Raw genomic sequence first — 144,179 nt, forward strand, 5'->3', positions numbered from 1 at the left:
CTAAAGGTGCTGGCGAAGTCATCCTAAGAGTTGTTGCTGAGATGTCTCAAGTGCCACCATCACTTTGTCTATGGCTCATGGCATATGTGGTAGGTATGTGTATAGAATATATACTCGGATCTCCCCAGGCCAGAATTGGAGACCACAGGAGGCAGGCCCAGGAGATCAATAATGAGCTTTGAGAAATATTTGCCTCTTTCCTATACAAAATCTAGACCACAGGTACTGAGGCTGTGTCATTGCTTAGTCCACCTTATACGGAAAAGGACTTACAACAATCTGTTAGATGCAACAATATAACAGGATAGAAAGAAAACAAAGGAAGGGAGGTAAAATGGAGCCAGGACTGGGGCTAAGCCCCAATGGTGCTTGTGGCCAAAGGGAGCCCTGAATGCAGCAGTCCCCATGACCTGTCACAAGTTACCTTTTGAGAGGAGCAAAAACAAAACAAAATACCAGAATATTATTTCTGATACTAAAACCAAAGACCAATTCTTGCCCAAAGTCCTCATGGAGAGAGCTCAGAGCAAGGCAATGGACACCTTCCCCTGCATGGGGAGCTTGCTTCTCAAAGCTTCTCTTGGTGTTGGGCAGGGATCAGTCAAGAAAGGCCCCACCTAAGCAGTTCAGTCAGTTGAATGTCCCACTCATGAGCTCATGACCCTTTGTGAGATCAAGCCCCATGATGGGCTCTGCACTGACAGTAAGGACCTGCTGGAAATTCTCTCTCTCCCTCTCTCTCTGACCCTCCCCCACTCTTGCTCTGTCTCTCTCAAAATAAAGGAACTTGAAGGAAGGAAGGAAGGAAGGAAGGAAGGAAGGAAGGAAGGAAAGAAAAGAAAAGAAAAGAAAAGAAAAGAAAAGAAAAGAAAAGAAAAGAAAAGAAAAAAGAAAAGAAAAGAGGAAAGAAAGGCCCCAGAAAGGAGACCACTGTGGTATGGCCCATGTATCCAGCTATCTGCTGTTTCTGTTTAATTTTAAGGCAAGGGTTCAGGGGCAAATTTTAGTGTATCGAGAGAAGTGGATGGATGTTTCTCCAGTCCCCAGCCAATCCTCAACTAACCCTGTTTGTCTCGGTGGAACTCTGGTTAGGGATTGGATCACATGGAGCAGGAGGTGTTCCCCTCTGGCAACACACGGGAGGGCCCTTGTATGTGTTCCTGGTTCTGTGCAGCCCTCTCTGCTAGCTGTGTGCCATGGGTGGGGCTGTCACCCTCTTGTGAAAGAAGAGATGTTTGAGAGGCCACTCTGCCCTCTCCACCCTGGAGGTCAGAAAGGCCAGCATGGCCAGACTGGGCCTGATCTAATGCAAGTTCTCCCTGGTCATGAGCAGGTGACCTGGCTTTTTCCCACCTAAGCTCAGCCCTCTCCCAGACCCTGTTCTGGCCACCACTTCAATCTGTATTTATAGATGAAACTCATTTAACCTTAGGTGTGTCATCTGTACAGGTAAAGGATAGCAGCTTTGCTGGCAGGAGCCGGTGGACCTCTCGAGGGTCTCCACCTCTACATCACCAGGATGCTGAGCAGCCATGGACTGCACTGACCAGAGACATGTGTGTCAGGCCCCAGGTATAGACTTGGAGGTGAGTCATGGATCCCAAACACCAAGCTACATCAGTTTAGAAAGTTTCTAGCACATTCTCCAGGTTGGAGCCAGGATACTTTTGCACATGCTCCCATCTAGTCCAGCTGGGCCAGCTGCCTGTCTCTGGTTACCCCCAGAGAGTTTGGGGGCCACACAGGGTCAGCTCCTGGCAATTCCCCCACCCACACAATCAAGGGCAGCCACTGGAGCTCCCTATTATGGACTGTTTTGTCAGCACTTGGCATGCAATCAACAGAGGTGACACCAATTACTTGTGTCACAGCTTCTGGGGAAGACGGAGATGTATGAAATCCAGCACAGGAGCCATCCATCAAGGCCTGAGAGGGGGCCGAGGGTCTGTCACCATGACAGGAAGTTGAGGGAAGCCAGAGTCTCTCAGGACAGCTGGTTGGCAAAGTGCATTCTATCATCAGAATTGACACCCCAGCAGTGGAGCGGAGCCCAGTGTGAGGCACTGGGCCTTTCAGAGCCAGGCATCTGGGCCAGAGTGCCCACCCCTCCCCCACCCACCTGTGTTTGGTCAAGCCGGGCCCTCCCTGCCTGCTAAACCTCTGAACTTTTGACTATTTGTCCCCTGCCCTGGAATCTCCCCTACCCCAGCTCCCAAATCCTCAAGTTAAAACCCTGCTCTTTCTTCAAAGCACTGATTAAACGCAAACTCTCTTGTGAAACCTTCCCAAATTTATGCTCCTCCAGTTTGAATGTGCTTTCTCTCCCTGGGCTGATCTGCGGTAGCTTTCAAGTCTTCTCAAGACAATTTCCCACCCACCAGGGTAGTAAGTAATCTATGAAATATTTACTATGGCATGTCCACATTTATTACACCACTTCATTCTCTCAAACACTTAGTCAGCTAGGTATTGGGCCTATTTTGATACAATGGTAAACTGAGGCTCAGAGACATTGGTAACTTGCCCCAAATCACACTGTTGGTAAGCAGAGTGTGGCAGCTGAACAATCTGTAGGTACAAAGGAAGGTACGACAGTGGGGGTCTGTGAGCAGAGGCTTCAAGGGCTACTGATGTGCCATTGGAGACCCTGAACCAGAGGGAGGCTGAGAAGGGGAAGCCAGCCTCAGGATGGCACTGGGCTTTAAGGAATGCCTGCCAGCGGAGAGAGAAGCCAGACCATGTTTGTTGATTGTGGGGCCCAGGCTCCTTTCTGGCTGTTGGGCCCCTGCTGCGCGTCACCCCTGCAGAGTCAACCTAGGATGGTACTCATAGGCCTAGGGAATGTGAGTCTGTCTTGCAAAGCATGATGTCTTCAGGCTCTCTGAAACCCCCCACTGTCTATCACAACCTGAGGCTCTCGCCACGTGAGATCTTTTACCAGAGGATTTCTCCAGTCCTCCTGTTCATTCTTCCATATCAGTTTCCCCCACCATCAAACGGGTAAAGCAGACTTTGCCTTTCTTCTTCACTGGGTTGTTCTGAGGGTCAAAGGAAACCAGGCTGTGCTTTGTAAAATGCACAGTGCCACTCACATGTGAGGTGCGGGCTGGGGGATTACTACTATCTGCTTTGTGCAATTGCTGGGGACAGGAACAGAACTCTGAGCTATGGAGAACTTTATTGTCCTAGCCAAGGTTGGAAACATTTGAGGCTGGTGGATCCCAGGACCTAACCCAGGACTACCCAAGAGATTTTGCAGAACCACCAGCATGTGGCTCTGGGTCTGGATGGGAAATTCAGGGAGGTGACTCAGCCCCATAGTTCAGAGCTGGAAGGGACTCTAGGAATGTCATAGATGAGGAAACAGGCCCAGAAGAGTGAAAGGGCTGACCTGAGGTCACCCAGCTCAAGAAAGGAGAGCTGAGGCTCAGACTCCTTCCCCCTTCCCCACACTGCCAGGACAGTCCCCCTTCTTCCTAGGAGGCAACAGTTAGCTAGCCCAGACTTCAGTGTAGATCTTGCATCCAAAAAACCACTTAATTGTGGCAGCTTTAGAAGCTGCTCAATCCACGTGGCCTTCAAAGAATTCATGGAGAGTGGCATGTGACTATTCCCCAGTCTGTCTTTTCTAACTTCTGCTTCCCAGCTGAGGAAGCTGAGGTCAAATATAGGTGACTGGGCCAATGTCTGGCACTCAGGCCTGGGAGGAGACTCCCCTGGCTTTCTGCCTCATTGTCACCATATCCCTGTGCTGTCCCATGTCACAGGCCACTAGTCAGCTGGCCTACCTTCTTGCTTACTAATTTTCCTTCGATCCTCATTCTTGATTGGCTTGATACCATAGGTTACCCTCAAATTATAAAACACGTGTAATGCACCCAAATCTTAGAGCCTGGCCAGCTAGACTGGGAGCTCCCAGCTGCCTCCTGCAGAGCACAGGCACACCAGGGACTAGAAAGTGCAGCCATCAGCATTTTTCTTATTTAAAGTGACACTGTTGCATTAATTAATTAAACCTCCTTAGCCTCTGAGAGAGAGAGAGAGAGAGAGAGAGAGACCACAGTTATTCCTACTTCAAGTTGTGGGTGAGGGGCAGGTAGGCAAGCTCCATCCTATCCATTAAAAGGGGAAGTGGAAGCAGAAATGTAGGGTCCCAAGAAAGGGACCTGAAAGCCTCCCCTTTGGTTATCCCTCCACAGGCCTGAATAGAACCACAATGGCTAATGGTAAATCTGCAAAGGTTTCACACTCCCATCCTTCCAGGCTCAGCGGGCTGTGGGGGAGGGGCTTCAGAGCTGCAGCAGAATGTACTGGAAAGGGAGGGGGAAAAAAACAGCCTAGAAAATGCGAATCGGCTCAGGGAGCGGCGTAATGGGAAGATTTCAGCGTGATGTATGGTGCTGGGGATGTTATTAATGGTTTGCTGATTTTTACCTTTAAAACCTTTGGGCAGATTATTTATTATGTCCTTGGCGTGCCTATGATCTATGGAGGGGGCACTAATCTGCGAGCACGGCCCCCCATGTCCCTGCTCCTCTACAGCTTCTAATTAGGCTGGGATGCTGCCCTCCCTGCCCGCCACCCTCTCCGCCCACATGAGCAGAGGAGGCAGCCCTGACTCTGAGGCTCAGGTTCAGGCTGTGGAGCAAACTCAGGCCTGCAAATCAGGGAACCTGTTTCTTGGCCTGATTCTGCTTTGACTTGCTGTGTGACCTAGGGCCAAGCCAATACCTCTCTGGACTTCTGTGCTCTTATCTTTCAAACCAGGCCACTGGGCTACATGAGCTCCAGTGACACACGGGTATAGAATGCAGAGCCAAGAGGTGGTAGGTGCATGGCTCTCCTGGTCTGAAAGACTCATGCTTCTGTGACACAGAGAATAGAAAACCAGCAGCACTTTCCAAAAGTTCACTGTTAACTGCCCCTAGAAGCCAAGTGTCTCTGGGTAAAACTGGCAGTCATCCTTTCTTGTTCTGGCTCTCCTGTTGTGGCAGGTAACCAAAGGAGGTCTTGACAAATCCTGGCTCCCATAGCTAGGAAGGAATGGCTGGGCCCTCCAAGCACATGGGTGTCCCGAGTCATTCTTCTGGTTAGGTATGGAGCCAGGACTAGAAGTTAGGTGCAGCAGGAAGGCCATCTTTATGGTCAGAGTACATGGCCTCAGGCAGAAACACCTGGAATAGAGAAGACCACAGTCCCCATGGTGGCCTGTCCCCCATGCCCCAGGAACCCAGGGGTCCTGCTCATCCTGGCTTCTCTCTGTCGTGTCACCATCTACTCCCCAGCACAACATTATCCCTCACCTCTCTTATATTCCCAGTCACTCCTTCCTGGATCTGTGGTGTGGGGCCCTGGTGGCTGGGTGGTCTTTGAGCCAGGGCCAGCCTTGAGCTGCCAGATGGGCTGGCTCAAGCCTGGTCCTCCTTGAAGCATGAGGAGAGACTGCTTCCCATTGGCCAAAGCTCCATCCTATTTCTTCGAAAGTGCCTGAGGAGGTTCAAAATCTCCAGCCCATCCTCCTCCATTGTAATGAGTCTCTTTTGTCTTCCAGAATAGCTGTCTCTCAGGTCACACTGGCCTGGGAGTCATCAGAGCCCCCTCCTCTCTCAGCTCCTTCTCTTCCCTATACCCACTACCCACAGAGCACCCCACACACATACCACATGACTCCCTATGGTTCTTCCTAACTGCTGTCACCCCCATCCTCCAGTCCCCTGATCCCCAGTCTCAGCTCATGGGCTCACTTACCCCATCCTGGCTCCAGTCCTTTCGGCCTAGAAGTACCTATCCCACCACTGCCATGAGTCAAACTAACACATGCAACCTGGCCTTTTTGGTGCCATAGTTTCTCTTGAGACCATTCCTGTTGTACCTCCCAGTTTTCTCAATTACCATCTGGGTTTTCTGCTGTTGCTGCCCCAGTGGCCACACAAGAGTAGAAACACTGCTCTGTTATCCCACACTTAGACGTTAAGAGGGCAGCACTGCTAATCGATAAACCCCAGGGAGGGGCCACACAGTCAGGTGCAGGGAGGGGGCACATCAGGCGCACCAGTTTCATCTCTGCATCCTCAGCAGCTGGCACATGGCCTGGCATGAATCAGCTGCTCAACACATGTTGGGTGAAAGAACTAACAAATGTCAATCATCCTGGTGTGTAGTGTGCTCTAAAATGCTGGTGTAAGTAATGCAGGAAAATTCCATCATAATGAGTCTTTGTGATGCTGTTGTGACATCCGGTTGCAATGAACCCATTGGCAGAAAATCATAACCTCCATCTGCAAGACCAGGATGAACCAGACACCATCTACTTTCATAGTAGGGGCAAAGAAAGGAGCCCTAAGCCCAGGAGGGAATAAAGTCATTTTATCCTGTAGATGTTTTAGCTCCTTACCCCCATCCTTTAAACTCAGAACTTTTTACGGGTTTATTCAGGTATGCATTTGGGAAGTTCAGGTGTGCTTGGAAGGCTGAGGTCAGAGGGGAAAAAGGATAATTGCTCCTTGATCACAAAACAAAGGAGCTATAAAGCATACCCCTGAGTCCCCAACATTTTCTGGAGCTGTCTTGTCAGAACCTGTCTCCCATAGGGCAAGAAAAAGCTCACCATGCTGGGGCAGAACAAAAGAGGATGTGGGGCTTAGCCTTTTCCAAGAAAATGAATCACTTTTCAAGTCTTACCTTTCCCATCATTCCATCCATTGAACCCAATGGATGAGTATCTGTCCCTGGGTTTGTCCTTTCCCGGAACAACTATGATTGATGGAGCATTGAAAGGTCACCCAGTTCATCCCTTTGCCTTGAGGCAGGGTGCTCCCAAGCCAGTCTGGAATGTTAGCAGTGATCTCATTCTTTATGGGATAGAGTGGGAAGAGTCAGAAGTCAAGAGAGGGATGTTCATCCACTCTTAGCGCCCCCCCCCCATGCTTCTGATGAAGCCACTGTGCTCGTGGACTTCAGTCTCCACAACTGTAAAATGCAGCAATAATAATACCTGTGGCAGTCAATGTGAGTCTACCCATCTTTGTGAGGGGCGGGCCCACATGTTGCAAGACGTTCAGCATCCTGGCCCTGCACCCTAAACTTCACTAGTGCCCCCAGTCATTGTCACTAACAAAAGCATTCAGTGCTTTTCCAAGGCTGTCCACCTTTGGAAAACCATAGGTTCCCTGTTCCTTATCAGGGACAGGCCTGATGAATGGGGTGTCAGGGAGGCTATGAAGAGGGTGAGCCCTAGGGTTGGGAGACATCAGCTGGGACAAGATGAGACAACCTGGAAGGTTCAGCCCAGCAGACCAAGGCAGGACTACAACATGGCCAGAGGTGCAGCTCAGCAGAGTGTGGCCATGCTGGCCTGCCTCCATACTGAGGCTGCAAGGAAAGATGATGGAGCTTGAAGCCCAGCCTAGGGGATGTGAGGCAAGAGGATGCTCGGAGCATAGAGTTCAGAGCTGGACTGTGTGGAAGAGGGAGCCCACGCTTGAGAGATTCAGATTTGAGTTCAAATCACAACTCCCACATCTACCAGCCATATGTCCTTGGCAACTCACCTCTGAACCCATTTTTTCATCCACAAAGTGGCAATACAACAGCCTTGTAGGGTTGTGGCAAGGATTAAAGGTGAGAATGTACATAAAAACCTCTTCCTGATACACATTAGGAGTGCACTAAGAGATCCCAGATTATTTGGGGAGAGGGGGAAGTTGTACCTCCAGAAGCAATGTACCCTCCATCAAAAGGGGCCCCAGACAGAGCTGAATTCCCAAGGCAAGGACTCAAGCATAGCTGAAAGACAGCAGTCAAGTTACCAGAATGCAGACCTAGAGCAGACCCAATTAATCCAAGGGCTGCTTTAGTGCCTCTGTGAAAATGTCAGGGCTGTCCAGCAGCTGAGGGATTCAAGTCGCCTCCACTATGGGGCTGTATACATGACCATACTCTCTCTGTTCACTCATGCTTGACTCCAGAGACCCTGACTATTCACCATTCACCATTCACTATTCACCATTCAAACCCATATCTGACTTCTCTGTTCCTTTTCTCCTGTCATCACCTCCACCTGGAATGCCCTTCTCTTCACCTCTCTACACTACAGCTCATCCCTCAAGATCCAGAACAAGTGTCAGTGTCCTTCTGGTGCTTTTCTGGACAGCCCAGCTGGAAAGGACGCTTGCTCATGTCAAGTGTCCATAATATTTTACCCACATGGCGTTCTCCTCCAACTGCACTGTGACAGCCTCTATTTTAGGGGAAGCTCCCTCACCCTTCAAATAAAAATGCCTTAGGTTGTTTTTCTTTGACCAAATAGATGACTCTGCTGAATAAAAAGAACAAAATGGTGGTGAAACAACTGAAGGTTTTTATTGACAACTTTTGGTTGAGTTGGCACCACCATGCTAATTGCTTTGTTTGTTCTCTCTGAACCATCTCAACAACTCCAGGAGGGGAGTACTATTATTTCCTCAATTTTCACATGAAGGAGGTTAAGTAAATGGTGACTGATTGTGGAGGTGATATGAGAGCCCCTCAGTCCACCACTAGAGCCTATACCACTAACCACTGTGCTCTGCCATTTCTCTGGTGCTGCTCTCCTTGCAAGGAGAGTCCAGACTAGGATGTGCTGTGGTCACAATCCTGGGAAAAGCAAATAAGAAGAAAATGGCCTTCTCCCAAAGCTTTAGCAAACTATTTTAGTAAAAGCATAAGATTTTTCCAAGTTGTTGACCAAAAGGCCTTTGATGTGATCTGTGGCATAATTTGTGAGCAGTCAGGAACATCATTCTGGGTGATGAGAGACTCTTGCCTAGCTATAACTGAAAGCAACATGGTGCCCTGTTAGATAGGGGATGGTGGCCATGGTGAGGATAAAGTTGAGTGGAGCAAGGTGAGAAATGGGGACACCCTCTTTGGAGGCAAATGGTAGTAATGGTGAGGACTGAATAACCAGGCCTGGGGAGTTTTAATAGAATAAAGAGAGAGAACTTGATGGGATTAATAGAAGAAGAGATAAATCTAGTATGGATAATGGTTGTGCCATGGGCATGGTGGGGGAGAGATAGTCTAAGATGGATGGTAGTGGTACCATGGGCACAGTGGGGGAGAGATGTGTCTAGGATGGGGGGTGATAGTACCAGGAGGGTGGTAGGGGAGATGTGAGTCTAGGATGGATGGTAGAGGTGTCATGGTGTGGCTGGGGAGAGAATTGTCTAGGATAGATGGATATGGTGCCAGGTCTGAGCATGTGGTGAAAGGAAAAAGCTGAGAAAGAGAGATGAGTTCTGCTCTGAATGTGTTGCTCCTGAGGAAAATGTAGGGGCTGGAAGCCCAGCGAAATACGGGGTTTGATGATTTGGAAGTCATCAGCCCAAAAGTCGGAGCAGAAACAGCAAAAGTGAGTGAGATCATCCAGGGAGATGAAGGGGGGAGAAGTCCAGTGGACTTCTCCAGTTCACATGCAGGCCATGGAGAAAGCACCAGAGCTGGACTAGTGGGGGACCATGAGGATGAGACATTGTCATGAGCCAGGGGGGCATCATTAGGAGAGTGGGCCCTACCAGTCAGGAAGTTGATGACTAAAAAGTACTACATTGTTTGGAAAACAGGCCACTAGCTGTGATTTCAGGGTCAAGAGTGAGGTGCTAGACAGTGAGTTGAGATGGGAGGGGGGTATAGATGAAAGTGGGGGAGGAATAGCAGCTGGGGCTATGGTGAAGCTCCTGACCTGTGGGGGCTTTGATCAGTCTTCTCATCAACAAACTTGACACCTTGGGTTATGATCACCTCCAAACCAAATCTAAAAATTTAAAACCCAGGAGGCTCTGGGATAGGACTCGGTAGACCCAATGAGGAATGAAGGCACAGGTAAGGGTGTTATAAGTGCCTCTGGGGTGAGCATGTGGAAGCAATGGGAGAGTGGAGCCTCCAGAGGAGGAGCATCAGGAGGCAGTCACCCTCTCCCCCTAGATGCTGGGGCTCAACACAAATGCTGGGAATGGTTGCTGCACAGAGGTTTAGAGACCCGAGGCTGATTACCTTGGGAAGCCAGGTCTGGGTGGCTCTAGTGGAAGTCACAAAACAAGTGTGGGTCACTTGGCCTGGGGTAGTGAGAAGGCATGAACTTGGGGACCTTTGCTGCCCAGGTCTGCGTCTGCCCCAGGTGAGGACTGTTGACAATCAGGGGGCCACGGGCTGCCAGCTGTGCCTCTGGATCCTGGGGATGGGTGGGACGACCAGCAGAGGGAGATTTCTCTTTACCCACCCTAATTGCTTCTCCAGAGAGGGAGGCAGACAAAGGTTGCTGTGACTTACCCACACTGTCCCCTGGGCAGACTACATAATGAGAGAGAAACTGTGTGGGGGTGGGGCTGGGGAGCTGGTAAGGCTGGGGAGAGGTGCTCAGCCTCTCTGAGGAAACCCAGTTCTGATGGGATGGCCAGACCACAGAATGTAGGAGTCAACTCAGTGGGAGTGGTGGGAGGCGGGTATGTGGGGTTTCTTCCAGGGGTTTGTTAAAATGCATATTCCTGAATCCCACCTCAGACACACTGAATCAGAGTTTTCTGAGTAGAACTGTCCATTTTAATGAAGCTCTCTAGGTGGAATCCCTGGTCTATGATTTCTTTGGAAATCTTTCAGGATGTGTCCCTTTCCAAGCTGCACTTGCCTGGCGAGTTTTGCAGAGGAAGATCAGGTTACTTCTCCCCTGAACACCTTAGAAGGGTCCTTCTGGACATATAGCCTGGGTCTCAGGTACAGACTCAGATGCATGGAATTGGGGAGCAGAAGGTGGGTGGGTGGGTGGGCCTGCAGGTGACATGAGCACAGGTCTGGGTGACAAGGGAGTGGACTTGCTGCTTGTCACCTTCCTCTGCAGGGCCTCTCTCAGCTCTGGGAAAGAGGAGTCTGAAGTGAGATATGGCATCTGGTCTCAGCATGGCCACTTACCCTGCTGTGTGATTTAGGCAATTCCCTTTTTCAGGTTTTCTCACCTGGAAAAAGGAAGTTGGACTAAATCAGTGATGAGCCACCTGACTGAACATTGTATACATCTGAGAGCTTGACAACATAGCAGTGCTAGAGCTCTAGCCAAGACTGATAAAGTCAGAATCTCTGGGCAAAGGACCTGGACATGGAGGTCTTTGGCTCCCAGCCACTGAAAGGCTGTCTTTTGAGCTGGAGCCCCTGATCCCCATCAGTTAGCCACAAGGATAGAAAGGAGAGTTTGGTTTCTTTTTACTATTGCTCACTTGTCTCTCCAACTTACTTCAAGGAGAAATCCCTAGATGGAAATGTTTGCATTACCACTGAGACTATAAGGACTTTGGCATCACTTTGAGTGATGAATGAATCAAGTTTGGAATCAGGGATTTGGACTAAGACTACAGGAATGCCAACATTTTCCCAAGGTGCTAAATGTCAGAGGCCTGAGCCAGGCTGTGCAATACGGTTGTTATAGAGAAGGGGTAGGGAGGAAGAGACACAAATATCCCCACTTTAGGTGATGGCCCTGAATTCTTTATCTCCAAGTCAGAAGAAAACACAGAGTTTTCCATTAACAGCGATTTTTTAAATGTAAAGGGCAGAAATATTTGGGAGCTTAAAGCAGATGAGGTTGTAACTAAAAGGAAAACCCCATGGAGAGATAACTTTCCAGTTTAACTCTTAGCTTTATGAAACCAGCTTATCTCTAGCTCCTGATATCTATATATACGCAGAACATTCCTAAGGACATAATGCAATCAGTTGAGCAAATCAATCCCATCTAATTTACTTTTCTAAGTCTTAACTATTTTGCAGTAAGTTCATCCAACAAAGTGTTGATCACCTTTAGTTGAGTTATTTATTTATAGGGTCTGAATCGAAATGAAGAAAGTATGATACAATGGAAAAAAGACAGGGACTTTAGACTCTGAAACATCTGTGTTTAAATCTTGGCTTTTCCCCTAACTAGCTGTGTGAGCTTAGAGAAGTTTTAAGCCTTCTCTGCGCTGGTTACCTCATTTGTGAAAAGGGGATGACAGTGTGGTCTTGCCTACTTCACAGACATGTTGGAAAGAATATACGGGGCCACATATGTCTAATATGGTAACCGACACATAATAGGCACTGAAAATGTAGCAATGCTAATGAAAATATTGATATTTTCCCAACATGAGAGTGTAACAAAGTTTCATATGCTATCTCATTTACTTCTTAACAATGCAGTGAGGAAAACATTACTTTCACAGATGTTGAAACTGAGGTGCCATCCCCGGGACTAGAGCCTATATAGGTCATAGAACTCCAAGTCCTGTGCTCCTTCCATTGCATTCTGGTGATTAGAGACAGACAATGACACTTCAATGAAGTTCCAGGTCAGTGAGTGCCAGGATGGCTGTCTCTCATTTGGGGAGGTCAGATTAGGAATCAGAAAGGTTGGAACATCTCTTAGGGGATGTCTGGGGACCTCAAGTCACAGCAAGAGGTGCATGATGTATGCGTCATGTCAACTAATAGCAACAAGTTCCAGACAACCTTGCATATCACCGTATTTAAACTAAGCTCACAATACAATCTGTTCCACTGAGGGCTCCTGGCTAGGACACCAGTGCATGTAGGTGTGTGTGTATGTATATATATTTCTAATGTAAAAACTTCAAAGAATCATCTTCACAGAAAATTTTACAACACATCAAATTTTATTAAGAATATCTCCAGCACTCAGAAGCAGAATAGATGACTACAGGTGTGAGGACACAGCCCATACCCAACATTCACTTATTTTTTTACTTATTTTTAAAAATTGTTTACTTTAGAGAGAGAAAGTGAGTGGGGAAGGAGCTGAGAGAGAGGGAGAGAGAATCGTAAACAGACTCCATGCTGCCAGCACAAGCCTGATGCAGGGCTTGATCCCATGAACCATGAGATCATGACCTGAGCCAAAATCAAGAGTTGGATGCTCAACCTACTGAGCCACCCAGGCACCCCTTTTACTTATTTTTATTTTTTATTATTTTTGTTATTAATATTTACATTTAAACAACCAGGGGGAAGTTCCATTTTAGTAATTCTGAATACACAAAATGGTCCTGTATGAGTGGAACACTGATGAAAACCAGTCAAAGAAAGTCTGCCTCATCAGGCAGCTCCCAGCTCAGACAGGGCCCCATCCTAGGCTTGCTGTGGAAGGATACAAAGAAAGGGCATTTTTTAAATCTCAAAAATGATGAATAGAATGTTAAAAAAAAATTGTAAAGGGCACAAGTAAATCAATTTCTCAAAAAAAAAAAAAAAAAAAGCTAGGATCCCAGTTGAAAATGGGTAAAAGGCATACACATAAAATTTATATGCAAATAGCTTTTTAATAAACATAGAAAACTCTTTAATCTCACTAGCAATCAAACACATCAAAAATAGTACCACATTCAAATCAGGTACAATTTTTTGCCCATAAAATTAGCAAAAGAGTTCTCATGTTGGGGCGCCTGGGTGGCGCAGTCGGTTGAGCGTCCGACTTCAGCCAGGTCACGATCTCGCGGTCCGTGAGTTCGAGCCCCGCGTCGGGCTCTGGGCTGATGGCTCAGAGCCTGGAGCCTGTTTCTGATTCTGTGTCTCCCTCTCTCTCTGCCCCTCCCCCGTTCATGCTCTGTCTCTCTCTGTCCCAAAAATAAATAAATGTTGAAAAAAAAAATTAAAAAAAAAAAAAGAGTTCTCATCTTTAATGGCTATACCAAACACTGATGAGTGAGTGGTGGGCCAGGTGATGTTTATTAGTACAGACCTTTAGAGAAGCAATTTGGCAGCAAGATATCAAACCCTCAAAAATGCTGGTAGTTTTGGCTAATTCCATGCCTGGGAATCTGTTCTAGAGAAATCATCCACAGTTCAGGAGGGAAAAGGTTAAGAAAAAACATGAAACCTATCTAAATGGTCCATGCTAGGGAAAGGAAATGGTGAAGTAGAGTATTTTATATTTGCATAATAAATTATTTAGGCATTAAAAATAGTTTTATGAAAAAATAGTTTTATTAAGATTTTGAGATAAATACAGGAAATTCTTATACTGTTAAGTCAAAAAAAAAAAAGGAGCATATAATGATGAGCTCAATTATCAAATGGTTAGGAAAAAAAGGGGAAGGAGCCGTATCAAAATGCTAACATGAGTCAACTCTGAGTGATGGGACTGTGGGTGACTACTTTTCTTTCTTCCTGCTCTTTTTGTATTTTCTGTATTTTTCCATTACCAATATATATATTCATGAATATATATACATACGAATTAAGGAAATACACTTGGACTTTTGGGCTGAGAACAAACTTTGTCCAATGACCCTGAATTTATTCATTTTTTCCAAGTATTCACATCTGCAGAGTCGCCAAATACATTCAAGATTAGAAGAAAGCACCTCAAAGTCAAATGAGGTGAATGCCAAGAGAGGCCAAGGAGAAAAATAACTGGAGATCAATAGGCAAAAGAATGAGAGCAAAAAACAAACACATAAACAAAATACTCATGGAACATTTCCAGTCAGGTCCATCTTCTTGGACTCAAACAGGAAAATGGAAGAGTCCAGTGGCCCTCAGGTAACAGGGCAGGTCTGAGATAAGCCTTCTTCACAACGTGCATGGGATTGGCCAGGGAGGCCTTGGGAAGCTCCAGAATTTAGAACACAGGGACAGCTGGTACGACCATGTCCTTGGCAAGCCCTGATCATTCTCCATGATCTCTGTGCATCTGTAGGGGACCCAGCCATGCTCAGATTTGTAGACAAACTACTAATAAAAACAGACTTGTGACCACCTTGCAGCTGTATCTCTAGAAATCTAAGTCATCTCGGCCAAAGCCACCTGTCCTGTCCTTGGTGAGGTTTTTAGACCTCATTTCTGTGAAAGAGAGACTTTCAACTACATTTTCAGCTTCTAGGCCAGAGGCCTCACCTACCTCCTGCTCTGGAGTCCTTGGGCCCAAGGGTGCCACTTCTTGCTCAGAAGTGGAGCTTTCCAGATACATGCCTGTGACTTTTCTCTCTGGACTGGGGATTCCCTTGGACTCATCTTCGATGCTCCTCATGTCTCCATTCGAAGGCTTTTCTTCAGAGCCTTTCTGAGAGAGCTGAGAGCAATTTCCCAGAGAAAAGGTGCTAGAGGCGGCAAGGCCTGCTTTCCAGCCTGACCTTTGGCAGGGGGTGTCTCCATCTGGGGTAGGGAGCATTGCTGACTTCCCCTCTTGGTCTGGGCTGCTGTTTCCAGAAGTTTCACCTTGTTGGCCCTGTACCCAGACAACTTGTGAGCTACCTTCTTTCTCACCTTGATCTCCTCCCCCTGACTCTGGCTTCCTGTCTCCCTCTGTAGTTACAGCACCATCATTCTGTCCCTCTGGACTTTGGTCACCTTCTCCGCAGGCTTCACCTTCCAAACTGCCCTCAGCTCTAGAGCCCTTCTCTGTGTTTTCATCATTCTCACCAAAGCCCTGCTCCTCCCTGCCCACTCCCTCGAAGACACTGCCTTGCCCGGGATCTGTTTTCTCTTCTCCATTCTGAGCAACTTCACCCTCCTCTCCCACTTGGGGGTCTCCATCCCTGCCAAGGCTCTGGCTGCTCTCATCCTCACCCCCCTCCTCTGTCCCAGGATCCTGGCCTAACCCCAGCTCCAGGCCTCCATTGTCAATAGTCCCTATCCCTGAGGCGTCCCCCTGGAGAAGCTCCATCTCTCTCTTCTCTGGGACTGTCTCTGCTGCCTCCCCATTAGCACACCCTCCTTTCTTCTTTTGCAGAATGTGCTGCAGGTCAAAGGCCTTTTTGATGGGTGCACTGGTTACCCCCTTTGTGTCTTTCGGGGATGTAGGGATCACTTTCTTTCTCATGCAGGCCTCACAGGGACAAAACTCCTCCCCCTCAGGCTCCCCAACCAGCCAGGTCCCCAGGGCTCCATGGAGGGTTGGCACATCCTCCACAGGGAAGGACAGGAGCCCCTGGCTTCGAGCCTGCTCGGAGAAAGCCGAGAGGTTGCGCAGGTCCCGGAGACGACGCCTGCGCTGCTCTGTCTGCAGGGACATCTCCCACCTAAGGGCTTCCCTCGCTGGCCCTGGCATCCTCCCCACTGCCCGGCTCTGGATCTTGTGGAGTTCTTTCTCAGTGCTATCCTGGAGCCGCTGGCCCACGTCCTGCTGTAACTCTGCCACCATTTGGTCCAGAAGGTCATTGCTCTGCAGGCTCCAGCGGGCTCGGATCTCGGCTGTGGCTCTGGCAAGGTCAGCCATGAAGGCTTTCTCCATCCTCTTTAGCAACTTGGTCACCCAGAGGATGTCAGGGTCCAGGGACACTCTGCAGGCTGTAGAAGAGCTCTTCTCCCCAGGCCCCTGCAAGAACTTGGTCTGGGTTTGCTCAAGGCTTGTCTCAGTTGTTTGGGGTGGCTTCTCCAAGCCAGGCTCATTGTTGGGGCCACTCTGACTTTCGCTAGCATCTGGATCCCTCCTGCTGGGGCTCCTAGGGGGCTCTGGTGGTTTCTCTCTTGCCCCTGGAGGGCAAAGTGTGGTGGAGGCAGGGTCTCCTCCTGCTTCCTCTTCCTGCACACTCTTATCTTCCTGTGCACCTTCCCCATCGTCAGAGTCAGCCTCTGACAATTCTTGTTCCATAACTCTTCCCTCTTCTGGAGATTCTTGGACACCCTCTCCTGGCAGTTCTGCTATTTCTTTTTCTTCTTCAACTTTCTCTAGTTGTACCCCCTCTTCTTGCATTGCGTTTTCAACTACTTGATCCAGGTTACTGCCCAGCACCTGCTCCCCACTGTTTCTTTCTGCCTTGTCTTTCCTGGTGGCACAAGCCCATTCTTGGGAGTTTGAAGAGGCTGTAGAAACACTGGACTGTTGCTTTTCTGGATCCTCTTGGTTCTTGGAGGTTCTAGAATCAGGCCTCTGGGAGGGGATTTTCAAGGGCAGCTCTATCCTCTCAGGGACCAGGGCGCTGTCCATGGCACAGGGTCCACTGCCCTCCCCTGAGCCTCCAGAGCCACTGCCAACATCCACACCAGATGAGGACGTTGGTGTGAAGTCCTCAGTCATGACATGGGACCTGAGGCCTGGCAGAGCCTTGCACCAGCCAAGCTCCCAGAGGCCAGAATCCAGCTCGCCTTGCCTACAGCCACACCCTGGCCACAGAGCCTGGAAGGTGCTCAGGAGCTCCTGGTACCGAGGAGACTCTGTGAACCTCACTTTGTCAGTAGGAGACCTAAGGTCTTCATCAAAGAAGTGGAGCCCAGCAAGACAGGTGATAAGGGCCCGGGCAGAGTGGCTAAGCCTCCTGCCCACTGCACTGGACACCTCAGGCAAGCTGCTGGGCCGGCCCTGCTTGGAGCCCATCAGCACCTTCATGATCTGTATGGAGGCAGAGACCTTGTGAGGAAGCACACACTGACCCACACCACAGTCCACAGCCATTCCTTTGCCTGATCCAGTCTCCCTGGGGACTTCTGAAACTCTGCTACAAGGATGGCCCTCTCCTGACTTGGAATGAGCATCACTAGTCACTGGGAGGGCTCCATCTGATTCTGCTTTCTCACTGGTGGCCCCTTCATGGGACAGTTGTCTGGCCAGAGCTGGCTCCCCTAGACCTTCCTGGGAATGTTTGTCAGCATTGTCCTCCTTGGGGCCTTCTGGATCACCCCCCACCACAACTGTACTCTCATCCACCGTCTCACATTTCATGGGTATGGGCTCCTCCGGGATGTTGCTCAGCCATTCACGGACCACAGCATCTGGTGAGGCTCGGGGTAGGGCACCCAGCATCATTCTGCCATCTTCCTCTTGCTCCTCCAGGCTTTCCCCTCCACCAGCAACCTTCCCCTGTAACATTCTCCCAGACCTGGGACCACAGCTAGAGCTGCCCTTTCTCAAGGCTTTGACTGCTTTCCCCATGGCCCCTGACTGAGACCCCGGGGGCCGTGGGGGCCGTGCATCTAGCTTTTCCTCCTCCAGCTTTCTCCCATCTGGCCCCCAGTCAGCACCAAGGCTACTGCTGCCTGAAGGGTGTTTCTTGACAAAAGGCCATGTCCTCGGGGGGGTGGGACAGTACCTGCTGCATACCAAGGAGACCTCAGAGGAGGGCCCCTGGCTGCCTGATGTCTGGGAGGTCTGTAGGGTCTTAATGTTATCACTGGGGGTCTCATGGAACAGGGGTGTGCTGATTGGTGAGCAGCAGCAGTCTCGGTGGGCTCCTGGCATCCCTCCCTCAGGCTCTCCAACTGGTGGAACTAAAGGCCAGGAAAGCTTGGGAAGGTCATTCCCTGCCTTTTTGTCCAGGCCATCAGCTTGGATGCTCAAAGGGTCTGATGTGTTGGAAGGTGAGGGAGCTGGTGACCGTGCCCTGAGCTCAGAGTGACCTTCAGTCTCAGCAGAGGGAGAGTATGGGGGATAGAAATTGGAAGTACAGTCAGAATTGCTCACAGGGGTCATGAGAGCACTGCTAATCCCCTGTACCTCCTGGGAATGAAGAGAGGCAGAGGAGGGGGGCCCTGCGTCCCAGGAAGCCTTGTTCCTGGCACTAGGTGAGCTTCCAGAAAGTTGTGGTGCTGGGTTATCTGGGCAGGCCCTGCCTCCACTAGAAGGCCCCGGCACTTGCCTGGGAACAGCTGAGTCAAGCGGGCAGTGGATGTCCCTTCGGTTGGGGTGCTGCCTGGGGTGGCCTATCCGGGCCCCTCGGCTGTGGCTGGAAATGCTGGGAGAGGACACAGCCCTGGATCTGCCCTTCTGCTTTCTTCTGCCTGGGACTGAGGCACAGGCAGAAGGCAGAGAACAGCTTTCTGCAGTGTCCCCAGAGCCAAATTGATCTGAAACCAGGGGCGATCCCATCCCAGACCTAACCCTAGCCTGGGGGCACCTGGAACCCTGTCTACTTTCCTCTGCCTGTGAGTCCTTGTTCCTCAAAGATGAGGGACTCACCGTGGGAGGACTGAGGCCTTTCCTCTGCGTGGCCTTTGGCCGGGAAGTAGTCATGACACTTGTCTTGCTTAGGCAGCCCTGGTGCTGCTCACCCATTTCACTGGACTCATGAGACCCAGCACTCCCTGAGGACTCACAAGTAGCACCTGCTGTGCCTCCACTCCGCTGCTTCAGGCATCTATGGTGCTCTCTGTCCTGCCCTGTTCCCTGTGGACCCGGGTCTTTACTAGTCCTGCACATGCTGCCAGCTTCCCTCCCTGCTTCTCTCTGGGAGGCAGCCCCAGAGGCCGCATGTAGGTCACAGCTGTCCATGCTGCCCTCCAGAGACCTAGAGCAGCAGGAGGAGTTGGGCTCAGAGTCTTTGGGGGGTCTGTCACTGGAGTCAGGGCTGACACTGTCTTTCCTGCTTCGTTTCCTTCCGGTGACCCCTTGGCTCCAGGGCCTCCTGGAATAGGAGTGTTGGGTCAACCTGGATCTCCTCTGAGAGGCCGTCCCCTCTTCCTGGGCAGAGTACAGGGGGTTCATCCATATCTCATATCTAGACCCTGGCTTCCACTGGCCTCGGCCAAGGGCTTTCTCACATCCTGCCTCACAGGTCCCTAGTCCTTGTGCTCCAGGTTCCGAGGAGCCCCCAGGGTGACTCTCACACACACAGTGGAGGGGATCCACCTCCCCCAGAACAGGGACCTCTCCATTGGCTCCCGTGAGGACACTGGCCCTCCCCACCCTCCTGGACCACAGAAGTGCATCCTCGCCAAGTAGGTGGAAACGGACTTTCATCTCTACAGACAGGCTGCCATCCTCATTCATGTGGACCGTTTTCTCAACATCATCACTGGCCACCAATGGGCCAAACTGGGTGGGCGTGTCCTGAGGATATCTTTCAGAAGGAGGGCCCATCTGGGCGTGATGCAGGGACACTGGGGGGTCACTGAGACCAGACCTCTCCGACAGCAAGGAAAACCGCCGTGGCCGACTGCCCGACCTGGACCTTGAGTGGATCACACTCTGCTTGGCCTTTGGCCCCCAGCTTCCTGGCACATAATAAAAATAAGAAAAAAGAGGAAAGACAGTGAGCTACTAGGGGGAGCTTCAGAGTAAGAGAATAAAGGCTGGTCATGAGCCTTTCATCACCTCAACACCCCTACCACCTCCCAAAACACAAAGTAAGGGCAGAAACCACTCTAGAATGAATATCCAGTCTGCAGTTTGTGAAACAGCAAAGCCTAGTGAGATGAAATTGAAGTCTGAATTCAATCTCAACTCTGCCACTTCCTTACTGTGTAGTTTTTGGCAGAGCCTCTTTACTGAGTTGTAAAATAAGAAAAACAGTAGGTTTGTTTTTGATGATGCAAGGCAGTGCCTGTAAAACTTTCTGTAGACGTTCTAGCACAAAGTAGGTTCTTGGTAGATAGCAGAGTTGGTAGGCAGAGCAGCAGTGCCCAGAGCTAATTCCTGGCCCTGCTCATGCCCACCCCCAACACAGAATGCAAAATCAATAAGCTGCTGCACAGGTGTCTGACTGGAAACTGTAAAATGCTTTTCAATTATTAAGGGTGATTTATCATCCTAACACTCATCAAGCTTTGGGGTTGATCCATGATTTCAAGGAAAGACCTGGACACACAATAGCAAGTCTTGATAGTCAACCCTGCACCCTAGCCTTGAAAAGAGAAAGAAAGGGAGCCACTGAGAGAAGAAAGAAGGGATACCAAAAAAGAATAAAGCCCTTAGTACTTTCTCATTTCATCTCTTGAACTAATGCATGGCAAAAGGAAAAGACTAGTGGGGGCTGAGGCTACAGCCAGCAATAGAACAGATCTCCCCACTTGAGTCCATCTGGACGGAAGGTTTTTCCAAGCTTTCCTCTTCCATAAGCACCTAATGAGACTGAGGGCTCCTCCAAAGGGGAGGTCTGTGGCTAATAGGTCTTTGTACCTCTAGCACCTGGCATGCAGCGATCACCAAAATCATTATTGTCATTTCTTAACAGATTTTCACAATGGATATTATTTTGTTTATTCACCAAAGATCTCCTAATTCCTGTTTTCTTAAATACCAGACTCCTTTCTCCATACCCCAGTCAAATGTTCAGCCTGATTAAGGTTGATGATGATAATAAAGAAGAAAAGGCAAGAGTTACCCAAAAAAACTAGGATACTCCAAAATTGGGGCCAAAAGGCAGGTTTTTAAAATTATCTGGAAGGGATATCTTCCCAGTCCTACTGAACCACTATCCAGTGAAAAATTGAGGAAACGCCAAAACTAACTCACCAGTTTTATTTCTTGAAGTCTGCCCAGATAAAGTTTCAATCCCATATCTTCTGGAATCTTCTATTGCCAGAGGTTTGAAAGACTCATAACCAGCACATACTAGCACCGAGGGGCTGTGCAGCAGACCGTTCCAAGAGTCCACCTGAAGAAGGAGAGTGTTGAGTTTTAGGAAGCTTAGCTTGCAAAACCCACCTTCTTCCCGAGGAGACATAGGTACCGGAAAAATCCCCTCACACTGGACCTTTCCTGAGGTTTGCACATCTCACCCCAGAATTCTGATTCAAGGAAAGGATCCTATCCACTTGCCATAATACCTCCATAACTAGCTAGGGCCTGAGGTCCTACCACTATGACCTTCCTTTCTACCTACACCCTCTCCCTCCACCTCGAATGAGGCCTGTGGTTTAGGGACTATTCTGGATGTCTCAGGTGGGAAACACTTCAAGAAATCTTTGGCCCACTTCCCTGCTTGCCCTTGCACCCTCCAGAATACATATTTTTTTAAAACAACCAGAAGGTCCTACATCTTCCCTATGGAGATCTGATTTACTATCTCACTCTTTTCCCACACAGAGTTCTCTCCTGGGTCCTATCTGTGCTTTCCAATATAATCTTGAGGCCATTGCTTCTACCTTCAACCCTTCTGGAGTGGAAAAGGGCAAGGCTGTTCTCTCTACAGGTAGTCATTCTCTTCCAGGCTTCTCCATTGGTTTTCTAGGCTCCTGCCCAGAGGCTTGTGTCATCCTTTCCCTCCCACCCCAGGACATCCTGGGCTGGGTACCTATCAGGCAATATTGCATTCCAGGAAACAGGACCCTGCTTTTAGAAAAATCTCACGTGGGCCTGAGGCCCCTGCGTATGTGAGACGTTACACTATTTATGGCATTATATTGTAAGTAGCAGTGTTGGGGTATTTAGTTTCATCTTCAAAGGGCTGTATATGTTCTTTTTTATTTTCTCAAATTAGAAGGGTATGTTCATTAACAAGGAAATGGAAAAAAAAAAAAGACCTTTTGCATCCTGTCTCCACAAATGACATTAAATTAGCTGTACATCAGATCTTTCAACCTAGTTAATTAGAAGTTTGTTTCAAACTACTGGGTACATTTCTTGGTTGATTTGGAGCTCTAGTCAATCACAAAAATACAAACATGACCCAAGTCTATCAATTTATAGATGTAGTCATGTTTCTAGGAAATCAGACTTTTCTAAGGGGAAAAAAATAATTGAGGGCTAAATGATGCTCCCATTCTGGAAAGAGGTTGAGGTTTAGGATCCACACACACAAAAGGAGAGTTATTGAGAGTGTTAATCCAGTTGAGGACCTGAAAACTGAGTTATGACCCAAGCCTGTGCTGGGGAGATACAACATCCTTTTGTTAACAGAAACTCTAATAGTTCTGCAGTAATTCTATATGAAATTACACTAATATTTTTTTCTCTAACTAACTTATGTTTGTACCTCTCCCTCTCACCCTTCCCTCTAACCTGTTGCTAATTGAAAGCAGGGACCTAGACTTATTTCTCTGTGTACTCTGCATGTAGCTCATGCTAGTACATAGCAATGTGCCATAATTTAAAAGTTTTCTTACATGATAACTCTTAAATCATTAATGATGACTGTATCATTTGCCAGCCATGCAACCATGAGCAAACTACTTAGCCTCTGTGCCTCAGTTTTCTTACCCATGCAAATAAAAGAATGGCATTAACCTCCTCATGAGTTTGTACAGATGTCATGTCCTAAATTAGTCAATCTCTATTTTACTCTTTCTGCTATAATTTCCAGTACTGCAGAGCATACAAAGCTCCCTAGACTCCTTTGCAGCTATAATTCTAACCACGAAATAGTTTCCAACAATTAGATGCACTTGTACAAGGTATGGAAAATGACAATGTAGCAGAGGCCATCTTTCTTTTGATTTTGATTGTTGTCACAAGAAAAAAAAGTCAAAGGTACAAAGGAGCATGTGCAGCTGAGATGGCAAAAGTCACACTCATTGTTCCAGTACCTAGTCACCAGCTTTCTGGATACCAATAGACAGTAGTGGTATATCACCTGCCTGATTCTGGACCACAGCAGTGGTGAGCTGATACTGAACTCAATTATTCTAGTGACAGCCCCCCAAAAACCCACTTGCTTGATTGTGTGAGAGGTATCTACCCAGATAGGTCAATGATGTTCTCGGAACTAGTTCCAGAAATCAAATGTATGCTCCTGCAGCTTCCCAATCTTTAAACACAAAACTCTCTGTGTATAATTTCTTCGTGCTTACGATACCTACAGAGGTTTTTGTTTCCTGTACTGAATCATAGCTGATTAAAAGTGCAGTATCAGAGATTGTTACATGCAATAGACACTCAAGAATGGGAATCTAGGATTAGTTATCTGATTATCTGACATGATTGGGTTTAAAGGCAGTGATAATCTGGTTACAATGGGACACTGGTGGCCTATGGCACAAAGTGATAAAACAGATTCTTGAATGATCACCTCTGATAGTAGAATGTAGTGCTTACTGAAAGCAGGATTTTGACTATCCCTGGCTGCCTTGATAATGAGAGCTGAAAGGATTATACAGTAGGCTGACTTCTCTGACTTAAAGAAAATGGCAAGCTTAAGGTCTAAGCTCTCAGTTCTGGGATGGCCAGAGGACCTGGGTGCTTCTACTACTACTATAAAAGACTCTTTTTCTCTTGTAGTCAAACATCAGATGCAGAAACTGATTCTGCTAGTTGTTGAAATACAAATGAAATGGTTGTTGTATGATCCATCAAGCCACAAAGCAGGTATGTCAAAGCAGCACTCCATCATCAGGTGGTGGTGACATGTACTATATCAGGCTCCAGATGTTTGCACTGAAGGCATATGTAAATTGCACTCTCAGTTCACGTGCTTCTGCTGCATTGCCATCTCTCCTCCCCACACACCTACAACTTCCTGGGGAAGTTCCCTATGACCAATTAACTGAAGATGAAAATATTTGATTCTGGCTTTCAGATGGTTTCACAGGGTATGCTGACACAAGTCAAAAATTGACCGCTGCAGCATGACAGACCCACTTAGGGGGGCATTAAGGGCAGTGGTGAAGGAAAGTACAAGGAACAATGTTGTTGATTGGCTACTTTTCATGGAAGGAGCAAGGGAAGGAGGTTCTATGGCAATTTATGGGCAGTGATTAGCAGTTCAATATGAGAATCAGGGACTTGGAAGGAGTAGGACTGGAGGGTTAGTGACAAGGAACTTTGGAGAGGAATCTGTGCCCAGAGAGAGAGAACATTTGTGTCCCATTGTATGCTCACCAGAAGGTTATAATCATGTGGACAAATGACCTGTACAATAGATGTTAGTCATTATCTTCCTCCAACCACCCCAAGTTGTGCTCAATTGGCTCAAACAAAGTGGCAAAGTAAACATGAACTAGAAACATAAACTACCTTATTCATGTGGATCTGACTGCCAACTCTGCTGAGGCTCCAATCTGCCAAGAACAGAGATCTATGCTAAACTTATGCCAAAATACTTGCAATTTGCAACATACCTTGAGGTATTCAGCCAGCCATCTCTTGTGAAGATAATGACATTGAATCCACCCCTCCCCCCTCCATGATGGAAATGTGTACTCATTGGAATAGACACTAATTGTGCTTATATATTTTCTTCCTTTCCAACATCCTTCTAGTGTCACCATCCTTGGACTTACTAAATACCTTACTCATCATTGCCATAATCCATGAAGATTAGTTCTATCCAAAGAACTGATTTTATAGCAAAAAAAAGTGAGCCAATGCACTAACACACATTTAATTCACTGTGTAGACATATATACCATTGCCCCAAAGTAGCTATAACTTATAGAACAGTGGATCATTCTACGGGAGGCTCAGTTTGAGCACCAGCTGAAAGGTATCACTTTACGATGTTGAGGCATTGTCTTGCAGGATGTGATACGTGCTCTTGACTGGCAACCAATATACAGTATAGTGCTGTTTCTCCATAGGCAACAGATGCCTGGGAATTAAAGGTGAGAATGAGAGCAGTTCCTCTCACTTACACCTATGACCTAACTGAAAATATTTTGTTTCCCATCCCAACAACTTCAGGCTCTGCTAGTTCGGAAGTCCCTGGATCTAGGGGGAAATGTTCCAACCAGGAGACACAACAGTGGGTCAGTGAAGTTGAAAGTTGAGACAGCGCAGTTGAACGTTTAAAGGATCCCTTACCTGGCCATATGGTGATTCTTGCAACAATGAACCACAAGGCAACAAGGGGGTTTCTGTATTGAATGGGATGATTGATTCTGATTATCAAGGGGAAATAGGGCTGCTGTAATGCAATAGGATCGGGGAAAAGTCATCTATTGCTCAGGGAATTCCTTGGGTGCTTTCTGTAGCTGTCATATTCAGTGGTAAAAGTTAACCCAGAAGCTCATGAAGAACCTCCAAGGGCTCAGAGTCCACAGGAAAGATACAGCACATGCTAGCAAATAGTAAATGCACCATAATTTAGATTGTAGAAATGGTTCAGTCACTCTACCACATCCATAACCACATTAAGCTGAGGTGCTGGCAGAGGTCAGAGGGAACACACAAAATGGACAGTAGAAGGAAACCTAATACCATCAATGGCCTTGCAGTAGATAACCTGGTTTACTTCACAGCTTTGGTAGGTGTGAAACAATTTTCTATGTTTTGCCTTTGCCTCCATCTGGCACTTTATACAAGGTATTTTGGTGGTTGTGGACTTGATAGCTAAATCTTAACACAGAGGCTACAAGGTGGGCTTGTGCCCAGAGGATGGATGGTACAGTTCTAATGTGACCCTGATGTGACTCGGAGTTGGGGAGGAAGTGCATATGTTCTGACTGTAGGAAGGACAGCTACATTCTTAGGTAAGAACCTGCTGCTGTAGATGCTGCTTATAAATTTAAGTAGTGGTAGAGTAGTATATACAGGTGTTAAATAGTGATAGGAGTGGATTATGGGGAGACTGTGGATTAGATCAATCCACCTCCTTCCCCTATCACGCCCACCTACAGTGCACATTTATGTTCTGCAAAATCTGGAAAGGCAAAAATTACATTCACTAGCCTTCTTGAGAGTTAGGACTGTATGAAGATTGGGTTCTCCATCAATTAGACGTACTTGATCAAGTCTGGGAAAGCAAGTGAGACAGACACTATCTCTTCTTGATTCTTGTTGTTGTTGTTGCAAAGCAAATGTGTGGGTACCAGAGAGCTACAGTAGCCCAGACAGCAGTGTCTAGACTCGGCACCCCAGTGTTCCTGCATGTCAATAATGTCAACATGCAGCTGTGGCAGTTTCCTGATCCCAGCTTTACAAACTTGGCTGCCACTGCAGAGAAGTACTCTTCAATTCAATAATCACAGTAGCTTCAAGCAGGGTAGTAGCTTCCTGCAGACCAGCTCAGAGCTCATGCCTCCAATTGTTCAAAGATTTGGAAATCCCCTGATGCCCTGTATTAGATTGCTTTCTGCTAAAGGTACTTTGAGTAGTTTTCATGTTTTGCACTGAATTCTCACCGAAATAGGTGGGATTGGATAACAGAAGGATTGGATGAGGAAATAATAAAAATGTGCAAGGCGTGGTGTCTGGCACTTACTAAGTGCTCACTAAATGGTAGCCAGAATATAAATAATAATTGCTTGTTTAACTGACTGCATGTTTCTATTCACCTTTAATTAATAGCAGGGCAATCTGTGCTTCATTTTAAGGGATAACTTCCCGATTCCATCAAAGTATTTCGATCTGAGGGCCAAAGAACTTTTTAGAGGAAATATCATACCCAGACAGCCTACCTTTTCTCCACTGGTCGTATACACCTGTTTCACAGGAAAGTGCAGAAGATCTGAGGCTTTGCTGAGAAAGGCCGTCAGGTTCCTTGTATTTCTGTGACTGAGAACCACTGTCTTCTGGAACCTAGGGTCCCCATTCTTAATCAGCATTATCCTCCTTGGGACCTTAGGACCCTTGCAGGAAGAGGATGTTCCTGGCGCCTCACCCCAGCTTTCAAATTCCCTTGACTGCTGAGCAGATGAGGTTCCCCCTTGTGGCCAGCCTGGTCCACTGGGTGTTTTGGGGGGCTTCTTATCAGAGCAGAGGTAGCAGCCACCATCTTCCAGCTGTTCCAGGGCACTGAGGCCATGCAGGCCCCGGGGCGTAGTGACAGAGCGCACCCCAAAGGAGAGAGGCATGCGCTGAGAGAGCTCATCCATCAGAGCACCGAAGCTCTTGAAAGCGCGCTGGTCAACAGCCAAGCGAACGCCAGCAAACCGGGGATCCCCTCTCTTGAGGAAGGTTATCTTCTTGGCTGGTGTGATCTGGGTGACAGAGGGAGTCCGGGCCACAGAAGGCAGTAGGCACTCCCGGTGGCTCGGGGCCTGGGCATCTCTCAGGGTGCTGTTCATGGCGTGGAGGTCCAGGCAGCTGAAAGGGATTAGAGGAAGAGGAGAGTCAGAGAGAAACCTGCAAGAGTTTGCATTTCTCTCTCCTTTTTAGGGAGGCGCCTCCTGGCCATCCCAAATTTGTTCCACTCGGCTACATAGAAGCTGGTTAACCCATTTTGACAGGAATAGAAGGAAGGCCAAAGGTTTGGCACCAGACAGATACAAATTCAAATCCCAACTCCCCACTTAATACCCAGGAGGTTAATGACATAATCTTCATCTTGGTGGATCTCACCTCTAAGATGCAGCCATGTTCACTCTGCATAGTGACTATAATGATTAACTGAGTTTACACATACAGAACACCTGGCATAGAGTAAGCATCAATAAATTCTTCTTCCTTTCCTTCCTCTTGCTGTTTCTCTTACCCTCTTCTACCACCTTGAACTCCTTTAATACTTTAGAGCTTGTCTCCTAAAGAGGTGGGTAAATAAAGAGAAGACCATATAACACAGGCATAAGAACATGGGACAGGCATTCAGGAGACTTGGGTACCTTGCCTGCTCTCTCAGTGCAAGGTTTTGTGTGTAACCCTGGAGGGATTCCCAGCAATCTGGATTCACATCTTCTAGGTACCAGGTGAGCAGAATCCCTTGGTCACAAACCACTCGGAGATGGGAGGGTAGACGAGGAGACTTGTAGCCCAAAGAGGATGCCACCGTGTCTTTTCTTTATTATATGGTAATGTTTGCATTAATGTAAAAAGAATGTCCCCCTCCTTGCATCCCTCCAAAGTCTTTGGAAGATGTGTAATAAACCCTATGGGAGAATACCCCAGCCCACTTCCATCGATGTGGAAGATTGGTGGCTTAGCCTAGCTTTGATAGGATCAAGCCCATTTGTCAAACTGTTCATTTCTATTCCCACCTCAGGGGAACCCTCATTGTCTTGCCCTGGACCCTTGGAAAAGCCTCCCACAGGCTCTTCCTGTCCAGATCACCCTGCTCTGTTCTGTGCACCTACCGGTCAAGTTGTCCTAAAACCTAGTTTTTACCTAGACATTTCCTATGCTCCAAATCCTTCAATTGATTCCCCAGGGTCTGAAAAAGAAGTTTGGGCCATTTACCCCCACAATTAAAGGGCGTCTCAGGCTTGCTTCTGGCTGCCCCTTGAGCCTCAGCTCCTGTTTATTTCCTGCAGGAATTCTCCACTCCCATCAGGCTGCCTGGCTCAGAGGCTCTCCCTGCATGGCAGCCCCTATCCTTCTGCACCCTGCCTTGGCTTACCTCCTTTGTGGAGCCTGCACCAGATCCCTAGTCCGGGGCAACCTCCGTTTTCAGTATATCTCCCCCCGATATTTCCAATATTCTGGGCCTGTATCCCTTCTGGCCAAGTACCCCAAGCCTGGGAAGCAAATCTGTACTGCCCAGGGCTCCAAGCCCCATGCTTGACACAGATCAGAGGCCCAGGAAATACAAACCAATTAATAACACCCATATTTCACAGAACTCATAACAACGCTCAATCCTGTCAGTAAACTGATACTTGATGAATCATGACCAAGTGAGGAGTCTTCCCTGCTTCCACGTGGTTCAGACCATAGCAGGATCCTCATAAATGTGCACACGGAAAGTAAACATGATCTTCCCTGCTGCAGCCATTAATCCTACTTACGGCTCAGTGGTGCCCGCATCTCCCTTTCTTACCTTTACTCTCTATCCGCATTCATCTTAGGGAAAGAACTCTTCTCTCATTTTCAAAATCTTGGAACACAAAGAGGCCTTTTAATCCACTCTCATCTCTGGTACAAACTTTGTAATTAGGTTCTTCAAACTCCTCCCTCCCAGCTAATCCCTTTAAGCTGCTTTCTTAGGCCTCCCACTAACATCCCTGCAGTGGTCATAAGCTGTTACCCAGGCATGTCTTCCTGCCGGACTAACTTTTCTTCCTACTTGATTTCCATTTTCGCTTATGATAATGCACATCCTTCTTGGCCCTTATGAAGGGACTGAGAGAGGGGCAAGGAGGGTCACCGTGTCCCCCAGCATCACCATGTCCCCAAGGTCAGTGTTCGCTGTCACTGCATTCTTCAATGTCACCACGTCCCCCAGCATTGCCACGTTCCCCAACATTCTGCTGCCTCCAAGGGCTTTTCTGCTTCTTGCAGCCTATTTCTGGGCAGAGAGAGCCTCTCTGGAAACCTCTGAGACAGCAACTCTGCAGTGAAGAGGGGAGCCTTCAAGCAGAACCTGGCCTGCAGCACAGGCAAAGACCCTTCTGTCATTCCTTGAGGACCCAGGCAAAAGCTTAACATTGCAACATATGCTCAAGTGGCTGACTGCCCCTTTCTTCTGGCATTCTTCTAGAAAATAACATCTTTTTGAGTTAGAATTCTCAATATCCAACTGGGTTTTTGAAATAAAAAGAGAAATGGATCCTAAGTACCGAAGATCAGGCTAGCAGCAGTCACAGTTCACCATGAAGGCTCCTTCCCAGCATGAGACCAAGCGCACATGAGACCAAGAAGCTGAGGGAACTTACTGGTCATCCCCTGCTGAATGTACCTGCACTCATATAACTGGCAAGATGCTGCATATACATAAACACACACACACAGAGACGTACACACACATGTGCATGCACACATATACAGGCACACGTTAGAAAAAAAAATTTAGGACCCAGGAGAATGAGCTGAAGGACCCAGGGTGGCCTAGATATGTGGACTATGAAAGGTGAGGGCATATATGACTCACACTGCTCCTCGCAGGAAGGTGAGGCAACTGCTTGCTTTCCAGCCTCATTGATTGAAACAAACAGGTTCAACTTCATCTCTTGGCAAGTCTCTGAGAAGCATGACCTTCTCTTGCAGCTACGGGGAAGGGAGAAGCAAATCGATTTTCCTTTTCAAGGAGGCTTAATGAACTTTTGATTCATTCACCTTCAAAACAACCTGGCCATACCAGGTTATTCATTCATTCAACCACCCATTCCTTCACTCATATGTGTACCCATCAAAGATTTCTGAGCATCTAGTGGGTACCAGGGTCCATGTTGGGTCCTGGAAATATGAAGATTGCAGTGACATTTCATGAACCTTCAAAAAGTTCACATTTTAGTGTGACAAGCAAGGACATCATTAAAATGTAACATAAAAAATGTTCTGAGATATATAGATATAGATATATTATACACAGGGTGTGACCAAAAGCAGATTAAGAGGAACAGCAAATCAGGGAAGACTTCCTGACAGAGGTGACATGCAGCTTCCTGAGTTGAGACCTAAAGGACAATTTAAGGATTAACCAGAGAAGGAAGAAGTTAGGACCAGCATGACAAATAGATATGGCCTTGGTGCCAATTCTGAACAACCAGGTGGGCAGGTGGAAGGACTGGAGGAAAGGTGTCCAGGCTTTCTGTGTGTTGCAATCAGCTAGCAATGTTGCCATAGCATCAAGGCAGAGATGGGCCAGAGAAGTACCAGACACTTGCCGTCCCTGCTCTGCTCAGGGCATTTGGGATGGGGGAGTATGTGCAAAGTTGCAGCAGAGGGAGAAAGCTTGGGCGTTCGAGAAGAGCCTTCAAGGATGTCATCCTAATATTTTAGAAAGACCCCTCTGGCAACAGTAGGGAGAATGGGGCCTGGGAGAGCAGGACGGTAATTGGTGAGTGAAGGTCAATTGCTGTGGACTGATCCCGCAGAGGCTGAGAAGGCACCAGAGGGACTGGTGACCAACAGGCGGGCTGTGGAGGGCGCTGCAAGGGAGGACGAGGTCCTGCGTGGCTCTCGGGGTTCAGGCTCAGGGACTTGAGTGGGAGGTGGCACTGTCTACTCATCCAGCGAGGTTGCAGAGGGAAGAGCAGTTTTGGAGGAAGGGGTGAGGGGGCGGTGGGAAGGGTCATCCTCTGGGCGGGAGCAGGTGCACCGCCCAGGAGTGCATCTGACATGGCTTTATTTAGGGAGCCGGTGGATGCCCCGTGAGGATAAAGCGGCTCAGACACAGCTCTGGCACCAGGTACCTCAACAGCAGAACCCAAAGTCCCCCTCCACTGAAGCTTAAGAGGCCAAAAGTGGCAAAAGCAAACTCGGGTTCCCTACGTTAGATCTAAGAACAGGTAAGTGAAGAAAAGGAGGACAGTATCCCAGTCTGGCAAAAATAGTGGGGAAATAAGAAGCAGATGTCGTTGCAGGCCAAGGTGACCAACTGTTCCAGCTTACCGGGGACATCTTGCCTAGTTTTATTTATTTATTTTTTTTAATGTTTTATTTCGAGAGTGAGAGCAAACGAGCAGAGGAGGTGCAAACCCTGACCATTCAGAATCCCGTAATAAATACATCCCATGCAACATTCTGCCAACACCATCCCCTAAAAAGAGGGAAATCCCACAGGGTTTTTTTTTTTTTCTTCCCATGCTGTTCTTTCTACTTGAAATGCTTTTCATCTATATTTACCAAGTTAAATGTCATTTACTTTTTAATATTTTTTTAAGTTTATTCATTCATTGTGAGAGGGGGGACAGGCAGAGAGAGAGAGAGAGAGAGAGAATCCCAAGCAAGCTCCACACTGAAGAGCTTGACATGGGGTTCAAACCCACGAACCATGAGATAATGACCTGAGCCCATGCTTAACCAACCGACTTAACCAACACCCTGGGATTGTCTTGGTTTTAACATTGAACCTGCCCCCTCAAATGCTGGGACCCATTTGCCACCCCCTGTCCCCCAGCTAACCGGATAGTTGGTCACCTTCAGTGTGGGGCCTGTGCGGTTTCCCAGGAGCAGGTGGCCTCTTCCTGGCACTGGCCCTGTGTCAGTGAGGCCTCGATAATCTGGTCTTGCCATGAGTCGACTGGTGGAGCTGGTTGAGCCCCTGGATTCAGCAGGGCCTAAAACCAGAACCCAAACTGGAAAGCCAGACTCTTTAGTTATGTGAGCCAACCATTCTCTCCTGAGCTGAGGTTTCTGTCATTTGAAATAGAAAGGGACTTGGACCCACCAGGGAGCAGGACCAGTGAGTATCCTGCATTTTCTGGATTCCAAAGCTGGGTTTCTGAGTTCAGAAGACCCCTTGGGTGGGGAGGGTGGCCCTCAAGCCCCTCCCAGATCCTCCCACTCTACCCCCAGTATGGGACAACTGCCTCATTCCTACCTGCTGGTGAGGGTTGGAGAGGGGAGAATGTAACACAGGCCCTCAGATGTGGGACAAAGGATTAATAATCAGCTGATACACATAGTTGCATATATCAGTTTGTCCTTCGTTGCTTTCCTCCTGGTAAAATCATGAGGTTTCTCTCCCTAAGTGGAGGGGGAGAGGATATGACCTCCTAAACAGAGAAGCAAGGAAGGACTCCAGACCTGGCCCAGAGACAGGGTGGCCTGAGTCCATTAAGGTCCTCCTTACCACATGAAGCAGACTGGCCACACAATTCTAAACCTGCGTCATGGTAGAGGGAAGACAGCCCTTGCCCCAATACTTGATAAAAAGGGTATAAAGGAAGAGGGGAGCCTGACATTTCTGGATGCAAGGAATAGTGGGGGGAAAGGGGCAGAGAGAGTAAGGGGGCAGAGCTGGAAGACAGCAAATAAGGCTTGCTTTCCAGCTTTCCACATTCAGTTCCTAGCTTGAGGTCCAGTGGAAGGAATTCTGGTGGCTGAGGGGGTGCAGCCAAGATAAGGTGAGAGACACTCAAGCAGCAGAGGGCTTCTGTCCAGCCAAGCCCCATGACCGAGCTCTAAGAGAGACCTCTTCTTGGACTCCCTACCCCACTTCCACTGGGGAAGAACCTCACCAAGGTATGCTGGGCAGAGTGTATTGGAGGGGACTCTGAGTCAGCTTTCCCAGGTGACCAAGCTGCCATGCATATAGACAAGATCATGCAAGAGCTCAGGGCCCAGCTGCCAAGCTAAGGTGGGTAGTCTTGGTGAGCACAGAGACAAGAGGGTGAACCACTTTTCTGGCCCAGCAAACCCCAGGGCCCACAGCACCAGTCAGTGCTATTGTGGGATTGGTTTGGGGCAGCAAAGGATGGGGGAGGGGTGTTAGGGGATTTCAGGAGGAAGCAGGGCAAGAAAGCAGAGGAGGCATTCCAGCTGTGTGTGGGAGGGGGAGGGAAGCAGGGAAAAACAGATTAAGGGGCAAAAGGAGAAAAAAATAGAAATCACAGGAAATTCTCAAAACGGTGACAGCCCTGGTGGACGAATTGGAAGGGCGGGCCTGCAGGGGAGGAAACAGTGTTGTCTGCAGTCCTGGAAGCAGGCTATGCCAGGGTAAGGAGCTGGAGGCAGGAGCAGGCAGCAAGAGTGATGGATTCAGGAAGAGGATAAATAGGGTGAAGTCTGCAGGCAGGGTGGAGGCTGGGCTTTGCAGGAGAAAAACTACAAGTGGCAAGGACCCCAGAGCTAGATCTAAGAGGGAGTGAGCAGAAAGCAGGGAGAGCACTGTGGCTGAAGCCTTGAAGTGTTAATTGATATTACAATCAACAGCTCAAAGAAACAACAATGACGTCAGTAGTACATGTCCCAGAGAAAAGTGTTTACAGCACGTAGCCTCCAGAGAGAATAAGAGCCACCGATATTCCAGGCAGCTAAGACCTTCACAGGTTCCTCCAGGTCCACAATGGGTCCATACAGGGTGTATGGAGTCTAGAGCCATTTTCAACACCACCTTTCAGTGACTCCAGTTTCCCAAGGAGCAACATTATTTTATGAGTCAAGAAGGAAGGAAGGAAGGAAGGAAGGAAGGAAGGAAGGAAGGAAGGAAAGAGGAAAAAGAGAGAGAAAGAGAGAGAGAGAAAGAAAGAGATTGTGAGAGACTAAGACAAAGACATGCTATTAATTGCAGGATACATCCTGATTTCAGAGATATTAAAACATGGGAGAACCTCTGTGTATTAAAGTCAGTGAAATACAGTATGACAAAGAGCCATGCATGGGTTGTACACATAGTTGTGATAAAGCCACAGTGCTTACTTGAGTTTGATTTCTACTGATTTGAAGTGACAACAGCATCAGGGAGTCAGTGTACTAAAACCTGATAGTCATGTCATGGTGCTCAGACGGGCAAATGTGACTCATAAAAGAAGGAGGGGACCACAATGACATATACCACCTCACACCCATTGGGATAGCTATTATCAAAAACAAACAAAATAAAAAATCCAGAAAACAAGTGTTGGCAAGGATGTGGCGATTTTGCTGGTCAGAATGTAAAAACGTTTAGCTGCTATGGAGAACAGTGTGGCGGTTCCTCTAAAAACCAGATATATGGGCACTTGGGTGGCTCAGTCGGTTAAGCGTCCAACTTCAGCTCAGGTCATGATCTCACAGTTTGTGGGTTTGAGCCCCACGTCAGGGCCTATGCTGATAGCTTGGACCCTGTAACCTGCTTTACATTCTGTGTCTTCCTCTCTCTCTGCCCCTCATCCTCTCTCTCTCTCTCTCTCTCTCTCTCAAAAATAAACATTGAAAATCATATATAGAATTACTATATCATCCAGCAATTTCACTTCTGGGTATACACCCAAAAGAACTGAAAGCAGAGACTCAAACAGATATTTGCATACCATGTTCATAGAAGCATTATTCACAATAGCCAAAAGGCAGAAGCAACCCAAGTATCTATCAACAGATAAACAAATAAGCAAAATGTGGCAGAGACATACAAATGACTATAATTCAGCCTTAAAAGGGAAGGGAAAACATTATGTTAAGCGAAATAAGCCAAATACAAAGGGAATAATCCTTTGTATCATATACGTATCACTCTACTCATATGAGGTACCCAGAACAAATTCATAGAGACGAAAGTAGAATGGTGACTGCTGGGGCTGGGAGGAGGAGGGATGGGGAGTTTGTGTTACTCGGGATGCAGTTTCTGTTTGGGAAGATAAAATGAGTTGAGATGGATGGTGGTGATGGCTGCACAGCAATGTGAATGTCCTTAATGCTGCTGAATTGTACACTTAAAAGTGGTTAAAATGGTACATTTTATGTATATTTTACCACAATAGGAAATGTAAAATGAAATAATAGAAAAAATGTAAAGGAGGGGGTGAGAAGAAAGGTGATTTGGTGGGTGGAGACTTCCCAAATCTGGTGCTGAGGTGGAGAAGGGTGATGGCAAACACCACACTGGCTCCCCAGCAGAATAGGTCCTCTCTAGAGGTGCTCAAGGCTCTGAGGGCTGGATTCAGGAAGAAAATCAACAGTGCGAGAGGGAAAGCAAGTGTAACAAGAGTGGTGGTTGTGATTAATGGCAGTAAAGCAACCCAGAGGCAAATGCTGAGATCTGCTATGTGCCAGAAATTTGGTTAGACACAGACTGAGGCACAGCATGGAGACATGGGTTTATGTCTACTAAAATTTATAATGCAGGGAAGGAGACAGAACGTCTGCACCTGGGTCCTCACCCTTGGGCACATGAGTGTCCTTGCTGCTTCCAGGGGGACCCAGGCTCATGAGCCCACCTTGGCTCTTCTAGTAACTAGCTGATGTCTCTGAGCAGATTGACCTCTCTGAGCTCAGTTACTTTAATCATAAAAAGAAGGTGACAAACTAAAGGGCCACTGAAGTTACACGAGGAGTTTGTAGGAAAGGGTAGCACATAATGCTATGCTATGAATGAGTTACCTTGAATCATGAAGACCTCTTGAAAAAATACTGGACTCATTAGTTCCTAAAATTGTCCAGGTAATACCCTCCCCTTTCAAAATTATGGTGAAAACCATGAAGAACACCCCAGAAAAAATGAGTACATCGCCATATTCCACATGTCCAATAATTATATGTACATAATATTGCATACAATTTCAGGGGACATGGGCCTCTGAAGCCCACCCATAGAAGCCCCCCAAAGATTCACAAAGTCCAGGATAAAATTTTCTGATCTAGGTCTGAGGATCTAATGTAAAACATGGTGATTATAGTCGATAACATTGTATTTGTTTCCTTTGTGAATTGTAATTGTATTGAAATTTGCTAAGAGAATAAAACTAAAATGTTGTCTTTCATACACAAATAACCTTTGCCTAGTTACTGGAGATGAGAAAACTGAGGAGAGGAAGGATAATTGACAGAAACACTGTGGAGCTCTGGATTGACCAGTATATGCTGGTGGTGGGATTTAGGAAGAAGGAAAGAAATTGTGTTTGTGAATATAGATACTCTTATTCAACTTGTAGCTACAGAGAAAAGTTTTCTGAAGATAGTTCCCTTTCTGCCTGATGATAAAGGAAAGACACATTCATGACAAGTCAGGAAAAGAGAGTTGGGATGGGAAGAACCCTGATATTGACATAGGAAGTAAAATCCTTGGAAACTGAGTTTAAAAAAATACAAACAGCATTAGAATATGTTCCTGCCCCCCATCTCCCACGTACACACTTGCTAATATTTTCTAGACAGCTTATCAACAAGGGAAGTAGGCTAATGAGATGGCCTGGATTTATAAGGCTTAAAATGCAAAGTGGAATGTGCAAAGTGGAGTTTCTGAGCTCCGAAGAAGGCAGGAGGTGCTTCTGGTTCTGTCCCTGCTGTCCCAGGCAGTGCTTGGCACATCACAGGTGCTTGACAAATATTTGCAGAATAAATGATTCTTGGGAGACCATGCAGTGGTAAGAGTACAGTCAGCAAAGAATAAGATAACAATAAAATAGGGGCAGTATAGCCCAAGGTCAGAAAGCTTGCCTGCCCATGGGCCAGTGCATGGAAGAAACAAACAGCCAAAAAAAAGTGCGAGTCCAACAGATACCATGGGCTGGAGACAGCTGGGGGGGGGGGGGTGCGGTGCACAGACAGGACAAACCCAGGCAGCTAAGAAATGAACTAAGGATGCCTGAGATCCAACAAACATATAATCTCAGGTAAAAGAGATGGAGTAAGGATCAAATTTTAAAAAATCAATGGGAAGGAACTGGGCAGAAGCTGGGGAGAAGGAAGGGATAGACTTCTTTGGGGGCAGGCCAAGAGGGCAGAACTAGGGGTTGAGAATGGCCAGAGCTTTCCTAGGACACTGAGGCTACTCTCAGCTGACTTAGGAAACAACTTTTAAACAAATGGAGTCATCAACAAGATGACTGTAGTATCAGAAATTGCATTTGGCTCCTAATAACAGAGACCCTTATCCCCAAATGACTTTAATTAAGGTAGTTGTTTATTCTCTCACATAAAAAAAGTCTAGAGATGGACACTCTTGAGCCAGTACAGAATGTCCCTGACAATTTCCACATGTCTGCCTTGTTACACTTACTCCTGACTTCTCTCTTCAAGTTCCCTCATAGTTACAAGATGGCTGCTGTCGTTTGACCAGAATCCATTCAGCCCAACACTAATGGTCTGCTTCTTCAGGCTCTGTGCTCACCAAAGCCACCTGCCACAGCTTTACTACCAACCCCTGAGCTCTTGTGTCGTTCTGTCCATACCCCAAGGCATACAGGTAGCTCAGAAAAGTAAACATGAGAGTGCCTACCAATCCACTCTACCCAACCTACCTTGATGAGGCCCTACCCCAAGTGGCAGTCAGGTAGAGAGTCCAAAAGGAGATCTTCTTTAGAGCTCGGTCATGGGGTAGAGAGCTAGGAACAGAGCTAAGAACCCTGTCTTGCTTTGTTCCAGCTCTGCACACTTCCTTTCCTTGCCACCCATCCACATTTTAAGAGGAGGAAGGGGGAAAGTCAGAGGCACTTACCAACTGAGTTAACCCCTTAGAAAATTGACCTGAAGCTGTCATCTAACAACTTCTGCCTACTTCCTGTTGCAGAACTTCAAGGGCCATTGTGACCTGCATGGGGGCTAGCAACGACTGTAGCAGCAGGTGGAGAAACCAGGTCTGGCAGCAATGACCGACCACTCTGGGCCATCTTTGGCTTTCAAGTGGAGAAAGAGGATGTGATATAAAGTTTGAGACCTATAAAGGACAGATTGAGAGAAAACTTCAAGACAAGTTATGGAGAATGAAGCATTTTGGTTTTGCTATATGCCCATATTGTTTCCCAGGAAAATAAATGCCTGTCTACAGGGTAGCAGCATGGGTCAGAGAAAAGAGCTCTGCACTATTTGACAGGCAGCCTGCAAACATGGGCTTGGCCGCTGCCTAGCTATCTGACTGTGTGCAGATCACTTGCTACCTCTGGGCCTCACTTTCCCGTCAGTAAATGACACCTCTATTCACTTCCAAATGCAAAATCCAGTGGTTCTTGAATGGCCCATTTCTGGGGGGGAAAAAGTGCTCTCCTGGGTGTGATGGTCTTGAGCAACAAAAGGTGTGTGGAGGTGAGTGAGCCCTTTGGCAAGGTTTTCTCCTGCATGCACAACAGAAGAAGTGAACAGAAGGATGAGCCCAGAGAGAAGGAAGCTAGTCCAGGCCAGTAGCATTCTTGAATAAGATTCAAAATCCTACTGGAAATGGCAAGTCATTGGTGCCAGTGACAGTTATCTAACCCAGTAGACCAAGCATAGGCCACATAAAAAGGTCAGAAAAATCAGATGTTTACTCAAAATAAGAGAAAATATTAAACATGCCAACAAAGGTCAGGCTCCCTGGATTAGAAAAAGGCCTTTTACAGAAAATCATAGATGTAAAAGTGGCCAAGATGATAAGCAGAAAATCACTGTTAAAAAAAAAAACAAAACTTCAAAGCATCTCTAAGTACAGTGGGGGCATAAAGAGTAAAAAACCAGAAAGAGGGGCACTCAGGTGGCTCAGTCAGTTAAGCATCTGACTCAGGCTCAGGTCATGATCTCACGGGTTTGTGATTTCAAGCCTAACATTGGGCTCTGTGCTGTCAGCAGAGATCATCTGTCTTCTGCTGTCTGTCCCTCTCCAACTCGTGCATGCACTCTCTCTTTCTCTCAAAAATAAATATTTTTTTTAAAAAACCCATCAAGAGATGCACACAGAAGCCACGTTCTATGATATAATGAGCTGTTACCAATGGGTCAATAGCCAGGTATTATACCAAGGGAATCAAAAGGTACAGTTCCACCACTGGCCTCAGGGAGATTATGATCCCACTGGGGAGGTGGGAGGTGGAGGGACATGAGTGTGGCTAGCGAAGGGCTGCACTTGGATGTGCAACTGAATCACCTGGGTATTTTCTCCAGCTGCTGTAATCTGGTACCACAGATTGGGCATCTCCAAGTACAGAAACTTACATTCTCACAGTTCTGAAGTCTAAGATCCAAGTGGTTGGCAGAGGTGGTTTCTCCTGAGGCCTCTCCCCTTGGCTTGAAGGTGGCCACCTTCTCCCTGTGTCCCCACATGGTGTCCCCCCATATGCATCTGTGTCCTAATGTCCTCCTCTTTGCCAGTCATATTGGATTAGGGCCCACCTATATGTCTTCACTGAACTTCATTACCTCTTAGAAGACCTTACCTATAATCATATTCTGAGGTACTGGGGTTAGGATTCAACATAAGAATGTGGGGGGGGGGCACGATTCAGCCCATCAGCCTATAACCCCTAGAGAGCTTTTGAAAGTACTGATGCCCAGACTGCACCTTCAGATATCCAGAGTCTTTGGTTTGGCCTGAGATCCAAACAATTTTTTAGAATTTAAAAATGGTGTTCAATTTCTTTGGGGAACAACAACAAAAAAACTCCCCAAGTGATTCTCAGCCAGTGTTGAAAACCACTAAGCTAAAGTAACACCTGGAAAATAGTGTATGGCAATTGCAGACCAACCCAAGTGGTGTTAAGTCTAGGCACAACAGAAATTCACAGGGACAAACAAACCCTGGAACTGCACCTGGCAGAAAATCACTGTTAAAAAAAATCTCCAAAGCATCTCTAAGTACAATGGGGACATAAAGAGTGAAAAACCAGGAAGAGGGGTGCTTGGGTGGCAGAGATTTGGACCAAGACTTTCCAGTGGCCCTTTGGGGGAGTGGGAAGATGTGCACTGACAGAGCAGGGTGAGCCCCATAGCAAGTTTGTGGGTGGGGCCTTGTTTGAAGGAGTGAGCCTGACTCTCCAGAGTGGTGACATTGCTTGGTGACATTACTCGCCCTTATTTGGGGGAGGAAGTGTTGTATATAAAGCAGCTGCACAGGCAGGAGCCATGGGGGACTTCTGAGTAGGGGCATGATGATCACCCAAGATGAACCAGCAGGATGAATTGGAGGGCCTGTGGTGAGGATATTGTCATGGCAACAGTACCTACATACACACACACACACACACACACACACACACACACACACACACACCACAAAATGGGCAAGGGGCACTGTACATAATGAATATACAAGCACAGCTCAGCAAGAGTTCACAAAACCTAAAGAACCCTTAACTGTACACAATAAATCATACAGTAATCTTTTATATAGTTCAGAATAGACTTAATGGCTGTACTGTTAGAGGACTGTGGTTCTATGTATGGGGGAGGGGATGCAGGGATTGAAGATTGGTAGCACATTTGAGGACAATGGCTCTGGAACTCTGGTAATTTCTGATTCTTGAGCTGGCAGTGGTTACATTGGTTTGCTCAGTGATAATTCAGTAAGTATAGCTGGCTAATAACTCCTGATTTATATACTTTTTTTTGTATGTATGCTATACTTCAATAAAAATCAAGTTTAATGTTAACAAATGTTTTGTGATACCCCATTGAATAAACTTACCAAATATATTTAGCCACTACCCTACGGGTAGACATTTCTTACTGTGATTACTACAGACAATACTGACATAAACACCTTTATAAACATAAAAGTAAAAGAAGAAAAGAATGCTTTAAGGCAACATGTGTAAAGCTCTTTCCAGTTTACAAAATGATTTTATATATAGGCATATATGTTTAAATGCATACATAAATATATTTAAATATATACATATATATACAATAATAGTTGTATGTATGACCTCACTGTTCCTACCATAACCTATAAGGGAGAGGTGGGAAGCCCCACTAAACAAAGGAGAAATCCAAGGCCAGGCACAGTTCCAGGGTTTGTTTGTCCCTTGGCCTCTGGGTCACAAATGACAGAGGCAAGGCTTTGTCAGCCTTCAAACTGCCAACACCACATCTCTCCCTCAGGGCTGCCTCAGCCCATTGATGAGGGTTGGTTGCAGGCAGAAGAGAAGCAGCCCATTCTTGATGAAGTGAAAACCAAGGGCCACAAGCCCATAAATACTGCACCGTGGGGAAGACACTGTGACCGCAAGTGTCTGGATTCAAAAACAGGAAGGGGGAAACCAGCACAGAGCAGATTTGGAATCAGTCCATGGAAGTTGAATGAATAACTCCAAATCCTGCTTTCTCAGACACTTACTGTGGCCTCTGTGAGCAGGACTGCTCATTTCCTTGAGAATGTTTTTGTCATTTTGTCATCATGCTTCACATGGTGGGAGTGGTGGGGGAGGAGCCTTCAAGAGGCCACCAGAGGACGGATCCTACTGAGGAAGAAAAGGGAGCAAAGACAGGGGACAGACCTGGCCCAAGGAGAGGGCATAGTGATTGGCATAGGCCAAGCGGTTTCTCTTCCCACAATCCTATCGTTGTGTAGTAGTCAGGGTCCTCCAGGGAAACGGAACCAACAGAACGTATGGAGAGAGATACATAAAGATTTATCTTGAGGGACTGGTGCATGAGACTTCAGAGGCTGAGGGGTCCCACTGTCCACCATCTGCAAGCCTGAGGCCCAGAAGAGCCAGAGGTATAATTCAATCTGAGTCCAAAGGCCTGACACCCAGGGGGAACTGATGGTGTCAGTCCCAGTAGAGTCTGAAGGCCCAAGAACCAAGCATGCTGATGTCTGAGGACAAGAGAAGATGGACGTCTTAGATCAATTGATCAATTAGAGAGCAAATTCTCCCTTCCTTTGCCTTTTGGTCCTATTTGGACCCTCCATGGATTAGATGATGCCTACTCGTGTTTGTGAAGGTCTTCTTTATTCAGTTTACTGATTCAAATGCTAATCTCTTCTAGAAACACCCTCACAGACATACCCAGAAATCATATTTTGCTAGCTATCTGGACACCTCTTACCCCAGTCAAAGTGACATGTAAGTTAACCATCACACACTGGTCCTAACAAATAATGTAAAACAACACGGGGCAACCCCAGTGTGCAAGAACAACAGGCAATCCCTGTCTTTTCTACTTAGGTTCAGTGACAACTGGCTAGCACTCCACTCTACAACCCATCATCAGATGCAGATGCAGACAGAACCTTCATTTCTTCTCTGGGAAATGGATAGGAGCAGTTGTTCTGTGATGTGTGGATGTAGAAGAGACTGTGCAGATGCAAACCTTGAGTCTAGAACCTCCTGGGCAGCCATCCAATCCTCATAGCTGTTTCCTTCCCTGCACAGTGAAGATAATTGTGTTTACCAAGAGTTTTGAGATGATGGTTGTGAAGCCCATGGCACTTGGTAGGTCTCTGTTTTGGCTTAGCTTGTTGGTAAACAATCATCTCTTGGCTATACAATCCAATGTATTGATTTATGGGGTTATCTCCACCCCAGATCCAGAGGAAGTTATGATCTAGCTTATCCCGATTTCCTCTCTCTTCCCTGAGCTCTTGCAGTGCTTTATCTCTTCCCCCTCATTTTCATGCTGACTGTATCATTGACGTGTATGCATGCAGCTTATTTCTCCTACTACACTAGGAGACAGGGTGGGAGCTAGGTTACTTATTTGGGGGTCCCCAGTGCATAGCACATTGAAGGTGCTCAGGAAATGTTTGCTGAATGCCTAAGTGAGTACAATTGTCCCTGCTCCTTACCATGGTTTCTGTTATCCCCCATCAGCAGCCATCCAAAAATAGGTGATCCTTCTTCTGACCTATTATTGTCAGAAAGTCAATAGTAGCCTAACACATTGCCTGCGTTAGTCATCTCACTTCACCTCATCGTGTAGCCATCTTATCATCTCACCTCATCACAAGAAGATGGGTGAGTACAGGACAATAACATATTATGAGAGACAGAGAGAAAGAGACCACATTTACATAACTTTTATTATAGTATATTGTTATAATTGTTCCATTTTATTAGTAGTTATTGTTGTTAATCTCTTATTGTGCCTAATTTATAAATTAAACTTTATCAAATGTATGAATATATAGGAAAAAACAGTATATATAAAGTTTGGTATCATCCCTGGTTTAAGGCATCCACTGGGAGTCTTAGAACATACCCCTTGTGAATAAGAGGGCACTACTGTAAATAGGTGAACATTCATTGGACAGAATGGTCATACGATTCTCAATCTGAGGCTGACCTGATACATGGTCAATGAGGTCGATGTTAGGATTTAAAAGCATTTGAGGACCCTTTGATGTTCTGACACTATTTGGAGCCAGTTGTGACCTACTCTTTGAGACTGCTCAGCCAATACTCAGAGTTAAAATAAATAAAAGTTTATAATCACTCCCCCTTGGGCTAAGACTGATGTATAATGAGTGGCACCCCAGCCACTTCTCTTGCTTATCTGTTATGCTGGGCTGGCCCCCCACCAAAGCTCAGGGCCTTGAACCACTGAACCCCAGGAATCACTTTGAGAAAGAGGGTCAGCATCTGATGGTACCCACCTTTGTCAGTCAGGGTTGGGAAACACAAAGCACAGTCAAAGGGTTGACTGAAAGAGTTGAGAGAAGAAACATGGGTAGAGGGTCCAACAAGGGACTGTGATGTGCCTATAAGATGACAACAGTGGGAAGTCATTATTGCCTCTGTGCCTGAGGGGTGATAGGGAAAAAGCATTGCTGGGTCAGTAAGAGGTGAATCTACAGAGCAACCACCCATTGGCCTTGAGTAAAAAAATGCAGATGTTGCCAAAGGTATAGGCCTGGCAGGGGATGGGAAAACAAATAGCCCAACCTCTCTCTTCTCACCCTCTGATCTGCTGCTGGTGCCTGCCATTGGCCAAACCCAACCAGAAGACAGAGGGTGCAGGGGTCTATGAGGCAATCCTTATAGGTTAAATGTCTAAGAATGGATCTGGAGGGGCAGACAGAGATTTAACTAACCAAATACCCCAAATGACATCTGCTTCCAGCCAAAGGAAACCCTGGACAGGGGCACTGGTAACATGTCTGAGACCTTAGTACATTTTTGCTCCAAAAAACCTCTCCACAACCGTCCTATGTGCCAGGCTCCAGAGAGTCACTGGGGAGTCATAATCCTGCCCAGAGGAGTCTACAGTCCTGGAAGAGAAACAAACAGTCATCTTTTTTAACCTTCTTGAATTTGGTATCACCTAGAGCACTGGAGGGGCTTCAAATCTCCAGATTGTGACCCAAGTTACTCCAAAATGTTCTCTAGACCCACATAGAATTCATATGAACTTCAGTAACCACTAGTTCATGGTGGGTCACTGTTTACAAAACATTTTCATAGTATTGTATATAATCTTCACATTGTATCATGAGGAATGCAAGAACTAATATTCCTTTTTATACTCCCTACTTTTTTTCAAATGAGAAAACTGACAGATGTAAAGGGAATCCAATCTTCATGACTCTAGAAACCCTGCCCTCTTACTGTAAATAAGGGTGGCTAAAGGCCTAACCAGGCTCCCAAACTCACCCTGCCTCCTAATCAGGCCTGAGGCAGCCTCAGGGCCCAGAGGTAGAGAAGACAGGGCTCAGGGGATCAGGCCAGACCATACCACAGTTGTCTGAACAGAAAGAGAGATGATAGGGGCATGAAATGGGGTGGAGTACTCATGCCACAGAGCACTACAGAGGGAAGAAAGTACCTTTGGCTCCTGTCTAACACCTTAGTCACTCACTTTTGTGCAAATAGTTCAGAATACATGCTCTTCCAGTATCCAAGAAAGAGAAACCACCATGGTGGGCAAAAGCAGCAAGATTCTCAGCACATAGACCACAGGACAAGATGCGCCCTACTGTACAACCTCATCTTCACTGGCAACTTCAAGATTTCTACAAGCATGTGCACTGATCCTTTGTGATTGCAATGAGTTGAGGAAGATCAAATCAAAGAAAGCAGAACACTAAAAGCATAGATGCAATGTAGTGGGTCTGGGGAGAACTTGGTTTCCATGACTGTTCAGTTCTATCCTCAAAGTTACCGGCATTGCTCAGGTACTGCTTGCTGGAACTGAAGGTACTGCTTGCTGGAGCTGAAGGCGGCTCTGGGTTTAGCAGGGAAGCTGGCAGAAGAGTACCCAGGCCCTGGGCTCTTGCTTAACTAGGAGGTCATCCAAATAATTGAGGGACATCGCAACAGGAACTGAGTCTATAGACACAGTGGTGGCTGCTACATTTGCTACTACTATCAATGTCACTGAAGTCCCTACATAGGACCCACCTGGCCAGGGGGCCCCACCCCATCTATTGGCAGAGCAAATCTACCTCCAAGCATTATGTCTCTTTCACCTGTGAACTCACTAACCCCCAAGTAGGATTCCTCTTCCTCAAGGGACACCAATAGGCATGGCCTCTCCAGTTTCCTTGGGACCCTCACCACCCAGAATTAGGGGCCCCACCTCCCTGAGGAATACATCCACCCAAGCCTTAGGTACTGTTGAGTCTTCTTAGTCACTTTTTCTGCCATGCATAAGTAAAAATATGTAGATTGTGAGCTTTTTGTCTTCTCTTGGCTACATTAACATGAGCTAATAATAATAAATGCACAGAACAGTTGAACTGTGGAATGGAGGGAGACAAGCAAAGGCTTGGGAGTCAGTAGACTGATTCTTCATCCTAATTCTGCTATGGAATATTCAGCCTTGAGGAAGTCAATTTACTTCACTGGGTATAAGTTGGTGAGGGGATAAAAGCCCATGTGCTTTCCAAGTGACCCTTGATCCATAGTAGCCCATGATTATTATCTCCTCCAAGAGGAGCCCCTTCTAGGCACCCAGAATACTCTCATGTTAATCTCTGGGTTTTGTTCATCCTACCATGCCTTGTTACTCCCAAACCACCCCCAGATACCCAATGCCTCATGTACTTTCTGTTTTCTCTTGGATGTCCTAGGGAACATAATTAATAAAACTCATGTTATTCTATGAGACCAATTCATTCCTTTGTTCCGCAAATACCTATTGAATATCTATGAAATCCTTGGTGTTGTCAAGAAAGAAGACTAGGTAACCTTTTGGGACAGGGTTCTTCAATGTTCTCACTGGGTAAAGGAAAACCCTTTGATTTACACACTAAGATGTCCAAGATGAACATAGGGGAAGGGAAGGAAAAATTAGATAAAATCAGAGAGGGATACAAACAACAAGAGACTCTTAAATGCAGAGAACAAACTGAGAGTTGCTGGAGGAGAGGGGGGTGGGAGGATGGGCTAAATGGGTGATGGGCATTAAGGAGGGCGCTTGTAATGAACACTGGATGTTATATGTAAGTGATAAATCACTGGGTTCTACTCCTGAAACCAATATTACATTGTATGTTAACCAACTTGTATTGAAATAAATGAAAAAATAAAATAATAAAATAAAATAAAATAAAATAAAATAAGCAACACTAAAAGCTTCCCATTTCCTCTGCTCTTCTCTTCCCTTCCCCTCCTGGCACAGAGCTATTGGTTAAGGGAGTAGTTGGTAAGGGTGATTGGGTGCCTACAGGGATCATGGAGGATTTGGGAATTTTTTGTACTGTTCCTGCAACTTTTCAGTAGGTTTGGAACTACTTCAAAATAAATATTATTTACTTAAAAAGCATGAATAGTGAGTGGAGAGTCAGGAACAGCTGGAGGCCAATGGATGGAATGCTTGGAGGCAGCAGAAGTCCCCCCAGGTTAGGCCACTGCATTGACCTGTGGACAAAGTTCCATTTGAAGAGGCCAGCACAGACTGAGAACCAGATGGGGATGGGGCTTGGGCTTATGTGCTGCTCTGCCACTAATTCCATCATTTAATCAACAACTCCCTATGGATGACCTGTCCTCTGCCAGGCACAGTGTTAAGTGCTATGTGGGCATGGAGGAGTTGCTTCATCTCTCTGGGCCTCAGTTTTCTCATCTGTAAAATGGGTTATTTGGACTAAGTGATGCTTTTGGGTCCTTCCAGTTCTCACCCTTTCTGAGTCTGTAACAAGAACTCTAGGATGCCTTGTGTCAGGGCCTTGAAGAGGGGCACTGGGGGCATTTGGGGTAGGTTAAGTCTATCAGTATGAAGATGGCAACATGAGGCAAAGGGAAGAGAAGCAGGTTTGCAGTCAACCAGAACCCCTCAAAGTCCCAGTGCTACTCTTTAGAAGCTGTAAAGCCTTGAATTTGGACTAATGAATTAACCTATCTGAGCCTGGTCACTGCTCCTATGTAATATGGAGACATCAACACCTGCCCTGCACAGTCAAAGCCTCTCTTCTTCCCCTTCCCCCTCGAACTGCATCTCAGGGCCCCACCAGCCCCAAGGAGCCTGCTTCATAATGACCTCCTTGGATGACAGGCACTGAGGCAACAGGAAGGACTGTTGTTTTAACTGCTCTGGGTTTCCTCCTTTTGTCTCTGGCATTATAAACAAGCCTATTCCCCAAAGCCACATCTGATAATCTAGCTGCAGGAGGTCAGCGGTCAAGCAATCAGAAATGCTTTTAGCTGGGATTAGGTAATTCAGAGCTGGACCTGATGCCCGCAGCAGGTCAAAACTAACCTATCCTCGCTGTCACTCAGGCTGCCTGGGCATAGATGCCCTTTGGGAAGTTGACTGCCGCCCAGACAGAGTGGGAGTGTCCAGGGCAAGGCTCAGCCTGTCCACACAGCTCCCCTGAAACAGCTCCAAGCCTGAGGACCTTGGGCCATGACAAAAGGTTCCTGTTAAGGGAGGCTCTTTGTGGCATACAAAGCACTTTCACCCACTCTCAGTTATCCTTGGAAAGCATTTAGAGTGAAAGATCAGGGGCCCAGAGAGGAGAGGGATCTGCTTAGGGTCCAAGGAGCAGGTAAGGAGAAAACAGTTTGAGTCTGGACTCAAACTGAATGCTCACACAGTTAAAGGCATCAGTTCACGTTCCCCAACCATCTGGGCTCATCACGGCATCTGGTGAGTTACTGTGCCCCCTTTCACAGTCCGAGGAGAGCACAGTATTTCCTTCCGTATTCATCTACTATATTGAAATCAAGCTAGTTAGGTGATAGATTCAATGAGGTGATAAATTTACTGTGTGTGATGTTATGCAGGAACCAGAAGACTTTTCTGGGTCTTTTTGGTATTAAATAGAAGAATAAATATATCGGTAAAAAATATAGTCCAAAGAACTCCCCCTTAGTCAGTTGACCCACTTAAGAATATACTAGATGCTCTAGATAATGTGCTCAGTTGAACTTTCCTGCAAAGAAAGAGTTAATGTAGATGTTATTTGTGGTAACTTATCTCCCATATAGGCACTTATTTCCCTAAGTTGGTTGAGACAGGAGGGCAAAGAGACGGGGGGAAATAGGAAGAGAGAGAGGAAAAATGGGTTCGTTTCAAGATCAAAAGATGCTCAGAGATCCAAAAGGAAATACAAACTCTGGGGGTGGGGGGATTTTCAGGACTCTGTATCCTCCTGATAAGGAAAAAATTCTTAGGATGGCTCCACCCTCCTGTCTGCAGCCCCAGGGCCAGGTCCCCTCTCCAGCAAGAGCAGGCAATGGCACCCACTCCTGGAGCTGGTGACCAGAGGCCAGAGCAGACACAGACCTGGGGAATAATATCCCCTAAGTCCACAACAGGAAAGAACAATTGGACAACACCTGCTTTGTAATATTTCATTAGTTTCAGGTATGGCTTATGTCAATTACACATGTGAACACAAAAATACTGGCTAAGTTTACCTATTCAAATTAAACACACATTCAAACAAATTTACACTTATTTGTAGGCATTAGTGACTCTCACTGAAGTCTAACCAAATAGTAAAACAGTTTGGTTCATCTTCATGATAAAAGTTTAAACAGAAGCGTTGAGATAGGAACTTCCCGTGGATGCTGCAACTTAAGCAGAAATTTAAGACAAGTTTCACACGGAAATAAAAAAATGAAGGAAGAAATGAAATAATTCCTTCCCTTGATTTTTTTTCAAAATATTAGATAAAAGTTTCTACTCAAGTCATTTGAGAGTGGGAATTATTGAGATTAGAGCTGAGGCAAATAAATGCGATCACCAGACAGAAGGACACAGATTAAACCCATTAGCTACTCAACAGATTAATGGAGGAGCTCCAGCAGGGCAGCTGGGGCCAGGTGTTCTTGCTGCTGCTTTCTGACAGGGCAAGCAACACATTAGCTCTGCTGAAGGCCCTTCACTCACCCTCAGTTCTTCTCCTTGTAACCCCATCAGCAGCAGGAGAGAAAGAGAAACAGGACATATAGACATTGTATTATCCACGATTCAGGTAATACAATTCTAAGTGTGTCAACCTGACCTACCTGTTTCTCTTTGCTTCCTGATGATGTTTTCAATTTATTTAACAAACCATGCTATTTGGGCATCTTATTATGAGCCTTTCAGTTTCATGACAGTAGAGAAAACGTGGCCAAACTGTACTTAGACTACCAAGGCATCAAGGTAGCCACCCCATAACAAATCAAATCTAAGAAATGAATGAAAATAAACTTAGTGTACATATATATATATATATATGTATATATACACACACATATACATATATATGTATGTATATATACACACACATACACATACATATATATGTGTGTATACATACATATATATATATGTGTATGTGTGTGTATACATACATATATATATATATATTTTTTTTTTTTTTTTTTAAAGCGGATGCCTGGGTGGCTTAGTCGGTTAAGTGTCCAATTCTTGATTTCGGGTCAGGTCATGATCTCACAGTTTGTGAGATAGAGCCCCACATCAGGCTCTGTGCTGACATTGCAGAGCCTGCTTGGGATTCTCCCTCTCTCTCTCTCTCCTGCCCCCGCCTCCCTCAAAATAAATAAATAAACTTTTAAAAGTATTAAAAGATGAATGACAGTTAATTTGGTAAAGATAGATGAAAAGCATTTCAAGTAGAAGGAACAGCATGGGCAAAAAAAAACAAAAAAAACAAAAAAAAACAAAAAAAAACAAAAAAAACAACCCTGTGGCATTTCCCTCTTTTTAAAGGATGGTGTTGGTAGAATGTTGTATGGCATATATTTATTACAGGGTTCTAAATCCTGAATAGTCAGTTTTGGTTGTTGTTGTTTGTCTTTTGATTCTACTTTAATCTACTTAAAACAAAACAAAAAATAAAGCTTCCTTGGAATGACACCAGTCATAGGAAAGAAACTACGGAAACTGGAAGATTTTGGAGTGAGGTTGACAGGCTGCATGATTTGAACTGCTTAACCCTGTTCCTTTCACTTCAGAAATGGTACTCTTTTAACAGTGAAGTCTCATATACCTCAAATAGTTGGAAAATGAGCCATTTTGCATAAGTCAACTTTCCAAGTAACAAAAGTTTTACTTCTGTGTAACACCAAGATTTTTTTCTATGCTCTAAATCACTAAAATTTTTTAAAAGAATTTATAAGAGACAAGAAAAAGACTGTTGCAATATTAACTATAAAATAAAATACAACATTTTTCATATGATATGGAGCAGATGCAATGCCATGGCTCAACAAATCCTATGTCATATTCCTCCTTCCTGAGTATATGACCACACTTTGTCCTTTGCAGTCAGATGGCCTATGTGACCAGCTCTTTCCAATGAAATGTGAACAGATATGGAGGCCTCAAGTTGGAACAGTAGAGCCAATTAAAACTGCTTGGACCCCTTAGTCACCACTTAAATGACAATAGCCCCAGAGGATTGCCTGTGTAGGTGAGAAATAAACCTCCATTGGACTAAGCCACTGAGATTTGGGAGTTATTTGTCAATGCAGCCTAACCTAGCCTATCCACACTAATGCATGATATAAAAAGGAGAACAAAAATAAAAATATTTTTAAATTACATGGAAAGAAAGTACTCCAAATTTTTCTAATTTTTCTTAGGTGATGGTACCTACAGGTAATTAAAAAAAAACTGGCTTTGTATATTTTCAATATTCTATCATGTAATACATTATTTTTAGTGGAAAAAATTTAATTTTATTTTAAAAGCCCCAAAAGTTATTGGTGGAGGGATAGACACATAGATGAATGGAATAGAATAGAGAACTCTCAAATAGACCCACACAAAGATCTCCAACTAGTTTTTGACAAAAATGCAAAATGAGAAAGAATAGTTTTTTCAGTAAACAGTCCCAGAGCAATTGGGCATTCTAAAGGAAGGAAGGACGGAAGGAAGGAAGGAAGGAAGGAAGGAAGGAAGGAAGGAAGGAAGGAAATTAATCTCAACCTAACCCTCATGTCTTATACAAAAATTAACTCAAAATCACAGACTTTAATGTAAAATATAAAATAATAAAGCTTTTAGAAAAAATAGAAGGAAATATTTAGGATCTAGGTAAAATTTCTTAGACTCAAACACATGATCCAGAAAAAGAAAAATTGATTAAATTTAACTTTATCAAAATCTAAAACTTCAGTTCTGCAAAAGACCTCATTAAGTAGATGAAAAGACAAACTACAGAATTGGAGAAAATACTTGCAAACTACATGTCCAACAAAGAACTGTTATCTAGAATATATAAAGAAACCTCAAGACTCATAAGGGAACAAAGAATCTGATTAGGAATTGGGTAAAAGACATGAGCAGATACTCCACCAAAGAGGAAATATGTATTGCAAATGAGCATGTGAAAAGATGTTCAACACCATTAGCCATGAGAAATCTTTACCTACCTATCAGAATGACTAAAATTTTATATGCCCACATTGCTGATGGGAATGTAAAATATTGCAGCCACTTTGGAAAACAGTTTGGCAGCTACTTATAAAACTAAACAAGCAGCTACCATAAGACCCGGGAATTGCACTCTTGGGCATTTATTCCAGGGAAATGAAAACATAGGTTCACGCAAAAGCCTTTACATAAGTGTTCATAGCAGCTTTATTTGTAATAGCCAGAGGCTGGAAACAACTCAGGTGTCCTTCAATCAATGAATGCTTAAACAGACTGGTGGTACATCTATCCCACAGAATACTACTCAAGCAATGAAAAGGGAACAAACCATTATTGATGCACACCACAAATTGTGAGGCAAAATGTTGCATATTCTGACTCCATTCATCTTCCTTTCTTGAAATGGCAAAATTATAGAAATGGAGAACAGAGGAATGGTTGCCAGAGTTAAGAAGGGAAGTGGGTGTGGCTATAAAAAGGCAAAATGAAGATTCTTTGTGGTGCAGGATATGTCTATATCTTGACTATATCAATGTCAATATCTTGGCTGTGATATTGTACTATAGTCTGATGAGATGTTACCATTGGGGAAAATTGAGTAAAGACTATAGATCTCTCTGTATTATTTCTTACACCTGCATATAAAACTACAATTACCTCAAAATAAAAGACTTAATATTTTGAAGAGTTTTTAAAAGTCTCAAGAGAGAGAGTGATCAAAATTTTTACCATGTGTGGCAAAGACTGTTAATACCCACTCTCCCTTTCTTCTTACTCACAAAATCCTAAATATTGGAGGCTGCAATATATCTAATTAATAAAATGACATTTCCTAAATTCTTTTTTCAGGTGGGGATAACCAATGAGGTTTTTTTTTAATGTTTATTTATTTTTGAGAGAGAAAGAATGTGAACAGGGGAGGGTCAGAGAGAGGGAAACACAGAATTTGAAGCAGGCTCCAGGCTCTGAGCTGTCAGCACAGAGCCCAGCGTGGGGCTCGTGAGATCATGACCTGAACCAGTCAGAAGCTTAACTGACTGAGCCACCCAGGCACCCCAGGATGACCAATGAGTTTTATGCAGAAATCATTTGGAGGAGTTTCTAGGAAATCTCTCTCAAGGGTGCTAAAACATTTTCCCCCTCACTCCCTTCTCCTTCCAGGTGCCTGGAACATGTACACAATGACTACAGGCACCATTTTGTCATCGTGATGGAATCTAATACTAAAGATAAGAGACAGAAGGAGCCTACATGCCAATGGCCACGAAACTACCATACCAGCCCTGGACTGCCTCTGAGTTTTTCAATTAAGCCACTGAAACTTGATTTTCCATCATTTGCAGTCAAATATATATGTGCTACCGAAGTGAGCATACCTGCAGTCAAATGTAATCTTACTTAGTGCACCATACAATTTACCACATCTCTCAGTGCCTCACCTCCCCCTGTCCTGTCCCAAACATTCCCGTCCCCACACAGAGGAATGGTGACTTGGCTTGGGGCTTAGTTGTGCTTAAGGAGCAAGAGGAAGTCTGCAGAATTGAAAAACCAGAGATGGCTTTGATTCATTTACGTTAGAAAACTCTCAAGAAACTTAAGAAAAACAAAAATAATTGGGTAGTTAAAAGTAAGAGAAAAATGGAGAGTAGTACTGGCTAAAATCAAGAGGGAAAAAATTTGGAGGGAAAACTAGAAAAAAATCAGGAGGGAGGGGAGGATAGGTGAAGATCTGTTGGATATTTTGCTATGAAATGACCCCTTGGGGCTTCTTAGGGAGGTTTTAGTAAATAATTGGCTTTGGAAAAAAATTGTTTTAAATATCAGAATGAGTTTCTCTGATTCTACCAGTATGCTGCAAAATGCCAACAGGCAGCTCAAGTATATTTTGGTTATAAAAGAATTGTCTATGTGCCCAGGGTCCCCTAAATTAAATGCTTAGCAACTTAAGGGAAAGATAAGAAGAATGCAGGGTGCTCTAAGGAAGCACAAGCAGGAGAACATCTACTCTAGCCAAACCATGATCAACTTTTAAAAATTACAAAAATATTTTTGAAGAGGAATGTCACAGACATTCTATTTCTCTCTCTTTTTTAATGCAGAGCTTCAAGCAAGACACAGTGAAGCTTATGGTTACATGGGTGCAGTTAAATTTTGGTTCTTTTCCCCACTTACTAGTTATTTATGTAATTTTGGCTAAATTAACTAGTAGCCCAAGCCCCAGTTTCCTCGTCTGAAAAAAAAAATTACCCCAAGTTCTACATGAAAGCATAAGTTTGAAAATGCCTGGCACCCTGTAGGTGCTGGATGTTAGTTCTTCCACTCTTCTGATGGTTCCTAATCTGGCTTCTGCCATAGGATGATGGGTAGTCTGCTATGGGCTCCCCAAAGACCCGAGGATCAGTGATGAGAGACACATTCTTGGCTTCTCAGGAAGGGAAAGCATTTAGATTAGTGTATTGGGCAGAGGGGAAGAGTGTCTTTCCATCTGTCTCTTTTGCCAGGTAATAAGGTAACAAAGAGTCTGGAAAAAGCTGGAATGTGATCCAGTAATCCCTGCATAAGGAAAGAGAAGATCCTGGTTCAGCCAAGAACCTAATGTGAGTGCTGGAAAAACACTCCTTTCTCGCCTGGGGGCTTGCTGGCTACTTCTCACCTGGGCAGGTGGTGGTAGGTGACAAAGCACCCAGCTCCCGAAACATGTTGATGGAGTCATGGAAATTCAGAGAATGGAAGCAACTGGTATGTTACAAGAAACTGATTTACAAAACCAGAGCAATAAAACTCTATAGAGTCTGTCATTCTGGCAAATGTGGCCAAGGGTGGGTGGGAGGAGATTGGGAGATGATCAGAAAGGGTAGCAGAAACTTCCAGCATCTGTCAACAAGGGGGCATGTTGCCAGGGATAAGTTTGGGATGTGAGAAGGTCATGTGGGGTCCTGAGAGCATCCAGCCCAATTCTGCCCTCTGGGAAAGCTTATGCTCTGCTCCTTGACCTTCTCCACGAAGACCCAAGGTCTATTCAAGGTCTAGGAAACTGGACTGCTCAGGACTTGGACCAGGTGACTGAGATGCTGTCTCACTGGGATAATGAGGACTCAGAGATTTCACACCATATCTCTGGACTTCTGATTTCTTCTCCAAAAAATGAGGAGGCTGGACAAGTTGGCCCTTAAAGACGTTGTCCATCCTGAAAGTCTATGACTCTACAAGAAGCCAGTGGCTCTCCTGAATTGTAGCTTCCAAAGAAAAGCAGCCCATAGCAGACCATCCCTGTGCCACCCTCTGCTCTTTGAAAGGCACACAAGGTCACACAGGTCTGATTCACCCCTGCTCTCAACTAAACAGAAAAATGTAACAACTAAGAGTTGACTGGGTCAAGGTGAGCTAATAGCATCTATAAACAAAGACCACCTCTCCCTCTCTAGCTTCTGGCTGGTTCATTCACCAGTCTGGGCCTCAGCCTATTCATCCTTTTTCATTAATAAAATAAAAACAAAATCCCTTCCTGTTTTGTAGGCTTGCCCTGAGGATGCCATGAAGCTGGTGAGTAGTGGGAGCTCTGGCAATGCCGTAGCTGGAGTTCTCAAACCTGGTTACATGTAATAATCTACCTAGAACCCGACCTCAGAGATCTCTACCAAACTGGCACTTTCTAGTGGTTCCTGTGGGACTCTAACATATAGCCAGGAATGAGAACCACTTCTCTCCAACTCTGAGTAAATACATGTTATTGCTAATAAAAGATGAAAAAGTCAGCTGAGTAGTTATTTAGCTTATACAACACTAACAACCCATTTGACTGATTTTTTTTTTAATTTTTTTTTCCTTTTTTTTCAACTTTTTTTTTTTTTTTATTTATTTTTGGAACAGAGAGAGACAGAGCATGAACGGGGGAGGGGCAGAGAGAGAGGGAGACACAGAATCAGAAACAGGCTCCAGTCTCCGAGCCATCAGCCCAGAGCCTGACGCGGGGCTCGAACTCACGGACCGCAAGATCGTGACCTGGCTGAAGTCGGACGCTTAACCTACTGCGCCACCCAGGCGCCCTTGACTGATTTTTATATTAATGACCATTTATTTTAACATTGGATCTCTTGGATTTCTTTTTTTTTCATTTTTTTAATGTTTGTTTATTTTTCAGAGAGGGAGAGAGAAAGTAAGAGAGTGCAAGCAAGGGAGGGACAGAGAGAGAAGGAGACACACAATCTGAAGCAGGCTTCAGGCTCTGAGCTGTCAGCACAGAGCCTGACACGGGGCTCAAACCCACAAACTGGGAGATCATGACCTGACCCCAAGTCAGACACTTAATCAACTGAGCCACCCAAGCACCCCTGGATCTCTTGGATTTCTTTTTTTTTTTTTTTAATTTTTTTTTTTCAACGTTTATTTATTTTTGGGACAGAGAGAGACAGAGCATGAACGGGGGAGGGGCAGAGAGAGAGGGAGACACAGAATCAGAAACAGCCTCCAGGCTCTGAGCCATCCGCCCAGAGCCCGACGCGGGGCTCGAACTCACGGACCGCAAGATCGTGACCTGGCTGAAGTCGGACGCTTAACCGACTGCGCCACCCAGGCGCCCCTCTTGGATTTCTATAATGTCTTAAATTATTGTGGGAATGAAGAAATACACAAATAGAAGAAATAAAATCTTAAATTAATTTCTGTAAAGATCTTCTCCAAACCAGTGGTTCCCAAACCTCAGTCTTCAACACCAAATCATCCAAACCACCAGAGGGTTTGGTTGAAGTCCCAGATTTTCCAAACATCACTTCCTAGAACTGAATCCAAACCTTTGAGGGTGGGAATTGGTATGAGCCATCATTCTAGGTGATTCTGAAGCACAGCCAGGTTAGAGAATCACTGCTAACACATTCTGGGATGGGCACATCCTGCCAGGAAAGAAAGCCTCCAGGAAGGGAAGCAGTCATGTGCCCTTGAGCCTTCAGCCTCTGCTGACTGGGTCTCCATGTTCCCAACTATAAAACTATGGGCTCTGGAAGTACTCAGAAACATAACCCACAGGCTGTTTCCCACTGTTCGAGGGAGTGCAACTCCCATGTCACTACCAGGCCAGGTGGAGGACACATTCATTATTGGTCACCAGTGCAAGATTCCATACTGTGAACCCAAAAGGCAACTGCTGATGTGGGCTTTCTCCTCCTTCCAGCTTGCATTTTGTCTCACTCATAAAGCCTGGATTCCTTCAATACCCTGTTGGCCACCCTGCCCCATCTTCATTCTGTCATTCAGCAGATACGGACTACACCCCAGGCTGGGCATTGAGGCCACCCCAGAGAGCATGACAGGAGACATCCTGCACCTCGGAGCTTAGAGCCTCATCTGGAGACAGGAGAGAACCAGGCTGGGTCAGGAGAAGCAGAGGGTGCATCAGACTCAGCAATGTCACTGGGAGAGCCTGCTGTAATGAGGATCTCATAACACTAGCACCTGTTTATGTTACACTTTCCCTGACAGTCTGATCCCCACACAACATGTGGGACCCACCACTATCATCTCCATTTTGTGGTGGGAAAATGGAGAAGTTTAAATACATAAATACATAAAGAGATTTAAATACATAGAGACAGGCAGAAGCTGTGGAGGGAAGCTGGGGTTTGAACCCAGAAGCATGGACACCAGTACTGGTTTTCTGAATGGCTAAGTATCTTACCTGTGTGTGCTGTGTTAAGATATTGTCTTTCATTTATTAACCTAGTAAGGATTTTGCATACCTTACTAGGAGACTTGGGAGCATGGACCCAGAGAAGAGGCAATGCAGGCTCTAGAAATTTCCAAGGAATCCTGAGTCCCCAGTATGCACTCCGGGTGGGGCACATCCCCTGGTGTCTCTGGACTCCTCATCCCCTAGGAAGGAGTGTCAATGGAGATGGGCCAGGGCCATCCCCTCTAATGTCCATGGCTCAAGGTGGAGCCTCTGTTACCTGCATCTACAGGTGGCAGGTGTGGACAGAGCCTTGGACGTAGACAGGAAGTTGGAGTTCTAAACCAGCTCAGCTACTTACCAGCTATGTGGCTAGGCAAGTGACTTACTGCTCAGTGCCTTACATACAAAACAAGGAGACATGCTTTCCTCAGAAAGTGCTAGGAAGGTTGCAATGAAAATTTAAAAATGGGTGTTGAAGCCTATTATGGTATGTATGCTCTTAGGCACTTTGCACCTATTCTTCTCAAATGACAGCCCTCAGTGGTTAGCCCCCTTAGGTACTGCTTCAGCAGAAGGCAGCTTGGCCCTGGGCTACATTTCTTGCAAGGTAGTGTACCTCCAATGATGCATCTGTGCAAGCCCAGCCATAAAGTCCTGGTCATCTTGCCCCTAGTCAAGGAAGCAGTCAAGAGCTGTCTACTTTCAGAACTTCCTGCAAAATTGGTTGAGTCTCCACCAAGACTCCACGGCAACCCACTTCTGCCTCTGCCAGTCCTATTTCTTCCCTCTAAGGGCACCTCCCAATAAACCTCAGTACCCTAGACTGCCTCTCAGATTCTGCTTCCCAATGAACCCAATCTGTGGCAGCTGAGAGCATATTTTCATTGTTGTTGCTGCTATCAGTTTTTTTTTTTCAATTGTGGTAAAGTACACATAACACAAAAGGTACCGTCTTAACCGTTTTAAGTGTATAGTTCCATAAACTATATAAAGTATAAAGTATAAAGTATATTCATATTGTTGAGTGGTCATCACCACCATCCACTCACAGATCTCTTCATCTTACAAAACCGAAATTCTGTCCCCATTAAATACTAACTCCCCATTCCCCCTTTCCCTAGCCCCTGGAAACCACCTCTCTACCATTTCTGATAGAACCACCTTTTTTGTTTCTGTGAATTTGATTCCTCTAGGAATCTAATATAAGTGAATTCATATAGTATTTGTCTTTTTTATGGGTGGCTTATTTCACTTAGCACAACATCCTCAAGTTCATCCATGTTGTAGCAGGTGTCATAATATCCTTGTATGTATATGTATACCGCATTTTCTTTATGCACTCATCCATTGATAGATACTTGAGTTGCTTCCATCTTTTGGGTATAGTGGATGCTGCTGCTTTAAACATGAGTGTACAAAAAGCTGTTCAAGACTCTGCTTTCAATTATTTGGCGTATGTACCCAGAGGTGGAATTGCTGGATCGTATGTTGATATTATGTTTAATTTTTTGAGCGACCGCCATGCTGTTTTCCATAGTGGCTGCACCATTTTGCATTCCCACCAACAGTGCACAAGAATTCCAGTTTCTCCACATCCTCACCAACCCTTGTCATTAATTGCTTTTCAATGTAGGCTTCCAGGCCTCCTCCTAGAGGAGCCATGTTTTTTAAATGCCTTGGGCAGTTTTACAACAAATAGATTTGAGAACCACAGTTCTGAAATCTAGTAGCCACACCATCCTGCTCCTGCATGGATCTGATACACATCTCCAAAATTTTAAAACAAATCACAAAGAATGGTGTAACAGGCATGGACCCTGATGTCCAAAGCCCTGGGTTCTTTGTCTTATTTGAAGTGGCCTCCATGTCTTTGCCAGTAAAATGAGACCCTCAAAGCAGAAAAGCAATAAGGTCCATCTGACTCTTGTGCTAGAGCTCCAGGTAGGATCTCATTTAGAGAAATCATTTTTGCTGAGCATGGACAGACACTACACACACAGGGGAACTGGACACAATCTTCCACCTTCTCAGTGTTTATCTTCCTCAACTCTGCACATATCTCCCCTAGAGACACCCCTGGGGATCTCAACCTCACAGCTTTCCTATGTCACTTACTAAGGGTTAAGTAGGGAGCTTCAGAAGCAAGAGCATCCACCCCATGGTCAGAAGGAGCGAGGGCAGTGAAGGCTGTGGCCAACCGCTCCCATCCAGGATTTGTTTCCTTTCAGAGCTGTTGGCCATCCCTGAGCCTAGACAGGAGTCTGTTCCTTAAAACAGAAACCTGTTGGGGTGGGGGGGGGGCTTCCCTTCCCTCAGAAAACCCTTGTATTCACTACTCCAATGGGTTGACATAGCTCTTACAGAGGAAGAAGAATGAGATTTTAAAATTCCACAGACATGACTGTCTTAGAATGCTAGCAAAATCTATTCCACTATGAAAGCCTTCACTTTTCCCAAACCTGCTTGCTGACCAAACTACTTTAATTGTGGCAGCTAGAGTATCTTTCTTTTTTTTTTTTTAAATTTTTTTTCAACGTTTTTATTTATTTTTGGGACAGAGAGAGACAGAGCATGAATGGGGGAGGGGCAGAGAGAGAGGGAGACACAGAATCGGAAACAGGCTCCAGGCTCCGAGCCATCAGCCCAGAGCCCGACGCGGGGCTCGAACTCACGGACCGCGAGATCGTGACCTGGCTGAAGTCAGACGCTTAACCGACTGCGCCACCCAGGCGCCCCTAGAGTATTTTTCTTAAGCACTTAGGTGTCTGTCAGGCACATGCTCTAGGTACTGGCACTATGCTAGATTCAGGAGGAAACACCACACACAGTAGTAACGCTGCAGTGCTGATTTGTGAATTCTCAGGGTCAAGAACTTTGCCTGGGAAAGACTCTGTGGCTACTGAGTCTGTCCTTATAGATCAGTAACCTCCCTGGTGGGAAAGTGGGATGGATTGCTCCCCTGACTCCCGGAGAGCTCCGTTTCTCTTATGAAGGATGGCAAATACCTGTTTAAACTTCTTTTTGATATTCTGATGAGGGGCCTTCCTAGCTGTGCCCCAGGTACAGGAAAATCTCATAATGCTGTGGGGAGGTGTGCAAGTAAAGCCTTATGGACATGACTCTGATTGGAAAGGGACACTGCTGGTCACCTCCTCTTTCACATTTGCTGACTTTCTCACTTGCTGACAGAGGCCTGATTGGGTGACCACATGTTTCATGAATCTCTTCCAGCCACAGAGGTTGAATATTTGACTAGTCTAAACTAATCATGTAATTCCATTTCCCTTATCAAAGGACATGTGATATCACCCTAGCCAATAAGAGGCTTCTAAAAAGGTTTTTTTTTATACATTAAAAAGAATACAAGTCAGGGATTCGTCTCTTCATGCTTTTGATTGTTGTTTGTGGATGTGAGTTTTGGCACTTCTACAGCCACCATGTGACCATGAGGACAAAGCCAAAAGAATTCTAGAGTCTTAACTTGGTCAAGCCATTGAATTAATCAACCATGAAATCACTCTGCCTCTGGGCAACAAAATCCTTAACCTAAAAACACTTTTAGCTGGGAATTCCGTTTCTTTTAGCCAAAAGCATCCTAACACAACAGTGGCCCAACATGGAGCTTTGACCAAAGGATCCAACAGGACACAAGGCAGCATCAGCAGGGTATTAACTACAAACCTGCATTATCCACATGTAGAATAATGAGCTACCGCATGACTTGGCACATAAAATAAACTCACTGAGCACCTTGTCATATTATGGATGAGGAATCTGAGGCTTAGGGAAATTATAAGAACCAAATTCCGTAGTTCTTTATATTTCATAAATTGCTTTTATATTGGTCATCTCACTTAATCGTTATAAAATTACTATTATTATCTTCATTTTATAAGTGAGTAAGCTAAAGCTGATGTGGAATATTAAACTATTAATAGTTACATTGTGTTTTATAGCTTTATGCAGTTCTTTGCTCATCATAATTTCTCTAATTATTACCTTTAAATCGAATCTGTAAGGTAGAGGTTTGTAAATAAAGAAACGGGCTCAGAAGGGTCAACTTGGCCAAGCTCCACTAAGGTCCAAAGCTGTTCTTCCTACATCAGTGACTCTCACAGTGCAGGCCCTGGACCCACAGAGTCAGCATCACCAGTGAATGTCTTAGAAATGCAAATTATCAGGTTCCACCCAGACTCACTGTATCAGAAACTCTGGAATGGAGCTCAGCAATCTGTGTTTGTTTACAAAGACCTCTAGATGATTTTGGTGCACACTTATATTTGAGAAGTGTTTGCTTTGTACTACAGCTGTCTCTTCAGTGACCTGTCCAAAGTTATCCTTCAGGGTCTTGGTCAAGGGCCAAGTGTTCTTTCTAATACAAAAAGTCAAGGCTAAACTGAAAAAAGAATATGGGCTCCAACCATAAAGATAAAAGCTAAGATCACAGTTGATCTCAGACTATAAAATCATGAAGCATATGCTATACTATAAGTAAAATATTGCCCTTCAGCCTTGAAGAAAATTATTTTAGGATCAATAAGCAAAGATGATACTGTTGTATACTGTATACCTCACATGATCAACTCATAGAACTTAAAACCCCAACTAGTGGGATGGCCAAGATCCAACCAAAGGAACTGAAGACTGCAGAAACTGATCCTTAATGAGCTGGTGAGGTGAAGGCAGACTATAATATCAATCACCTACTATGCACCAGACATTTGACAAATGTGATGTTGTTTCATCTCAAACAATCCCTCTTGGTAGGTATCACCCTGCCATGTAAAGTACCTGAGACTCAGGAACTTAACTAACTCGCCCAAGGTTCACCCAGTTAATGAGGAGTGAAATCATTGTTCAGATAAAAGCCTGGTTTCCTCCAAACTCTGAAATATTTTGGCTATTTTGCTTTATTGTTGATTATGCTGCATCTGGGAGAAAAGCTTTCAAAGCAGCCCACGTTGAGCACCAATGTCCTATCTGCAGCTGAGAGATTGGCTAGGTCCTCAGGACCCACTTACCCCTCTTTGCTTCTGAATCCACCCTACTCTGTACTCAGTGCAGGTGGTCAGGGAGCATCACGCTCATTTTTATAACCCTCAAATTGCCTAGCACAGGGCTCAGAACAGAACAGGTGCCCTTAAGTGTTTACTGAAAACATTCTCAGATACTGCTGTTGAGGCACAGCCCTGAGCTTCTGGAGATGATGGTATTGGAAGGAACAATATCTTCCCAGCATGTCTACTATGCCTCAGGCCACTGCTGGACAAATGAACCCTTGGTCTGAGCAACAGTGAAAAAAATCTTTCTGTTCCTGTGTGGTTGGATTGTATCAGCCCAGCACCTCCTGCAAGCCACAGGGTGGTTGCTCAAGAGATATTGTTGACAGATTGATTTACCGACTAATTTATACGACATACTTATCCAATGACATAGGTATCTTGGAGGGAGTTCAGAGGAAAATAACCAAGATGATTAAAGGATTGGAAAATGTGCTTTACAGGGAAAGGTTATGGGGACTGGGGTTATTTAACTTGGAGCTGAGAAAGCTGCTGAACACTGCATGCATAGGCTATTGCACTGGAAAGAAGATATGGCTCCTTGACTCCATCCTGCTAGCTTTCCACCTAGAACACCAAAGCCTAGAGAGCAGGGGTACCATGCAGTCAGCAGGTCTAGGCGTTGTGACCACTAGTCCAGTGGTCTCTCAGCAAAACCAGGTCCCCTGCATCAGCACACACACACATGCATACACACACACACACACACACACACACACACACACACACACAAACCTATGTGCATACACATGCACAAACACACAAACACCCAGTCACATACACACACATTACAGGCATGAATACACACAGACACACACATATAGACATGCATACCCACACACATATACACAAACATACGTTTAAGCACGTTGGTGCTGAAAATGGCAACCAGCTCTCCTATTTCCCCCAGCTTAGATAAGGAAAGCAGACCTGTCTGAGACCACCATAATAAGAGGATTTCTGGATGATGTTTACATATCTAAGAGCATAAACAAAGAATAATGCAGGTTATACTTCTCTAGAAATTTCCCAGAGCAGAGGATATTCTCACTGTCTGAGGTGTACTTCTGGGCTGTGGGAAGGAACCAGATGCCCTCCCGGGCCTCCTTCATGGTTACACTGCCAGAAGGCAGTGGCTCATGCCCCCTTGCCCATCACTATGGAGTGGACCTCCTTCTCCAAGTACAGGATGAGTCTGCAGTGGGGTGGAGCCCAATGGGAAGGTGCAGAACTGAAGCACAGAGATAATTAGTGTCAGTCATGCTGGACTTGGCTGAGAGTCTGCCCTCACTGGCTGTGTGCCCTCTGCAAATCACCCAGTTACCCCAAGTCTCAGTCTTTTTGTCATTAAACCTGGGACAGGAGGATGGCATTTGCCTCAACCAGGGATGACTAAAAAGAGCAACAAGGAGGAAAGAGGTTTGAGGCAGACCTGGGTTTGACTTAGTGGTGCTTCCATAATTTAACATCTCCATGCCCCATTTTCTTCTGTAGGAATGGGTGCAACGATGCTAACCCTGAAGCCAGTAGAGGAAATTCAATAATGTAATTCCTAGGGACTCCTGACCCTTTTTCCTGCCAATCTCTATATTCGCCCTGGCTCTTTATAGCCTTCTCTTGAAGTCTTGATCCTCTGAGAAGCAAACATGGCCCCTGAACCACCCCACCGTGGGCCATCCTCACCCTGTAGGAGTGGAGGGGCAGCTCCCTTCCACCCTAAGAGACTGAGGGGGGTCCTCAGGAGGGATTTATCCCTCTCTGGCTCCAGTGACTGCATTGTTCACCCCCTCGGTGCAGGTGGGAGAACCAGACAGGCTATATAATATTAACATCCTGTAAATTAACGAGCAGGAACCTGAATCTTAGCAGCACCGTGTTTAAACATGACCTACCACCAAACAGCCCAGCAAGCTGGGGGAAGAGAACCAATCTTGCATCACCACATGCATCCTGCTCAAGACGTCCCTCCCAGAGTCTCAGGCTGAAACACCTCCTTCTTGGCTGTGACTTCCCAGAGCCAAGATACTCTACCCCTGGGGCAGCTGACCCTAAGAGACACAGACCTACTGAGACTCAAAAAGACTCACCATCCTCTGCAGAGCAAAAGAGCATGGCCGGCTCCTCTGAGCCCTCTGAGACCCCAGGGAAGTGGCCAGTGGAGGAAAGTCAGACCACTGTGGATGCTTGCCCCTCTCTCTGAAGCTGATTCAGCCTCCCGGGGCCACAGGACTAGTGGCCTTCTTCTGGACAGCCCTTGCGGCTGCTCTCCTTGTCTTAAGAGCCCAAAGCCCCAGCCCCACAGAGCAGGTGACCTACCTCCTCTGCTTAAGCAGACAGTCCTTTTACATGAAAGCCAGACACCCAGCAGCTCTCCTCAGAACAGAACTGGATTATGACAAACTGAGAGAGGATTAGTGGAGGACACCATCTGCAGAGAGAATAATTAGCTTAGTGGGTTACACAGATTGTTCCTGGCCCTCTGCCCAAGGCTGCACTCTTCAAGACTGTTAAATACAGCCCCTATGGGCTTTCAGGGAAGCCCTCCCAGCACCAGGGGCTCCCACCTGATTCCAGCTGCTTGGGTAGGCCATGAGCAGCCCGTGCGGACAGGGGGTGCTCCATGGAAACACAAGTACTGAGCTAGAAACACCAGGGGAGAAATGGTTAGCTGATTCCCATCTCCCTGAATAAATCAGAAAAGGAAATATGATGTCATTGCAAGACATAGGAATTCGGTGTATGAAGTCCTAAAAGAACAATCTGACAAGTACACATATCCATCAGCTGTTTTCTGTACCAATGCTGAATAACAAGTTTCCCCCTTGTAAGACCCTACTTACTCATTTTAGACTGAAGTGATCATTTTGGCTTTATATTGACAACACTTCTGGTGAAATTTTGAAGCCTGGAATTATCAAATCCTCTCTCTCTCTCTCTCTCTCCTCTCTCTCTCTCTCTCTCCCTCCCTCCCTCCCTCCCTTCCTCCTTCTCTTTCTCTGAGAGCAGGAAACTATTCTTTCTTAGAAAACTCATGTTTAGGTTCAGGGTTGCTTAGAGGCAGGAATGAACTATGTAACTTGAAACTTGGTGGTTTCCTCAATGGAATTTAATGAGGTTAAAGAGTCACCTGCAGAAACAACTGGAACTGATAATGAATTGCCATCAAGAAACAAAGACTTAGCCAATGTGTGTTCAATATAAATATGACTGATCAGTTCTACAAATGAAATCCCTCAAGGCTTGCTTCTGGCTGACAGATACAGGGTTTAGTCCAATTAGATGTGCACAGATGTGTGTTACAGAGTGGAGATCACTCTGTATTTGAAATATAGGTGTATTAGTCAAGATCCTCAATGAAATACAACCAATAGAATATTTAGAGATATAGATATGTAGAAATAGATTATGAGGGATTGGACTATGCAATTATGGAGGCTAAAAAGTCCCACATCTGCAAGCTGGAGAGCCAGAAGGACTGGTGATACAGTTCTTTTTTTTTTTCAATATGAAATTTATTGTCAAATTGGTTTCCATACAACATCCAGTATTCATCCCAACAGGTGCCCTCCTCAGTACCCATTACCCACCCTCCCCTCCCTAATCCCAACCAGAAGGCGTGAAAACCATCTGATGATGCAAGTCCCAGCCTGCATCCAAAGACCCAAGAACCACCTAGAACCAGGAGAAATGATGTCCAAGGTCAGGAGAAGATGGATGTTTCAGCTTATACAGAGAGAAAAAAATCACCTTCCCTCCACTTTCTTCTTCTATTGGGGCCTTCAGCAGATTGTATGGTGCACACTCACATTGGGGAGGACAATCTGCTTTACTGAATCTACCGATTTGAATATGAACCTCTTTCAGAATCACCTTCAAGACAAGTCCAGAAATGATGTTTTACCAGCTATCTGGGCATCTCTTAGCCCAGTCAAGTTGATACATAAAGTTAATAGTCACACTGGGCTTGCCCAGGTAATTTTAATAAGAACAAATATTGTCAAATACAATAGTCATTGGCTGAAATCCAGATTTTTTTATGCCAACTGTAGAACATAAGAAGCACAAACACATTTCAGATGGTATGTATTGGTTCATTGAGTACCCGAAAAGTGTACAACATTCATTGGTATTCAGTAAATGCCAATTCATCTACCCTATGAAGTAGATATTATTATCATACCAATTTTTGAATGGAGAAACTGAGTCCTGGAAAACTTAGCTTTCCAAAAGACATTTGGCTGGCATGTGGTGGGGTCAGAATTTGGATCCAGGCTGCTTGGCATCAGCTTCCATGTGTCTAACTACTACACTGTACTTTTTGTGGGGAGAACAGCATAGGCCCAGAGAAGGAATGATTTTATTAAAGGAATAAGAAAGAGAATGAAGTGTCAAGAAGGGAATGAGAAGAGTTAAAAAGCAAGAGAGTGCAGAAAACCAAGAAAAGAATGTTTCAAGTATGGAGGAATCCAGCCAAAGGCTGTTGAGACATCAAGGAAGAAAAGGTGGGGAAATGAATGCCCCTAGTTGCTGGCAGTGCAGAGAGGCTTGGTGGCTTCACAAGAGCTACTTTAGTAGACAGGTGAGATCAGAAGATAGACTGTATGTAAGAGCGTGGTAGGCAAATAGAGGCAGTTATTGGGAAGTTTGCAGTGAAAGATAGGAAAGAGAGAAGATGGTAACCAGAGGAGATGGCCTGTGTGTGCCTGAAGACAGAAGAGATAAGCCAGTGCAGGGGGACACGGAGAATGCAGGAGAGAGGAGACAATGAGTGGAGAGTGGGGGGAGGGGGGGTCACAGCTCATTATGGGACTTGGGACTGGCATGTAAATTCAGCCATTCAGACACAGAGTAAAAACTTCAGCAGGTTTCCACATCACCCAGACAAGGAAACCTGTAGCCTCTGGACAGTCATCACTCCCAAGAGTCTTGTCTCTATGATTTCCAGCGACCCAGTAAAATTTGGGACTCTCTAGTCAACATATCTTTCACCTTTGGCATTGTTCATACCACTCTGTGTTTCCTTTTGCACTTATTCTTTCTTTCACTGCTTTGTCTGTGCTGGTGCTTGCATTGTGTCTTCTGAAATCTACATCATCAACCTTTTCATGGAGCATTGCCTCTGCTTCCTTGCTGTAACTGAAGCCCAACCCTCCTAATCTCACCACTTCCTCTGCAGCCCTTGAGGGAATGCTGTGTCACCTCTCACACCTTCCTAGGAATGGAGCTGGCTTTCCACAAAAACTGCTATTCTACCATTTCTCACTGTCATACAAAGTCCCTTCTCCCTTTGAAGGGCTTGCCATCAGGCTTAGCTACTACCCACCACTCCTCATTACTATCATCTCATGGACTCACTCTGTCTTCCTCAGTCCTGGGGAATTTGGCACCCAATGACGCAGAATCTCCCTTTCTGCTTCATTCCAGCCAACATTCTCTGAGATCTAGATGTCTCTGTCACACCCAGCCCACAAGCTGGCTTCAAATGCCCTTGACTCAATACTCTATGTCTATACCCCACGTCACCAGCTCACTCCCATGTCCATTCCCAAGGTCTTCTCTCCCAGACATGCTTGGTTCTGGAAACCTCAACTCTAAGATGTCAGTCTCAGGCCATGGCCTTCTATCTCTGGCTCTCTTCCTCTCTTCCCCCTACTACAAGTGTTCTACATGCTCAGCAGAACTTAGTCATTCTCCTCAGATTCCTTTGCCCCCTTCCTACCTCTGGATCACTTTGTACCCAGCCCAGTGCCCATGGTACATTCTTTCAGCCACTGTCTTGCTGATCAATCCAGCCATCTCCTTCTTCTTTTCCACCCTCAGGGGTTGGAAGCTCAGCTGAACTTAGTCACTCTCCTCAGATTCCTTTGCCTCCTTCCTATCTCTGGATCACTTTGTACCCAGCCCAGTGCCCATGGGACATTCTTTCAGCCACTGTCTTGCTGATCAATCCAGCCATCTCCTTCTTCTTTTCCACCCTCAGGGTTTGGAAGCTTCTGGAGGAATTCACTCATTCCAATGGATTGAAATTTCTGCCAACTCCTGGTATCAACATTATCTGGGCATCCAGTGCTACTCCTCAGTGCTTCTACATTTCTCTGGTCAGGTCCAGTCCTCACTCTATCTACTCCAAACCATCACCAATTTTTCCAGGTCACTGCCTCAACAGACTTCTGACCAAGATAATAGGAGCTGGGCTTTTTGTCCATAGGATTAAAATCATTCCTCTGCTACTTGTCCCTCTCTAGGCGTTGACCTTTTTTTACTCCCTCCTCTCCAAGAAAGACCCTCAGGAAAGCTTTAGACCTGGACCAATATGCATTCGCCAAGTGTGGTAAAGTCTTTGATTGAATTACATTTTCCACAGCTTGGGTTTAGGGGATATAAGGTTATCCTTGTATCTATCACTGTCCTACTCTCTACAGCTATTCTTCCAAACTTCTGCTTTCCCCACCTGCCCAAACCCCATTAATGCCCCCTCACCCTTAGCAACAACATCATCTGTGCCCTACTATTGTAAAGTAAAAATCAGTATGTGGTCACTTTTTTCTCAAATAAGCAGTTAAACAAGTTCCAACCCCATCCCACATAGATGGGAAACTCAGTACCCTTCCCCATGTCTCTGAAGGGATTCGGGGGACTGGAACTTTCATCTTCGTGCACCAGAATCTCATTTACTGCTGCCAAATTCCCACTCACTGAGTAGCTTTTGATTTGTTACTTTTCTGTGTCCTACATTGATCTTAATTACTTCATAACCAGATCCTTGTGCATACTAGATGTCTGTGATGTAGGGGGTAAAGATGGGCAGTTCAGATTATGTCACAGCCCAGTGAAGAAGGACAATTTAAAGTGACTCTGGTACATCCCTGTATGCCAAAAGGGATGTATGCCTTGTTCCTCACCCCTTCCCGCCAGTGAGGACTTTTCATAGTGGCCCCTCCTCTTGGACACTAGCTTCCTCCATTGTTCCCTCTTCTTCAAATTCCTCCTTGGAACTCCCCAGATTCCTCACCTCTTCTACCCCTAAGGCTTTGCTATTTCTCTTTCCCCAACAAATGTTTTATTATCCTCAGGCAAAAAGACTTTGTTGTTGGGGCAGGTGAGATCAGTTGCTTACCTAACTGCCATGTCTGCTTTCTTCACTGCCAATAGGACCCCACTTTCTGAGGCTGAATATTGAATGTCCTGTCCACTTCTTATGCAAAGCCATTTATGTGGCCTTCTGCCTTCTGCTCCAGTATTCCCCAAGAGCTATCTTGGCACAACCGAAGAAGCCAATTAAGTTATTCTAAAAAATTTCTTCCCAAGATGATGTCTCCCCTGGCCCTAAAGCTAACTTCCACATCTGTCTCTCCCACATTGAAGTTAGGGTCCTGTTGTATAATGGCCCTTCTCAACTTTCTATCATGACCCCACACCTCTACCTGTTCTTCGTTTCATCATCCACCCACTTCTCTTGACCTAGAGGGAGAAGTGGTCCCCAACCTGGCTAATCTACCAGACTCCATCCTCTTTCTCTGCCTTGACCCTCAGTCCCCAGTTAGTCCTGCTCTGTCTCCACAAAGTCATTTTCTTCAGGCATCCATCCCTGTCTGGACTGGGTGTCCCTCCTCTCCTCCTGAGTGCTCTGCCCTTATCTTCAAACAGCACTATTGTGATTGGTCTGCTCCTTTCCTAGACTGGAGACTCTGTGAGGACAAGGCCTGTGTGTTCATTCATTCAGTCAATATGTATGAAGTTTCTGCTCTATGTTAGATGCTGTTCTAGGGACATGGTCCCTACAGTGAGCAGAGCAAAGATCCTGCTCTCATAGACATTCATTCTAGTGAGGGGAACAAAAACACATAGCAAATAAATACATGACAGGTGGTAATAAGTGCTGTGAAGCAAAATAAAGCAGGATGAGGATACAAAGAGTGAGAAGAAAGGACTGCCTTTTTAGGGACATGGTCAGGGAAAGCATCTCTGAGGATGTGACATTTGGTTGAGTTCTGAGTGAAAAGAACTAGTCAGATAGGTACGTGGGAGAAGAGCTTTCTGGACAGAGGCAAGAAAATGTTCAAAATCCCCAAGAATGAGCTTGCCCCAAAGCCAGTGCAAGGAACAGGGGGCACATCATAGGAGATTTTATAGGATATATCTGTATCTCACACCTGCAGTGGAATGGCTTCTTTCACATGCTTCATAAACATTTTTTTGAGTGAATGAATGATTGCTTAGAAACATGCTGAGGCTCACTGTGTATGTCTCCTACTTTCAGGGGTCCTTGCCCAGGGAAACTAAGGGTTCCCACCCATCTAACAGGTTGCATGCTCACAAAGCCTAAATTTACCTTTTGACAAGTGTCCCCTATAGGGTAAACCTTTGGCTTACATGATAATTTGTCCTTAATGGAGCTCCTTTTATGTTAATGAGCAGACTTCCTGCCCCCACTCCCCAGGCCCAAAAAAGTTTCCCAAGATGACTGATGACTGTCCCTTTCTCAGGGCCCTGACAGGAAGTAGGACTTGCAATGTACATTGGTGACCAGGGGAGATATCCTGCAACCTAAACTCCCCCACTTCCTGGTTCTGGCAAATCGCTTTATTTCTGTGAACAAGAAACCCCCATTGCCTGGTCCATCTCATGACCTGATTTGACCCAACTTGGGCCTCAGAAATTAGTTTCTATAGCAGTTAGAGACTGAATGTCAATACACATAACTCTAAACCCAAATACCAGTGGCTTAAGAAGTGGGTGTTTTTTTCTCTCATGTCACAAGTCCGGAGTCCAGTAGTCAGTGGCTGGTGCAGTAGCCTTAGCTGTCATCAGGGATCCCAAGATGGGATACTCACTCCTGTGCTTGTAACAGGACTGATAGTGCTCCTGTGATCATCTCTGCATTCCCAATCGGAAGAAAGAAAGGGATAATGGGCAAATGGGCTTTCCAAAGCCCATTCTTTGAGAATCCATAATTCTCAAGTCATTATTTATAAATTGTTTAGTTTGAAGTATAGAAAGAGTTGGGTTTTTTGATCCTGTAAGACTCCAAATTACAGTGATCTCTTTGGACACCCATGTGGATAGCAGGCCAAAAGGTGGAAGCAACCCAATGTCCATCAGTGGATGAATGGACAAACAAAATATAGTCTATCCATACAATGGAATATTATCCTGCCTTAAAAAGGAAGGAAATTCTGACACAAGCTACAACATGGATGAACTCTGAGGACATTATTCTAATGAAATAAACTCATCACAAAAGGACAAGTGATTCTAATAATATGAGGTGCCTAGAGTAGTCAAATTCATAGACAATTAACATGGTGGTTGTCAGGAGCTTTGGGGAGAAGAGAATGGGGAGCTATTGTTTGCTGGGTACAGAGTTTCCATTTGGGAAGATGAAAAAGTTCTGGAGATGGATGGTGTTGATGGCTGCATGACAATCTGGGTATACTTAATGTCACTGAACTGTATACTTCAAAATTATTAAAATGGTAAATCTTATGTGCATTTGCCATAATTTTTAAAAAATCATCTTTAATAAATTTATAAGCAAAAAAATTGCATATGTTCTCAGCATAGATTGTAGACTGTAGGTGAAGGGTATATCTCTAAGATGTATTTTCATCCATCTCTGCTTGCAGACTGCCCTACTCCAGTCTGAATTTCTCTCTCTTTCTCTCTGTATTTTGCTGTCAGAAGTCTGTATTTTTCTTACCATATTCCCTGATGCTACAGCTTTGTTTGGCATATGATATACATTCCAAGGTACAGTAGGTGACAGTTTAAAATGTTTTCAAATGCATCATGAGGTTACTAGTTTTTATTCTGTAATATCTGATATATTAATATCTCTCTACCTACTTTCTTCATTCAGTTACTTTCAAATATTAGGTTGTCAGTCCCACTCCTGGTACCTGTCTGCCTCAGGTAGGAATTGGTAGAATTGTGTGGTAGAAGCCACCAAATTATGGCGGTTTAAACAGAAATGGGTTTGTTTTCATTGTCTAATGAACAGTCTAGAAGTAGGTAACTGATGGTGTTGGTTTGGTGTGTAAAGGTTAAGACCTCTCTGATTTGAATAGCCTTTTTCTTAGGGTCCAAGATGCTTCTGAGATCCCAGCCATGTCATCTATCTTCCTGGCAGGAAGAGCAAATGATAAAGAGAGACAAAAATATGTGTTCCAGAAGTGCCTGGGTGGCTCAGTCAGTTAAGTGTCCAACTCCTGATTTCAGCTCAGATCATGATCTCACAGTTCATAAGTTTGAGCCCTGCACTGGGCTCAGTGCTGACAGTATGGAGCCTGCTTGAGATTCTCTCTCTCATTCTCTGTATTTTTTCTCTCTCTTCTTTCTCTCTCAAAATAAGTAAATGAATTTATAAAATGTGTGTTTCAGGTGGATATGCTCCTCTTAAAACACTTCCCTGATATACCAGCTAGGAACTGCTACTTATATGTTATTGGGGACAAACTTTATCAAACAGCCAGCCCTCTCCAAACATGAGAATTCTGTTAGTAATGAAAAGGAGGAAGGTAAATGTTGGAGAACAACGAGAATTCTCTGTATCTCTACTGACGAAATTCAAGTTCTCTTGAAACCACAAGCCAGCATCTCATAGCTAATCTGTCAACTGCCCTATTAGACTGCTTTCACCTTACTTTGGTCATTCTTAGTAGGTAGAATAAAGTTTTTAGAAAATTTTATTTTTATGTATTTTCTTCCAATGTACCTATGCTATATATATGTAAATAAAAGTTATGTGTGCCATGTAAGTTCCTTTAGGGAACCAGTCAAGATTCTACAGAAAAACAGAACCAAGAAGAGAGATAGATAGATGATGATTTTAGATAGATAGTTCATAAATGATGGTGATAGATAGTAGATTTATAGATTGATAAATTGATAAATGATTGACAGATGATGGTAGATGATAGATAGATAGATAGATAGATAGATAGATAGATAGATATTAAGAAATTTATTTTAAGAAATTGGCTTATATGATTATGGTATGTTAGTATATTAGTCCAAAATCTATAGGACAGGATGGCATTCTAGAAACTTAGGTAGGAGTTGGTGCTGCAGTCTTAAAGCAAAATTTCTTCTTTTTCAGGAAGTTTCAGTTTTTTTCTTGAGGCCTTCAGTTGATTAGAAGAGGTCCAGCAACAATATCAAGAGTAGTCACCTTTCCGTAAAGTCAACTTACAGCTGTCAATCACACTTGGAAAATACCTTAGCAACACCTAGATTAGTGTTTGATTAAATAACTGGGTACTATAGTCCTGTCAAGTTGGCACATAAAACTGACCATCATAGACAGGTAACACAACGTAGATGAAATGGCACTAATATCGGGTCAGAGCCTTGGGTTCCAGTCTGAACTCTGATATCTAGTGATGTTCCCTTTGCTCTGGGCCTCATTCCATTATCTGGAAATTTAAGGGCATGGACAAGAATACCTTTGTGTTCCCTTCCAGATGTAGTATTTTTAAATATTAAATATTTTAAATATTCTGATTTTAATTTAAATATTAAATACTTTAATTTTAATATTTTATATGTTAAAATATGACTTTACTGTGTATTTTTTTGTACTTCTAGGATCCACAGTCATGTCTTAGTATGATGATGAAGGTGATAAAAACAATGTTGATCAACATTATAGAATATGAAGATTCCCCCCCAAAATTAAAAATAGAACTACCATGTATGATCCTGAAATTTCACTTCTGGGTATGTACCCAAAATAAATAAAACAGGATATCAAAGAGATATCTGCCCCTCCATGTTTATTGCAGCATTATTCACAATAACCAAGATATAGAAACAACCTAAGTGTCTACTGATGAGTGAACGGATAAAGAAAACATGATGTGTGTGTGTGTGTGTGTGTGTGTGTGTGTGTGTGTGTGTAATGAAATATTATTCAGCCATAAGAAAAAAGGAAATCCTGCTGTTTGTGACAACATGGATAAAACTGGAAGGTATTATGCTAAGTGAAAAAAGCCAGACACAGAAAGACAGTTATTGCCTGGTCTCACTATATGTGAAATCTAAAAAAAAAAAAAAAAAAGTCACACTCATAGAAACAGAGAGTTTAAAAGTGGTTGCTGGAGCTGGGGTTGAGGAAACAGAAATAGGGGAAGTTGGTAAAAGGGCACAAACTTCCAGTTATACGATGAATAAGGTCTGAGGATCTAATGTAACATGGTAACTACTACAAAAAAAGTTGGTGATAAAGGATGAAAAGAAAAAGTAATGATCAGATCTGCCCTGAATCACTCAAACATAGCTGAAATCTCCAGGTTATAGTGTATATCATAGCCTTCTGAAGGAAGCAGTTATGTAAACTCTACTTGAACACTAACTGGAGTCTGTGAACCTGAACATCCAGGTCTTATCTAGAAAATTACTGAATCCGGCAATCTGCAATGGCTGTTAGTATGGCCAACTGTTAAGGTCAGGGTTTCAACACTAGTTTTGTGATCTTGTACAAGGTATTTAGTCTCTCTAAGCCTCAGTTTCCTCATATGTGAAATGAGAATGACCATTATTATATCTATCCTATGGAATTATTGCAAGGATTAAAAAGAGATAGTTAAAGCTCCTGGAATATAACTCTATTTACTAACGGAAAGTACTCTTCAGCATTCCTTGGTAAGTACATGAAATTGTTTTGTTTTTTGTTGTTTTTATGACCAAACAGGCCTGTAAGATAGATGAGCTGAGATACATACATTCATTCCACAAACAGTAAATAGGAAAAGGCATATCAAGTACCATTAAGTTCAAGAGTGCTGGACTCTGTGGCTTTTGTATGGATCTCATGGGAGATCTGAGAAAAGTCCATGTTTAACTAAAGAACATTGGGTGTGGCCAAAATGAGCCACATTCATAGGTAGGTCCATAACCTGTTTCTCTCCTGTCAATATCACCTCATGATGCTTTCAATTATTCAACTAACAAACACTTACTGAGTACTAGCCACCATCCAGGCCCTACACAAGGCATCAGGGCCCCAGAGAGGAAGAAGGCATTGTCCATGTCTTTGTGGGACATGCAAGCTATAAGGAGAGGCCCTCAATAAACAGGTGAAATGTCCTGTCATTATGATAAAGATAGTCACATTCATTCAACAAGCCTACTATGGCTTGGGGAACAGGGAATAAAACAGTCATCAATAAAATGAAATACTCTCATGACTTACAATCTAGGGGGAAACAGTCATTAAAACTAATCATTCAAATGGTTAAGTGAACACTTACAATGTGCAAAGTGCTGCTGGTGATGCATTTAGTGCCATAGACCATGTCACAAGGGCTCAGGAAAGCTTTCCCCGGGCAAGAGATGATTAAGCTGAGACATGAACCAGAATGATGGAGGCAGAATGAGGGAGGAGAGAGTGTTCTAGGAGAGAAGACAGTGTATGCAAAGTTCTGGAGGGAGGACAGAGGAGGACTGGAAAAGTGTGGACGGGTAAGGCCTGGAGGCAGTGGGTATAGCCACCAGGATGGACTGGACAAGAAAGAAGAATCCAGATCATTACAGTGCCTTTTAAGCCTCATGAAGTCTTTGGGGCTTACTCTGTGAGCAACAATTGTATTGCAAGTTTGAAGCAAGAAACTGACATAGTTCAACTTTATGTGTGTTATATATTTGTGTGTAGCAAAAAGGGAAGATACAATTTACATAAAATAAAATTCAGAGATCTTAAGTGAGGATACATGCTGGAGTAACCAACCCTCAAAACAAGATGCAGGACGTTATGATCACTTTAGCAAGTTCCCTCTTGCCAACGTCCATCCCATAATCAGACTTGTTTTGTATGTTTATTTACTCTGGCAATAGTGTAGAGAATGGGTGGTGGGGGCAAAAACTGATGAGGGATATACTTGGGTAGTAGCAATGGGGATTGAAGTGAAGGAGCTCAATAAATAGAAGAAAACGTTAGTAGAGCTTGGAATGTCTGGGAAGGAACAGGGGAGGGGCAGTCAGGAATGACCCACAAGTTGCTGGCTGGAGTAGTTGGAGGGACGCCTGACCACCCTGGGGAAGAAGGATCTGGAAGACTTTCCAGAAGAGCTAATGTGCAGGCTGAGTTTTGCAAAATCAATGAGAGTTAGCTAGGTGAGGGGAGTGAAAAGTGCATTTTAGGAAGGGGGTGGCAAAGGACAATCTCAGGGAAGATCCTGGGAACGAATACAGATGAGAGCACCTGGATCTAGCCTCACCTTAAATATACCCTAAGACATTTTACTTCTATGCAACAATAAAATCTCACTTGGTCTAAGCTAGTTTGAGCTTCTGATGTAACAGAGAGTTGTGGTTATGAGGAGAAAATTGAGAGGTATGGAAAAGGAGGTGAGAGCAGCCTCTGGGTCCAGGGTGTTGAGCCCCAGATCAATGCCACTTAGGAGAGAAGTCAAGAAAGAACACCTGAGTTTCCAGGCACAGTGACTGACCTGTAGGACCTACCCCAGGACTGTGGGCAAGGACAGCTCCCACCCAGTGGGTCTAGACTCGGAGACTCACCCCCTCAAACCACTGTGTCAGGATCCACTCCCCCTGGCAAAACACCCCATGAAAATCCTGAGCCCCCAAGGACCCCAAAAACCTAGCAAAGCTCCCCAGTCATCCATTCTATGGGAGAAGACTGAGCACTTTAACACTCCCCAGGCTGGGGGTAGAGGTGAGAGGACACATCCATTGCATAAATTTGGAAGTCATTTGCAATGGATGGACATTGAAGTCATGTGGCTAGAAAAAAAAATCCCTCAAGAATATGTGACCTGTGACCTTTGAGGACATTATGCTGAGTGAAAGAAACCAATCACAAAAGGGCAAATACCGTATGATTCTGCTTATATGAGATGTCTAATGTATTCACCCTCATAGAGCCAGCATGTAGAACAGTAATTGCCAGCGACTGGAAGAAAAGGAACACGGAGAGGTGCTCATCAATGGGCATAATGTTTCAGTTACATGGGATGGATAGGTTCTAGAGACGTGCTGGATGATGGATTGCCTGTAGTTAACAAGACTGTGCTGTGCACCTAAAAATGTATTGAAGATAGATCTCATGTTAAGTGTTACCATAATAGAGCTTTTTTTTTTTTTAATTTTTTTTTTCCAACGTTTATTTATTTTTGGGACAGAGAGAGACAGAGCATGAACGGGGGAGGGGCAGAGAGAGAGGGAGACACAGAATTGGAAACAGGCTCCAGGCTCTGAGCCATCAGCCCAGAGCCCGACGCGGGGCTCGAACTCACGGACCCCGAGATCGTGACCTGGCTGAAGTCGGACGCTTAACCGACTGCGCCACCCAGGTGCCCCCATAATAGAGCTTTTAAAAAGAACATGTAGTTTAAGAAGAGAAGAGGGTAAGGATCGAACAATGGATGTCACCAACATGTCAGGGACAAATAGAGGAAGAGAAGTCTTCACAGAAGGCAGAGAGTGAATGCATGGAGAGAGAGGTCATTCAGGAGAAAGCAGCTTATGAGAAACCAAGAAACATCAGCCAAGGATGACAAGGATGGAACGGGATCCATGATGCAGCAACCACATGTTGCAAAATGACACCCTCTGTGAGATTAACAAGAGTGTGAAGGTTGCCAGAAAGAGAATGGGTAAGTTGGAATGAGGAGCCCGAGGCCCTCGTGGGAAGGAAGGGCACCCCCTCCCCATTCCTTTAACCCTAGTAATTTGCAGGAGTGGAACAAAGTGCCCTAACCAAGTTTTTCCTCATGGCGGGAAAGACAGCAAGGGGCCCTGAAGTAATATGACCATGAGGGTAACAAAAGTGGTACAGAACAGAACTAGCTTGATGGAGTCACTGGGCTGATGGTAATAATACTTTGAGTAGTTGAAGTGGTAGATGCTAGACGCTTGGGCTCTCTTACTTCTTCCCTGACTCAGGGAAAAGCTATAACCTGGGAGCTGTCACTCCGGGCCAGGAACTCCCTTGGTAGGCCCTAACGCAAAGAGACAAGGAGACCTGGGAAGGTACCAATGGAGGCGGCTGCAGGATCAGACAGTTCAGCCACCAACCTAAGCCAGCATCCAAGGTTTTCTTCATGGAGGCTCCTGGGCAAGGAGTCATGGCTTACAGTCAAGGAGGCAGGGAAAGCAGGATTCACCCTTGTCAGTGGGCACCAGGGCTTCCAGGACGCAGAGGGCAAAGCTAGCCAGGAGAAGACTCGATCCCTACTAATCTCGGCATGTGGATGCTTGGGCACCGTGCTAGGGGACACCCCCACAGAGCTGTTTCCTGTACCCCAAAGCAAAGTCAGGATACAGGGAACAGGAAGTCACAGATGTTACAGGCCAGTGAAGAAGTGGGATGAAACTAGACCTTGGTGGGAATAAAGTCCGAAAGCACATGAAGACAGTAAATGGAGGTCCGTCTTTTCATGGAGATAAATCCTTGACCTTGAAAGGAAGGAGAGAAGTATCCTTACATAGAAGGATATGTAAGATGGGGGCATTCGTGAGTGTTTATAGGAAAGCCTGAGAAAGCTCACCTCTGTGAAGGAAAGGTGGGACAAAGGAAAGGGACCAAGGCCCCTGAAGCAGGTGTTGGGGGATGAGACCCAGAACCCAGCTGGAGAGGAGGGGCCAGGAGAAAAGAAACCTGGAAGAAACCACCTCAAAGCAGACCCTATGACCTCACAAAGCTGGCACACTCATCCCCAGGGTTCCAGAAAATCTGAGTCAGTACTGGCTAAGTCTCCTAGCAACTGGATGCAGGGGGCATGGCACTCTTAACACCCCAGGGAGTAAAAAAAGTCTTCCAATTTCAGGTGAAGAGAAAACCCAACTTTTAAAAAGGAGTTTGCTCGGTGATGTAAGAGTGAGGTGTGTGTGTAAAGTGGCCCCTCAACAGTGCTTCTTCAGATAGACACCTTGGACATGACTCCTTGCCCAGGAGGCCCACAATGGGGGGCAGGGGGGTGTCAGCTGGAATGCCAGGCCAAAGGCTTACCAGCCCTTGGAGCTTGGAGGCTGTTTTCCCAACCTATAGGGACAGAGCCTGCCTGATGGGAAGGAGGATATGGCCATAAAGGCACTGTGCCTGCCTCCACTCTGAGGAGGGCCAGGAAGGCCCTAGGGGCTGATCACCATGGGATGCTACCTCTTATCAGTCAGCCTCAAGGCCTTGTGAGCCCTTTGGGCTTATATGCCAATGTGTGTAGGGAATGTGTGTGGTTGTGGGGGTGGGGGAAGGGGGCTGTTGCTTAAGGCAGGGAGGGGGCAGATTTCATCAATTTCCTAGACCCAACTCTATGGTGACTGGTGTGAGTAAGGAGGGGCCTGGGCCTTCCAGAATAGGGCTCCTTCCAGAATAGGGCTTTCCACAGAGGGGTGTCAGGGCACTGTTACAGAGTTCAGGCAAGAAGAGTCATGCAACTATGTGCACAAGTTAGCTTCTGACCTTCAGCCATGAGCTGATGGGCAGGCACCAGGCAAAACTTTCCTGGTGGGGCCTCCCTCCCCGCTCTGGGACATGTGCTTTCACTGGCTGCTCTACATCTCCCAACCAGCTGACACCAACCTGGGGATCTGTGAGCACTGCAAGGAATGGCTGCCTGGGTCAGGTGGTGAGAGAGGAATCCCTGGGCTCTGGACCTTCCCCTGAGAACAGTTTCCCCACAAATGCCCACTCCCCCAGCCAGGAACCTCCCTCACCCCAAGGGAGCAACGTTCCCATGTTCAGTGGCTCTCCACTTCATGCCGCACCTTTTCTTACTCCCTCCTTTAATGACACTTGCTTCTCCTACATCTGTTGATGACCTATAAGAATCCTTCTGGAAAGGCCAGACCAACTCTCAAGTGTGAAATGGGTTCTTTTGGCTAGTTCCCTGATCAGGTTTCCCTGCCTGACCTGCTAGAGTGCCCAAATTTTCACCAAGTAAGGCGTATTCTTTCTTTTAAAACATAGGCTCACCAAGCTTCTTTGTAGTCATTTACACTTTAGTATGAATTCCGTTATCAAATCAATACCTCTGGGGCAGTTAGTTGAGAGTGGACTCACAGGGAAGTCAACTTTTGTTTTAGAGAAGAGGAAGGAGGGACCATAATTCAGGACTTGAAGCCTGCTGAAGCTGCAATGACTAGCATGAGAACTCTGAGAGGAAGGAGCAGTGCTAGAAAGAACAGCGCATTCCCAGAAAGGGGAGGGAGAGCTGTCCAAAACTGAAAGCATGATTCTCCCCAGGCATACTCATATTTCTGGTCACTCTTCAGGACAATGCAGAGCCCTGTGAGGACCCCAGTGGTGATTTGCTCAGTGAGGATGGCATCTTGATTCCTCAGTCTCACTCTCCATCCCTCATATCATGCCCTGCAGAAACCAGAAGGTAGGGAGCACCTACGGAGACTGTTGAACTGGGAAGAGTTTGATGAAGTGAGAGACTCCCGCAGAAGCATTCTGCTGGATACCCTCTATGAAAGCATCATCTTTGCCGTGGGCAAAGGTTTCCCATGGGTGGAAGTGGCCAAGGTGGTCAAGTTCACGGAAGAGCTGCTCAAGGAAACCAAAGGTATGGGGCATCCAGAGCAGGGGTCAGCGAGTCTTGCAGGGGAATGCAGGGCACAGGACCCCCCTGCAGTCCACAGCCTCAGGAACCCTGTGAGGAGCTGGAAGTCCCTTTCTTTCTTTCTCTGACATTTAGCATCCTCCCATGCTCATAAACAAACTTCCTGTCTAGGCTTTCTGGAAATTGAAGCAAACTGAGTGTCCATGCTGCGTCTTTATTTTTATCTCCCTGGCTTAAAATTTCGCACAACTTCAAGCTGTTCACACAGCAGCCAGGATGTTTGTCTCTTGGTCAGTCAGTCATTTATGCTTAAATATGAATTTCCTTATCTGATCAGTACCTCTGAGGCAGCTAGCTGAGAGTAGGCTCCGAATGGAATCAGATTTTATTTTAGTGAAAAGAGGAGGGGCCAAGATTCATAATTTTTGTTTTGTTTTCACTTAACAGAAATCAAACGTGTCACTCTACTGGTTCACTGACCCCCCCCCCCCCCCTGCATTCCTGAAAGACCACAATTGTTCCAAGTATCAGGTTTTGGTCTACTAAATGTCTTGGAGGAATCCTTTACAGGCAGCAGCTTGCTGGCAGGGATGAGGGGGAAAGCAGTAAAGTGAGTTTGTAGAGGGAGCATCTCTCCCACCTCTGCCCTGTGCTGGGCTTCATGAGAAGAGGAAGAATATCTCTCCCTGTGACTCCCTGGCACAAGGGAATGTGATCACACCCATCCTCATCTTGGGCTGTGAGATGCAGATTCATTCCTTAAGCAAATATTTGGAGCAGCCCCTCTTTGGCCAACATCATAGTAATAGACAGGAATAATCAATAAGTACCACAACCAGTAGGTAGATGCTTGATGGGAAATGGGACATTTACATACTCCTTCCCCACAACATTCTTACTGATCACAAAGGGGAAAAGACTACTTCTATGTGAGTGAGCCTGACAGACACCTCCTTCATGAAACGATCCAAGTAGACATCATCAGTAAAGGGACACACTAAGAATCACGTTCTACCTGGTAGAATGCAAAAGAAGAACCCAGCATCCTTCTGTGATGGTTCTAACAAAGACTCAGAACCTGATCTAATCACGAGAAAGCATTAAATTAGCGTCACTGAACAAAGTCCCTCTCCTGTGAGCTTCAAAAACATTAAGGTCCTGAGAGCCAAAGTAAGACAGAGGAGCTGGTTTAAACTGAAAGCCACCTAGGAGATGTGGCCACTAAACGTGACATGTGGCCTCAGTTTGGGTCCTTTTGCTATGAAGGGATATAAGGGGCTACTGGAAAAACTTGGATGAGGTCTGGAGGTTAAACAGTAGTGGTGTGTCAAGGGAGATCTCCCAAACCATGGCTGTGGTTATGAATGCCCTATGTTAGGTAATTTACATGAAAACATTCTGAGATGATGGGGCATTTTGTGGGCCACTGATTGTTTAAGTACTTGGAAAAAATTTCTTTGTACTATTTTTTTCCAGTTTTACTGAGATACAATTGACATATAATATTGTATGAGTTTAAGGTGTATCGCATACTGATTTGATATACGTATATATTGCAAAGTGATTACCAAAGTAAGTTTAGTAAATATCCATCACCTCACATAGTTACAATTTTTTTGTGTGATGTAAATTTTTAAGATCCACTCTCTTACCAGCTTTTAAATATACAACATGATATCGTTAACTGTAATCACCATGCTGTGCATTAATTCCCTGGGACTTATTTCTCTTATGACCAGAAGTTTGTACTATTTGACCATCTTAATCCATTTTGCACCCCCCCCCCCACCTCTGGGAACCACCACCTGTCTGTCTCATTTCCATGAGTTTAGTTTTCTTTTTTTAATTCCACATGTGAGATCATATAGTGTCTGTCTTTATGCCTTTAAGGTTTATCCATGCTGTTGCAAAACGTAGGGTTTCCTTCATTTTTATGGCCAAAAAATATCATATTTTCTTTATCCATTCATCTGTTGATGGACCATAGGTTGTGTACATGGCTTGACTTGGCTACTGTGAATAATGCTGGAGTGAACATGTAGGTACAGGTACCTCTTCAAGAGAGCAGTTTCATTTCCTTTGCATATATACCCAGAAGTGGAATTGCTGGATCGTATGTTGTAGTTCTATTTTTAATTTTTTGAAGAATCTCCATACTATTTCCACAGTGGCTACACCAGTTTACATTCCCACTAAACAGTGCATGAGGGGTCCCTCTTCTCCACATTCTCTCCAACACTTGTTATTTATTGTCTTTTTGATACTAGCTATTCTAACAGGTGTGAGGTGATATTTCATTGTGGTTTTGATTTTCATTTCCCTAATGATTAGTGATACTCAGCCTGTTTTCATGGATCTGTTGGGCATTTGAATATCTTCTCTGAGAAAATGTCTATTTAGATCCATTGCCCATTTTTATTAGATTATTGGAAGTCTTGCTATTGAATTGTTTGAGTTCCTTATATTAACACCTTATCAGAAATGTGCTTTGCAAATATGTTCTCATATTTCATAGTATGCCTTTTAATTTTCTACAAAATTTCTTTTTCTGGGCAGAAGCCTTTTACTTTGATGTAGCTCTACTTGTTTATTTTTGCTTTTGTTGCTTGTGCTTTAGGTATTATTCCAAAAAATCATGGTCAAGACCTATGTCAAGGAGGTTTCCCCCTGTTTTCTTGTAGGAGTTTTATGGTTTCAGTTGTGCTGTTTTTTAGTAGACTATTTCTTAGAGGAAAATGGAACAGAAGGTACAGAGATTTCCCACAGAAACCTTGTCTCCCCCACCCCCGCCCACCCAACACACACAGCCTCCCCCACTATCAACATCCCTCCAAGAGTGGTACATTTGTTACAACTCATGAATCTACATTGGCACATCATTATCACCCAAAGTTCCTAGTTTACATTAGGATTCATTCTTGGTTTTGTGCATTCTATGGGTTTTTTTTCTTAATTTTTTTAAATGTTTGTTTATTTTTGAGACAGAGAGAGACAGAGCATGAACGGGGGAGGGTCAGAGAGAGGGAGACACAGAATCTGAAAAAGGCTCCAGGCTCTGAGCTGTCAGCACAGAGCCCGATGCGGGGCTTGAACTCATGGACCTCGAGATCGTGACCTGAGCTGAAGTCGGAAGCTTAACCGACTGAGCCACCCAGGCGCCCCAACCAGTTCTTCTTTTATGGGCCATGTCTTTGTGTTGTATCTAAAACGTAGTCACCAAACCCAAGGTCATCTAGGTTTTTTTATGTTATCTTCTAGAAGTTTAATAGTATTGCATTTTAGATTTAGATCTGTGATCCATTTTGAGTTAATTATTGTGAAGAGTATGAGGTCTGTATCTAGACTCCATTTGTTGGCATGTGGATGCCCCGTTGTTCCAGCACATTTGTTGAAAAGATTATCTTGGCTCCATTGTGTTGTCTTTGCTCCCCTGTCAAAGATCAGTTGCCTATATTTGTGTGGGTCTATTTCTGGACTCTCTTCTGCCTGCCCCATTGATCTCTTTGTTTTTTCTTTTGCCAATACCACACAGCCCTGATGATGAGCTCTTTTTGAAACTTTTCTGTGATTCTTTATTTTGAAAATTTTTAAGCATAATATTTTCTTTAACATGTGGCACATTTGAAATTCTCTGGACTTCTGACCAAGGTCTCCAACAGCTGCCAAGCAAATAGGACACATGATGCTTTGTCCCTTGTGCATCAGGTCCCCATCCCTTATGTGCCCCGAGCTCATCCACCAGTCCAGTCAGCAGTGCCTCAGTGTCCTTCCCTAAGCTCACCACTTTTCACCAGCTCCTTGTCTGCCACCCTTTCTAACCCACCTCCGTCTCTTGACCAGCCCACTGCTTTCAAATCTTATACCTCTGCAGCCTTTCACTGAACTTCCCAGTGATTTTTTTTTCAGGCACAAATAAAATCCCATCACTCCTCTGCTTCAAGCCATTTAGTGGCTGCCACTGAATCGCACATCTTATGTGCATGTGGATCATCCTCTTTTTATTTTTTATGCTGCCCATATGCCCTTTTACTTCTCTCCTCCAAACCAGTGATCCCTGTCTGAAGGCTTGAACCAGACATGGCATTGCTCCTGGGTTGGCTTCAGAGGTTCTTGGGAAACTTCATCTCCCACCAGCCACCCCCTAACCCCCACCCCTGGGGCCTTCCTGGAATCCCTCTGGGTCCCACTCCCTGCTGCTCACAGCAATACACAGGTACCAGAGTTCATCCCCTTCGGCTGAGCTCTGCAGTGGCTTGTGGCCAGAACAAACACTGACGAGCGGGAAGAATGTCTGCCCCAAGCAGGTGGGAACTCGGGCTCTTTCAAGTTTCCATCAGAGCCTTCCACAGGCTGAGCCCGTGAAAAACAGTCAATGACGATGCAGACCCATCTTCACACTGAGGAGATTAGAACACCCTGGAGCTTTCATCATATCTGGTTAGTGCATGCAGCCAGTGCAACCTATATATGTCTTGTGGACTCCTAAAACCTTGCAGTTGGAAGGACACTCAATTCCCTCTACTGTAGGGAGACCCTCAACCAGCCAGCAAGGTTATTCCAGCCTCTGCAGACACCCTGCAAGCAACAGGGTGCTCCCTCTTTCCAAGGCCACTCATGCCTTTGTAAAACCATACCAATTATTTGAAGGTCTTATTTATATCTAGCTACATCTGCCTTCTGCACCTTTTACTAGAATATTCAAAGTCTGTCGCCTGGACCCAGAATGCAAGTCCTGCAGATATTTAATCCGCTTTATCTAATGTGACTATCAACTCCCAGTTGTTTTTATCACTTTTTTTTTTTTTTTACTTCTTGTAATATTTATTTTATTTTTGAGAGAGACAGAGCACAAGTGAGGAAGGGACGGGGGTAGGGGTGGGCAGGGTACACAGGATCTGAAGCAGACTCTAGGCTCTAAGCTATCAGCACAGAGCCCGATGCGGGGCTTGAACTCATGAACCAGGAGATCATGACCTGGTCCAAAGTCAGTGCTTTACCAACTGAGCCACCCAGGCAGCCCAATTTTATCATTTTAATGTGACATCATTTCCACAGGCCCTTTCCTCCTACCTTCCCATCACTGCTCTCTTTCTTGCTGTCCTTCTCTGGGCATACTTGTGATTGTCAATATTGTTCTTAAAATGTCATCCAAATACAAATACAAAACAACCTCGGGGCGCCTGGGTGGCTCAGTCGGTTGGGCAGCCGACTTTGGCTCAGGTCATGATCTCGCTGTCCGTGAGTTCGAGCCCCGCGTCGGGCTCTGTGCTGACAGCTCAGAGCCTGGAGCCTGTTTCGGATTCTGTGTCTCCCTCTCTCTGACCCTCCCCCGTTCATGCTCTCTCTCTGTTTCAAAAATAAATAAACGTTAAAAAAAATTAAAAAAAAAACCTGAAAATTGGTCAGTGAAGTGGTCGGGGATTTTATTATCTCCTCTGTCCCGGTGATGATGCTCCTGTTTATATAGTATATAGGTGCACTTACTTTATCAACATCAAAGTCACACTGATTTATATTGGGCAGGCAGTTCCACATGTGAATGATTTTTCCCATCCTGCCCTTGTGCAATGACAGTTTTGAGTGAACTTGAAGGACTTTACAATTATCTCCATGGATTCCATCTTGTCAGTGTTGGCCCATCTTTCTTTCTTCCTAACAACTTTTAAATCTTGGTCTTGGGCTCTCCACCTTACAAGTTCTTTCTCTTACCTTTAAATCATCTCAAAATTTAAGAAACATGGTACAAACACTGAGTGGGAACAAGCACTTAGGTGGGCTCCTCATGCCTGAAATTTGACTCACTGAAGATAGAATCCATCAGGAGGTTCAGCACTCAAAGCAAACATTCCAGTCCTCATTCAGTCCCTTACTGGATGTGTGGTCCTCGTCAAGTCGCATCACCTTTGAGCCTCTGGTTACATATCTAGAAAGTGGAAAAAGCGAGAGCACCCACTTGCTAGGGTTGTTTTAAGGATTAAACGAGGTTACATACATAAAGCCCATAGCATGGCATTTGGTGCCGCGTAAGTACTCAGTGAGAGTCAGCTATTGTTCTTAGGAGGGGACCACAGGGACAAAGACCCAAGGCTTGAGAGAACAGGATGTGATTCAGAGATGGCATGATCAGATGTGGCTGCATGTACTTTATGCAGCATCCACGATGGATCAGCCTCCAGATGTACAAAAGCAGCATCAGCTCCTGTCAAGGGCAGCAGAGAAACCCAGCTGCCAGCACTGCCTGGAAGACCCTGTGACCTGGGGAGTGGGCAGGACAATGGACTGAAAGCAAGAGGGCTGGCACTTCAGCCAGAGGCAGGCCCCGGAGGTAAAGTAAACTGGCAGGCTTGTCTGGGAAGTGGGGGCGCAGGAAAAAAGGCAGACAAGACTGTTCCCAGCTCGGATCCCAGGTAACTGACTTATTGTGAGAGCTGACTCGAGAGCAACACCAGGCTGGCTGTGGGTTTGCAGGGAGTAGACAACGGTGTGCAGTGGAAGCACCCAGGGGTACAGAGCCACACTAGAACCAGGCCTCCTGAGCTAGGTCCTGTTCACCTTGGGCCCCTCATGGTGCCATTCAGGATGGTGGCTGTTGCACCTGAAGATTGTCAGGTTGGCCCAGATAGCATCTCCATGGCAGCCATGCCCACACTGCTTCCCGGAAATCCAGCCCAGGGACACTAGCGAGAGCATGAACAAGTTCATCAATACCCCCAAAACAGGGGATAGAATTTCATCTGAAGCCTCCTTACTCCCGGGGATTTTCTTCTTCAATCCATAGTCAACCCCAATATCAGGCTGGACTGGTCCTCAACATTGCTGGGGCCCTGCTTCAAGGCTTGGTTCTGCCATTTCCTCACTGTGTGACTTTGTGAGAGTCCCTTAACCTCTCTGTGCTTCAGATCACTCATCTGTAAAATGAGGACAAAAATGGCACCAACTTCATGGGATCTTTGCAAGGATTAGATGAGTCTATTTATGTAAATCACTTGGATCGGTGACCGCTACATAGGAAGCCCTGTGAACGTGCAGTGGGTTGACCGCTAATATTATAATACCCATTCCTCGGGGGTTTTAGGCACTCCCATGGGTTCAGCTGTCCTTCCAGAAATGTAGGTCTTACACCTGCAGCAGGAGACAGCCATTTGGTCCTGTTCTTTGAGGGTGCCTGGTTTGTTCCTCTTGACTTTGCTCCCAAAACCCCTGCCTTTGCTTACTTAGTTCTGTTCCCATTCTACCCAATTCCTAACCCAATCTTGATCTTCTCTTTCTCTCCTATCTGGTGTTATCTGAGCCACACTACCCAGGTTTGGACCATATTCTCTAAGGAGTTGGCCCACTTTGCTCCTTCAGGTGCCTACCAGCTCTGGGTAAACTCCTCTCCTAACCTTGGATCCAACCCCAGTAGGGGCCAAATGAATAAGTGTCCAGCCGAACAAAGAGGCACCTGACATCAGTCCCACTTGCTGGAGGGTGTTTCCCAATCCTTTCTCAACTTAACCTGCCCCTCCCCAGGCCCTGTCCACCCATGCTATCCATTACCTCTGAGATGCCCCCTACATTGATCTCTGAGATCAGCCCAGGGCCTTCTCACACTCTCACACCCTATCCCATCCCCTCACCCTCCAGTTACCCAGACTTTGCCACCCAGAGCCATCCTTAGAACCTCCCACATCAGGCCCACTCCCAGCCATGGCCACACCTTCCCAATGCCCTCAACACTTTATACCTGGATGTCTGCGGCTACATCTCTCTGGGCACCCACATGCCTGCAAGCACCCTCTTGCTTGTGGTGGCCACCTTGTTCATCCTTCTCAAACGCTGTTTATATCAAGGTGTCCTCCTTCGTACTCTATTCAGATCTAAACTCTTCCCCCAAAGAGCTATAGTTAGACAGCAAGGAAGGCTAGACCCTGGGGAGGCTGGATCTCCTGGAGAGGGGTCTATGCCCACTTCACTTTTCTTCCTCTATTAATACCCCCATACCAAACACAGTATATGGCACACAGTGGGTGCTAAATGAAGAAAATGAATGAATGAATGAATGAATGAATGAATGAATAGATATTTGATGCCCATGGAGATGATATGCCCTGTATGCAGAGAGGAAGTTAGGGTGCTTGACTCATCCAGGGTGACCTCATTGAGTTGCATGTCCAGGTGATATTAGAGGCTGCACAGTGGGGTGATTAGCACCAAACTCTGAAGTCAGAAGATCTGGGTTCAAATCCTACCTCTACCACTTACTAATGTGTTACTATACCTCTCTACACCTTCATTTCCTTGGCTCTAGAATGAGTGGCATAATAGTTCTAACTCATAGAGCAGTTGGGAGGATTAAACGCGAAAGGGCCTACAAAATGTATAGCACAGTAACATGCACATAGTGAGTGCTCAACAAGTGTTAGCGCCCATGTGCCCATCACACATGGAAGGGAGGTGAGATGAATAGAAGGTGCTGGAAGTCCAGGGCTAGAAGCTGCTACATGCTGCCCCTCGGAGAACTCGCTGTCTGTGCCATTTACTGTCTTCCCCTCACCTTGCAGGCAGGATTGCAGATGCATTCAAATCATGGGCCAACAGAATGGAGGTCCAGAGAACCTCAAACCTGGCCCCTAATGGAGACACCTAGCATCCATGACCTGCCCTTGGGCACATATGTGAGGAAGTGCCACTGCCCAACAGCATAGGGGAGAAGGCATCTGTTCACTGCCCTTGTTAGGGGACCCAGACAGCAAGGGGCAGGAAGAGCTGGTAAGACAGCAAGTCAGTTCCTCATAGGTCATGGGATACAGGATGCAGACAGCAGGGTCCTACTGATCAGCCAACTTATGCGCAAGCTGATTTCCACAGTGGATTGTCACTCTTCTTGGAAGGGAGATTCTCCAGGGATTTGTTTATTTGTTTGTTTTTTGTTAATCTGGGGCTAAGGATGGTTGAGTTCTGTTTGCATACTAGATAACAAAGCTGGTGGACAGTATTTAAGGAGGGTCATGTTTGTACAACAATGATTCAGAGCTTTGACAGGCCAGCTGCCAGCTGGGCTTATTTCCTGGCCCAATCAGTCCTCAGTACCAGGAGAGAAAGAGTGGCCCTTAGTCAAAAGCATAAGCTGATTCTGCCCTGGCAAATGGCTCACCAGGATGTTCTGGTCTCAATTCCAAGCTAGAAGTGAGAGTCCTGTCAACTGCACCTCCTTTGCCAGCCTCCAGGAAGCCCTGGGCAGATCCCATCCTTCTGTCTCTGTAGGGCCTGGGAGGAAGTCACCAGGAACAACACAGAGGAACAGAAGACTGCCAACTCTGTCCTGGTGGGAAGAAATCACAGGAAGTGGACAGATTTTGCACACCCTGTTGAGTGTCTGGAGAGAGGTGTTGGGACATATGGGAACCCTGAGGTCTCCCACTTTGCATATAAGAGTGGCAGAGATTTAGGGTGCCCAGAAGGCCCTGCACATCCTATCTCTGACTCACATGTAGCAGCAGGTGAGGGGTTGGAGGGGAACAGCCTCTGTGGCATCTGTCATCAGCAGTGTCTGGCAGGCCCCGGTCTTCTCTCTGATACTTTACCTAGACTTCTGGGCTAGAAGTACCTCTTTCCTTCTGTCCTGGCCCTCATATCCTGAAGCCATGAGGAAGTGGGCCTTGGCCAGTTGGTAGAGGTATGAGGTGGCCAGGGAAGTGGGTCATAGCACTGTATCTGTAGTTCCATCCATGGCCACTCCTGATTCTCCAGAAAATGTCATCTGGGCAGCCATAGCATGGAAGGCAGCCACCCCACCTTCCCCCAGCAGCCTGGGGCTGGCAGGACGCATTACTTGCCTAAGCTCATCTGTGTGAGTTCTTCCTACCAGAATACTCATGGCCATTCCCAGGGTCTACTCCACCAGCCCCCAAGTACCTCATCCCATGTGGGAGAGCCTTCAGGAATTCAGGACCAGCCCAGAGAGAAAATGCACCTTCACTCTTCTTGGAAGGTAACTTCCTTGGGGCAGCCTGACTTCAATGCCTCTCCCACTAGACTCTAAGGAGGGGCCTTTGGCAGCAACTTCCTTGCTAATGGAGAATGGAAGCTGCCACAGAGGCCACTGGTTGAAATCCTGAGAGAGCATTTTGTGGGGGCAAATGGACAACTGCCATTTCATAGATACCTCCCTGAGCGTATCAGTCTGTGAGGACCATCATGACAAAATACCACAGATGGGGCACTTGCAACAACAAACATTTTTGTTCTCACATTTCTGGAGGCTGGAAGTCCAAGATCAAGGTGTCAACAGGGTTGGTTTCTTTGAGGCCTCCCTCCTTGGCAGATGGCCATCTTCTCATTGTGTCCTCACATGGCCTTTCCTGTGTGGATGTATGTGTCCTAACCTCTTTTTGTAAAGATACCAGTCATAATGAATTAGGGCCACGCACATGACCTCGTTTAATCTTAATTATTTCTTTGAAGACCCTATTTCCAAGAGCAGTCCCATTAGGAGGCACGGAGTATTTGGATTTGAACATATGAATTGTGTGGGATGCTGTGCTAATTCAGCCCATAACGCTAAGTAAGGTCAAAGCTCTCCAGGTGAGACTATGCCAGCTAGTAAGCCAGAAATCAAGACTATGCAATAGAAACCTTCCCCAAACTTCCCTGGAGGAGCATACATCCTGTAGAGGGAGCAACAGTGAGGACTTTATGATCCTGGCATTTTTGCATGTAGCATTTATAATCTTCACCATGATCTTGCATCATACCCATTATTTTAATGATGAATTGAGGCCCAGAGAGGTTAAGTAACTTGCCCTAAGTCACACCCCCAGTAAATGGATTTGAACCCAGGTCTGTCTGACAGCAGAGCACATGCCCTGCCATGTGACCCTTCTATCTTGACTAAAGGGATCTGTACACAGAGCACATGAGGGTCTGAGAAGCATGAAGCCTGGGAAAGCACCCTGCTATGAGAAGAATGAGGCTGCCTGCATGCAGGAAGAGGGAGACACCTGGAAGAACCAGGTGTGGAACACCTGGGGGTAGGGTTCCTAAGTGGGTCACCTGGAGTTACAGCATGTACCTGGGATCCTGACCCTCAACAGGATGGCTCCAATGTGGTGGGTGGCACAGGCCCAGCTGCAAAGAGGAGCCATGCCCTTTGGGTAATGTGTTCTGGCCTGGATGTGCCACCTGTGTGCGGGTGGGTGGTTCTGGTGCCTTAAACCCAACCTCTGGCCCTTTGGAGTGACCTCATGCTCTACCTCTAACTTCCCATGTCCTTCTTCAGTCAGCTGGACATACTGGTCAGTCTCAGAGCCCCCAACATTAGAAGGGACACGGTACAGATACAATATAGTCTATTTTTAGTCTAAGTCCCTGAGACAGTGGGATTCCTTGGTCGTTTTCAACTCAGGGATGATGACAACAGGATGATGATGAAGATCAAAAGTCAGGACTCCTTTCACTAAACTTGAGACAGCTGCAGAGCTTGGCCACGAGGTACCCACAGTGCCCCAGATGTGGCTATGGAGGACCGTCAGCTCCATGGAAATAACCATAACATCTGAGAATCAAAAAGAAACCCAAGATCTCACCTTATCCAAGCCCCACTACCACCACCACAACAAACACATTATTCGAGAATCCTCTTACCAGCCAAATGCCTCCTAACTCCTCAAGCTAGACTGCTCTGCTAATAAAGCTTTTGCTTCTAGAATGTTCTGCTGCTGAGCTGAAACCTGTCTCTTTGAGATTTCCATCTGAAGACTTCTGTTCTGCCTTCTGAAACTTCCTCCCTGAATCAGCCTAATTCACTGCACTCAGTCAGCCATCCTCCAGCAAACATTTCCAGGGCACTGTGCTAGGGGGTGAAGATGAGACATCCACTCAGCAGTCCCTATGTGCTGAGCTCTCCTCATGAATCATCTCCTTTAAAGTCCACAGCAACTGTAGGTGGATTTAGCAATGATGCAGCTGAGGTTCAGAGAGGTTAGGTAACTTGCAAATTATCACACAGTATAAGGGCAGAACCAGCATTAACCTTGAGACCTTCTGGCCCCAGATCTGTTCTTCCTGCCAAAGCTCTGTAGCATTAAGCGTGCCAACTTCTTAAACAGACTCTTAACTATAGAGAACAAACTAGTGGTTACCAGTGGGGAAGTGGGAAGGGGGATGGGTGAAATAGGTGATGGGGATTAAAGAGTGCATTTGTTGTGATGAGCACATGATGGTGTATGGAAGTGTTGAATCACTATATTGTACTCCCAAAACTAATATAGTACTGTATGTTAACTAATTGGAATTAAAATTAAAACTTAAAAAAATAAAAAATAAAAACACTTCCTTTTCAATGAAAACAAAAAAAGCATTCCAGGGGCGCCTGGGTGGCTCAGTTGGTTAAGCATCTGACTTCAACTCATGTCATGATCTCACAGTCTGTGGGTTCGAGCCCCAGGTCAGGCTCTGTGCTGACAGCTCAGAGCCTGGAACCTGCTTCACATTCTGTGTCTCCCCCTCTTTTTCCCTCCCCCATTCACACTCTGTCTCTAACTCAAATATAAATAAACATTAAAAAATGTTTTAAAGTAAAAAAAAGTCATGCAAACTTCTTGAGGAATGGAAGTGAGGAACAGTGAGGGGTGCATTTACTAAACAGACAAGGTCAGGGGACCATTTTAAGCAATGAGAAGAGCTTCGGCCAAAGTTCATGACAATCTAAAATACATGGCCCTATGTTTGCCCTTTTTGAGTCCCAGGACTTTGAATAGCAAGGAAATCTTTAAAAGATCAACATAATCTTTCCAGTCCTGCTGTTGGAGTAGATTTTTTTCTTTAAGGTGACTCTTGGTTTATCTTAAAAACAAAAACAAAATACCATGGGCAGGAAAATAGTAGGGAGACTCCTCAAAAAATTAGACATAGAACTGCCACATGACTTAGTAATTCCACTTCTTTGTATAAAGAACTGAAAACAGGGACTTGAACAGATATCTGCACACCTGTGCTCACAGAAGCATTGTTCACAATAGCCGAAAGGCAGAAGCAACCCATCTGTATGGGCTACTTGTCCATCAACAGATGAATGGACAAACAAAATGTGATCTATGCATAAAATGAAATATTTCTCAGCCTGGTGAAGGAAGGAAATTCTGACACGGATGAACCTTGAGGACATTACCCTAAATGAAATAAGCCAGCCACAAAAGACCAAGTACCTTATGATTCCACTTATGTGTGGGTATCTAGAGCAGTCAGGTTCATAGAGGCAGAGAGGGGTCTCAGTTTCCCATCTCTAATATGAAAGGACTAGACTAGCTCAATAGTTGCTCAAATATGCTCCTTGGTCTGAAAGACCATTTACCTCAAATAAATTTGAGAAATATTGCAGATGCTCAACCCCTTTGGGCCATTTGCTGAGCCCACTAGCATATTAAGGGCCTTGTTTCATATCTTTTGATCCAACATATCTTCAAGGTCTCTGGCTTTGAAGTACTAGTTTCTATGTAATACCTATTGCAAAACATCCTTTGGAAAACTGTGTCCGAAAGGAGTGGGGGCCCCTTCCAGTGTCCATCTCTAAGGGTCTACAAAGACAGCCCAAAGCTGCTTGGGACTAGATGGCTGTGCCAGGCAGCGGCTTGAATTCTGGCTTCCCCACTCCACCAGCTGTGTGTCCTTAATCAAATCCCTTGAGTCCTTGAGCCTCAGTTTCTCTCACGAGTAAAGTGCCTGTACCCCTGCCTCACAGAGCTAGGAGGGATTGGGTGGAACGAGATGACCCAGGGCATGTGGCACCCAGTGGGAGCTCCCTCAACAAGAGTCCTCCGCTGCCTCAAGGAAAGCACGTGAGCTGTCACTGTTATTGGCACCTTGGTGTAAATGAGTTTGGCAGAACCTTACCATGAGCAGAAAGATGGGCAGGGGGCAGCTTTCAGGATGCAGGATGGGGGTGGAGATGAAGGTTCTGTGCTTTCATCTGCTTTCCACCATCCCAGGTCAGCCCTGGTAGGTGCACAGAAAGGTAAGCAAGCCAGGTTGCAGCCTGACTTGTTCCTCCCCTTTGAGCCAAGGCGGGGGCAACCAAACTGGTTTGTCAGGGGGCACTGGTGGCACCTGGATCCTCCCCCTCACACCCACCCAGAAGGAACAATGCCTCTTCACCGTTCCCAACCCTTCCAGGACATGGCACATCTCCCTTGCTGTCATCGAGCCCCAGACCCCGAACATGAGGGGCAGCGGGAGGCAGGCGCCCAGAGTGCTTGGTCCAAGCCCAGTGCCTTTTTACCCTGATTCTGGAGCATCTGGTATTGTCATCCCACCCCCTGCTCTTCCCCTCCTCATTGCTCTCCTCCTCTCCCATGCCTGCATCCCCGTGCAGGTGCTGGCCTCCAGGGGCTTGGGGACTGTCTTCAGGAAGTTCCCAGCAGCCAATGCAAATGAAAGCCACTCCCTGTTATTGAAGAGCAACTTGCACGTACAGATCTGTCCCCCGGCAGCCAGAGGCTTCTCTCTGAGACTTAATCCTTGGCTTTCTGAGTCATCGGAACTTCTCAACCTGCGGCAAATAGAGAATGGTCTGAGGGCCAAGAAAGTGTGTCTCATGAGCCAGCTTAGGATGATCTTTGCTAAAAACCAGAGCTGGCCAAGGAGTCTTGGGGCTGGAAGTTAGAAACCAGCCCAGGGACTCCTTCCCCAGTGACCCTGGATGAGGTCCACTCTTGAATTTTATGACCTTGAGGCTAAGGCCATAGCTCATACCCATAATTGGGCACCTGCCAGGATGACAGGCAGCTGGGAGCACTTGCCAACATTTGCTGAGGTCACTCAGCACAACTGGGCCCTCAGACTTCTTGATTCAAACCTGGCCTCTATGCATGGCTGCCCAGGGGCTGAATAGAGAAAACCATGGCATTGACAAATGAGGCAGTTGTGGCCACCCACATCTGGAGGATGCAGGTGATCCCAGCCCCGTCCACTCACAAGCCAGGCTGGAGGAGGGACGGCATTTTCCAGTATGTTTGTTCGGCTCTGCAGAGCCCAGAGAAGAGGCAACGATTCACCTCACGAATTTCACACAGTTGTCTCCACACCAACCTGGAGTCCAGCTTTGATTATCAGAAACCAACCCTGGTCCCCCAGTCTCTGAGATTCCTTTACTGATTATTTTTGCCATCACACACCACCACCATCCCTTTTAAATGCCTATCTGAGCTCTCCCTCCTCGGCTTAAGACCTCTGAGTGGCTCTGCAGCTCTTGGCCACGTATCTTAATTTTCCTTGCAGAAATCTGATTATTCTTTCTATGCACACACCCCACCCCCAGGGGAAAAAAAAGTGCATGTGAAATTCTGGATACAATTTCAGAAGATGCCAGTTGGTCCTGAAGCCCAACATTGGGGTCCATGAATCCTCTTTAAAGAGCCTGGTTTCTGTTTTGAAGTCCAGCTCTTCCATGTGACATATACGAGTTTGCCCTTTGCAAACTGATGATGCCAAGCCCTTCTGTCCCCCTGGGGGAGTCCCCCAGACTCCAGATTTTCTTCCCAGAAACTCTGAACCATGTGGATCAAGCACATGCCCACACTGTACCCTATTTGCTTCCAGCCTTTATTCTGCAGGCTCTCCACCTGGAGGGCCCTTCCCTACCATCTTCTGCCAAACTCCCCATTCTTCCTTTGGGCCCCAATGTCCTCTCTGTGGGAAACCTTCCCTGGCTCCTTGTCCCCCCACATCCTGCATCAGGATGCCTTCCCCATGAGAGCACCTACCCCATCTCCTTGTACTTTCACTTCTTCCTCTCTGCACCTCGGTGCCCAGTTTTATCCCAAACATGAGTACTTGCTTGCATGCTGCTTTTAGAGGAATCTTCAACTCTTGTTATGTCGTTATGTAATGTATTTGAGCACCTTAAAAACAACAACAATGGAGACTTGTACGTTCTGTGTCATTTTTAACCAACCCTCTCCAAAAGCGAAAGAGAAAAGAACAAAATGCCCACGGGATCCCAGCAGCACAAAGCTCACATCTGTGCAGGAAGGGACCTGGCAACCATGTGACAGGTGAGAGGGTCCTGAGACAGGTGTCTTGTGTAAAGGTCACTCAGCAGAACAGAGCATCTGGGGGCTTTGGTTTCATCCTTTTGCCAGTTGGGCATTTCATAACTCCATGGCCCCCATGTGTCAACATCTGAGTTCTTTCGGCTCAATCTGGCTCATAACTGAGGAGCAACAATTCCCAAACCAATCCCACCCTGGAATCAGCACTTCCTTCTTTTGAGATGTGGGGTGCTCTGTATTTTTAGAAAGATCCAGGTGATTGTGGAACACAGGGCTTCCACTGGCCCTGGGCCCCTCCCCACTATTCAGTAATGAAAGGGTCTTCAGGATCAGCCACCTAGCCAGATATTTCCCAGCGCAAGACAGAAGTCAAGGAATGCCTAGGTCGCTGTCCTGGTGGCTGCAGAGTATCTGTGACACAAGTGAGAAGCAAAGCAGAAAATGGGGAGAATGCATTTCACACCCTACCGTGCAAAAGCAGCATCTCTTTTCTTGCCATTATTGCCTCCCCTAGAAGTTGTTTTATTTGTTTCCTGAATTTTTGTGTGTGTGAAATACCCCCTCCTTGCTTTACTGAGGTATAGCTGACAAATAAAAACATTGAAAAATAGGGGCATCTGAGTGGCTCAGTCAGTTGAGCATCCAACTCTTGATTTCAGCTCAGGTCATGATCTCATGTTTCATGGGCTCGAGCCCCACATCAGGATCTGCTCCATGCTCGGTGTGGAGCCTGCTTGGGATTCTGTCTCTCCCTCTGCCTCTCCACTCCTTCCTCTCTCTCTCTCTCCCCCTCTCTGTCAAAATAAATAAACATTTTTTAATATTTAAAAATATTTAATGTGTACAAACATAATGTTTTGATATACATTGTGAAATGATTACTACAATCAGGCTAATTAACATAATCGTCACCTGACATAGTTACCACTTTTATTTGTAGTGAAAACATTTAAGATCTACTCTCTTAGCTAATTTCAAATATGCAAAACAGTATTGCTAGCTCTAAGCACTATCTGAGTAGATCCCCAGAACTTATTCATCCTGCATAACTGGAACTCTATATACCTTGATCAACATCTCCCCATTTCTCCCTCCCCCCAGCCCTTGGCAACCATCATTCTACTCTATGCTTCTATGAGTTCCACTTTTTTTAGATTTCACATATAAGCGGGATGATGCAGTATTTGTCTCTCTGTGTGTTGCTTATTTCAATTAGCACAATGTCCTCCAGGCCCATCCATGTCGTTGCAAATGACAGGATTTACTTCTTTTTTCAATTTATTTAAATTCTAGTTAGTTAACATATAGTGCAATATTGATTTCAGGAGTAGAATTTAGTGATTCATCACTTATGTACAACACCCAGTGCTCATCCCAACAAGTGCCCTCCTTTTTTAAGGCTGAATAATATTCTAGATAGATGATAGATATAGATGATAGATAGATAGATAGATAGATAGATAGATAGATAGATATTCTCTCTACATATCCTATATAGAGAGAGATTATATAGATCATAGAATAGAATTCTATGTATATTCTATATCTATATATCTCACAATGTCTTTATTCATCCATCAGCACACTTAGGTTGTTTCCATATCTTTGCTGCTGTAAATGATGCTGCCTTGAATATGGGAGAACAGATTCCTCTTAAAGATCTTTAATTCATTTCTTTGGGGTATATATTGAGAAGTGGAATTGCTGGATCATACTGAGGAAGCATTCTAGACATTTTTCCCTAATGACCTACTCCTTAATGACCTACTATCTAGTTTTAATATCATAAATATTTTATATATCTGATTTTGTGTTGTATGTATGTCTGCTTTATACACATATAAAGCTTACTCTTTGTATGTAATGCAGGGTTAAAGATGACTAAAGAAAATTTTTAAGTTAAATTCAAAATTAAAAAAGCTATCAACATCTAATTTAATGTTACAACTGTAACTTCTAAGTAATTTTAATATAATTTATTCACTTATGTAAATTGTAATTGTCAAATTACACATGCAAAGAAGCAATTTATGTAGATGCATAACGATAATAGCAATGCAATCAAATCTTAAAATGTCATTCAAAACTGCCATTTCTTTGACAAAAAATTTACAAAATTAATTTTTTAAACTATTTTCAGTAAACTTAACTTTCAACTTTTCCTTCATACATTAAATATTTGGAGGGTGGGCTTTGGGTAGGGTGGTCTGGGAGGTGTCTGTGAGAAGGTGGCATCCTGGGAGTGAAGAATACGTCGTCAGCCAGGAATGGAATCCAAGCCTAAGGCCTGGCACAAAGGAATACAGGGTATGGTGGAAAAGTAAGGGAAGGCCAGTGTGCCAGGCAGAAGCAGAAGGAGAAGAGGAAAGGAGGGTTTTATGCAGAGGAAGACCAAGATCTGACTCATGTTGCGAAAGGGTCATTGTTTTAACATCACTCTTAGGCTGAAAACCAAATTCCTCCCATAGGGTCTTAGGAGGTCCTGCACCACTGGGCTGCTGTCCACCACCCAACCTTTTCTAGAACCAGGGAATCTCTCACCAGCTGCCTTCTAGCCTGCCAGCCCCTCACCCCCAGTCTTTTGGTTTCTCAAATGGGCCATGCTTTCTCCAACTGCAGGCACATGATGTTGCCCTTGCCTGATTCATTCTCTCCTACCTCTCTTTGCCCAGTAACTCCTCTGACACTGTTCATCTCAGATTCTTCATCACCCTCTCAGAGAACTGCTCTTTGACTTCCCTAACAAAGTCACTTCTCCCTATTCCGTGCCCGTCCAGACTGCAGAACCCTGAACAGAGTTATACTCTGTGTGTTTTCTCCCTAGCCCTTCCCTGCCTCCCTGGAACCTGGAACAGGTCTTAACACATGAAAAGTCCCTAATACTTGTTGGATGCATAAATGAATAACTCTGTCACTGCACTTAATATCAGAATTTGCTCATTTACTCACTTGCTACCCATTGGCTCCAACTGTGCACAAAGCCTTGTGCTGGGGACTGAGCATAAAAAGGGGAATGTCATCTTTTTGTCACCTCTTCTACAAACTGGAATCTCTCTGAGGGCAGGGGTCATGTCAGAGGTGAATGTGCCACCTGTATCATATTCTATTGGTGGTCCCACCACTCTTTTTATGTAAGCATCTGGGAGTTATGCAGGTCGCTACCACACTCCACATAGGACCATCAGTCCTGCCACTCAAATCTGCCCACACCTGCTGACCTGGCATTCTCAGGCCACAACAATCCCATCTGGACTGGACAATGCAATGCACCAACACCACATGACCATCAATGTTATTTAGCTCAAGGCAAGCATGGCCATGTGTACAATCTTCCTACAATGCTAGGCAGACTCTGCACTTCCTACAATGCAATACTTCTGAATGCAGCATTCAAGGCCCTCCCATCTGTCTTCTGCCTACCTTTCCACACAACACTTGCCATTTTCTGCTTCCATTTTTATATGCCAAAATAACAAACCCAGGCTTGTTCCCCACCCATGCCATACAGCTTCTTGCCCCAATGCTTTCACCCAGACTGTACCCAGAAAGTGCCTCCCTCACCATCTTTACTGGCTCAGTCCTCCCACTAAGCCTCTGAGATGTAGCTCATGCATTATCTCCTCCAGGGGAATCCCTATCCTCAACTGAACCTTCCTCTCCACCTGTTTCTGTTTCTCTTTACACACATATCATAACATTTACTTGTTTGTCTTTCCTGTGAGCACTTTAGAAACAAAGAATGTGTCTTATTTGTCACAGTATTGCCATAGTATTGACTTAGCATAGTTCCTAGTAAGTAATAGGCACTCAGTAACAATTGACAAATTAATCTTGAGTGGATGGATGGGTGGGTGGATAGGAGGATGAATGGGAGGGTGGATGGGCAGATGGATGGGAAATGGATGGGTGAATGGGTGAATAGATGGATGGATGAATGGATAAATGGGTGGATGGGTGGGTGAATGAGTGGATGGACGGGTGGATGAATGGGTGGATAGATGGGTGGATGATGGATGGAAGAGTGGATACATGCATGCAATGCATGGAGGGTGAATGGATGCATGCATGCATTCATGGATAAATGCATGGATGGGCAAATTGATAGGTGGATGAATAGATGGAGAAATGGAAAGAAAGAAAGATATATGTAGCCAGGAGAGACTTTTCTCACAGGGCATAAACAAACTCTTCTTTCCCTACACTGTTTATTGATCACTACCTTGTAGCAGGCTCTGTATCAGGCACTTAGACAAGTCATCCCATTTGATACTCATAAAAATCCTATCAACTAAATATTATTATCCCTCATTTTACATCTGTGGGAATGAAGGCCCAATGTCACAACTAAAATGGGACAGAACTGTCTCAGGCCTCCAAATCTAGTGCCCTCCCTCTACACCATCCTGAAACAGAAGCACTCTCTTGGACCTCTGAGCCTGATGATTTGCCTTGAAAGAAGGGGAAAACACAGCCTACCAACCTCCTGTTCTGCACATTGGAGAGGCCTTTCTTCATCCCTTGCCTGGAAGACTGAAGTCTAAATCCAAGTGACACTCCCAAACACATTCTAAATGAGGCTAAAAGTGGAGTAGTGCTCCATCTACTAATGTTTTTCTAAGACAGTGATAACTTACCATCTCAGCACTCCAGGAAGATTTGAGGTAAATATTCCCATACAGAGCCAAGAGTGAGAAGCCAAAATGAACATACAATGTTCATTGTGGGGGTGGGGTGTGGAGGACTTTACAAGCAACTACAAGGGCAAGACTGAGACAGCTCCTCCTAAAGGAGAAAGGAGCCCTCTGGCTAGGAAGGTAAGAGACTTCACTAAGGCCCTACGGGAGCCTCACATAGGAGAAACGAGGAGGGGGATCTACAGACAGGTTGGGCTTCCACTCCAGGAGGAAAGCCAGGTTCCCTGCATGCAATACTTAATCTCTCCCTTCAGTAGATAAAACTGAATTCCCCAAATCATGTGACTTGGTGGTCAGCTGGCCCAAGCTCCTATTCTACAGAGGTAGACACTGAGTCAGGAAGCAAGAGACACTTGACTGAATTTACAGTGCACTTCAGGGATAGCATCTGTGTGAGGACCCAGGTCTCCTTACGCTAAGGCATGTTCTTTCTCTGTTCCTTGTTTCTTGCCCCTCTCTCTGCCCAAAGTCATCAAGGCATACCCATCATTTAGTCATGACCCTTTACTGAACCTCCCCCTGTGCTAAGACCCAATCACATGCTGGGAAGAGTCCTTCCTCCTTCATTACACTACCCTGAGATTTTGATAAAGTTGTGAGCAAAAGGAGTGTATGGGAGGGGGTGAGAGAAGATGGTTTGTTCAGGAGCATTGCCCATGGTGTAACCCCAGAACTGATCTTTGTTTGCATGATAGAAGCAATATTTGCCTAAATCTGTGACACACATCTCCAAGATAACAGTTGCCTGGACATCTGTCTCTCCAGCCATCTCATAGTCTACTCTTATCAGAATCCCTTTTTTTATACCCTCATTTCCTTTCCAAAGGGTTTCAAGTGGAAACAACATAAAGAACAGCTGAAGTAAACCTTCAAAATAAGAGTTAAAGGTCAAAATATTGGTAAGGGGTGAGATAATCATATTAAAAAATGAGATAAAGGTAAGTTACTACTTAAATTTGGCTTTGAACTTCCTAGAAGCCAAGGTAAAAGGAGAAATGTGATATACTCCATAGCCTTTTTTAAAGATTTTTTAAAATATTAATTCATTTTTGAGAGACAGAGCATGAGCAGAGGAGGGGAGGAGAAAGGGGGGAACAGAGGATCTGAAGCAGGCCCTGTGTAGACAGCAGTGAGCCTGATGAGGGGCTTGAACCCATGAATCATGAGATCATGATCTGAGTTGAAGTCAGACTCTCAACCAACTGAGCCACCCAGGTGCCTCTACTCCATAATTTTTAAGAACTGATAAATGGTAATATAGAATAACTAGTAGGACATGGGCTCTGGGGTCATGGGTGTCATGGATGGGTGGGTGGGTAGGGGGATGAATGGGAGGATGGATGGGCAGACAGATAAGAAATGGATGGGTGCATGGATGGGTGGATGGGTGCCTAGGTTCAGAACCTATGTTGATCACCTATCAATGCAGCTTTACCTCAGTTCACATTCAATGCTCAGCCCCTCTGTGCCCACAGGCTGCTCCATCACTGAGGCGGTGACGATCCTAGGGAAAAAACTCAGAGATTACCAGGGGCAGTTCAATACCACCCACCTGCTGGCCCTCTGTGACTACTTCCACAACACCTTCATCCGCCACTACAAACTCTACCAGTATGTCCTGGGCCAGGACCAGGAAGTCAACCTGACTGTCAACCACCTGGAAGTATGTGCACCGCCCCAGCCCCTCCCACTGGCCAAGGGCATGGACAAGGACATCTGGCAGCTTGAGCAGCAGATGGCGGAGCTCCGTATGGCTGAGGTGCAGAAACGCACCAATGTACTGCTCCTGAAGGAGGCGCTGCACCTGGAGCAGGAGCACAAGCTACAGAAAACGTTCTCTGAGGTGTCTGAGCAGCCCAGCCGGGTTCTAAAGAGGGAGGTAAGGCTGGACCCATGAAGTGGGAGGATGCTCACCTACCATATACAAATGCACATTCCTACCAAGAGCACATCAAAGCTGGAGTCAGACTCACAGACAGGACTCCATGGTCTGCACACATGGGACGGGGCAGAAGGGGACAGTCACTGAGCTTTGGCCACAGGCTTTGCATGCATGTTTCACAAAACATCTCTGTGAGGTATAATTCTTGTCCCCATGTTAGTAATGAGACAACTGAGGCTCAGAAAATTTAATCCACTTGCCCAAGGTCACCAAGCTAGCAAGTAGAATTGTTTACATTTGGACTGAGGCCTGGTGGATCCCAATGTCTAATGAAGAGCCCAAGATCTGAACCACCACAGATGGTCTCAGTGCCCTTCATCTACTTGCAGAGCTGGCATCCATTGAGGCCTGGGGGTGGGGGAAGATGACGAAGGAAGGTCCATTGGGGGCAGCCCAATGTGGGTGATATGCTGAGGTAGGCAAAAGGGTGGGGCTAGTGGTCCAGGGAGAACCTAGAAGAGTCTGGCATGGATAGAAGAAATCGGGCTGCCCTCTTGACCAGTCTTAAGGCCACAGAGGCCTGAGGAGCCAGAGTCTCAATGACCAGCTCTTTACTAAATGGTGACTATCTTGGCCCCAGGGCAATCAACTTCTTAAGGGCCTGGAAGAGTCCAAATTTATTTTTTCACTAAACATAGGCACTAATATCATCATTGTTGCATTATCTTTGAACACAGAGACAAGTATTGCATACGTGTACACATGAGGGCGTATGTTGGTATATGCTGGGGTGGGGGTGGAGAGTCACAGGGCCTGTGTGTTTCAAAGTCAGCTAAAGAGTGAACAGCCCTGTGAATTATAACATGGGGGAAATCTCTAAAAAGCAATTAACACAATAGAATAAATGATACTCTTCTAAGGTTAAGTCAAGTCTCCCAGAGAAATAGCACATTGGGCTGCCAGGTAATCTTAGTGCAGTAAGATGTCCAGCAAAGAAAGACCCAACAAAACCTAGACAACAGGGACTCCTGGGTGGCTCAGACAGTTGAGTGTCCATCTGACTCTTGATTTCAGCTTGGATCATGATCCCAGGGTCATGGAATCGAGCCCTGCGTATGGCTCTGTGCTGAGCATGTAGCCTGCTTAAGATTCTCTCTCTCTGCCTCTCTCTCTCTCTCTCTCTCTCTCTCTCTCTCTCTCTCTCCCTCCCTCCCTCCCTCTGCCCTTCCCTTGCTTGTGCTTTCTATCAAAAAATATTTTTAAAGAAAAAAAGAACTTAAGCAATAACCTGTCTCCTCTGGGGGACCTTGCTCTAGAACATGTGGACAAGGCGATGGATGGGAGGTGTTGCCTTCCCTCCCACTCCTGCTGTCCTTCCCTGCCCCTCCCAGGTCCTCTTCCAGCCCCCATTACTTTGCTGCTGGTCCCTGCCTGGTGGAGCTCGTGGACTAGAGTCCCTTCCACTGTGTGCCCCTGATTGTGTGCCAGAGGTGGGGACACTGAACACCATAGGATAAACACAGTACATCCTCTTGGAGCACAGTCTTCCCCAAGGACTTAGGGGAAGAACATTATTTTTATATAAAACAACCAAGGAGATATTCTGGGGCAAATATAAGATTTTACACTAGGTTTTAGTTAAAATAAGAGATCTCAAAGAAATGTCTTCTAGGCATCAGCTACTCTAAGTATGTCCCCTGACACCCTCAAGACAAGCACAAACTCTCCTCTGCTGTTTGGTTCCTCAAACAAGAAATTTGTAGACACACAGTTACATGGTCCATGTCTCCAGGATTCCATGGTGCCATAATACTGACTGAGATGACAGACAGGGTCTCATTTTAACATGGCAGAAGGTGACTGAGTTTCCATTCTTTCCATGGCTGGCTGGCTGGAGGACATTTCCACTCTCTGAGCAACTTGCACTGTCCCTTCTGACAGTGCTGCTACTAGGCTGCTACTAGAACTTTGAGATGTAAAAATGAGATGAGGGCAGGAGGGGAAGGAAGGGGGATGATATCCAAATGGAAAGTTCATTGACCAGAAGATAGGAGAAGATGGGACTAGCCTATGGGCCCAGAACAATGTTAGTAGTCAATGACACAGTCCAACAGGGTTGTTGCCACAGTAGGCCTGATGGGAGAAGGAAAGAAACAGTCATTGGAATCCAAAAAGAGAGCTGTAGGAGAGGGCTGTGGGTTAGGAGGCTGTAGGCAGAGGGTTAGAGTCATGGCCAATCTACAGTGGATCCTGAAGGAGGTGAGAGACTTCATTCTCTTCCCAGGCTCAGATCTCCTGCCAGTACCTCCCATTGGCTGAACTCAACTTAAAACCATAGGTCAAGGTAGCTGGTTGAGGCAGCCCTTATAAGTTAGCCTCTCAGAGCACAGAGTAGGGGTGAGAAGGGTGACCAAGAGATCTGGTGGGGGAAATGTAAGGTTTAGAATACAGAAAAAGGAGTGGATGTGTTCAGAATTGGATATCTGCAGATAGCCTCAGTCTCCCCAGAGTTCTGATCACCAGCCATGTTCTATTTCTTCCAGGAGTTAGAAAAGCTCATTGATGAGGTCATTCACATTGAGACTGAATGCCTGAAGGAGCTGCTGCAATATGAGATACAGATAACTTTTGATATTTTGGACCTGAAACTTCAGAAGACTTTGAACCTCAATGCTCCTATCCCTTCCCCCCTCTCTATCACTGGTCAGCCAGACCAAGATGAATCTCTTAAGTTCTACAAAACAAACAAAGGAAAGAAAGCAAAAGCAAAGAAGAAGTAGAGAGCTCCTGGTGTCCACTGACTAAAGACTATGATTGAGGAAAAGCCATTGACAATTATGAAAGTATTATGTGATGTGCTCAGCACCCAGTAGATCAGAGCTTTCTAGTGATTAAAATAAATAAAATGGCAGTCATCATATCTCCTCTCTCTTCTTTCTGAAAACCACCTTCTACCCCCTGAAAATCCAACCCAAATGAATTTTCCCTGCATCTTGGAAGAAAGCTGTATTTCTCTGATAAGCACAGAGTTTATGCTCAGACAGGCAAACATCACTTGTTGACTAAGGCTGAGCTTAGACACTAAAGACAGAACTACCACCAGTGGGTTTAAATGGATAAGGGTGAGGGTGACACCAGACACCAGGAAAGACTTCCAGCTAACAAAGTGGTTCTCTGGCTAGTGTGGGAACAGGTCCTGGGATTCTGTTTCCTTTCTGCAATTTGTACAATAGGATTGACCTCCTGCAGCCTAATTCATGTGTTGGTCTCCCTGCTAGAAGACCTAGAGCTGCCTAGAGCCTATAGAAAACTCTTCCTTTTGTGAGGACCTACATTGCTTAGACTGAGGCAGGGGAACCAGCGCTGCCCGAGAGGCCAGAAACCTGGTTGGGAGCACAGCTCTGCCTCTGGTCTGCTGTGTGACCTTGCCCATGTCCCTTCTGTCTCTGGACCTCAGCTCTCTATCTGTGTCAGGTGAGGGCATTGCTGGCTGGTGTCTAAAGTCTCTCTCTCATTCTAACCCTGGGAGGTCCCATCTCCCCTAGAAGAGAGATGAAGCAAAGTTGGCTATACTCATTTTTCAAGGAGCTCAATGTTCAAAGAAGTCAAGTACCTATCTCAAAGTCACACAAGATGCAATGAGAGAATCACGACTAGAACTCGGTTTCCTGGATTCTTATTTCTGTGCTGCTTCCCCTACAGCCTCATGCCTCATCCACACAGTGGCACAAATCCTGTAGTAGTCAGCTTATCACAGCTGTGTAACTGACAGGGGACTGTGGCCCCCAGGATTAAGACAGAAGAGACATTACCACTCATTGATTCTTCCCAGGCCAGCGGTCTGCTCTCCCACCTCTGTGGTCTGCCCTATTTATTTGCTGATGATGGGATGGGCCAAAGTGGATCACACCCATCATCTCACCATTGCCACTGCTGCCTTCTGGGTCTTGCCATCCAAAGTGTGCCTGGCTCCATGTGTTTCCATGCAGTCAGCCTGCTCTTGGAGGTCAAGCTGGATTCAGGTAGAGAGAGGGAGCCCCAGAGCAGGCATGTCACTGGCCTGGAGCACCTTCTGAGAGAAGTCCAGGAGACAGGTGTGCCCCAGCTGAGAAGGCGCCTCACAAGGAGCACTGCCCCACTCTTTTCCTTCTTACGTTGAGGCCACTGGGAGTGTGCCTTATATCAGAAATACAGTAAGCTTTCCCAGACCTCTTTGGACAGAGGAAGGAGGTTCCAGGTTCTTCTTAAATTTCCATCCCTTCACTCACTCACTTATTCATGTATTCATATTTCACATTTTTTTTTAAACATCCACATCTACTATGTGACTGAAACCACTATGACCTAGAGGGAAATATGAGAGCTGCCATCTTATCCTGCCCAGGCCTGACCAGAATTGCAAAACACTCCTGCAGCCTGTGTGGATGAGATGTGTGTGTGTGTGTGTGTGTGTGTGTGTGTGTGTGTGTGCGTGCACACCCACATGTGCATGCGTGGGTGTATGTATGCTTAAAATATGTGTGTGTGTGCGTGTATGTGTGTGTGAGTATGTATGTGTGTTTGGGGGGAGGGGGAAGGGGCAGATGGGCACTCTTCCAGGCCGTATGCTGGAGACAGTGCTGGAGCAGGAGAGAATCAGGTACCCTGGCCAGCCTGGGAAGAAGCTTTGCTGAGAGTACTGTTAGAGTATCCAGAAGATGCTGGAAGCAGTGGTCAACACTAGGCTGGGTCAATCCGGTATAAAAGGATTAATATCTCCCTCTTGCCTTGCCTTTCTCCCAAGTCAAGGGGGGTTGTTCAACCATCCCATCCACACCCAATGTCCCAGGCTTGTCCTGCCAATGCCCCAACCGACCCTCAGGACCCCTGAAGCTTTGAACCTTTTCAGTTTCTGGCCACTCAGACCCTGAGCTGTTGACAGGGTTCTATTGGTGTTGTTGCCCCCATTGGACTTGGACCTTCCCCAGCTCTCCTGCCAAGAGAGCCCCTAGTCACCACCCCCATTGGTGGACCCACAGATTGGCCAAGGGTCTTCCTCCCAGCAATAGTCAGGCCTCTAGCAAAGAGATGGGAGCCATAAGAGTTTCCTGTAGTGGCTGTGAAGGGGGAAGAAGTGGTTCTTAGAGACTTGTGTCCACACAGTGAGTCTGTAGGGCCCTCCTTTGCCCTCAGGGGCAGCTCTTCTCCTTAACCTGGAAGGGTTGGCATCACAGCTAGCATTTCAGCCACACATTAGGTGTAGATGTTAAAAAAGTATTTCGGGGGTGGGACACCTGGGTGTCAGTTAAGCATCCGGCCATTGGTTTCAGCTCAGGTCATGATCTTGTCATTCATGGGTTCAAGCCCCAAGTCGGGCTCCATGCTAACAGTGTGAAGTCTGCTTGAAATTCTCTCTCTCTCCCTCTCTCTCTGCCCCTCCCCCACATTCTCTCTCTCTCTCTCAAAATAAATAAATACACTTTTAAAAAATGTTTTGAGAGTTAAGGAAGAATGAATGAATGAAAATGTTAAGAAAATCCTGGAACTTACTTCCTCTGCCCAAAGAGGTATGGAGAATCTATCTTATCAAACTCCTCAGATACAAAACAATCCTCCTTCCTTCCAAGGCCAAAAGCAGAGTTGTAGCCTCTACCGTATGACAGAGGTAGAAAACTCTCTCCCTGGCCTTCCCTATAGAATCTTCCACGGGCTCAGCCTTGTGCTAGAAGTTTCTGCCTTTAAGAAGCTGTCTCCGATTAGCAGGGAGAAAAACACCCCTATGCCCATCTGACTTCCACAGTCATTTGGTGCCTTCTATTCAAGGACAAGCAGAGGAGGCCTAGAGGTTTGATGTCTGAGAGGGAGGGGACATCCTAAGCAATCCTCCCCCTTCAGCTCCTACTCAAACATACAGAAGTTCTGGTTTCAGTACATGTCTGTTTCATGGGTAGCTGAGTTGCACTTATGAAGGAGGCTGGGACAGGGAAGTCACAAGGGTCAGAAATGAGGAGAGACGCCACAACAACAAGTGGATTTAAGTCCTCCGTGGGGACAAGAGTGCAGGCCTCAGGCCCCATATAGGCCAGGAGTTAAAATTGGGCTTTCTACATCAAGGTAAGAACAGAGAATGGGTGGTCCCATTGGGAAGCCCTTCCCTCCAAGTCACCTAGGAAGCATCACTGAACAGCCTTCGGCAGCAATTCTTGGAGGACCCCAAGTCTGCGGGAGGGCAGAATCCCCATCTTGCCCCCACGCTCATGCAAGTCCTGGTCACTGACACCACACAGATGTGGAAACTCCAAACAGAGAAACGACCCTAAAAACTGAGTTGAGATCAGAGCATCCCTTAGAGCCCAAGGATAAAACACCTATAGGTAGGGTGACCAAATGCTCTGTCATGGATCGTGACTGTTGACCCATATTGTCCTAGTGCCCTGCCTAGTTTGTTATTGTGTAATGGACTCTTCTTAAGAATTGCTTTAAGGGGCGCCTGGGTAGCTCAGTCGGTTAAGCGTCTGAATTCAGCTCAGGTCATGCCCCTGCAGTTTGTGGGTTCAAGCCCCACATTGTGCTCTGTGCTGACAGCTCAGAGCCTGGAGCCTGCTTTGGATTCTGTGTGTCTCTCTCTCTGCCCCTCTCCTGCTTTCTCTTTCTCTCTCTCTCTCTCTCTCTCTCAAAAACAAAATAAAAACATTGTAAAAAAAAATAATAATTGCTTTAAAAGAAGCCAAGATAGGATTGGTGCCCTTTCACTTGTACTTCTGGCTTCTGCCACAATTGCATCTCTTGGAGTGGGAGTCACATGTGCAGTGAGTGAGTTCTCACTTCAACTCCAGGATACATCTGGAAGACAATGAGGGCTGACCTGCCTCTCCTTCCCAATCCTATCTTGACTCAGTGCAGCCATCTCAGAGACATTGCGTGCAGCTCTCCTCTAGACGTTGAAATGCACATAGACACAAGCCACTAAGGAGAGTAATTCCCCCTCTGGAGTGGTGCTAAGATACAGACTCAGTATTTCTGTTCTTGCCAGTTGTGCCGTGCCCTGCAAGGTGCAGGAAACCACAGGCCACCAGGCCCCCCAGGTCAGTGGGGAAAGTCAGGGTGAGAGGTATGATGTGCAGAAGCTAGAAGGCAGTGGTCTTGCTCAAGGGCCCATAGACAGTAATGGGAGCAGCCTTGCTGTGGCAACTTTTCCACATTCTGTGCAGTATAAATCTAGAACTATTTATTTTAGTGTTTGCTATGGTGTTTTCATTTTACAATAAACCTTCAGTAGCAATAAGTTCAACAAAAAAGAAACTGCATGAGTAATGGAAATGTAAATATTTTTTTTCAATAAAGTTAACGATAAAACTGTAACATGCACAAAATGGTTATCAGCATTTACCATCTTCCCAGAGAACCGTGGTGATAGCACTGACTACATAAAAAGCAGGACACAGATCTGCTCCAGAAGCATCAGCATCTACCTCCAAGGTCATCAGTGATTTTAAGAACACTGTCTAAATCCTGGTCAAATGTTACTCTGGTGTATGTCAGAGCATTCTTGAATGAGGCTAATATTTGAATTAGCAGACTAAATAAAGTAGATTGTTCTCCCTAATGTGGGTGAGCCTCATCCAATCAGTTGAAGGCCTGAATAAAATAAAATGCTGCCTTCTCCCCAAGTAAGAGAGAATTCTCCCTGCCTGGAAGCATTTGAAATGGACCGTGAGCTCTTCCTGTTTCTACAGCAGCCTGCCAGCCTGAGACATCAACTGTGAAGATTTTGGACTTGCCAGGCTCCATAGCCATGCAAGCCAACTCCTTATCATACAACTCTTAAATAAATATATATAATCTTCTATCGATTGGCTGTGTTTTTCTGGACAACGCTGCCAATACATTTGTCAATTCCAAGTTTTCTTGCACACATGCTAGGAGTGAAGTGATAGCTGTTTACCTGATAACCACCACCAAGGGAAGAATGGTAAACATGATTAAATGATGCCAGTTTTATATTATTGTAATCAGATGTGTTGATAGGAAAAAATCTGTTAATTCCAATAACAACTCACTTTTTTTCATCTAATCCAGACAATCAAAGTAAAGCTTTTAGAAGTTCATTCTGTTCAAGGTGAAACATCTCTCAATATTGTGAATACTACTGGGAATGTGCTTTTTTAAAAGTTCCACATGAAAGACAAAAGTAATTGATTTTGAGGTGATATCATTTGAAATATATAAGTGTTGGTAAGAGCACTGTTCTCACCACGTTAAAAAACTATGGAACAGACATGTACCTAGAATTGGCTGCTGGGCATATAGAAGTCAGACCTGCACTGAGAGAGTCAGAAAGCAGAAATGATGGAGAAGGAGGGATGTGGGAAAGTGATGAGCAATTCAGTTGGACAGAGTCAGACTCCTCCCACAAAGACACTGATGTCAGAGCCAGTTGGAACTTATTCATCCCTCAAATAATCACTTGACCAGTTGTTCAGACGAGACACTGTTAAGCACTAGGGACTCACATGTAAACAAGATAGACAAGGTTCCCATCTTTGAGTTCACGTTCTTGTTGTGGTTTTTTTTTAAGTTTATTTATATTTGAGAGAGAGAGACAGAGTGTGACTGGGGGAGGGGCAGAGAGAGAGGGAGACACAGAATCTGAAGCAGGTTCCAGGCTCTGAGCTGTCAGCACAGAGTCCAACATGGGGCTCGAACCCACGAGCAGTGAGATCATGACCTGAGCCAAAGTTGGATGCTCAGCTGAGTGAGCCACCCAGGCACCTCTGAGTTCATGTTATAAAGCAGAACATGAATAAGCAAGTAAATAAGCAAGATACTCATGGGCTGGGATGTGAAATATGTAGGCCATAGCAAGTAAAGGACTCCAATAACTTTGAGGTGACAGGATTTGGGGTAACTTTGAGGTTCTTCAACAAGCACATATTAAGCACATATGAAGAACATATTAGGTTCTTCAACAAGCACATATGAAGATACAAAAAAGACACAGTTAGTGCCCTGAATGAGCTCCGGCTCCGGGTCTAAACAGGAGGCAGATGTATACCCACCCCACCAATGCTAACACAAGGAAGAACAAGACAAATGCCAAAATAGACACACCAAGGGGAGAAATGTAGTACTATAGGAGAGGTCAAGGAGAGGCTCTCGACTGAAAGACAGTGTGAAATGGACTGTGAAAGAGAATTAGGATTCTAATTGAGGGGGAAATAAGGGAAGGCACGTTATACAGAAAGAAAATAAAAGCATATGTAAAGGCTCAGGTTGGAGGAGAAAAAGCAGGAGCTAGGACAGTGAGTAGACTGTGCCAGATGGTTGTAGGGATTGGAGCAAGAGAAAGTGACAAAGCTGTCCACACAGGCTGAAGCCAATTATACAGAATAGGGAAAGAGTGTGAACTCTTGATTTGTGGGAAAAGGAGACTTTATTTCTTTTTTATTTTATTTTATTTTTTAAAATTTACATCCAAATTAGTTAGCATATAGTGCAACAATGATTTCAGAAGTAGATTCCTTAGTGCCTCTTACCCATTTAGCCCCTCCCCCCTCCCACAACCCCTCCAGTAACCCTCTGTTTGTTCTCCATATTTAAGAGTCTCTTATGTTTTGTCCCCCTCCCTGTTTTTATATTATTTTTACTTCCCTTATGTTCATCTGCTTTGTCTCTTAAAGTCCTCATACGAGTGAAGTCATATGATATTTGTCTTTCTCTGACTGACTAATTTCACTTAGCATAATACCCGCCAGTTCCATCTACATAGTTGCAAATGTCAAGATTTCATTCTTTTTGATTGCTGAGTAATACTCCATTGTGTGTGTGTGTGTGTGTGTGTGTGTGTGTGTGTGTGTGTGTGTATACCACATTTTCTTTATCCATTCATCCATCGATGGACATTTGGGCTCTTTCCATACTTTGGCTATTGTTGGTAGTGCTGCTATAAACATTAGGGTGCATATGTCCCTTTGAAACAGCACACCTGTATCCCTTGGATAAATATCTAGTAGTGCAATTGCTGGGTCAACATGTCTCCAGAGGCAAGGGAAACAAAAGCAAAAATGAACTACTGGGACCTCATCAAAATAAAAAGCTTCTGCACAGTGAAGGAAACAATCAGCAAAACTAAAAGACAATCAACAGAATGGGAGAAGATATTTGCAAACGACATATCAGATAAAGGGTTAGTATCCAAAATCTATAAAGAACTTGTCAAACTCAACACCCAAAAAACAAATAATCCAGTGAAGAAATGGGCAAAAGACATGCATAGACACTTCTCCAAAGAAGACATCCAGATGGCCACGTGAAAAAAATGCTCAACATCACTCATCATCAGGGAAATACAAATCAAAACCACAATGAGATACCACCTTACACCTGTCAGAATGGCTAACATTAACAACTCAGGCAACAACAGATGTTGGTAAGGATGTGGAGAAAGAGGACTTTATTTCTTTTGAATTAAAGTTAATATACAGTGTTGTCATGGCTTCAAGAGTAGAACCCAGTGATTCATCTCTTACATGTGACACCCAGTGGTCATCCCAATAAGTGCCCTCCTTAATGCCCATCACCCATTTAACCCATCCCCCCACCTACTTCCCCTCCAGCATACCTCAGCTCATTCTCTGTAATCAAGATTCTCTTATGGTTTGCCTCCTTCTGTGTTTTTATCTTATTTTTCCTTCCCTTCCCCTATGTTCATCTGTGAGACTTTATCCTTTTTTAATGTTTATTTATTTATTTATTTATTTAGAGAGGAGAGGGAGTGAAAGGAGGCTCCGTATTGTCAGCACAGAGCTGACACAGCTCAATTGCACAAATCGTGAGATTATGACCTGAGCTGAAAGTAAGGGTCAGATACTTAACCAACTGAGCCACCCAGGAGCACCAAGAGCCTTTAAAAGATTTAGGCAGGAGAGCAAAATTATTGGCGGGATATAGAGGCTGGGAGGAGGTTACTAAAATATTTCAAGCCAAGTATACTATTAGCCACCTTACATGCAATACACAGGTATTTAGTAAGTGCCTGTGTGCTAGCACCTCTTCCAAGCCCTGAGATTGTTACACTAAACAATAAAAAAAATCCCTCTTCATGAAGGCTATAATTTAGTGGAGGGAGAGAGAGAAAGACAGAAAGAGAGAGAAAGTGAACAAGTAAATATTTTTTTTTCCAACATTTATTTATTTTTGGGACAGAGAGAGACAGAGCATGAACGGGGGAGGGGCAGAGAGAGAGGGAGACACAGAATCGGAAACAGGCTCCAGGCTCTGAGCCATCAGCCCAGAGCCTGACGCGGGGCTCGAACTCCCGGACCGCGAGATCGTGACCTGGCTGAAGTCGGACGCTTAACCGACTGCGCCACCCAGGCGCCCCATGTAAATATTGAATGTAACACATGGTGACATGTGTTGAACATATACTGTGTGTCAGGCACTCTTGTAAACACTGTTCTGTAGCAACATCTTATAATTTCATGACAATCGTATGATGTAAGCACTAGTATTATCATCCCCATTGTGTAATGAGAAAGCTGATGAACAGGGGTTAAACAACACCAGGCAGGATAGACGGAGCTCATCCTCTTCACCTCCATGTTTTACTGCTTTTCCATGTGGTCTGGCAATGGCAGGGGAGCAGGGAGGGGAAGTCCACAAAAGCAGAGACCTTCATCTCCCCAAACCAGGCATCCCAAGCTCCTCTACCCCACCAGCTCTTGAGCATTCATCCTTCTGCACTGTTGTTGCTTGTTGGCCAGCTGTGCTTCCAGCTAGTCTGTAACTCCTTTGAGAGCCAGGAGCCATTCTACCTCTGTTATGTCTTCTTCCACTTCACACATTTGGGCATGTTGCAGACCCATAGACTTGAGCATTGCCAAAGACCACCTGTTCAGGAAAAAGTGACTATGTGGGTGGAGTAGAAAAGGAGAAGCATCATGAGGAGAAGCACTCATCCTGTGCTCTCAGTTTTAAAGGGGAGAACAATTTTATTTAAATGACATCAGCATTTTCAGTGATGGGTAAGAAATTAAGTCCCCATCCTTCTTGGCCAAGGTACTCACAGTGGAGCAGGGCCCTGGTCCCTCTTCCTCCTCATAGAAAGTCAGATACAGGACTAACAACAGAAACATTGATGGCACTTTACACTTACCTGGCTTACAAGTAAGCTTACAAAGTAGCTCCACACCTCAGTGGGTATTTACAGTTTTGACTGCCCAAATCAATAATTCCTTCTTTGAAGAACTATTTTCCTCCTGCTACTCCAATCAAGTGTTTGTGATAGAGGTTCCTAGACACAGTGCCTCCCTTCTGGGCCAAAGGATGAACACATAGTACTCCATTGCACTTGGCCACAATGGTTGAGCCATGCATAGACACATGACTCAAGCTGGACCAATCAAAATGCTCTATTCTCACCCCACCCACCATGCCCCCAGACTTGGTGAGTGATTCATGGATTTTTCTAGAGGGCAAGCAGGGTTCTGATAAGAGCAGCCAGTAGCTGTGATTCCAGCCTGAGAGAAGGAAGACAATATACACAGGGAACCAGAAGAGAAAGAGGAGAGATTGATTGAGAGTTTGCTCCTTTATCCAGTCACCCTAGAGGCATCTCTCCCCTGTCAGTGGTTTGAGCCAGTGTGCACACACCCTTTATCTGACTGAGGTCAGTAAGACAGGCAGGACAGAGAATGCTTCCCCCATGACAGATGAGGAAACGGAGCCAATAGACAGGTGAAATGATTGCTCAAGGTCACGTGGTGAAGTCTTAGCAGAAGCGACCAGAATTTCTACCCTCTAAATGAGAACTCTTGTCTCATCCGCTGCCTCAAAGGGCACCGTCCCTGTACACATGTATACTACTCTGCGAAAATGTGTAGTGGTGTAAGAGTGACAGCCACTCTTTATTCTGGACTTGGAATGAGGCCACAGCATCCACTCTTTGATGCTGGAAAACCATTCAGGGTCCAGGGGACAGAACCTCTGCTCTTGGAATTTGTGCACACAAAGTCAAAAGGAGGATTTGAGGAACACTGGACAGAATTTACCCCACCATTATTCCCTTTTCAGAAAATGTCTACCCCAACAGCAGTGTCATCACCCCCTACTCATTCAGTAGGGTGTCTACCACAAAATGCATTACATCCAAACTTCTATCAACTGTAAATGCTTTATTATACCTCCTCACAGTGGTACTTGTAAAATGTCCTCTGAAGAACTCAAAGGGCTTTCTAACATTTCTAACATTTTTAACCTATTCAAAACATTGAGAAGCCAGAGGCCACTCCCGGTACCTACATGTTTGAAATGAGGAGAGAGGTAACCCTTGGATCCTTTCTGAGGCTCCTTCCTGCTCTAACACTCTAAGAACATGGCAACATGGCTCCCAGTCAAGGCTCCAGGGCACCTCGGCCAGAGTGAGAACAGAGAAATAGTTTTCTGAACCTGATACAGTAAGACTATGTTACCCAGTCCCCATCATTCCCAAAGAGTTTCCCAGGATATTGTTCTTCCTGTGGGTTTCAGACTTCTAGCAGAACCTGGAAATGCCACCTCCATGACCCCCAGAGCAAAGGAAGTGGCACAGCTCAAACCGGCCCAGAGCCTCTCATGTAAACCAGCCTTGGGTGTTTTCTTATGGAGGATTCCAAATGTCCTTCATGCATTTGAGAATGACTTGGGCCAGACAGGTAGACAAAGGTTTTGGAACTTTTCTAGCAAAAGGATAGAGCTATTGGTGCAAGTCGAGCAGTGCTGCTCAAGACTCTGCAAGAAGCACTAACTTGAGTCAGTGCTGTCTGTCTTCATGACAACACTGTTTGACCATCTTAGTTGTCTAGAGGCACTTACTTTCAAAATCTGAACCAGGAGATAGTTGGTGGTTGGGACTCAAAGCCCAGAATAAACCCCAGCCTTCAGGGGCAATTGAGATAGCCTGACAGCTTCATGGAGTAGCCACTGCCATGTGCTGAGAAGGGACACTAGCCAGATCCTCAAAGGTCCTGTTATCCTGGATACCTCTTATGAGCTACGTCCTCTTCTCATGGTCTCATCTCTGATTTGAGCCAGGGCTATAAAAACCTCTTCCGTACAGATTTTGTCCACTTTGTGCTCACAACACCTTATCTCCAGCATATGCCAAATGTCTCCTGTTTCCTGCCTGGGGACTTCTCTGATGTCACTGCATGGGACGCTGTCAGGAACCAGCACAGCACTCATGCATGCACATCCTGGAAGTACAGGGGGCTTAACATCCATGGAACAACCCAGCCAGTTGGAAGTAGGAGCTGTGGCTAAATGCCTCTCTCTTCCATCTCAGGCAGACAATTCTGAGACATAACCTGTAGGACTCCTCAGAAAGTCCCAGGGGGATCAAGCATCAGTCACCCACAATGGTGGACAACTCAGAAGCACACCTTAGATTGGCTTTCCCTCCTGTTCCTCTATTTTGTCTTCATTCCTGCTCTCTACGATCATTTTCCAAACCACTACATGCTTCCAGCAAACCTTTGTCTTGGGTTCTATTTTGGGGAGTTGCATAGGCTGAGACACGTCTTCATCTTTGGATCCCCATATACCAGCACCAGCTTTGCCTATTTCTGTTCTTTATTGCTGCATAACAAACTAACCCCATATTTAGAGGCTCAAAAAAATAATTATGATTTTGCAACTTGAGTAAGGTTCATGTGGACAGCTTTTCTCTACTCCACGTGACATCGGCTAGGGCAGCTCAACTGGGGCTGTAGGATCCATTCCCAAGATGCTTGAGCTCCATAGCCAGTAAGTTGATGATCAGCTGACAGGGAACTCAGCTGAGACTGTTGATGCAGAGCCCTGATTCTCCTCCACATGGGCCTCTCCATGTGGTTGCTTGGATTTTCTTGCAATATGGTGGCTGGGCTCCAAGAAGGAGGAAGTAGAAGCTGACAGCCCTTTTAAAATGAAAGAGGCACACAGAGCATCACTTCCATTGTATTACACTGGCCAGAGCAGTGTTAGGTCCAGCCCAGAATCGAGGGAGTAGGAAAATTGAGGAGGGAGTGACAAAGCATTTTTAGTCCTATTTTATCTGCCACATTGGCACAGAACACTAGGTAAATGAGGGTTAAATAAATGGTTAATTAATGCTGTCAACCATTACTCAACAATAATCTTCCCTGCACCCATACAGCCACTGTCACTCTATCTGAAATTTTAGAATATAATATTACCTTGACATTAACTTATTTGGGACTAGAAGGTTTTTTTGACTTAGGAGTCATAGAATGCCAGAGCTGAAGGGAGCCACTTCAGCCACCTCACAGTACAGCGGAGGGAAGTGAGTCCCAGGGAAAGGAAGGGATTTGTCCAAGGTCACTATCGTGGCCATTGACAAGGAAAACACCAACCCAAGGCTCAACTCTCCAGGCCCGCTCTTCCTACCACACTGTGCTGCTGGCTGGGAGAGTGCAGGAAACTCTGCCTATGATCCCTATCCAGTCTCTATCCCTGGACATGCCACACTCCAATCTGTGTGAACAGCTATTGGAAACTCTCCAAACTGAGCAGGGAGGGGAGCCCGTGAGAGGGCTGAGGGTGCCAACGTGGGGGAGGAGCTCAGATTGTATCTGATCAGGTCTCCCTGTGCATTTGTGCCCATCACGACCTCCCCAGCCCCTAACTGGTGCCAGCTGCCACCCATCCACAGTCTGCTGCTTCCTCATTTCTGGAGCAGCTGAGGAACCCCTGGAATGTGCAAGGACCAGAGGGGATGCCAAAATAGTGCAATAAAAGTCATCTCTAACTTAATACTGAGTACCTACCAAGTGCCAGGCACTTTATCTCATTATCCTCACCTTACAGATGAGGAAACAGGTTCCAAGGAGATGGGGAACTTCCCTATGGTTCTTGCCTGAGCTGATAAGTAACTTTCCAAGATTCAAACCCTGGCCTAAACTTAACTGTCCACCCTTTCCCCTAAATCAGCCATCACACTGATTTGATCTCTCTCCTCTAGAGGGTTCCATCTGGAGGAGAGGCCAAAACACCACAGGGCAATATGTGACAGAAGGCATCAGGCCCATAGGCATGCAGGGGCAGACCGATCACAGGAGAGGCAGGACACAGGCCCAGGAGGGCCCCAGAGGGCAGGCTTCAGGGATGCAAGGGTTCAGAGAGTGGGAAGGTGGGCAGGCCACCTGAGTGGGCATATCAGCAGCCTGAGCAAAGGCTCATTGCTGGGAGGAAGGGTGGATGGGAGGAAGTGGTGTCTGAGGTAAGGCTGGCTGCTGGAATCCCAGGGGCTCAGAAAACTGTGTGGGAATGCTGGGGGGGGGGGGGGGGCTCCTGTACTCCAAGTTCAAGAAGGGGAACTAGAGACCCTGTCCAGAAGCTGCATCTGCATAGCAAGCTCTTTGTTTTATAAATTGTGTGCTCCCTGGGGCACCATGACCCCTCCACAAAGCCTTGGTGCAGACAAGGATTGGGAGGAGAATACGGGAAAGGGTACTCAACATGAGGCTGTGACTTTAGAGCCATGTTTCCAGGGTGGGGAACCACTGTGATTCCCAGATGGGCAGTGACAAAAGGAACAGTGCTCATTTGTTAAGCGCCTGCTTTGAGTCACTAGATGACAGCATGAGATTTCAATCCACCTATCCACCCTGTGGCGGAGTGGAGCGGGGTCCCCATTCTTCTAGTTGAGGAAACTGAGGCTCGAGGAAATGAAGTGACTCACACTGCCTCTCACAGCTAGTGAGTGGAAGAGCTGAGAGCCGGGTCCCAGTCTCTGCCCTCTGTGCACACTTTCTCTCCCCTGCAGCAATGGGCTGGAAGGAGTTCAACCTGGAAAGGTACAGGAGACAGGAAGGCCACGTCCTGCACAGTCACAGTCTGGCTGGACAAAGAAGACGCACACAGGAAAATACCACCCAGAAGCACCCTGTGCAGTTTCTAGCAGAGGGAGGCATCTCCAGGCTCAGGGGCACCCCAGGGCCTTTGCCCCTCCTTCCCAGGAAGAGAGGTTTCCGCCCTGAGCAAGACAGCACACGTCAGAGGTTGAGGCCTCACAGCCCTGGGCCTGGGGCTGATTCCCAGCACTCTCAGGGCAGCTTGGCCAAGCTGCTGACTCACTAAGCAAACCTCAGACAAGTCACTTCCCTCCCAGGCACCAGCGTGGCATTGAAAGTGGGCATCCCTGTGTCCCTCACCGCCCAGATCCGAGCCTACACTCCCTGCACCAGAGAAGCCCTTCCCACAAGAGCTGACTGGCAGCTGGCTGAGTGGGGAGGGGGCTGGATGATATGGGAGAGGAGGGAACGTGATGTTTGAAAACCGACATTCAACGGGAAGATATAACCCATACTTAGAAAGTGAAACCGGTGCTGACTTGTTTTCATAACACACACCACTGGAAAGAAAGTTCCGCACACTTCTTGGGGAACATGCACAGGAGGGAGTCCTAGGGGTGGCTCTACTTCTGGGAAGGGGGTCCTGCTAAAGGTTGAGAAAGCCTGAAAAGTGAGGATTGTACACTCTGCTCATCAGGTGTGACGAGCAGGTGAACTGCTCTCTGAAAGAAGAGATGGGTCCTCATTTAGGGCTACTCAGACTTCAGCAAACCACAGGGCCCTCATGGAGGGCTGATAGCATAGGGAACAGAGAAGCGCTCCAAGAGCCCACACTAAAATATGTATCATCCATGTAGAGGCACGCGTTGATACAGAAACATATTTGGGTTACCTTTTCACTGGTTAAAATGGTTTACAAAGCAATGTAATCCCAATATTCCAAAATAAAGTTTAAAAACACATTCATGTGAGTGTACACATACACCTAGAACAAAAAATGTCTGACAGGAATACAACACAATGTTAACAGAAGGTGTCCTTTGCGTGGAGATTATAGGGGTGATCTCTCTCTCTCTCTCTCTTTCTGTTGCTGTGTCTATGCATTTCCAAGCTTTCCGTATGTACTTCTATAGCATGGTTCATAAAGGGAATAATTAAAGGTTTTTTCATTAGGCCTGGAAAGGGTAACTTACCAAAGAGCTAAATTTACTCCTAAAACAAATCTAGCATCCTTCTTACTATAGATTTAGCAGCCAGCTCTGCGCACGCACACACACACACACACACACACACATATATATATATATATGTATATATATCATTTTCCCACATGTGGCACCAATTTTTTTCCTAATCTGCCCTTGTGGGGACAATATTACAAATAGTTTTCATTCCTGACCCATGGCCAAGGGTGGGGTCTGAATGCAGGCTAGGAGGTGGCAGAGAGCCAGTGTAGAATTAAATTTTTCCAGGGATCATCAAAAGGTGACTGTCTTAGAAATTTGTACCGCACCATTGATCATCTCCTGAACTAGTCTCATGGCTTCTCTTTATTACCATATTCTGAAAACCCTTGACATAAACCAGCACTAACTGGCAAGAAAACTGAGTCACAGAGAAATGAAGCAGCTTGTCTAAGAACACCGAGCAGAGGACAGACCCGTAAGTGTCTGAACCCTGAGTAGCTGTTCTATCATCCAAAAGATATTGATTGGACACCTACTATGTGCCTGACATGAAATAGGTCCCATGGAATCAAAGATAAATAAGATGTCTTCTCAGATAAACACGTTCCCAGACTAGTGGGAGGATAGAGGCTTAAAAACAGAGAGATTGCCTCATCACACCACGGGTGCTGTGTGAGAGGGCTGTGGGAATATGCAGACGATGGGGTTGCAAACTCACTTGGGGTGAGGACTGGGTGGAAAAGGCTTTCTGAGAGGGGGAACATTTGAGCTGGGTCCTTAAATGTGAAGAGGAATCCACAGAGCCAAGATGTGGAGAAGGACATTCCAGCCTGAGGAGGCAGCTTGTACAAAGGCACTGGGGTATGAGGAAACAAGTCCTATTTAGAAATGTGCTGTGCCCAGAACATAAGGTGTGCTATGGGAAGTGAGTCAGGGCAGAAGGGGCTGGCCAGGAGAGTAGGGCCTGAATGTCTTCTGAAAAGTTTGAGCTTCACCCTGTAGGCCAAAGTTTAAGCAAAAGAGTGATCTATCTAACTTATGGAACCTCTAACTGGATTGAAGGGGGAGAGTCTCAGGAGGATAGCCAGTGGGTGGTTGTGCTGAGGGCCTAGAGTGGGGTTGAGGGGACAGCATCCAGGAGTCTCTACAGACTATGGTGGGATCCCAGCATCCCTCTGGAGACCAGTTGTAGCCTTTGTACCAGGTCAGACTTGACAGGGAGGTGCTCCTCAGTGGCAGGGTTACATGAGGACCTGCCAGGCTAGGCTCAGATGACAGAGGCTTCTTACCTCATCCTGTCTGGCCCAGCACCCTGTGTGGAGAGGTAGAAAGATCAGGTGATGTGGGTAAGGTGGGGCAAAGTTCCAAGGAGGAGGGGCCAGGGCTGGGTGACACATGGAAATGGGGCCAGACCAGGTATCTGGGGGCCTCATGAGGTAGCCTGGTGACAGAGGGTGGGCAGCAGCCCAAGGCAGCTGAGACAGGACTGGATGATGTGGTAGGAGGTGTTCAGGGCCTGGATGTCAGAGCCATAGCTCTGCTCAGGGTGACCCCTGCCTGGTGACACCCCACCACTGCCACCTCCCTAGAGACAACTCTGGGCTGAGGCCAGGAATACAAAGGAGGGGAACTCCCCCCCCCCCCCCGCTTTTTTTTTTGTTTCTCTTTCACAGGCTCAGAGAAGCAGGGTATTCTAGCTTGTGAAAACTGTTGAATTGAATTTATGGAAGCCCAGAGAGGGAAAGTGATTTACCCAAGGTCACACAGCAGGTGCGTGGCTGGGCCAGCTCTGCAGAGCATAAAATGAAAAGGTGTAAATCCCAGTCTTCCTGCCTTCAGCCACCTCTCTCATCTCCAGGTATCCCATGACCAGACCACATATCAGAGAGGACCACAAAGGTCTGACTGCTTGGGTGGCCCTGTGCTCTCCACCAGGATGCTGGTGATTTTGCTGCCTAGGGGATTCCTTACCTCCCTGTGTTGCACCTGGGTTACTCAGGCTCAGCTGTGGTTGTGTGGATTCTCACCTCAGGAGCAGGCTGAGAAATAGCCCACACTCCTGGGCAGGAACAAGAAAGAGCAAATTTGTCTCCTGCTCCTTCAGCAGGGTCTCTGTCTGCTTACCAGTGATGTGACCTTACTCAGCCCCTTTGCCCCATCTGAGCATCAGCTCCAGGACCTGTGAAGGGACGTAATCATTCCTATGTCAGGATTGCTGTGATGATCACATGAAATACCAAACATGAAAGTGCTTTTTTTATTTTTATTTTTTTTATTTTTTTCAACGTTTTTTATTTATTTTTGGGACAGAGAGAGACAGAGCATGAACGGGGGAAGGGCAGAGAGAGAGGGAGACACAGAATCGGAAACAGGCTCCAGGCTCCGAGCCATCAGCCCAGAGCCCGATGCGGGGCTCGAACTCCCGGACCGCGAGATCGTGACCTGGCTGAAGTCGGGCGCTTAACCGACTGCGCCACCCAGGCGCCCCTGAAAGTGCTTTTTTTAAAACAATGTTTACTGGGGCACCTGGGTGGCTCAGTCAGTTAAGCATCCAAATTCGGCTCAGATCATGATCTTACAGCTTGTGAGTTCAGGTCCCACGTCAGGCTCTGTGCTGACAGCTTGGAGCCTGGAGCTTGCTTCGGATTTTGGGTCTCCTTCTCTCTCTGCCCTCCCCTGCTCATGCTCTGTCTCTCTCTCTCTCAAAAATAAATAAATATTAAAAAAATTTTTTAATTAAAAAAAATTTTTTTAATGTTAATTTATTGAGAGAGAATGTGTGTGAGCAGGGGAGAGGCAGAGAGAGAGAGGGAGAGAGAGAATCCCAAGCAGGCTCCATGCTGTCAGCACAGAGCTTGATGAGGGGCTCGATCCCATGAACTGTGAGATCATGACCTGAGCCAAAATTAAGAGTCAGGCACTTAACCAACTGAGCCACCCAGGTGCCCCAAAAGTGCTTTATAAATGGCAAAACACCCCCAAATGTGAAGGTAGAGGGGCTGCCTGCTCATCCACATGAGTGTGCATACTCAGATATCTGTCCACACCTGTGTAAATGCTTTCCCCTAAGCAAGTACATGTTTATCTGTACTGGGCATTAAATACTCCCTTTGTACACTTTAGTTACCAAAAATCAGCTTCCCAATGAAGGCAGGGGCCAGGGAGTGGGTTGGGAAGCTGGTCTGGGGTCCAGACTGTGAGGAAGGAATGCTTGGGCCATAAGCTTATAGCCCCTCGTGGTGGGGGCTCAGCTGCTACTGGTGTTCTGAGGTCCTGGTGGGCCTTGTGTCTGTGACCATGGCTCTGAGCAGTGCCCCGGCCTGGGACTCTGTCCTCCTTTTGAAACGATGTTCTCCGAGAAGCATCTCTCCCTCGCCTTGGGATCTTGGGATCCTACACACAACCCTTGCCCCCAACCTGGAGTCAAGGCACACTGGCTCCCAGGAAGGAGTCTAGCCCTGGGAGGACAAGATTGTGGGTAGGAAACCAGAAGAAGATGCTCTTTACGGGCAAAAGAGAGGGGAACACGAAGTGGGATCAGCCAGGAAGACAGTGAAGGGTGGGTGTTCTCCCTCTGGCCTCCTCCCCACCTCGGTAGGGACGGACTGCCCTCAGGGTGCCCAAACTTTCTCAGGGATGACCACCATTCCTGCTGCTCCAGAAGTACCCCAAATCCAGTCCTCAATCATGAATGCTGGGAGGAAGGGAGGCCTTTCACTTCTATGTGACTCTCTCCTGGTTACAGGTGGGGAGCAATGCTTAGAAAGGGTCAGAGACTCACCCCAGCCACACAGCCTGTCGGCGCAGAGCAGGGCAGGGTCTGGTCTCAGAGATCAGCCCATCATCTTGCCTCCCAAGCCTTCTGCACTCTGCCCTTGGACAGCTGGCCGGTTGGGAGGGGGCTGGTGTGTGGACTGACTGTGAATAAACTGACCAGTTTTCTAGGCCCAAACTCCAGGCATGAGATCTGACAAACACATGAAAGCTTTGCCCCCCTTGGAAATGGTTGACTTTGGAGCAAGAAGGCTTCCGTTCTTGGGGGACTTGGACGGTAGGGCCCCGAGACAGACCGGAGTCCCTGGGCCTGGAGCCTGAGTACTCTGAAGGTGGGGACCTCTGTGTTGCTGGGCCCCAGCCTCATTTCCTGTGGCTGCTGCAGGGATAGGGGCGGGGGAGGAAGCCTCAGCCTGGGCGAGCTAATCTGGAGAAGTGATTTTCCTCCTCAGCCAGTCCCTCCCTGGGCAGGGCTCTGGGCAAGAAGGTAGGGCCAGCCAGGGCTCCCAGGGAGGGGCTGGCTTATCAGGCAGGAAACACTGGGCTCCGGCCACATCCTCCTTCTCCTCCTGGTCTCAGCAGCTCCCATGGGCAGGAAAACACTCAGCAGCCGGCTACTCCTCTGCCCTCTCAAGGCCCCTCCTACACGCCTTTGCTCTCCTCTTCATCTTCCAGCCCACTGGAGAGGTAGCGTTGAGTGTTGTGTTCTGCTGCCCTCAGAGCTCTGCCCAGGCACCTTGGCTTCCAGCCCGTCTGCTGCCCCTGACCTCCCTGCTGCCTCTCGGGGTCCCTACAACCTGGACACAGGGTAGGGAAGGCAGGGATGGCAGAAACGCAGCACAGGTCTCCAATGTCTCCAAGAGATATCTGGGTAGGCTCATTGGGCCCCTCTGGTCCAGCACCTGGCCCTCGGAAGCCACCACATGTTCCCTGAAGTGTCTGGTAACCCTAAAGCCATGTGCCTACCTCCCATCAGAGTGCACCAAAATTCTGTCCTGTGGGAGGCTTGTTCCCTGCCTTCCTCTCCTGGGCCAGCACCCATCAAGACCTGCTGGGTTTCAGGAAGCACAAGAAGAAACTTCTTTGGAGGTCTCCTAAAGACATGCTCATTCCCACGGCCACTTTTTCCCATTACCCTGCATCCCTTCACCTAGGCCACTAGCCCCTGACCACTGCCAAAACCCCTGATCCATCAGAGAGAGCCATGGGGGTAGCCTCTCAACAGCCCCATCCCAGCCACCCTGCTTGTCTAAGGAAGACTGGCCACCTTAGTCCTGAAGGGTTTTGTCCCCCCCCCCCGCCCTTACAGCTCTCCCTTCCATAGCCCTGCACCAGCTTTTGCTCTCAGGCCAGTCCCCTAACCTCTCTGGGCTTCCTTTCTAATCAAACCTGGCGGTTGACAACATGATAACAATGATTCCCTCCAGCTCTGACCTCCAGTGATTTTTTTTGAAGGTCACAGAATTGGGGCAACAATCTCCTAATTCCAAGCCTCATGTTCTTTCCAGTAAAACAGAACTATTCTGTTTATATGAGGGTACCTGGATGGACTGACGGCCATCATGAGGACAAATCAGCTGATCACACTCTGTGTTGCAGATTTTAAGGCTGCACACTTTCCCTGACCTTCATGGCACCCTGGGATGTGGGGGTGGTGCTTCTGCTTTTCAGGGAAGGGAATGAAGAAAAAGCACATTCTCGGACTTGTCAGGTAAGAAGGGAAGAGCCATCTATGCAGCTCTCTGGATTCTCTGACATGCTAAGAACCAGTCAGCTTGGAGAGACATGGGCTGGAGTAGGTGGACATCTGTGGCTACTTGACCTCTTCACATGACCCATTACCCATGGAAGTCACAGCCCCACCTTTAGATTTTGTCCTCAGAGCCTCTAAGACCTAACAGCCAGCACCCTGAGGCCTCTGGAGCTTGCAAACACTTCATTCATCAGAATCCAGTGGTTTTTCCAGAATCCAGTGGAACGTTGTTGTTGTTGTTTTTAAAGTTCATTTATTTTGAAAGAGAGAGAAAGCAAGCAGGGGAGGGGTAGAGAGAGAAGGAGAGAGAATCCCAAGCAGACTCTGCACTACCACCATGGAGCCCAACACACGGCTCAATCCCACGAACCATGAGATCATGACCTAAGCCGAAATCAAGAGCTGGAGGCTGAACCCAGCTGGGCCACCCCGGCACCTCCATATTTGTTATTTTAAGGTTCCACCCACTGTCCCACTGAGCAGCTCCTCAGAGTAATGGGAGATGAGTGACCAGTGGAAAGATGGTGAGCAGGGCCAGGGAACCCACCGTTCAACCCAGCTGTGTGACCCTCTGAGAATTGCCCACACCCTATGCCTGCATGCGGAACATTCATCAAGTGCCCAGAGCTCACACTCCCACTCCTTGGTGAAATTCCCCACCTCTCTCGCACAAGGAACCTACAATGAGACTTTCCTCCTCCTGCCCCTCCCACATCCCTACAACATTCACTCTCTGATTAAGGGGAATGCAGACCTCAGGGAGGACCTGAAGGAAACCACACCCTACCCAGGCCTCAGATACAGCCCCACAGCAAGTGAAAGAGTGTGGCCACCAGCCTGCAGGATGAGGACTAGCTGGGCAAGACAGGGACAAATGTGTCCCTCTCCACAGGTGATGCCAAGCCCACATAGACTTGGACTGCAGCAAGAAGGATTTAGGTGAGGTAGGAGAAAGAACTTTCTGATGGTGGATGCTGTTAGACTAGTTTCCAGAGAGAAAGATCCCCTTTTCTAGAGGACTCTCAGATCAAATGGAAGCTTTCTGCCAAGAGTGTCCAGACAAGGAAACTAAGTGAGTCATCTGTGATCCTCCTAGGCATATTATGGGGGTCCTTTCCCCTTATTTCTCCCACACAAGCAAACCCAGTATGACAATCACATGGATCCAGAGTTTTCAAACTAGTACCAGCCTAAAAAAAATCTGAATTGTTTAAAGAAATCTAAAATAGGGGCGCCTGGGTGGTTCAGTCAGTTAAGTGTTCAACTTCAGCGCAGGTCATGATCTCGCGGTCCGTGAGTTCCAGCCCTGCGTCAGGCTCTGTGCTGACAGCTCAGAGCCTGGAGCCTGCTTCACATTCTGTTTCTCCCTCTCTTTCTGCCCCTCAGCTGCTCACACTCTGTCTGTCTCTTTCTCAAAAATAATAATAATAATAAATTAATAAATAATTAATAATAAATAATAAACATTAAAAATAATAATAATAAAATAGACAATAGGTATCCTGTACATGCATATAAAGTTTACAATTTCTCAAGTGCCTACAAATTCACCATCTCCTTAGATGAGAGAACAGGTCCAGGGATTTACTCAAGTCTCAATTAAAATCCAGTGATGGGGTAAGATCAGACTCTTCCCCCAGGTCCAGAACTCTGAGTGCCCTCTGAATGCAGCCAGCAGTGCTGATGGTGATCTGAAGGACTCTGGAACCAACCCAGCTGCCTTGCTGATAGAATAATCTGTTGCCCTATATCGTAACTTGATACTCAGAGAAGGGCATGCCATCCATTGTGGTGTCTGGGGAAAGGAACACTCACAATTTGCCAATGGAAACCAGCAGTGAGCACAAAATAGGTCCTCAGGAAGACAAAGCCACCATGACAAGTAGTGTCAGTCATATGTGGTCTTCAGGGGTTTTAATTCTTCTTGCTAAGAGTCAGTTCATTCTGGGAATTGAATGGAGTCATTTTGTGCCTTCGCTACCAGTTGAGGCTCTTTGAGAAAACCAACAAACAAGCAGTTTGAAGGAAAAAGCTATAAACTTGTTCATTTGTCTACCTGGTGATACCCTGCTGGAAATGTAGTCAAAGACATGAACAAGTAAATGTTCACTGCAGTGTTATTTATAATGGAAAAAAATAGATAATCTAATAGCAAGGAGGCAGTCAAATAAATTAAGCTACATCAATGCTCTGAAGTACTGAGCCATCATCAGAAATAATAATACCAAGACAAATATCAATATGGCAAAAATTCTATAACAGGATTTTGAGAGAATAAAGCCAAATACTAGTGGTATCTATATCTACACTATGATCACATGAGGCACAATTTTGAACACGTAAATACAAGACTGGGAGTTCTGTATACCAAAATGAATATATTCAAGAAATAGTTATGTCAAAGTCATGGAGTGATCAATTTTTCTGTTTTTCAAAAATGTTCCATATTGAATTTTCAACTGGAAAAAAACAAGCTTTTGCAGAAAAATTAAGCTTAATATCATAGGAAAATGTTTACTTAATATTAATGAATAAAAATGTCTATTATGAAAGATATATGTACATGTAGAACTAGACAAAAAAAAATTTAAAGACTGGATGGACATATGTCAAAATTTACCAGTAATGTCTCAAAGTTGTGGATAATAGATGATCTTTTCTTCTCTAAATTTTCTACAAAGACTGTCTCTTTTGAGAATTTCAGTATCAATAGAAGATAGATGATAGATAGGCAGACAAAGATGGATGGATGGATGGATGGATGTAAAGATGATAAATGGGTATGTGGGGTGGGTGGATAAGTGGATGGATGGATGGTTGGATGGATATATTAAAAAGATGACAGGTAGATAAGTAGGTAAGTAGATAGGTAGGTAGGTAGGTAGATAGATCTCTTTTCTTCCTTCCTCTTCCTCTCCCTCCCTCCCACTCCCTTCCTTCCAAATCCTTTTCCTTGAGATGAAATAAAGAGCATAATTTTCAAAAGGAAAGTAGGCAAATTACAAATGTTACAAACCATCTGTCCTCAGCTCTTTTCAGTGCTCTAGAATGGGATGGGAGAAGAGATTCCCCTCTGGTGCCCTTGTGCCCATTCCTAACCTGTTTACTACAGGCTACATTCTAGCAGATAAGAGTGAATAGCCATGGATGCATCATATCCAGCCTCAGAGCCTTGAGAACTACACACACAAAGACTCCAGGGTATTGGTGTCCAGGGAGATGAGCGGGAAAATTAGGGACCAGGAGCTTTTAGATCTTTATCACCAAGATTAACTGGAACATCTCAGATGTTTATGCATTTATCCATTCATGTTACTGTTGAGCAGCTACTATGTGTCTACAATGCTGGGGAAGATGCATATGGGTGGATGATTCCAATGCCAGGCACTAAGTGCTGTAACCAAGGCCTGCTCAATGAGGACAGTGACTGGCCCCTCTTCCAGGCAGGGCTGGGGACATGTAAGCTGAATTTGGACAGTAGACAGGTGATGGGAGTGAGGGTCTCCCCCATTGGGGAAGACCACTGGGATAAACACAGAAGTATCAGAAAGGAAAATATTTCAGAGAACAATAGGCTTTTCGTGCAGTAGGTACACCATGGTGGGGGGTGTGGGGGATGCTGTGAAAGGCTTCTGGAAAGAGGAAGAAGGTTAGCCATAGGGGCACTCGTATGGGGCCAAGCCAGGTGTTGTGGATCCTGAAGCTCACAGAGTTGGAAAGGCGAGGGGGCAGGGGATGTGAATACATTACCAGGGCTAATAAGTGAGAAGCCTGGAAGCATGATCCTCATTGCATCCACATGACCCCACTTCTGTGCTCACCCTGGGCGCCATGGGAGATGAGCAGGTACTGAAGTATCTTAAGGAAGAGTGAAATAGTAACATCTATATTTTGGGGGGAAAAAATGGACAACCGTGCATACCCATCAATTCTCATCAGGCAAAGAAAAAGGTGCTCTTGTTACTGGGGGCAGGTGGGTTCTCAGAATGAGCAGCTAAAACTCTAAAGTACTCCTGGCTTCTGGGCACAACTGTTTCGCTCATAGCTGAGCCAAAGTGAAAGAGCAGTCCTGTCGCCTGCTTGTTTCCTGCCCTCCCAGAGGCAGGGACAACGCCTCCACCCCCACCGTAAGTCCTGGAATGAAATATGCCCATTTGGCAGTGCTGAGGGCCGATGTCCTGTGCAGACACTGCCCTAAGAGTCCTCCAGCCAGCTGATGACCCTGCAGACTGCCACTGTCAGCCAGCCACAGTGACTGGGCCTGGATGGCAATGAATTCGGGCCTCATCTAACTCTGACCCCATACTTCCTCTTTGTTCATTCTCTCTTTCTCTGGGCTGTGAGAGGCATGAACTGGACTACATGTAATTCCATGCCATGGTGAAGCGCTAAAAAAGGCATGAAGCCTCTAGCTATGAGACCATTTGGCAATGCTGCCAATGAACAAAGGTATCTATGAAGTCCTGGAACCCCAGCCTCCCCTAACTGAGCAGGGTGAGCTAAACTGCACCCCCTCCCACTGGGCCTCAGTGTCCCGGGCTGCACAAAGGGGTGGATGGGTGACAGGGCCTTACCTGAGATTGTGGATGAGAATTAGCTCATAAAACCTGCCATAAATCTCCCTACAGCTATAAAGTGCTATTAAAGTAATGACTATAGGGGCGCCTGGGTGGCGCAGTCGGTTAAGCCTCCGACTTCAGCCAGGTCACGATCTCGCGGTCCGTGAGTTCGAGCCCCGCGTCGGGCTCTGGGCTGAAAGCTCAGAGCCTAGAGCCTGTTTCCGATTCTGTGTCTCCCTCTCTCTCTGCCCCTCCCCCGTTCATGCTCTGTCTCTCTCTGTCCCAAAAATAAATAAACGTTGGAAAAAAAAAATTAAAAAAAAAAATAAAGTAATGACTATAGATTATGATCGGAATTGAAGGACAAACATATGCCCATTTGGGCCCTCCCAGAACCCACTTCTTGGCCCAGAGAGCCTGGGAGAACACGAGGCTGCCCTTGAGTTGAACAAGTTACAACTGCTTCCCCACGGAGAGGAGCCAGGCATGGTGACCCGCAAGGGGACTGAGTAATCATCCGTTTTTTTCCAGGCACTTCTTGGCTGGGATTTTAATCCTAAACCTCACAAGATGTTACATCCTCTAATTACCAATCTGAGTGCTTCTCTGCCTTCTCCACAACATTCCACTGGGTTTGGGGGAGGCTGTGGTGTCTTGTTATGCCACATCGATAAATGCATAGGAAAGAGGGAAGACTAGGTATTTTTCTAGATTATTTTGAAGAAGGAAAAAATGTAGCAGCCTTAAGGAAGCAAGTAATTGGGCAGAACTTACGTCCTATCTTGAGAGCGCCTGATAATCACCTCATTCCACTTTACAAGTGTGAAGTCATCCTGAGGAGAAAATTATTCTGCAGGTAGGTTATGAACTATCTTTTTCTTTCAAAGTGAATCATAACAATATTGTTTCCAACATGTCAAATTAGGCTTTATCTCTTCACCATAATTCATAAAATAAAATAAATCACCCCTACAAGATAATTAAAAAAAAAACCTTGATGTAGAAAATATTTTGACCAATACCATAAAGTAGAACTGGGCATAATATCTATGCCTCCCTTGAAAACCTTTTCTGTTCACAAAACTCTATTTCAAATGATAGCATGGTCATGGTACAAAAACATTTATTTAAATTAAATATTTTAGACAGATCAATATCTACAACCGTTCCAAAGCATGTGTAGTTCTTACTAAAAAAAAAGGGAGGGGGGGAACAGTTTAGCTTAACGTCTGTGATAATGTTTTACAAGATTATTAATATACATTCTGGACTGCACCAGCCAATCATATTGTCAATGATTTACTATTTATTACCAAATGTATATACAGCAATAGCATAAAGATTAATTATATCTTATAAGTAATTTTACAGTAGGACTCCTTGGAAGAAAACAAAGGATCTCTCAACAATATAAAATATAAGCTGAAAATAGGAGAATATATAAAACACTTACATATTTCATACAGGCAATAATAATATGCTGCAATTAAAAGACAGACAACTGTCTTCTTGCTTGTTGCTAGTTATGTTCCTTCAAAGGAGTTTTGAGAAAAGGATGAAAATGTTTTTGGGGTGGGGTCAGGGCTCAGAAACATTTTGTGGATCACAGTGCGTTTCTGTTCTTTGGGAAGTATAGTGAAGGAAATCGTTTTGAAGTGTTGGCTGAAGGTGTTACCAAGAACCAGCTGGCTGGTGAGGAGACCAAACTCCCACCGCAGCCATAGGAATCATGCTTAGGATTTTTAAATCAGGGGATCTTTGAATTCATGGCCAATTCAGGGGTGGAGGAAGAACAGTGAAGAAGAGAAAAAGAAATCCAGGAAAGGAAGAAGGGGACTCAGAGACAGAGAGAAGGAAATTCCTTTTGCACCTGCAGAGGGGGAGAGTATGATGAAATTTCGCTCAAGAAATCAACATATCTAGATTGGAGGTAAGTGACATTGCTCTGTAGGTTCCCAGCTCTTTGGGTCATTAGGAACAGGGAGTTGACAAGAAGTTGCCAACATCAACAAGAGTATCTGATTTAGGCTGCACAGACATGCATTTAAGGGTGTGCATGAAAGTGTGTGTGTTGTACGTGTCCCACAAACACTATATATTCAGGCTGTGTATATTCTCTTGAAATGTGTGTGTAATAAAAAATTATTTATCTTTCAAAATATGTTTAAAAAACAATAGCTTGAATTCAATCCTATTTTCGGTGACGCAGGCAACCCTAGTGGTTAATTTTCCAAATCAAGATGGGTGTTGTTTCTCAAGTCGGAGGAGTCCTTTTGAAAGACTGTGATCATTTTGAAAGGCAGTGCAAGCACAGAAAGCCACGTGTTCTTGGGCTATGCACACAGAATTATCACCAGGTTGGCCGTCAATGAACTTATTAAGTCAAACTTCGTTTTCCTTTTAATTAGCTTTGAAACAATCCTAGATCAGAAAACCTTGGAGCGGAAGCGGCCTTAGATATCAAGTCTGTGCCCCACTTCCTAGATTGGGGGGGGGGGGGGGGTGAGGGGCTGGAAGGGGAAGAGAGACGAGTGGGAACTAACCCTCCCAGGAAGAACTGGGACTGGAGCCGGGGTCGCCTGGATCCCAGCTCAGGGATCTCCTCACCGGGAGGACCCATAGATCAGGACGGCTGTGCCCCATGCGGCTGTGTCAGAAGTTGGAGATGTATGAAAGCCGCTGGGATTTCACACATTTGTTTACGTGACGGGGACCTGGAGAAGGAAAGGAAAATCTACCGGGAAACCATCTTCCAGCAACTAACTTGCCTTATTCCCCGGGTGCAGTCAATGAGAACCCATTTGAAGGAATACCCTCAAAATGCAGGCTGCCGGGAGTGAAGGGGCGCTCAGATCTGCAGAGCCCCGTTCTGCCCCGAGGACAGGTCAGACCTGCACACCCGGCGGCTGGAAGAAAGCTGCTAGCGCGGCGCCATCGGCTCTGCTCAGTGCGCGGGAAGGAGAGGGCTGCGGCGAGGCAGGGCTGGGCTGGCTGCCCCGGACTCTATGACACGCTGTAGCTGTTGTAGTACGTGGCCGTGGCATCAGCCAGTACGGAGATAAGGCTGGTCTCTGTGGGGCCTGTCGATGTCACCTGGGAGACCGGGGCATGCCCATTGAGAGCCACAGCCCCCGCAGCAGAGTCTGGGTGGCCAGGAGTGTTCAAGTACTGGTCGAACTCATTGCGATCCATGTCCCCCAGGAGTTCCACCTGGCTCAGCTGATCCAGGGCATCAAAACCGGGGTGCTCGGGAGGAGGGGAGAGCTGGCCCAGGTGGGCGTGGAGGTTGGAGTGGAGAGGGTGGTAGGTGGTAGGGGAGTAATAGGCAGGAGACGGGGGACAGGCGGGTACAGTGGACATCATAGAGACGCCTGGGGACTGGCCAAGGGCCAGGGAGCCCAGGGGGTGACCGCAGTGGAGGGGGTTGGGGGCGTACTCCGGTGAGTAAGGGGGCCCCGGCAGGTGGGGGATGCGGCGGGAGTGCGCATGCTCCTCCTGGCAGGGAGAGGAGAAGAAGGTCTGCTCCGGCTCCAGCACGTCCAGGGGCGACATTTCCGGGGGCGTGGGCAGCCCGTAGGGGTAGGTGTCCACGCTGCCAGGGGTGCCGCCGCCGCCAGCCGGCCCTTCGTGGTAGCAGCCCCGCAGGCTGGGCAGGGCGGAGCCCGCGGAGTACTCACCGCTGTCCTCCTTCTCTCCTAGCGCCCCCCGGCCGCCGCCCCGCTTCTCGGGCAGAGCGTTCTGGTCTCGGGAGAGGGAGCTCAGGAGGAAGCCTGCGTCCACGCGCTTGCAGAGGCGCTTGGCCTGCTTCTTCCTGCGAGGGCGGTACTTGTAGTTGGGGTAGTCCTGCATGTGCTGCAGGCGCAGCCGCTCCGCCTCGTCCACGTAGGGCCTCTTCTGGGACAGCGTCAGCGCCTTCCACGACTTTCCTGCTCACATAGGTCAGAGAAGGCCACTTTCAGCATCCGTGCGGCTTGGGGAGGCCGGCGCCCTTGTCCCAGGCACTCGTGCCTCCCAGCATCCACACTGACACATGCCCTCAGCCTCGGGCTCTCATCCCACCCGCGGGTTCCCCCACTCCACAAAGGACACAGAGGACACCGCGCCCCTCGTACCCCCTTCCTAGCACCCTACCACTGTGAGGCCAAGCCAATCTCTCCCGCTTGCATCCTACAAAACCACTCAAGTCAACAGCGGCCAACACATCATCTCTCCTATAAATGTGCACGATGTGGGATTCACAGTGAAGGACCCACCAGACCCCGGGGTCAGACACAGGATAAAAATATATAATGACTACATTGATTTGGGCTCTTTTTTACCCTTCGTGGACCAAGTCCACAAATCATTTGTGCATTTTAATGAAAACTCTCTGCCTTTGCTGATTATTGCTGCCTCTCAGGAAATAATGCTATATTTATTTATGGCATAAATTTCACATGTCTTCTTGTGAAGGAACTCAGGCTCAGTCAATCGTTTCACATATGTAAGTAAATTACAGGATCCCACTTAGGGTAACAGACCATTATCCCTCATATCTGAAGGTCAGTTATGACTCTGCCATATAAAGACCATGGCCAGAATGTTAGCATCTACCTGCAACATGCACATATACATGCATGCACAGGCACATGCACCCCCCTGTATGCACACACACACACAGTGCATGCACACATCTGTATGCACGGGCACACACACACACACACACACACACACACACACATGCATGCACAGGCACACAGGTGTGCCAGCACACACTCATGTCAAGGCCTCCTGCTACCTACTTAGTACCCTTGCACTATGGCAGGGGGCAGCTGCTCAGTCTTTGATTCTCTTTGCAGAAGCAAATTCTTTAACTTCCCTGGGACTCTATTTTTCGCACTATAAAATGTACTGTGATACTATCCAATGCAAAACTCTCTAAGAAGCATCCCATGCTTGTATCCCACAGATGCTAAAATGCTGGTTTCACTTGTATTTTCTATTCATCCTTATTCCCTTTTGTATCTTTTTGTAAATTGCTTTAGCACCTCTCTCATCTGTCTATATTCATTGCATATCCCTCTGGCTGCTGGTTTTCTGAAAGTCATTTCTGGACCCCTTAGATTGTTACCTCCTAGGGCGGACTTGGGATTCTGCAAATTTAAAAGTTCCCCACATGACTCTGATGTATCCTAAAGTTTGAGACCTACTGGTCCAGAGGGTAAGCATCCCCATCCCCACGCCCTGTAAGGAAAGGGGCCACATGTCCTGCCCCAAGCCCTCTGCACAGGGCCCAGTGCAGAGGTGTGTGTAACTGCTGCCTGGGTACCCGCACTGGCTGACTCTGGATGCCTGGCCCTCAAAGGCACTGGAGGATGACAACTGTTAAAGGCACTCTACCACTGGGATGAAAGTTTATAACTGTTGTGACAGAGTCATCAATTAATATAATTAGCTGTCACTTAAAAGGGCAACTTGAAAAGTGTGAGGAACTCTGGATTTGGGGTTGGTCAGCAGTTCACAGCCTGTGGCTGAGACTGCAAAGTTGTTGCAAGAGGCCCAAGATCCAGGCACACCCCACACCCTGTCTGTGGACTGACTATAAAATGGGACTCTATTCATAGTATACTGAAAATGGGTGCTACTGGGTGACATTTTTAATGTTGAAGATGGGAAAACTTACAGTCAAAAGAGTTGGGACTCTTTCCTAGGTCAGAAAGGAAAGGGCTGGGCAAGATCATAGAGTAGAAGTAGATCATCCTGCCACCCCCTTATTAACAAGTGTAGAAAGTCTGCATTTTAAAAATATGTTGGTTCCTCTTGCCCAGGGCCAGGGGCTGTGTGGTTAAGCAGGAAGGAATCAGTGTCTTTCCTGCAAAATGAACTATAACCTCTGGAAGTCTAAATGCAAATTGCCAACAGGCATCAGCTCGCTAGAGGCATTTGTCAGGCAGGTCTTTCTGCCTGCCCTTTCCCTGGGAGCAGGCAGCTTGGGTCGCAGAAGGTTCCCCAGCCTGAGTTCCTCTCCCACCTCTGGTCTGGGCCACAACAGAAACCTCACTCTGTCGTGGTCACAAGAGCTTCACTTCAGCAAGAGGCACAGTGCCTGGGCCCACTGAAAAAATGTGGAGAGGTCCACAAAAAAAAGTGTTTTCATTTCTTTAGAAACCTGGAGAAAAAGGGGTGCCTGGGTGGCTCGATCGGTTAAGTGTCGGACCCTTGATTTCAGCTCAGGTCATGGTCTCATGGTTCCTTAGTTCGAGTTCAGTATCAGTTCTGGAGGTCAAGCCCAGTATCTGGCTCTGCTCTGACAGTGGGGAACCTGCTTGGGACTCTCTCTGTCTCCCCCTCTCTCTGCCCCTCCCCCACTCACACTGTGTGTGTGTCTCTCTCTTAAAATAAATAAATAAACTTAAAAAAAAGAAATCTGAAGAAACAAATGAACTTTTAGATAAATACTTTACTGTTGTGTGTATTAATATGTTTGTCTTTATGCCACCGGAGGATGAAATATAATTTTAAATATTTTTATGAAGAAAGCGGCTCATGGAGACACTGACCCACCAGTGTGTCCTAAACACATCTAGCCAGGGGGCTGGGCCATGGGTAGCAGGCTTTTTGAAACCAGCTGCTTTGAATGGACGCCTGGACTGCAGGAGGGACCCTCTCTGCGGACCAGCAGGTTTAGCCAGCAGGAAGATGGGTGTCAGCCCTCACCGCCACAGTTCTGAGCTCTAGAGGGAAAAGGAAAAAAAGGCTCAGTTCTGGGCAGGGTGGGGTTGGGGAGGGTCAGGGCAGCCTACGGTGACCCCTACTGTCCCTTCTCTCAGGTCCTGGCGCCCACTGTGCCTATGAAATGCTTTGAAAGGTTTCCACCACTTAAAATGAATAAAAATAAATCGAAAGGCAAAAAGGTTAGGAGTAGAGCAGCAGAGCGGAGCTGAAAGTGCTCAGCTCCAGACGTGGGAGAGAAGAAGCCCTGAGGAAACCCGACTGGAACTCGGGTTTTTCGGATGTGACCTAACATCCTTTCTCTGGGCTCCCCCGGTCTGGCGTGTCCCTGTCCCCAGTCCGACTGCCCCTGCTGGGACTGCGCAGCAGCCCTGGGAAATTGGCGGGCCCCGGGACAGACCTCGCTGGCGGCCCTGAGCATCCCAATCAAATTATCTACGCTCCTGCGATTGAGAAATACATGATCGAATCGAGTCTCTGCGTACTTTTCGCTCTTGGTTTAAAAATTAAGTTAAAGAAGGGCTGAGTTCCCACAAGCTCTCTCTTCACGAATATTCGTTAATAATAGTTACAACCACCTTCCGTGATTATGCCAGTGGTAAAGTGAAGGGGATGGTGGGTTTCCCGCTTCGGCAGTCCCAGCAAACACCGGTTCCACCCGGCCTCCTCTGCGTTTCGGTTCCAACCCGTCCGTGCGCGCGGGTCTCCGCTATTCCCTGGGACCCCAAATTCTGCTCCTGTTACCGCCAGTGGGCTTCCTGGCCCACCCTAGTGGGCCGCGCGGTTTCACTTTGGGCCTCGTCGAGGTGTCCCTGCTCTGAATCCCGGGCACTGCGCGCACACCCACGCTCGCACAGATGCCCAACCTCGCCCGCACAGACAGCGCCCGCGCTCCCCGCGCATACCCACTCGCGGGCTCCTACCCACGCTCCGCAAGCTCGAGGGCCCCCCGCCCTGCCCGCAGCCGCGAGCCTCCGGCCGCCCCCGCCCGAGCCCCCAAGTCTGCCGACCTCCCGGGGCGCCCCGCCCGCCGGCTTGCTTACTCACCCAGCATCTTGCTGAGCTCGGCGTTATGCAGGTCCGGGTTCTGCACGGCCAGACGTTTCCTCTCGTCCTTGGCCCACACCATGAAGGCGTTCATGGGCCTCCGGATGCGGCTCTCCGAGCCCTTGTCCCCCGGAGGGCGGGGGGCGGCCGGTGGAGACAGCCCATCCGACAGCTCGGCTTCCAGGGCCGGGCACTCGAGCCCCTCGGGCCACGGGTAAGCTCCCAACAGCGAGGCCATGGCCGCACGGGGGGTCCCCTCGTTTCGCCTCGCCGGGCAGGCGCTGACCTGGCCCTCGCACGGGTCGGGCGTCCAACTTGGCTGGCAGCCGCGGCCCGTCCCCTTATTTATCAGCTTCGGGCGGTCGCGTCCTCCAATGACTCTCAAAGGCGGCGCGGCCCCTCCCTCCGTCTCGGCGCGGGCCCACTCCCAGCGTCCAGGGCCACCGCGTCCCCGCTCCGACCTGCCAGGAGGGGGAGATGGGAGGGAGGGCCACTTCCCGGCGCCCTCCCCGGCCCGCCCCTCTGCCTCCAGAGTCCCTCCTGGGAATCCTTGCCTGGACGCCCCCAGGAACGCCTCTCGTCCCGCCCGCTCCGGGTGCAGGTGTCGCAGAGCCGGGAGGCTGGCGCCCCCCCGCAGTCACCTCGCCCCGGACCGGGAGCCAGACTCCAGCCCCTTGTCCCGACTCTCGATGGCCTCCCGGAGCCAGGCTCCACCAACTCCTCTGGCGCTTGGCATCCCAGGAAGAACCGAAGCCAAACAGGTTTCGCTGGTCAGGGCCAGGCGCGAGAGACATTGACCATGAGTCCTCCCAGAGCAGCCCGTGAACTGTTCTTGTGAGAACATTTCTACTCTTGTTCTAAAACGACCCAGGCTTCACCAACCTCGCCCCCAGCCAACTTTGTCGGCCAGAGCCTGCAAGGGTTGGGTCTGCACTCTGCATGGGATTCTATGCAGCGCTCATCAAGGACCTCCTCGACGCCCGAGACTCCCTGGCTGTCCGGAGGGCTTGTCTGCGTTCTCAGTTCCCCTTTATTCACTCCGCCACTAAGGTCTCTTCTTTAACACCCTTAGTCTCACAACACCCTTGTCTCCGATGTCCGCAAGGTCTCCAGCCCCTCCTCTCTAGCTTTTCCCTCAGGGAATTTTCTTCTGGTTGTATTTTCTCTTTTCTCCGTCCTGCTCCTTAGAATGGTTGTCCTGGCCCTCCCCTCCCGCATTCCCCTATGACTTTCTGAGTTCTTCTCTTGACACCCCAGAGATAGGCCACTGGTTCTGGGCTTGAGCTCAACTCCGAGGGTTGAAGTATGGGAGCTTGGCAGTCTCTCCAAGATGCCAGATGCCTGCCCCCTGCCCCAGAGGACAGCTCTTTCCATACCCAGCTTCGTGTGGGCAGGGCCATCCTGCTGGCTCTTACTTCAGCTCCCGCACACAGTAGGCACTCAGGAACTGCCGAATAAGTGAATGAATAAGTGAGTGAGTAAATAAGGCTTAGACACACCTTACTGTATAAAATGCGGCAATCATAAAGCTTGATCAGATCCTGGAATTCAATCTACAAATATTTACAGAGCCCTATCCCTGTTCAGGGCTTAGCAGAGGTGACCCTGAAAGGAGGTAGCATTGTCGTGGGAGGACAGTGGGAGGACCTTGAGGTCTGAGTCAGGACCTGTATTCAGTGTTTGATCACTTAATGTGTGACTCTGGGCAAGTCAGGTATCTCTCTAGGCCTTTTTTCCTAAATCTAAAATGAGAACGATGATAAGACTTGAACTAACAGGGTTGTTGTGAAGATTTGGTGAGATAATATATGTGAAAAGTTAAGTTCTACATGTTGCTTGATGTTAATATAACTCTAGACGTAAAGCCCTGTAAATTCTAGGACCAAATTCAGTGTCCTAGTGAGCACTGAATTCACAGGTGCCTTATGTGCAACGCGTGCTCCTGGACGGGCCCCACGAACCCCAAGGCAAGTGGATAGAGAAATGCAACTTCTCCGTGTTTAAGTCCCGGTTTTAATCTATAGAGCCCAGGATAATTTTTATCCCAGAACGGGCCTCTCCTTTTTGGGCAGAATCCAGGAGCAGCAAGCTAGGCCCATGTGCTCCACCAGCTACTCTCACGGCCAGTGTGGTCAGCAAAGGGAGCAGGGCGCGGTGCTGGCTGGAAAGTGGGTGACCAGCAGCTGGGAGAGCATCCTGGAACCCAAGGTGGAGCACCGGGGCTGGCTGGCGCCAGAGGCAGAGCAAGGAGCGGGGGAGAAGGCGGGGTGCGGAGAGAATGTGTCCACGGTCTAGGCGGACTTCCCTACCCCGGTAAGCCTAGGTCATTTCCCGTGTTGGACCCCTCTGCCAGAAATTCCTCAAGAAAAAATCCCCAGGCCAGAATACTCTAAGAGCCGTGGGGAGCTAGGGCAGCGCCAGGCCCGGGGAGGGCAGCTCGTTGGGGAAAGGGGGTAAGGAGAAGGGATCTCATCTGGGGTACTTGAGCTGCAGTCGTGGACTCTGGAAGAATTAGGCTTCCACCCTTTGTAAGCCCGCAGCCGCTGCTGGGCGCAGACTGTGCTCCGCCGGGTCAGCGGCCTCTAGTGGACAGCGCCCCCTTGCCGGCCGAGGGCGTTCCCACTCCCGCCCCCCAGCCTCTGGCGCGCTGACAGCTGGAGCTGAGCGTGCACGCAGTGGGGCAGCGCCCAGGCACCAGGTTAGGAAGAGGCGCGGGCCCCAGGTAGCACAGAGCGGTCAAATTGGATTCCTGATACCTTTGGCAAAATTGGAGAAAACAGTAAGGGCGGGCACAGAGAGATACAAGTTGTGATTGTTGTTTCCAGTCGTTTAATTTCTTGCATTTTGTCTGGAGGGAGCGCGGGAGACCAAGTTCCCCAGAACCTGGGCATTAACTGCCGCATGGCTAGCACGGGCACCGCCCTCCGCGTGTGAGCTATCTGCTCACGGGAACCTGAGCTCTTTTGTTCGCTCCATACCTTCACATCTTAATTTGTACGCACGTATTGATTCACCTGGGTAACTTTATGGGAAGGTGCCCTGGTGCAGGCGGTGCTAAGGGATGCAGGTCCCTGTGACCCCTCTGCCTTTCTGGTCACTGCGACCTTCGGTCCTCCAGAACTCCGTGTAGACCTCAAGCATCGCCAAAGCCCAGGGCTCGGAGGGCTGAGCCGGAGAGCCAAGGCGGGCGCCCTATATCCGCCAGGCATCCCCGACACCTGCTCTGGCCCGCGGTGGGGGGCGGAGGGGGCAAGGCGAGGCCAGTTGTTGGTCCAGAGGCTGAGGCTCATCGGTAGAGGCTCCGCTCAGTGAATCTGCAAGGAGCCTCCAGCAGAGACAACGGGATGGGATGGGGGTTTCAGCAGAAATCGAAGAGCAGAGAGTTCCACCAGCAGTCTGTGTGTGACGACACACAGGGACACAGTGGACACTGTGCGAGTACCACGCAGCAGACCTGTCGGGACACAAACCAAGTGTTCCTTTTCCTGTGTGTATTGCGTGAACTGTGCTCTCTGCTCACTCAAAAGACTTTTGCTTTCTTTCTTTCCTTTTCTTTTTCCCTTCCTACTTCTGTGCTTCCCTTCCTCCCTTCTTCCCCTTCTTAATCCTCTCCTCCCCCCTCCCCTTTTCCCTTTCTCTGCCCTCTTTCCCATGTCTTTCTTTAGCTCTGTAATTCCTTGAACTTGGGTTTCCAGAAACACAGAACCTAAAAGTCTGAAACCCCGAGCGTAAATTGCTGCAACTTACTAGCTGTGTCATGAGAATTCATTTACTTGATCTCAGCCTCGATTTCTTCATCTGTAAAATGCGGATCAAATCAGGATTACTGATATAGTATTTGTGAAATCACCTCCTATACTTTAAAGAATTGTGAAATGTTACAATAAATGGATGACATTTTAAATGAAATTAATTGGGCTGGGCCTTCCAAACTTTCCCCTCAGGTTTTCCTTAATTGCTTCCAAATCTATGAATTTTGGTTACTCTAGGAGAAGGAGAAGGTGGGGGGATCAGGTACACATTCCCTGCTCTGACCCGCAGCTCTGGCACCAGAGCTCTGCCCCTGGACCAAGCATAGCCCTGGGCTGGTGAAGCCACAGCCACCAGCTTTCATCTCTGCAGTGGTTTTGTGTGTGTGTGTTGCTGGTGCTCTTTGTCCCTCACACCAGGCTGGGGGTTGA

The 144,179-nt window shown here is 46.4% G+C and overlaps 3 protein-coding genes across 7 annotated transcripts; 1 reads left to right on the top strand and 2 right to left on the bottom strand.

Annotated features, from left to right (window-relative positions):
• Nucleotides 1-13,982: 13,982 nt before the first annotated feature.
• On the bottom strand, nt 13,983-65,353 carry RP1L1 (RP1 like 1). Of its 5 annotated transcripts, XM_086703808.1 has the most exons (5): nt 65,116-65,353; nt 30,351-30,466; nt 27,007-27,634; nt 21,188-21,329; nt 13,983-19,947 (listed from the first exon to the last, which is right to left on the bottom strand). In XM_086703808.1, exons 3-5 carry the CDS (start codon nt 27,613-27,615, stop codon nt 14,795-14,797), a joined length of 5,904 nt encoding a protein of 1,967 aa, XP_086559934.1. In that variant the 5' UTR covers nt 27,616-27,634; nt 30,351-30,466; nt 65,116-65,353; the 3' UTR covers nt 13,983-14,794. The 5 variants fall into 5 exon arrangements, with proteins under 5 accessions (XP_086559934.1, XP_025778032.2, XP_086559933.1 ...); XM_025922247.2 differs by lacking the exon at nt 30,351-30,466; XM_086703807.1 differs by lacking the exon at nt 30,351-30,466 and having other exon boundaries at nt 65,102-65,353.
• A 15,910-nt stretch (nt 65,354-81,263) lies between these two features.
• On the top strand, nt 81,264-107,076 carry CB1H8orf74 (chromosome B1 C8orf74 homolog). Its single transcript, XM_086702944.1, has 4 exons — nt 81,264-81,275; nt 81,363-81,555; nt 103,750-104,153; nt 106,700-107,076. The coding sequence occupies exons 1-4, from the start codon at nt 81,264-81,266 to the stop codon at nt 106,934-106,936; spliced, it is 846 nt and encodes a 281-aa protein (XP_086559070.1). The 3' UTR covers nt 106,937-107,076.
• Nucleotides 107,077-133,346: 26,270 nt separating this feature from the next.
• Nucleotides 133,347-140,439, bottom strand: SOX7 (SRY-box transcription factor 7). Its single transcript, XM_086703812.1, has 2 exons — nt 139,999-140,439; nt 133,347-136,166 (listed from the first exon to the last, which is right to left on the bottom strand). Exons 1-2 carry the CDS (start codon nt 140,234-140,236, stop codon nt 135,244-135,246), a joined length of 1,161 nt encoding a protein of 386 aa, XP_086559938.1. The 5' UTR covers nt 140,237-140,439; the 3' UTR covers nt 133,347-135,243.
• Nucleotides 140,440-144,179: the final 3,740 nt, after the last annotated feature.

This window comes from Puma concolor, chromosome B1, assembly GCF_028749965.1.
Source record: "Puma concolor isolate L17-30 chromosome B1, mPumCon1.1.hap2, whole genome shotgun sequence".
Taxonomy (NCBI): Eukaryota; Metazoa; Chordata; class Mammalia; order Carnivora; family Felidae; genus Puma; species Puma concolor.

Bases quoted from the DNA above. Each gene is read 5' to 3' on its own strand.
- RP1L1 (XM_086703807.1), bottom strand. The intron at 21,330-27,006 runs GTAGGCTGTCTG...CTCCTTCTTCAG, and splicing joins ATACGACCAGTGGAGAAAAG to GTGGACTCTTGGAACGGTCT. The intron at 19,948-21,187 runs GTGAGTTAGTTT...ATTATGTGCCAG, and splicing joins GACTTCAAGAAATAAAACTG to GAAGCTGGGGGCCAAAGGCC.
- CB1H8orf74 (XM_086702944.1), top strand. The intron at 81,556-103,749 runs GTATGGGGCATC...CTGTGCCCACAG, and splicing joins GCTGCTCAAGGAAACCAAAG to GCTGCTCCATCACTGAGGCG. The intron at 104,154-106,699 runs GTAAGGCTGGAC...TATTTCTTCCAG, and splicing joins GCCGGGTTCTAAAGAGGGAG to GAGTTAGAAAAGCTCATTGA.
- SOX7 (XM_086703812.1), bottom strand. From the start codon at position 140,236: ATGGCCTCGCTGTTGGGAGCTTACCCGTGGCCCGAGGGGCTCGAGTGC. The intron at 136,167-139,998 runs GTGAGTAAGCAA...CTATGTGAGCAG, and splicing joins CGAGCTCAGCAAGATGCTGG to GAAAGTCGTGGAAGGCGCTG.